This window comes from Barbatula barbatula (assembly GCF_947034865.1).
Source record: "Barbatula barbatula genome assembly, chromosome: 6".
In the NCBI taxonomy this organism is placed as follows: domain Eukaryota; kingdom Metazoa; phylum Chordata; class Actinopteri; order Cypriniformes; family Nemacheilidae; genus Barbatula; species Barbatula barbatula.
Genome location: NC_136765.1, coordinates 21,960,654 through 22,095,649, shown reverse-complemented (window position 1 = coordinate 22,095,649; position 134,996 = coordinate 21,960,654). Strand labels below are relative to the sequence as shown.

The 134,996-nt window shown below is 37.6% G+C and overlaps 11 protein-coding genes across 14 annotated transcripts in view; 5 read left to right on the top strand and 6 right to left on the bottom strand.

Annotated features, from left to right (window-relative positions):
- ros1 (c-ros oncogene 1, receptor tyrosine kinase) overlaps positions 1-9,840 on the bottom strand; it is a 12,714-nt gene extending 2,874 nt beyond the window's left edge. Inside the window, exons 1-27 of the mRNA XM_079458456.1 lie at positions 9,556-9,840; positions 9,432-9,477; positions 9,175-9,323; positions 8,354-8,489; positions 8,065-8,269; positions 7,909-7,985; positions 7,503-7,628; positions 6,666-6,850; positions 6,445-6,542; positions 5,849-6,351; positions 4,907-5,110; positions 4,708-4,818; positions 4,384-4,565; positions 4,055-4,246; positions 3,836-3,936; positions 3,349-3,560; positions 3,058-3,236; positions 2,760-2,922; positions 2,495-2,596; positions 2,257-2,386; positions 1,991-2,156; positions 1,604-1,668; positions 1,354-1,483; positions 1,054-1,151; positions 741-944; positions 520-654; positions 188-348 (exon numbers count right to left, since the gene is read on the bottom strand). Coding sequence (XP_079314582.1) covers positions 188-348; positions 520-654; positions 741-944; positions 1,054-1,151; positions 1,354-1,483; positions 1,604-1,668; positions 1,991-2,156; positions 2,257-2,386; positions 2,495-2,596; positions 2,760-2,922; positions 3,058-3,236; positions 3,349-3,560; positions 3,836-3,936; positions 4,055-4,246; positions 4,384-4,565; positions 4,708-4,818; positions 4,907-5,110; positions 5,849-6,351; positions 6,445-6,542; positions 6,666-6,850; positions 7,503-7,628; positions 7,909-7,985; positions 8,065-8,269; positions 8,354-8,489; positions 9,175-9,323; positions 9,432-9,477; positions 9,556-9,666 — 4,171 coding nt within the window. The 5' untranslated portion in view covers positions 9,667-9,840. The remainder of the gene's footprint in view (positions 1-187; positions 349-519; positions 655-740; positions 945-1,053; positions 1,152-1,353; positions 1,484-1,603; positions 1,669-1,990; positions 2,157-2,256; positions 2,387-2,494; positions 2,597-2,759; positions 2,923-3,057; positions 3,237-3,348; positions 3,561-3,835; positions 3,937-4,054; positions 4,247-4,383; positions 4,566-4,707; positions 4,819-4,906; positions 5,111-5,848; positions 6,352-6,444; positions 6,543-6,665; positions 6,851-7,502; positions 7,629-7,908; positions 7,986-8,064; positions 8,270-8,353; positions 8,490-9,174; positions 9,324-9,431; positions 9,478-9,555) is intronic.
- A 6,140-nt stretch (positions 9,841-15,980) lies between these two features.
- On the top strand, positions 15,981-18,415 carry pln2 (phospholamban 2). Of its 2 annotated transcripts, none has more exons than XM_079458498.1 (2): positions 15,981-16,069; positions 18,092-18,415. In XM_079458498.1, exon 2 carries the CDS (start codon positions 18,130-18,132, stop codon positions 18,286-18,288), a length of 159 nt encoding a protein of 52 aa, XP_079314624.1. In that variant the 5' UTR covers positions 15,981-16,069; positions 18,092-18,129; the 3' UTR covers positions 18,289-18,415. The 2 variants fall into 2 exon arrangements, with proteins under 2 accessions (XP_079314624.1, XP_079314623.1); XM_079458497.1 differs by having other exon boundaries at positions 16,009-16,069; positions 18,035-18,415.
- Positions 18,416-19,005: 590 nt separating this feature from the next.
- fam184aa (family with sequence similarity 184 member Aa) lies at positions 19,006-39,206 on the bottom strand. Of its 2 annotated transcripts, XM_079458495.1 has the most exons (18): positions 38,725-39,041; positions 36,529-37,383; positions 36,089-36,224; positions 35,585-35,766; positions 33,370-33,555; positions 32,610-32,732; positions 31,764-31,925; positions 31,249-31,370; positions 30,742-30,892; positions 29,032-29,244; positions 27,828-27,981; positions 27,335-27,462; positions 25,488-25,672; positions 23,584-23,730; positions 23,222-23,339; positions 22,953-23,057; positions 21,670-21,857; positions 19,006-19,329 (listed from the first exon to the last, which is right to left on the bottom strand). In XM_079458495.1, exons 1-18 carry the CDS (start codon positions 38,911-38,913, stop codon positions 19,248-19,250), a joined length of 3,426 nt encoding a protein of 1,141 aa, XP_079314621.1. In that variant the 5' UTR covers positions 38,914-39,041; the 3' UTR covers positions 19,006-19,247. The 2 variants fall into 2 exon arrangements, with proteins under 2 accessions (XP_079314621.1, XP_079314622.1); XM_079458496.1 differs by lacking the exon at positions 21,670-21,857 and having other exon boundaries at positions 19,008-19,329; positions 38,725-39,206.
- Positions 39,207-39,961: 755 nt separating this feature from the next.
- On the top strand, positions 39,962-48,788 carry LOC306894960 (uncharacterized protein). The gene is made up of 15 exons (XM_079457816.1): positions 39,962-40,637; positions 41,369-41,514; positions 41,835-41,913; positions 42,271-42,316; positions 42,399-42,438; positions 42,996-44,780; positions 45,236-45,315; positions 45,441-45,542; positions 45,895-46,067; positions 46,231-46,333; positions 46,424-46,585; positions 47,379-47,457; positions 47,583-47,682; positions 48,060-48,265; positions 48,389-48,788. The coding sequence occupies exons 1-15, from the start codon at positions 40,510-40,512 to the stop codon at positions 48,523-48,525; spliced, it is 3,366 nt and encodes a 1,121-aa protein (XP_079313942.1). The 5' UTR covers positions 39,962-40,509; the 3' UTR covers positions 48,526-48,788.
- A 279-nt stretch (positions 48,789-49,067) lies between these two features.
- On the top strand, positions 49,068-52,475 carry gja1a (gap junction protein alpha 1a). Its single transcript, XM_079458542.1, has 2 exons — positions 49,068-49,222; positions 49,981-52,475. Exon 2 carries the CDS (start codon positions 50,026-50,028, stop codon positions 51,103-51,105), a length of 1,080 nt encoding a protein of 359 aa, XP_079314668.1. The 5' UTR covers positions 49,068-49,222; positions 49,981-50,025; the 3' UTR covers positions 51,106-52,475.
- A 4,712-nt stretch (positions 52,476-57,187) lies between these two features.
- Positions 57,188-58,486, top strand: fabp7a (fatty acid binding protein 7, brain, a). Its single transcript, XM_079458601.1, has 4 exons — positions 57,188-57,377; positions 57,557-57,729; positions 57,931-58,032; positions 58,129-58,486. Exons 1-4 carry the CDS (start codon positions 57,305-57,307, stop codon positions 58,177-58,179), a joined length of 399 nt encoding a protein of 132 aa, XP_079314727.1. The 5' UTR covers positions 57,188-57,304; the 3' UTR covers positions 58,180-58,486.
- A 4,292-nt stretch (positions 58,487-62,778) lies between these two features.
- On the bottom strand, positions 62,779-93,367 carry LOC306894977 (uncharacterized protein). The gene is made up of 98 exons (XM_079457851.1): positions 93,113-93,367; positions 91,686-91,889; positions 91,489-91,593; positions 91,290-91,376; positions 91,089-91,193; positions 90,770-90,889; positions 90,568-90,687; positions 90,369-90,488; positions 90,255-90,284; positions 90,112-90,138; positions 86,834-86,899; positions 86,527-86,700; positions 86,226-86,300; positions 85,646-85,735; positions 85,408-85,440; positions 85,189-85,236; positions 84,958-84,990; positions 84,778-84,819; positions 84,384-84,431; positions 84,273-84,311; positions 84,123-84,170; positions 83,983-84,027; positions 83,856-83,903; positions 83,720-83,767; positions 83,570-83,617; positions 83,303-83,335; positions 83,181-83,219; positions 83,064-83,099; positions 82,127-82,399; positions 81,695-81,736; positions 81,544-81,582; positions 81,400-81,447; positions 81,254-81,289; positions 81,125-81,175; positions 80,955-81,002; positions 80,581-80,628; positions 80,420-80,467; positions 79,894-79,941; positions 79,752-79,796; positions 79,619-79,666; positions 79,498-79,536; positions 79,336-79,383; positions 78,786-78,833; positions 78,646-78,702; positions 78,420-78,467; positions 78,284-78,337; positions 78,124-78,168; positions 77,966-78,013; positions 77,841-77,885; positions 77,656-77,700; positions 77,521-77,568; positions 77,370-77,420; positions 77,083-77,127; positions 76,952-76,999; positions 76,809-76,856; positions 72,293-72,340; positions 72,168-72,203; positions 72,003-72,050; positions 71,721-71,768; positions 71,583-71,630; positions 71,445-71,492; positions 71,307-71,354; positions 71,169-71,216; positions 71,032-71,079; positions 70,894-70,941; positions 70,756-70,803; positions 70,619-70,666; positions 70,482-70,529; positions 70,345-70,392; positions 70,208-70,255; positions 70,070-70,117; positions 69,932-69,979; positions 69,794-69,841; positions 69,656-69,703; positions 69,518-69,565; positions 69,380-69,427; positions 69,242-69,289; positions 69,104-69,151; positions 68,966-69,013; positions 68,828-68,875; positions 68,690-68,737; positions 68,552-68,599; positions 68,414-68,461; positions 68,276-68,323; positions 68,138-68,185; positions 68,000-68,047; positions 67,563-67,610; positions 67,422-67,472; positions 67,131-67,295; positions 66,869-66,928; positions 66,745-66,792; positions 66,367-66,414; positions 66,125-66,163; positions 65,969-66,013; positions 65,695-65,724; positions 65,491-65,535; positions 65,328-65,372; positions 62,779-65,015 (listed from the first exon to the last, which is right to left on the bottom strand). The coding sequence occupies exons 1-98, from the start codon at positions 93,129-93,131 to the stop codon at positions 64,915-64,917; spliced, it is 5,622 nt and encodes a 1,873-aa protein (XP_079313977.1). The 5' UTR covers positions 93,132-93,367; the 3' UTR covers positions 62,779-64,914.
- Positions 93,368-93,759: 392 nt separating this feature from the next.
- Positions 93,760-101,511, bottom strand: fyna (FYN proto-oncogene, Src family tyrosine kinase a). The gene is made up of 13 exons (XM_079458413.1): positions 101,235-101,511; positions 100,344-100,431; positions 99,288-99,544; positions 99,032-99,128; positions 98,756-98,854; positions 98,479-98,582; positions 98,015-98,164; positions 97,706-97,870; positions 97,330-97,509; positions 96,857-96,933; positions 96,581-96,734; positions 96,110-96,241; positions 93,760-95,872 (listed from the first exon to the last, which is right to left on the bottom strand). Exons 3-13 carry the CDS (start codon positions 99,532-99,534, stop codon positions 95,664-95,666), a joined length of 1,614 nt encoding a protein of 537 aa, XP_079314539.1. The 5' UTR covers positions 99,535-99,544; positions 100,344-100,431; positions 101,235-101,511; the 3' UTR covers positions 93,760-95,663.
- A 1,540-nt stretch (positions 101,512-103,051) lies between these two features.
- marcksb (myristoylated alanine-rich protein kinase C substrate b) lies at positions 103,052-105,759 on the top strand. Of its 2 annotated transcripts, none has more exons than XM_079458962.1 (2): positions 103,052-103,430; positions 104,235-105,759. In XM_079458962.1, exons 1-2 carry the CDS (start codon positions 103,344-103,346, stop codon positions 104,823-104,825), a joined length of 678 nt encoding a protein of 225 aa, XP_079315088.1. In that variant the 5' UTR covers positions 103,052-103,343; the 3' UTR covers positions 104,826-105,759. The 2 variants fall into 2 exon arrangements, with proteins under 2 accessions (XP_079315088.1, XP_079315089.1); XM_079458963.1 differs by lacking the exon at positions 103,052-103,430 and adding an exon at positions 103,475-104,088 and having other exon boundaries at positions 104,235-105,742.
- Positions 105,760-107,641: 1,882 nt separating this feature from the next.
- On the bottom strand, positions 107,642-111,932 carry col10a1a (collagen, type X, alpha 1a). The gene is made up of 3 exons (XM_079459339.1): positions 111,837-111,932; positions 111,482-111,620; positions 107,642-109,991 (listed from the first exon to the last, which is right to left on the bottom strand). Exons 2-3 carry the CDS (start codon positions 111,603-111,605, stop codon positions 108,148-108,150), a joined length of 1,968 nt encoding a protein of 655 aa, XP_079315465.1. The 5' UTR covers positions 111,606-111,620; positions 111,837-111,932; the 3' UTR covers positions 107,642-108,147.
- A 22,223-nt stretch (positions 111,933-134,155) lies between these two features.
- LOC306895826 (transforming growth factor-beta receptor-associated protein 1) overlaps positions 134,156-134,996 on the bottom strand; it is a gene marked incomplete at both ends in the record, with an annotated part of 5,002 nt that continues 4,161 nt past the window's right edge. Inside the window, 5 exon segments of the mRNA XM_079459366.1 lie at positions 134,156-134,180; positions 134,182-134,291; positions 134,427-134,543; positions 134,545-134,735; positions 134,833-134,885. Coding sequence (XP_079315492.1) covers positions 134,156-134,180; positions 134,182-134,291; positions 134,427-134,543; positions 134,545-134,735; positions 134,833-134,885 — 496 coding nt within the window.

The following is a 134,996-nucleotide window of genomic DNA, read 5'->3' as shown; positions in this document are numbered from 1 at the left end:
TTAAATAAATGAAGAATTAAAAAGGACATTTCCAAATGATTCCTGTAAAGTTGGTAACAGAAAACTCAGAGTTTGCTTACATTTAAGTGTTTTTAATTCTGTACTCAACGGGGCCACCTGGTGGTGCAGGGGCCCTACGCAACTTGTGTAGTTTGCGCATAGGAAGAATCACATAAATGTTTCTCACCATCCTCCTGATAGGCTTGGTTTAAATGACCCTGAGTCGTATTTTGCCTTGTTTCTTTATCTGCTTCATAATCCCGCAATTTATTTAGGGTTTCCTGTAGCTGCTGAAAGCTTGGCCTATCAGCTGGCTCTTTTTTCCAACAGTCCATCATCAGATTGTACCTATAATATAATAGAATACACTTTAAATATAATACAATACAATGTGCTCAAATGTCATTTTCAGGTATGGAAGGAATAAAAAGTTCAAATTTGAACTTTGCCTTTTTCATTTAAAGCAACTGCCATGACATCAAGCTATCAATACATTTAATAATAATTTATGGAACTCACAATCTCTGAGCACACCCTGTTGGTAAAGGCAGTCGTCCACCGTGGCTGATATAACTTAAGACTTCATGGTTGGTGTATGTTGGATATGGTTGCTTTCCTAATGTCATAATCTCCCATAGGAGCACTCCAAACGCCCTGGAAATTTGCAAATTAATGTGTAGGTTTATTTGGATGGATAGGCATACTACTTCAAATGTAGCAGCGATATTTGCAATATTTACCAGACATCTGAGTATTTATTGAAAATTCCATCGGTTAAGCTTTCTGGTGACATCCAGCGAACGGGAAGCAGACCTTCACCTCTCTTCCTGTAGTAGTCATTCTTATACACGTCGCGGGCCAATCCGAAGTCTCCTATTCTAATGATTCTATTTGGGTCCGTGTAGCTTTTTACTGAAACCAAACAGTTTCTTGCAGCAATATCCCTGTACACGACAAAGTGAAACAGTTCACTGTTGAATACAGTCCAATACTTTCTAATAAAGTATCCCGCCAGTTAGTTAAAATAAAGAATGAACAATAACAGATCTTTACCTATGAACAAAACGCATCCTTTCTAAATAAGCACACCCTTTGGCAGCATCCAAACTGATGTCCAGAAGGCTGGTCTGATTCAATAACCCTCTGCGGTTCTGAGAGACATAAGATATTTTAAACACAAAATATTATTTTTATGAGTCTATAAAACCAGAGACATGACGCTTTGCATTATTATACACATGAAATTGGGTTGCTCTGACAAACCAAAGGACCAGACAAAATAATTTTCGGTGGTAATCCACAGAATGCAGATAAAGTTCACAGCAATTAAAAAAATAAGAATAAGACACTTACATTTGTAGGACGAGCTCCTCTCAGGTATGTAAGGAGGTCTCCTCCCTCCATCAGCTCCAGGATGAGATAATGTGGTTCGTTCAGCAGACAAACTCCAAGCAAACGTAGGATGTTAGAATGATTGAACTGGCTGTTACCCAAAAAACAAAACGATGCATGTTAAAATTGTATTCTGCATAATAATGATAATATAATAAATACAAACAAAATATGATTTAATGTGATGATGAAAGAACATGTCTTATTATACCTCATCAGATAAGCCTCTTTCAAGAATTCACCTTTCTCATATTCACTGGCCCCGGTGTGCAGTGTCTGTGAACAGTTTTCAACACATTATACAAACTGTAAACCAGTTCAGGCTTGTTTTTACAGGCATGTTTCTGTATTCTAAATTGGTGGATGTTATTTGTCAGTTGCAGAAAAAAAGAGATTACATTTTTAAAGAGAAATTTTATAATTGATGTGCCACTATTTACAGATTAAATAGCACAATAATAAAACTTCACAGATCCCACCCACGATTAAAATGCTCAGCAATGTTCTGATCACAGACCCAACATTTTACTTATGTATACCCGGGAGCTTAAAGAGATCCAACATACAGGACATAATGAAAGGTCTGTCCAAACTTTACCTTAACAGCCACTCTTTCCTCTGACCCTATTTCTGTGATTTGGCTGCCAGTTGTGATCCCTTCGTAAACCTCTCCAAACGCTCCACTGCCCAACAGCCTTTGGAGTTTCAGACAGTCCCGGGGAAATACAGGAAGGGACTCTATCTGTCTTTGGGCAGGTATGGCACTGTCGATATTTATGCAGAGATGAATACACTTTAGGCTTTCAGATCCACTTAAATCATCAACTGTACAATGAAACCGAGTTTAGATATATTTTTGTTCACCTGACAGCATAGCATGCATTGCCAAGACCAACCAAACCCCGGACATACTCCAACTCCTCATCGGTTTGGATATGCACAGCTGTTTGTACAAATGTCTCACGATCTGTCTTCTTATGACGTCTTAGCCAAACTACAGAAAAACAGAAGCAAACTCACTTTTTGTCAATTGTAGTATAGGTTGTCTTAGTACTTTTATAATGAAGGTGACACATGTGAATTGTGTTGCTTTTGTGCTTACTGACTGTAGCCAGGATGACAATAATGAGTGCAATACAAACACAGACTGTTGTGATCACGATAACCAACTGTATGTTTCGATAGTCTGTATGTTTCGGAGTGTCTGTTGGATGACAAACAGAGAAATGCAAAAATGAAAAGTGCAGTTTCATTATGCTAACAGCGTGCAATTTTAGTTTTCCTTATTTCTGTGCTATTGTTGTTCAAATAAGCTGATTTACATATTATGAATTAATGTAAATACAATAATGATGAAGCTTTCTTACCCATATCTGGAGTAAACAGAATCGTGCTTGTTGATGCCCCCTTACCCCAGTATGAAAATGGGGTTATAGTGATGTTAAATTCAGTGTGCGGCTTGAATCTTGTCACATTTATGACTGGTTTAAAAACTGTATTTTTAAGAGGACAATATCTGGTTGGATAGTTCTGCAGCAATGAGTAAAAATACATAATTAATATTATATCACATTAATTAAATAAATGCGTGTAATATTGTATTTGTATTATTTGTAATGTACTACAATAATAATGAATAATGTAGAATTGGGATTTCCGATGTACATTTTGAAGTTGTTCGGCATTTTGCGACATTTCGTGAGACACCACACAATAAAACACATTCCCAAAGTCAATATTACTGGCATCCCAGAGAATCTGAAAAAATAAGTCGTTCCCTTCAAGACGAACTGAGGTTTTGGGAACGGCAGGTGGAATGACAACAGGAGGAGACAAGAACCCATCTAGAACACAGACAAATATATTCAAAGTGCTAACTGCATAAATATTTTCCAGAAGAAGGGTTATATGTGTTGTAAAATGTTCAGACATCAATATGAGATGTGAGCCGCTGACCTGGTAGAGGTTTGAGCATCTCCTGAACTATAGAAAAAGCTGTCAGTGTGTTAGTAGACATGAGGACACTGGTTGTCTGGTTCATCTCCTGAATCCTTAACTGTTTGTTTTCATCCAACCACAGGAGTCGCCCGCTGTAGTATCCCACATGATGATTGAAGATTTGAGACGTGGTCCATTGGATAATTTCTTCCACTTTAGACTTTTGCATCCTTTACAGCAAATGGCAGATGTAAAAATAAGCAATATTATTACAGGACGAATGTCAGTTAAACAATCCTGTTTAACTTCTTACAGTTATTTTTAAGATCTGACTATTAAAGGGATACTTCACCCAAAAATGAAAAAAGTACGCAAGATATGTTTGGTTATAAGCATTCTTCAAAATATCTTTCTCTGTGTTCAAAGAAACTTAGATAGATTTGGAACAACTCGAAGGAGAGTAAATTATGTGAAGTATCCCTTTAAATATTTGCTATAAACCGACCTGTTTCCTCTAAAATTGGCTCTGTACAGATTTACCATGGTACCATCTTTCACCAACCAATATAGACTTCTCTCCATCACATTCAAAGTAATTCCAGCAACCTACAATGAAAGATTAATAACACAAACAAACAATAATCCCCCCAATACCTTTGCCAGGATATGTGAGACTCGTATCATGTATTTGATATTCTACTGTATGTATATATCTATATCTCACCTCTCTACCAGAGAACACACTTGTTTTATCCAAAAGTTGGTATCCTTCTCCATCCAGTCTACAACCCTCCACAGAAGTTTTAGTGGTCCAGTAGATGGCAGCATTCAGTGAATCAATTACCAAACTGAGAATCTTATCATCTGCGCGGTGAAATATCTCAACATGCTTTGTAGATGTAGAACCTCTGCATATCTGATTTCAGAAACAAATGTTTTGCAGTTACCTTGTTCCGTTCACAGTGTCACAGACTGAAGTCAATTGGAGCTTCCATTTGCAATGTTGTTAGATCGTGAAGATTTTGGACACAATTAAACAGCAAAGGGACGTACTTGGTTTGAGTTGCAACTCCAGTACAGATACTGACCCAGCCAGTCAAACGCCACAGATTCAGCTTTCATGGATAGAGGAATTGTGAAGACATTGCCGCTTAGAGACAGGTCACCCAATTCAACCCAGTTGATGTCACCTGAACTGTTGGTCCAGTAGATTGTTCCATTATACGAGTCAATGTCTATTTCAGCAAAAAAAGAGATTTATTTAAACGTGTCACATTCTCACTCATTTACAAAGGTTTTTCAATAGAAAAGATCATATTTATTACAATGTATAAAATATGTGTTTAAATAATACATGATATTGTTACCGCTCAATACCTTTTACATCTTTGATGTTAGACACCTGTAGCTCCCGAAAGTCATTGCTATCCAAATCCTGCTTCCAGATGCCATGACCGTCAGCAACAACTATATATGGTGCTTCATCCACTGATTGAGAAATATGACATTTTATAATGTGTTACCAGTTATGTAAACACTACAATAGAGCTCTGATCAAATGTATGAGTATAGTCACCAGCGTGAAGAGTTGATCCTTCAAAAGAGACTGATCTAGAACATCCACCAGGAGAACAAGCTCTGACAGATACATGGTACCGATGCGAGCTCTCCAGAGCTGATACTGTTGCATGTGTGCTAGTAACTCCACCAAAGCTTGTCACCAGCAGCCCATTCAATGAGCAGTTTACAAAATAAGTCCAATTGTGCCAGGCGGATGAACCTGCAGTGCGGAACAAAATTGAATTTGCATACTGAATCTCCTTTATAAGCCAATTTCAAACTCAACCAACCTTAATATAATAAATGATAAATTATCATAAAACACATTGCTCCAATAAGAAATCACTCATTCTTATCGAAGGCTACATGCTGCATGCAGTGATTATCAATCAGATTTGTTTGTAATAGTGTTTTTTTACTTTAAGTTTGCTTACTTTGCATTACTTTTAAAAAAAAATTATTTGCACAATGTTCCTGTAATAAATACCATCTTCTGTAAATCATCTTTAAATCATTTAGGGTTGCCAAGTTTGCAATTTATTAGCAAAATACTTTTAAATAGCAAGGGATGTTGTTCCATAAGTGGTCATTCTTAAGATAAGATGAAGTTCTTTAGGCTATAACTATGACTTTTAGGTAAAAGAGCGGCAACATTTGAGGTTTTGCATATTTGTACTGTGGTCTAATCTTTAGGCTTGTTTTGATTGGTCATTGTCTTGTTTTTTGACGCAGATCTGGCAACCCGAAATCATTGCCCACAAAGAGAGGCGCTATAGACGGTTTCATCGGACGCACGCGCCTGGCCAGAACATATTTATTTTAGATTTAATTTATATTAAAATGTTATTGTGTACTAATTGTATTAAATTACATTAAAACTATTCAACAGTTAAGTTTGGGCCACATAACGCTTTAACAGTCTAAAGAAAATAAATTGAATATTAACTTAAATACTCACTTGCTCCGATCATTATTTCCGGTTTATCCCAGTACACATTTGCCTTATCTGATCCAAACAGGATTTGTAGATTTCTCGGTCTTTGTGGCACCGGATATGGTTGTGCCAATGGACTAAAATAGCAAATATTTCCAAATCCTTCATACTGACTACTAAAGTCATCACAGTCCATAGGGAATTCATTAAAAATGGCCACCTGACCCTGGCCAACCTGTTTATAAAATGCACGGCCATCTGTGAGCATGAAGAAACCATCCTCATAAGCAATGCTGGTTGCTTCAAACTTAACGCGTGTGTACAGTGTAACCGCATGTGAGCCATCCAGAGATACAGCTTTGAGTGTATGATCTCTTCTGTCATGAAAAATAACCCTCTTGTTGGGGAAACTGACCACCAAGTCATACAGAGCATTTGGTGATGTGTTCACAATATGACGTATCTCGTCTTGTTGGCCAGAAAGAGGGGCACGGAATATACCGTTGGGGAGCAGCAAGAACAAAAATCTGACGAAACACAATTTTTGTAGTTTTAATAATAATTTACTTTTTGTGTAAATTGGTTACAAAAAATACAAAATAGTGTTTCAAGATACTCACCCATTATATGGATCTGCAATGATGTCCAAAGGGTCACTGGGTAGGGTGAGATTTACATGGACTGGAAAAATACAGTCATCTATTCCACAATTAAAGACCTGCATTTTATTAAAACATGAAATAAAGAAGGTACAATAATAACACAGCGATTAAACAAACATAATAACCCAGCACAATAAATCCAGATGGAAGTTTTAATTAAAAGTAAATACTGTACACACTCTACCGCCGGAGACATAGTAAATCCTCTGATAAAGCCAGTCGACTGTCAGTGCTGTGACCTTCACATCAACAGAGTAAAGAAGCTTAAGATCCGAGCGGTCCGTGAGATTTTCTGCTCCTTTAACCCAAATATGTGTCCCTTCAGCAAAAAAGACCTTGTTTGAACAGTAGTGCATGGCCACTCCTGTGGAACCAAAATAACTTTACACCAAAGTAAAATCTTGCTGCACAGAGATTGTTGATTTAAAGCTCAAGAGACCATATGTAGGGTCACAGTGGTTCTTAAATAAAAATATTATATTAAAACATTACTGACAACGTGTTTACTTATCTTTCTGTTCTGTTCATTTGAGTGAACCGTTAACATTATCTTGTGTAACTAAAGTCTATTTGATGAAGTTAATATACATTTATATTTTACAAAACAGAACACAGTTAAATTTACACAATTAAAACAGATTATTTGGTTTCAATGTAATTAAATTGTTTTTAATTCATTCATTTTTAACATGTTTTAGTTAAACTTTTTAACCATTGTGTTATGTGCTACGAGTTGACATTATTATTATTTATTTAATTTTTTTAATACAGCTATTCATGTTAAACTTCTTATTTTTTTAGTTTCAGCTTGTTTCCCATAACATTACCATAACGTAGAGAAAAATTTGATACAAATGAGATTAAATAATATTTAGGTCTATATTTTAATTGATTTTAATAAACACTATTTTTATTCTATTCATTGTTTTAGTGAACAATAATAAATCTGCGACTATTTTAATTTATTGTAATCTCTGACTTGGACACTTGTGCTTAGTAGACAAATAGTAATGGACCTGTGATGTTGCTCTCCATGCGAGTGTCAGACAAACATTCTGCTGTAGTGAAGAAATCAGCATTCTTTTCTCTTCTCCTCAGTGTGTTCCACTTGGATGCAAACACCCAGCCGCCTCCATTCTGCTCTGAAACTCAACAGACAATGACCAATTATTTCTTCTTTCAACCGTACGTGCAGCTGCGAGAAATGATAGCAAATTGTGTAACACTGTGGTAACATGATGCAGATGCTGTTTTAACCAAGCTTGTTTCCAGATGAACACATCTGTTGCTCTTAAACAACACTCGAACCAGCCAATCAGATTTGATTGATTATCAGATGTTGATCCAAAAAATTGGATGTTTGATGATCCAGAAAATCATGATCTCTATTGCAGCATGTACATTTTATTGTGAGTTGCATACCAACTTGTTCTGGTGTTGTTATACTGGCTTCAGCTACAAAACCCTGACCTTCCCTGTTAACAGCGGCAATAGAGATCCTGAATGAGACACAGTGAGAAACAATGAGACTCACTACAATCATTTCTTTGATTGACATCTCCAGGAGGCCATCTCTACCTGTACGTGGTGTTGTGGAGTGTTGGGAAGAATGTGGTGAAAAAGACATTTCCTCCGGTTGCTCCACTGATGACTTGCTTGTTGGTGGTAAAGTTGAGGTTAAAGCCTAAGATGGGTCCTGCTGGTTTCTCAGGTGGAGACCAGTGGACGTCCACACTCTCTCCAGACACGCTCTCAATACTGTCAATGGAAGGACTGGATGGCACTTAAGACATGGCCACAAAAATGGATTAGCCTCCAGGATTAGTTTATTCATTTTGAAACCTGATATAGAAATACTTTTGCTTACGCCCAAATGATTCTGTTTGATACCAAAGGCTTTCTAAAGAGCACATGTGATCTTCTGCTATCACGGCCCAGACCCTGAACTTATAACAGGTGAAAGGTTCCAGCTGTTCAACACTGTATGTCGATTCTGTAACATTCTACAATGAGGAAAATAAAACTGTTCAATGCAAAGAAATTGTAAATGTTAAACAATTTAAAGGTCCAGTTTGTGAAATACAGCGGCATCTAATGGCGAGGTTGCGAATTGCATTCAACGGCTCACACCAGCCCTCCCTTCTCCCTTTCGAAACACTACACTGGGTGACACAGGACAAAGATGTTGTCATGTTTTCACCTCTTTGCCGAAAGAAATAATGTATTACGAAAGTTTGTCCGTTTAGGGCTACCGTAGAAACAACTTGGCAAATTTAATGTAAGGGACCCGCAATGTAAGTAGATGGAAATAGCTCATTCTAAGGAAAAAAACATAACGCTTCATTATGTAAGGTCTTCATACACCTCTGAAGACATAGTTATGTATTTATATTGCTTTTCTTTCAATAGATCCTCTAAAAACTTACACACAGCACCTTTAAGTAAGCGCATCTCATGAACATGACCCCGATTAACCCTCACTAAAAAAATTATTTTCATAGGATTAGTCGTATAATGCATAATATACTATAGGGACAGTTCATCCAAAAACTAAAATGCATTATCAATTGACTCTCGTGTTGTGTACAACCTGAATATGAATATTCCACGCAATGCAAAAGTCGAATTTTCATTCACGGGCATGACGACGCATATAAACATAACAGATATATATATATATATATGTACCTCTGCTTGAGCCCAAACCCCAGACAGACTGGGACCAGTCCATTGAGGAATATATAAAACATCAGACTGATTCAAAGCTTTCCAGGTCAAAGTGACATTATGAGATCCAATCCAAGATGCATATGGTGCTGCGAGCGGACACAGAATGTCTGAGGAAGATAATAAATAGAATAAATAAATCAGAAAATAGAAATTGAGAGACAAACTGTGAATTTGATTCCATTGCATGTCTACCTTTTGTCAGTGTTTTTACTCACTTTGGCAAATGAGATCCTTATACTCTCTGGAACCACTTTCTGTTGTCTAGACATTAAAGTAAATAAACACAGTTTAATTTTGGTCTATTTCTAAATATTGCATTAATAACTCTTTCCATCTTACCATGGGTTGCACTGAACTATCGAGGTGGCATTTGTCACATGATGAGGCTCCGAGACAAATGAATAGAAAAAAAAGATTTAAAAGAGTCTCTAAAGGACAAATCTTTTTCATTACTGAACTTCCAAAACCAAAACACAGCCTTCCACGACTTTAAATACAGCGTAAATGTTTACATGACAGCAGACATCACCAAACCCTAAAAAATATAAATCAACGACATGTAACCATGGCTGGAACTGGCACTTTCTGTAGTCTGTAGTCACCTGGTGCGTGCCTCACAGGTGTGTCCTGACCAGAGAGACGGGAACCGAGCAGATGTTTCGCAAGAAACTCTAAAATTGTCATTCATTGATGGATATCAAAGCAGAGAGGCTGAACTATGGACACTTGACTATAAAGTGTGGAAGTTGTTATCTTTACAGTTGTTGGAGACAGATACAAGGAAGTGTTTATTTAATGGTTAAAATGTAATTGCCAACAGATCAAATGGAGCCAAATAAAAGTGTAAATTTGATCAATGACACATGAACTGTTATTGAAACAATTGTACAAAGCTTTTTTGTGTCAGATATACTATATCCAAGATACTGCACAGTATATAACCACATATCTGACACATACACAAGCTTATTGAGGCCGGTTCCTCAGATTAAAACAATTGTTTTACAGTATGCTTTCACCGTAGAGGCCTATTCCATAACACTTAACAGAGTTCACCACTAGATGGAGCAACTCTGCATTACCATAACTTGCATTATTTAGGCTTGAATTATGTGCCTAAATTTATATCATTCTGGCATGCTTAAAAAAGTAGGTTAAATTTAGTGACGGGTGATGCATCTCACTCACATTATTCTTTCAAAAGATTACTGATCTACACTAAACAAGATTAGGAGTCATTTATTTTCTCTTGATAATTACAGTAAACATATAAGGAATGACACAAGTTGGCAATTCCAAAGTTATGGACGTGACATAATATTTTTACTAAACCCTTGTTGATAGAGTCTAAACATCAAATAATGTAAGTCTATGAACACATTTTCGATTTCAAAAAAGGGAAATAAATATGCGTTATGGATGTGACAAAAAAGGACATGGTTTTTGGGAGGCGAAATACTTTGTAGGATTTCTATAAAATAAAATGCACAATCCTGAAGCAATAATACCCAATAAACGGAGAAGGGATGCCTCCTTATAGAACGTGAAATAGTTACTTTAGTTTGAGGAATATGTCACGTTATGGATGTGACAATACTGAAAATGGCCCTTGGCTGACTATGAAAAATAATGCACTAAAAATAAAACAAATGCTATACAAATTTGAAGAGAGATCTCACATGGGTATTTGAACCACCAAATGTTAATATTTGTAACCATAGCAAAAACGTTGGTAAAAACATTATTTTTCCATAGTTAGGTTGACATTTTCACGGAATTGCCCGAATGTAACAAGGCAGATTATGTTTTGGGACTAAAATTAAATACAAAAAATGTAAATAAAACTAAATAATGAGTTTTATTTTAGCATATTTAAATAGTTAAGTTAAAAACGTGAGGTTTCCTCCTGAATTGCTTTTTAAAGACTATTAAAAGAATTTCCATCTGCTGGCCTCTAATTGGTTCTTTGGTGAACGTCATCTGTAATTTCGACATTTTAAAATAGAATTTCAGTTTTGTAATGAAAGAAAGGCATATAAAAACTCAATTCAGTCAAGAGATATACATTAGACATGTTGAAATGTGAATATGTTTTCCCACACATTACAAAATATTAAGATAAAAACAACGCAAGTAAGAAATTAGCTTCCATAACCCAAAAAACTAAGCTGACATTTACTATTAGTCGGTGCATGCGTTTTGATTGAACTAGATATAGGGGTTTTGATCATTTGCATATTATCAGTTAATAAATGCATCCAGCATTCAAATCTTGAGATACACGAGGACAAGATGTCTGATCATTTACAAAACAACAGGACTTCCAACCATGTTTGACATTACCAGTATGTACCACAGTAAACTATGTCGATAAGGGGACACTTTTTAAACCCACAAAGTCCTTTGTGATTGACCCAATGGTGTGACAATGAAGCACATGTACTTGTTTATGTATTCATCACATGAGGTCTGACCCGTTAATCAGGCCTTATAAATAGCAGAAATGTTTTTCCATTGTCTTCATCCAAGTTGTATCTACGCCAAGCCTAAAATATCACACAGTCGCAAACTAAGCACAGTGCGTGTTTAAAAGTTACCATTATGGTGCCATTTGTTTTTCTATTCTTGCTATTTGGAACTCCAATGATGCTCACATATAGTTTTTAATGTCCAATAATCGTGGTAACAATTAAAAGTAATAATGTTTTGGCTTATATAAATGAGCATTAGTTATCATGAACTGAAAAATTAACAATAATTTTACAGCATCTTAGTTCATGTTAATTTTAGTATTTACTAATAATTTTTTATATCAAAACGTATAACTGTTAACATTAGTTACTGCACATGAACAATTGTGTCAAACTTGAATAAATGCTGAAACTAAATCAATGTTAGCTGATGCATAATGTTAACAAATACCACCGTTTTGTAAAGTATTACCTTCTTTCTTACACACTTGCTGTGTTTAATTTATTTGAAGGATCTATTGTCAGAAATGCAATAAACATAACTATGTGTTCAGTATAAAGACCTTACATAATGAAGCGTTATTTTTTTTACCTTAGAATGAGCTATTTCTATCTACCACTGGTCCCCATACAGGGAATTTGCCATGTTGTTTCTACAGTAGCCCCTAAACGTACAGCCAAGCATCTTTTAGGAGGATGAGAGTCCACCTATTCACAGTCATGTCGGCATCATTCTGGTATTACAAGAGTCTCAATGGATCAATAATCTGGGTTTACTCCGTGCCAAGAAAAATCCCTACATCATTCCATTCATCAACACTCTTTCTATTGTTGTTTAACAGAGCTTTACATTCAAAGGGTTGTTTACAAATTTGTTTGGGTGGGCATCTGAGAAAACCATGCCATGCTGCAGTGTTTCACTGATGTCAAAAGAGACCGAAAACCAAGAAACAAAACAAATAAGAAAACAAACATGGAATATAACACCAACAAGAAGACCTTTTATGGAAGTTGTTTCACGTGAGTCATTTTCTGATTGAGAACATTATCATCATCTTTCTACAAATGTTTGAGTATCTATGAAAATCCCTCACACCTGCTTAAAACACATAAGAGCGAGTGTGCGCAGGGCTCTGGGACTCAACCGCATGCGCCTGAAACATGCAAGTTTGGTCGGTTGATTCTCTCAGGATCAGCCCGTAGCAAGCGCGCAAAGACCGCCGTGCGAGTTTTATTTAGACTGCAGAGGATTTGTGGGAACAAAGAAAATTTATTCTGGGAGATCCTATTCGTCAGTGGTCAGCAGCAGTCTAAGAAAATCCCTAGCAAAGCTATGAGGGATGAAGCTTCTTGATGCATGTGGCATTGTAAATTCACAGAGCACAGGGCTGACCGGTACTTTTTCTTGTCCCTGGGATAGATCGTGAAAACATAAATGAGAAATATAAATCATAAAGATTTCTTTGTTTATTACGGACTAACTTGTGGAGTCTGGTCTGTTAGTGAAGAGACACAAAAATTTGATTTTCTATTAAAATACTATGGCCTGTTGAGTTGTGTTTCCATAAAAGGCCTGATGTGAATGTGGGGATAAAAATAGTTCAAGGCATTCTTCTGAGCCCATCGCTCTTAATCCCTCTAAAGTGCTTTTTAATTTACAAATCCTGGCGAAGCGTCTGTCTACGGCTGATAGGTGTGTTAATCTAGTTGGTTGTGTGCGAATGCTCCTAAAACTCTTGTTTATAAATCATGTTTTGTTTCACCTCTTCTGCATGTTTATTGCACATTATGTTACCTTCCGATTCCAAATTTAGCATGGATATTACATATTTACAAATCTACGGTCTAGAAGAATGTTTTGAAACAATGCGCCCAAAAAAAGGCTTGTAGGAAAAAACAATGAATTAGGTAACTTCATGTATACAGCCGTGGGGAAAAAAATATGATTTTTAGCTTTTATGAATTCACTTTAAATAGGAATATGTTTTACTAAAATGTTTATTTTTGTTTCATTCTTCTGACATTATTTCTTCCTAATTTTATTGCCCAATTGAAATCGGACAGACTGACCATTATAACAAAAATGATGTATGTCTTGCAGATTTTTACAGTATTTGAAAACAACACAATACTAACAGTCATGTATTCAAGGAACAATTCAGAAACAAATATTTGAGCTTGATTTTAAATGACGGATTTCATGCGTTTGGGCCTTCTGTTTGTTTCGGTTGAATTTCAACTGACACTCGAAAGAAATGGACACAATGCGTGCAGGTTTGCTTTTTAAAGGCAAAACTGGAATCACCTCTTAAAATCATCTCTGGTCATCTAATAAATGTGCATGTCTGCGCCTTCTGGCAACACTTCCAGACCAAAGCTGTGAATCCCTCCTCAAATAACCTACATCCAAACACCCTGAAATTCATCAGCTGACCTCTCGCCACGATGCATCAGACGCCACCTCAATAGAATGTCATTTCAATGTGTCAGAGATGTTGGATTCACTCCTTATCCAGTGGAAAAGCAGCACCTTCTTTGACCTGACATTTCTGTGAGGAGCCATCCGTCTATACCGCAACTGTGAGGTGTTGACAGGATCCTCTGCATCTTCACTGTGAAGTGGCACGATCGCTCTCTCTGCAATGGCATAAAAACAGATGGAGCTTTGAAAATGGAGAACAAAACAAACAATGAAGGAATTACCGTATGATCTTTCATCCGGCTGGAGCCCACATTGCATTGCCCTCCTATTGTTTACTTATTAGCTCCTGTCTGGAAATGGAAAAATTATTAATTGTGTTGTTAAAGTTGTCAAGCACTTTTTTGGATTGGTGACAAACTAAACAAAGAGTGACTAATAATAATGATTTATGGCAAATAAAACTCACAAAATATGGAGATAAGGAGGTTTTAGAAGGACAGCAGTGATATGATATATCATTATTTGAGTGATTAAATTAATTGGCCTAAAAAGAGATGGATTTAAAGATGAATTTGACTGATAGGGTTATTTATTTAATTGCAGTTAAAGGTGCAGTTTGTAACAATTTTGCAGTAAAATATCCAAAAACCACTAGCCCAGTGTTATATATTATTTTCAGATGAGTATCTAAAATATCTCAAATGTTTCAAACTACTTGTAAATCATAAAAAAAATCACTGTAGCTGTAGCTTTAATATCACAATAATAGGGTTATCGCAAATTCTTTTGACCACAATAACTGTGTAGCGAAAATCTGATATTGTCACAGCTTATAAACACTAAGAGCTATGGCAGGTAAAACAACAGGACAAAATTACATGTACGAATTTAGCAGATGCTTTTACAGTGCATTCAGGACGCTTGGCTGTACTTTTATCATGCATTTTCTGGCTAGCACAGCTAGCGCAGCGCTCAACCTGTTGAGCCGCAGGAAATTCTGAGTTCATACTGTATCACACAGTACAAGATAAAAGCAAACCACATCCATAGCTTAATCCATCACCTTTACATTTTTGTTTACTACTGCGCTTTTATTAGAGAAGAGACTCCAGTACCAACAGTGCTTATGCCGTGGAATCAAACACTTGTGCCTCCACATAGCTGCTGAACAGCAGGAGATTTGGAATCACGCCAAAGGCAACAACAACGAATCCAAGGAAATCACAAACAGCACACTTTCCTCTACCCCTCCCTGGATGGTAGATTAGAGCGGCAAGCTTTTATTTTGTTTATCAAAGCTTGATTTTAATTATCCAAAGCTTGCAAAGGAGTCTCCACTGTTTTTACTTCCCAAAATTATTGCGTTAAAGGGATAGTTCACCCAAAAATTAAAATTCTGTCATCATCAACTCACCCTCTTGTTATTTCAAACATGCATGGCTTTCTTTTTTCTGCAGAACACAAAAGAAGATATTTTAAAGAATGTCAGTAACCGAACCACGGCGGTACCCATTGTGTATGAGTACCACATTGGTGAGTAAAAGATGTTAATAAAACCTTAATGCATGTATATCTTTAAGACACTTATTAGTATTTTGTAGAAAAAGCACTTGTGTCGATATACAGCATCTGTCAATTTGACAAATTCCTGCTGTAGCACTCCACTATCAATATTCACTGTAAACTATACCATAAGGTTTGGATAGATAATTGTTCACCATAGACTTCCTGCATTTGTGTGTTATCAAAACAAACATCAGACAGAAGGTTAGATGCAAACAGGCTTGTCTGCATCTACCCTGATACACGAAATTCCATCCTCCTGTTTGGTATCTCCTCCCCCTTCAGTCCCTCCTATAAACTTTGTAGCATGTCGTGAGAGGTCGCGTTGAGTACATCCAGCAGGTTCACTCTGTGCCTTACGTTTGAGGACGATTTGGATCTGGCTGCTGTTTTAGGGGTAAGATTTTAAATCCTCAGTTTTATGTTCATTTAAAAACATTGACTTAAAATTACTGCTCACTGAATTATGTTGATCTTTTTATTTATTTAACATTTTACATATTTTGAAGATTTTTTCCATTGCTTGATGTTACATTTGGTTTACATCAGGTAGAGAGTGATCGAAATAAGAGATGTGCAGAATATAAACTGTCACGCAAAAAGCACATTTGCATTCTGAACTGAAATGTCCCTCACATAAAATTTGTTTCCATGCAAATTAGGAGGCAGCCAACAGTGTATTCATATTTTGAAAGTCTAAATAAATAATTGGTGTATTTTTGAAGTAATTCTTTTTATTTTACTGTACAAACAAAACATTGTCTTTGTGTTTAGTCTTTTGAAGTTGAATAAAAGTCTACCTGCCTTTATTTAACATCAAAACAGTTCGGTAACAAATGCCAGTGTTTACATTACAGCATCACTGGTTCAAAAAATGGATCCTTGATAAGTCCTTCGATCCTTTGCCGTGATATTTTTATCTTCTAGCTGATGCATGTTTACACAAAGTAAAGGAACAGTTTATTTAGAAATGAACTTTCATCATTTTCTTGACATTTATTTTTAAAGTAAATAATGACCAGAGGCTGACCAGCAATATTTCCATATGATACATGGCCTATGTACGTCTAAAGCTGTGTGCGAGGAGAGGCTGTGGATTGCTGAATTTCATGAATTTAAATCTGGTTTATGACATGAGAATTTCGTCTTAAAATCTTTCATCATCACAACGGTGTCCAGGACATTTTCAGTAAACCCTGTGCTCACCTTCCACTTTCATTGAATGTTAAATAACTAAATCTGCTCACACGCATCAATGTAAAGAAATAATCAGTGAATTTCTATGTAAGTTCAGGGTTACAGTTTCATAATTTTTATAGTAATTCAAATGTACATCTACAGGGATTGCATGGTCTTACAACATCCGCTTCATGCTGTAGTGACATTTCCCTTCTACAATTCTCCCGAGCCTCGTCTCTTTTTAATGCTCAATTAACTTGGTTAATATGTTGTTCCCGCAGTATCAAAGGGTGTTGATACAGAATGATGTCCTCCTATAGGAATATGGTCGACACATATGAGCTTTAGTGGAAGCAAAACTAGCACTTCAAAGAAAGTATTAATGTTTGCAACATCATTTAATTAAGAGTGAAGAAGAAAAATCGACTGTTAAAGTCCCAGTGAATCTGTCAAGTTCAGTAAGCACATGGCAAATGGAGACAGTTGATAATGATGTCAGTTGGTAAAAGTGGTTGTTACTTATAAATGCATTTCATTCACAGCTTTTAACAAGAGTGCCGTCCCCAGCAAAACTGAACTGATCAAATCAATTATATATATACACACATATAAACACACACACATATATACATACATATATATACATATACACACACACCCACACATATATATATATATATGTGTGTATCTATGTGTATATGTATGTATATAATATTTACATATTTATTTAATTGTAGTTCTTATTTTTGTGTTGTAACAAAAATTGTTTGTTATTTTTATTATTTTTTATTTCTATATATAAATATTATAGACACATTAGTATATATTAATATATATTTTCCTTTTTTGTTTATTAGTTATTTATGTTAAGTGACAAGTTTTTGCTAAGGCAGCCTTTCTAATTTTCATTTAGTTTGAGGGTTCTTTAAATAATTTGATTTCAACTAAGAGAAACATTTTAAATAGTTTTGGAAAGTTATTTATAAACCTGTAGTGCATAACAATATATTTAGCTACAGTGTTTTAATGTTTAAAGCAGCACATTCTCAATAGAGAATTGATGTTGAAAAAATATTTATTTAGAACGCAGATTTACAACTCATAATCTGTCACCTGTCATTATTTGTTTCCTAAAACATAAACAGTCTGAAATGAAACCATCTCTCCTTTATTTCCCATGAAGCACCACTAGAACCCAAACACCATCATCTGCTGAAATCCCTTCTCTTTGCTCACCCAGTTCGCAGTCTTGACTCTCGCCCCTTGGAACCCACCAGGATGGAAAGAGTGCAGCACATGACACGGTCAGCCATTCGGAGGGCATCCAACATCGAAGTGAACCCGCAGACCAAACGCAACTTACAAGATCTCATCATCAACTTCTCCCTCATCCTCATCTGCCTTCTGCTCATCTACATTATCGTCTTGCTCATGTGACAAAAGGACGACAACCGGCCAAGATCTTGGACAGTTTTGGGAAACTGAATCTCCTTCTGATGATGCGACACGTGTCAATTTGCTGAAATGATTGCACTGATCTTTCTCTTTTTATCTTTGTACAATATATTTGACCTCTAAATGCCAATGAGTTACACACACGCATAAATAGAAATAGGCCTATATGCTAACAAAAAGCTGGATGTTGTTCACAAAAGCAGAATGACATACAAAACATTAACTCATGAGGCTGAAAATGTCTCTTACACCGATGTCCAAAACTTTTTCTTAGTAATCGTTTAGTTGAAATGCAAAATGAATAGTCTAGCCTCAGAAATCATATATGATTCACAGAGAAAAGCATGTGGACACTGATGCAAACTCGCTTGTACATATTGATGTCTCTTACATAAAATGATCAGAAAGTACAAATATAGAGGTTATGTGGATATTTATAAATCCGCAAAATGTTCATATATGTTCTAAAAGATTAAACGAAACTCAAACAGTCTTCTTTTTGAAGTCTTTGAAATTGCAGCACATTAAAAAGCACTTAAAATAATATTTCAAGTACCAAAAACTACCACCCTACAAAAGACGCTAATTTCCACATAAGATGTATTAAAAACCTGTTTGGCATAGATAATATATATACGATACTACCTGTTTTTTTGCAGTTGATAATGTATCGTTTGTAACAGACGGCACAATACAGATATGCGTGTTTGTGTGATTTATTGTCAAAACTGGCAAGACATTGGTATTCCAACAGTTTCAGTCCATCCAGAAAAGACATTTCTATTATAGTATATGAAATGAATGTGCATCTTATTTCATATTGAATAAATGCCTATATCAAAAGGGTAAAATAACAAAAATCACAGTGAAATACCGAGGACAGACGATGAACTATTGAAAACCCAGTTTTACATGCTCTTTAGTTGAGTGTCTTGAAAAATTTAAAAGGAGAAGTACTGTGAAAATAGCTCTTGTTGTTCCTCTTCTTTTGGTGCTACAGTTGCGTCCTCAGACTCAAGAGGGCTGTACAGAACACACAGAAATCAAACACAACCAGTCACACTATGGCAACTTTAAAGATAACATCCTAGTCAAACACTGCACGCGTTGTCTTGATACTACATTGCATTATGTACACAGCGGCCCTCAAAGGTATTTTGCACAATCAAGCCACATTTATTGTAAATGTGTATGAATGTAATTGCATTAGATTTGGGGCCAGATTGCGGCAGCGTAAATGGCTCTTTTGATGTAAAAAAACCTACTGTCTGTATCTACTGAAGACACGCAGCGAAAATGAGTGCTGAAAAGGCATGGACACTGTTTTTGTGAATGACCTTATTGCATAGGAGTTTCCGCTTCAGACGCTTACTCTCTGGGAGATTATTTAAATGAAACATGCAATACAAATTAATTTTCTAAGGTTTGCGCTCCTTATTGTATTGTTATTTTGGGGTTTTATTTAACGCCCCCTAAAATTCTTAAAGTCCAAGTGAAATAAAAAATGACAATGTCAATTTTTTCATTAAAATATTGCAGCGTTTATAGTAAATAGTTTATCAATGTGGGTCGTTCTCTTTTTAAAATGTGTGGGCCCTCATAAACTTCGGTTAAAATCTGAAAATGCACTTCCGGCGGGCGGAGCATCTGTTAACCCCTCCCCCTTCAACTGTAAGTCTGCTGAGAGTTCCATTTAAAAATGCAACGGCTGTTTTTATAGATCCAATCAAATTGCAGAGAAAGACGAAAGCCACTCCCACCATTTTCTCATTCGAAATTCCATAACACTCGGAAATGCTACAAAATGCGGAAGTAAAAACTATTGCACCTTCCGGTTCACAGGGACTTTAAACCCTGCGCTAATTTGCGCTGCTCTTGGTAAATTGCATTGGTTATTACGGCAATGAGATATTGCAACTGTGGTTTTTAATGAGCGCCTTGTTGGTAAATCACCCGCAGACATTTCCGCTCTCACGCTATTCTTCCCTGTTTAGTTCATCTGGATCGCATTAACAAAAATACAACACCAAGTATAATATACAGACACTGAGTAAGCAAACTTTCTAGGCAAAATGTAAAAATAAGATGTTTGTAGAGTTTTAAAAGATAAAACAATTATTTATATATTTGTGAAAAACCCAAAAAGGAAAAATGTAAAAATGCATGCAAAAAATAGTCCGATTTGACTGAAACTTATAATTATATATGTCCTTTAGAATGACCTTGAGGCCAGTTGTCTTGAAACGTCTTGAAAAAAATGAATGAAAAGAGAAATGAAAGGAATCGTTCATACATAAATTCTGTTTTAGAAAATGTCTGTTCTGCAGAAAAAAGAAAATGATACAGGTTTGGAATGACATAAGATGATAGAATTTTAATTTTCAGCTCTATCTCTTTAAATATGTAAAACAATGCAGCATTATGTTTATATGGCATTTGCATTCTAATGCAAAGAAGTGTGGCTTGAGTGTCCAAAACACTTTTTCAGGCCAGTTTATTTTCAGTCAGGTATTGTTTTTGCTTTGGGTGACGGCAGGAACAATCCTATAATGTGACATAAGTAACTATCGCAGATTGACCAATGGAAAGCTGGGCTTCTCTGTTCAAGCATCGAATTAACCCCAGGCACCAAGCAGTCATGCTGAACTTGTATTTCCTCTAAACGATAAATAAAATATGGGCCGGTGCAAGGTGCTGTATAACATTATCCCTCAGCCCGAAGATTTGTGCAAGACTGCCGCCACGTACAGTAACTTGGAAAAGAACATCACGAATACCACAGATATCTGGAGATCATTTGAATAGCTCATTTTAAAATCACAAAAACAACATATGCATGAAATGTAAAGGATGGAGTACAGCTAATGGGCGGGGCTACATTCATGTGTTCTTGAAGGCATGTGCGATGATGTCATGAGATCAACCGCATGCTCGCTCAGGCATTCCAATGCCATTGTGTGATCACACACAGTTTGTGAAATTTCAGTCCTTCTTCAGTCTCAACGGCGCAGTTTTGTGATTATTCAATAAACGTCAACTGTACACAACACACACACACACACCGGACAGAATGAATACACATGATTTACCATGCATATTAAAATAATAGCATTGGATATGAACTGTGTGTGCTGTTTAACCTTAGAGATGCACTAACAATTGAGACAAGTATATACACAATTCACTTGGGACACACGACTGTGTTCTCGCATCAAAACGTCAACAGACAGACTGTCGGTTCTGCCACTGCAGCGCAGGACTGAGACCGTGTGATCCAACCAATGGCAGACAGCTCTGTGGTTTAAGCATGTCTCTCGTACGGTATGTGAAGACAAGAACGTCAAACGGCGAGGTGCATCTCACCTCCGAGCGGAGTCGGCCTGAGGCGGAGGGGTCGAAGGGCGTTGAGCTTTGTTAGACCTGAGCTCAGGGTGGTGAATGGGGGAGTTGGGGAATGACTCAAGGCAGGACGAAGGAACGGATCTGCTCATTGCCCCTTCACTTGGGCTCGGAGAGCTGGCGAGATCGTTCGCAGGTTTTCTACTCTTATGCTACATTAAAAAGGACACACACAGAAAGGAATTGTGGGAGGTGGAAAGTGGCGTCGAATCGTAGCTTAAGAGTTAAAGGGACAGTTCACCCAAAAAGAAAAATTCGGTCATAATTTACTTCTGATGAACACAGAGAAAGATATTTGGAAGAATGCTTGTAATCAAACATGTCTTGGCCACCGTTGATCACCATAGTAGGAAAAAAGACAATGGTAGTCAAAAGTGCTGCAGATCTGTTTGATTTCCTACATTCTTCAAAATATCCCTTTTTTTGTTCAACATAAAGAAATATTAATTAAAAAATATTTCCTCGTATGGAAGTCAATGGTGGCCAAGAACCGTTACAAGCATTCTTCCAAATATCTTTCTTTGTGTTCATCAGAACAAATACATTTATACAGACTTGGAACAACTTGAGGGCGAGTACGAAAGTGAATTTTCATTTTTGAGTGAACTGTTCCTTTAAGGATGACATGGCAATGAATGTCATCATGAATGCAGACAGGAAGTAGAAATGGCAGACACTGACTGCTCTGTTAAAAATCTAGTGAGCAGATAAGATCTGTATATAAGATCAAATAAGTTATAATGTGATAAAGATGTGTCCTTCTCAGAATCTGCATTACGAAAATGAATCCAAGATGGCAGAAAATCTGAGATATTAATTTAAGAAACAATATATATTTATTTAAATAAATAATTTATTTTAAAGAATCAATAGAAAATAGTTCAATCTTATTGACAAGACAATATTTTACTTAATACTTGGCAGCTCAGGAGGTTTTAAAACAGAGCTGATGAAGGCATGGAAGAACTTAATGCATGACAGAACATGGATATAAAAGACAGACGATGGCGACTCAACAAACACAAACGATGCCACAGAAATAAACTCAGGGAACAGTAAAGAATTTTAAATAGTATTTTCAGAACAGCCCATTCCAGCAGTACCTTTGTAAAATATATAACCTTTAAAGTATTATTTTATAATATAAGTTTTATGCTGAGCTCCGTAAACTGTAGATGGAAGACCTTAAAAAAGCTTAGGATTTATGCACCTTTTATTCTGAACTCAGATCAGTGCGACTCTCTAACCTTTATAAGGGGGTTTATGACCCCAACATTAGGATTGGTGTTAAACACTTTGTTAAAGCCAGGCTCTCGATTCACCAACTCCAGCTGATAAAACTTCTTGTCATCCTAGAACAAAGAAACCACAATCAGACCGATTTATGTGCCGAAATAAAATCAATCTGACATTGACTTTCATCTGAACAGATGTACTGTAATGCTTGGCGATAACACATAAAAACAAAATCTGTCTTCGTGCTCTACCGCAACGGTCCATTGTGTTAAACTCTTACCACAAGCTTCTTCACCAGAGATTCTCTCTCACACACCATTTCTCGGAGGTCAGCTATCACCTGGAGATCTTCTGGTCTGCTCTCTCTGTTCCTAAACTTTTCCTCCGTTCCTTCCAATCTGCTCAAACAGACACAGACATTTATAATCATACATCTTAAGGCATCGTAAGGTGGTCATGGTGCAAAGACATTTCCAAAAAGCAGGTATCGGAATAATACAAAATGATAAAAAATTCAATCACTTATGTGGTTTCATTGTGCTTAGAATGCTGCTGCTTACATAGACAGCAAGGTCTAGTCTGGAAAGATTCTTGTATCTAATAATCGGTTTCGGTTATCTGCAGATGTGATGATGCACTCACAGAATCTGCAGAGCAGAGATCTTGTCTTTTAGCAGCTCTTGAGCCTTGTTAAAATCTGACAGCATGATCTGGGTCTCTCGGTTGTGGGTCGCGTTCAGCTCTTCAATCTCCCTCTCCAGTCGCTTGGAAAGGTCCTGTTCATGAGCCCTGTCAAAGAAAGGACATAATGTATAAAGAATGAGAGGCAATTAATTAACAGACTCTGTATAGTGCAAACATACAGCAAATATATAGAATAGACATACAGAAATTTGCTCAGATTTGTTTTAACCGTATCTGGGCCAAACAAACAGACTTATTTATTCAAACTGATTCGTCAGCTCCCAAAAGGACACAATCGTTTTTATGTGCTAGAAAGTAGCTCCTCATTTAAATAAACCCTTAGGAAAACAGCCTCATCTGACCTTGAGGTTTTTATATGGTGAGAATAGAGGACTGTAGTGGAGGCAGATAAATATTCAATTAGCTTCAGATAGACTGACCTTTAGATCAAAATAACAGATTGTGTATGCATAATGCTCTACACCCGTGTAGGATGTTTCAGCATAGTTCTTGCATAAAATGAATGTATGGAAACGGTGATGACTGTAATTTTCAGTTTATAAACTAACCTTTACATTAATGTACAGTAAAACCATGCGCCCTGCAATTCCTTGGCTGAATTTAAAAGCTGATAAACGCGGCCCTCAGCAGGAATACTGTATACCAAGACACCTACGAATCCAATGTTTGCTTCGCTTCTGTTCTCCTGTTATACATTAATCTGACTGTTTTTCATATAAAATCTTCCTATATTAATGTAAAGAACATTCTGTGAAATATGCTTGATATCTGTAATATTGACTAAAGCCATGTCAAAGATTGAAATCACAGTGAAATGAATGGTTTAAATTTAACATTGATGCTTGTTATCTCAGATTAGGAGATTAAAAGATTAAGACTGGTTGTTAAATTTGAGTTTTACTTTTATACAGAGCTATTTGTATTGGCTTTTAAAATATATAATTTTGATTCCCAAAGCGCTCTCACAGAGGTTTCCTGAGGTGCTGTTATGTGGAAACCCGGTCGGCTGCCTGAGCTTTAGAACACAGCCCCTATTTCTTTATATTTTTGTTCTTTAGGTAATGTTATTCACAGAGATGGAAGACAGAAAACGACGAGAGAAGACAGGCCAATGGTATCAGGAAGTGACAAGAGCCAGACTCAAGACATCCACATAAACACAATGGGCCTCATTCATGAAACACTCGTAAGTCTATAAATTCAGAGAAATATGCGAATAAAACGGACCTTACCGAAAACGTTCTTCTTAACGTCAGATTTCATAGTAAAATGTGTGTATGTTTATGATTTCCGATCATTCACAAACAGGGCGCATGCATGCTCATCACAATTAGCATAATCAAGCTAAGCAATAATGTAATTACATCTACGCAGTTCTTGCTTAAAGGGATACTTCACCCAAAAAATTTGTTTTTGCTCGCCTTCGAGTTGTTCCAAATCTGTATAAATGTCTTTGTTCTGTTGAACACAACAGACATTTTGAAGAATGTAGGATGGCAAACAGCACTTTTGATTATACCATTGACAACCATACATATTTTTTCCTACTATGGTAGTCAATGGGGAGCAAAATATGTTTGGTTACAAGCATTCTTCCAAATATCTTTCTCTGTGTTCATCAGAACAAAGACATTTATACAGATTTGGAACAACTCGAAGGCGAGTAAATGATGACAGAATTTACATTTTTCATTCCGAATTTTTATCCCTTCAAAAGCAAAATTGTGAAAAGTAATGCACTAAATCACACATCGTGGGACTTAACCAACATTGCTGAACATTCAGTTGCAATCCCACATTTTTAACCACCACCATGTATAAGGGACAAACATATCAGGTACCTGATGTGTATGTTTGCCTCACTGCGAACACGCAGAACCTCTTTCCCTTTAAGTTCCAGTTCCTTGGTCAAAGTGCTGATGGTCTCATTGAGAGTGTGGATTTCATGGTCCAGATCAGCGATACGGTTCTTTCTACAGTTTACCTCCTGCTGTAGGTCAGATATACGTCCAAAGAGATCTTGCTCCTGTGGGTTACATACAAAGAGATAAAACTTTCATCGCACGAACCACTGTGTGTCCAAATACACCACATGTCTAAAAAGACAACCACAAGTATAAAACTTGAAGCACACTTGAATGATTTGCTTAAAGTATCGGGAAGCTTTGTGCCAAACCCAGGGGCTTTCAAAATGTGTATATATGTAACATTGCCATATATATGTAATTATTAAGATGCATTAAGGGAGTGAGACAAACATGAGACTGAGAGAGAAAGAAATACAGAGAAGGAAAGATTATAAATCAAATAGAATGGAAAAGAAGTGTAAAGGCAGGTTATGAATTCCCCCCAAATTCAGAGCTCAGGAGCTCATTCTTTATTCATTGCGGTTATTCTTCAAATTCATGTAAAGTTCAGCTTAGCCTGGAGACATTTTATAATAGCCACTGCTTCCGGTTCTCAGAAGAACTTATGCTTACACTGTATTCTCAGAAACCACACGCAGGTCTCGAAGCCCAGAGTAGAAATGTATCATCTGTTTTTTTCTTTAATAAATCCAAACAGACAGCTAGCCCGACACTCACGCTGAAACATTAAGTTACAAGGCCAATGTGGGATTTTGGTATTCCAGTTGGTTATAGTGCTTGTGAAGGCAATTGAAATATCCCACAGACTTACCATAAAATAGCACAGAGACTTAGAAGTTTCTAAGCACTAAGCAAACAACCACAACATCGTAGCATCATCTTAGCAACACACGGCTGGCATGACAACATGGCATTGTGAAGTCACATTTTCTCCAAAAACTTAAACATTTTCTAAAAACTAGAAGAACTAGTGTTTCCTTTAGGCATAGTTTACTCACAATTAAAATTATTTCAACATTTGCCGACCCTCATTTCATTCCAAACATGTAGGACTTTCTTTCTTCTACAGAAGTCTCCCATTGTATCACAATGGTTTTGAATGACACAAGGGTAAATAAATGATGACAGAATTTTGATTTTAATCAAAGTAAACGGACAAAGCTGTCTTTAAAAAAGTCTGCTATACAAAGGGCAGAGCTCTAAAAACAAAATCCTGCAAAGCTGACAAAAATGATAATAATCTTTGAGGATAACAATGATACAAATCATCTGTGGCTATTCGGTTTTGCTCGGGTCAAATGCGCTTATCTAGTTCATAAAGTTCTCTTGGCCCTGTTGCTCTGACAGAATAAGCTTCAAACACAGACAGAATTCAGGCTACGGCCGGATCACGAACAAGCAGAGAACGTAATAAATAAAACATACACGAGGTCTTCAAACACCATCATTTTTAACAACACAAATATGAATGAATCATGACTCAAGTCAAGTCTTAATAAAAATATTATATTTAAAAAAGATTTCCTAGAAAAGAGTAGTTAATGAGTATATATTTTTAAAATGAATATGTTATGTATATATAAATAGTATGTATATAAGTGTGTAATATTTACGATATGTAATATTGTTTTTTTTTTAAATAACTTTAAACCAATTTTTGGTTGCAATGTTCACAGAAAATATTATTCACACAGACCTGAAGACGTGTATTTTTTTTATTTACCTTAATTTACCTGGTTTGCGGATAACCCCCATTTCTAAATGGTTTAGCCTTCCGGTGCATTTTGTTATTGAGGTAGTACTTCATAAAAATGTCTCACGTGTTCTTTGCAGCGCTCAATAGAGTCATCCAGCTCTCGTTTGGCGGCCTTGTTCTCCTTCAGATGCACTTGTCTCAGATGTTCAATGGCAGTGGCATGAAGATGATTGAGCTCTGACCGCAGGGAAGCTACGGCAAAAACACAAGTCAGTATAAACACAAGAAAATATCAAACACAAAAAATCAACATCCTTTTCCATAACGACTATTGGGTAGACACAATACGTGAGTCACAGCCTATTACCATCATAGTCTATTATCCTCATGGTCTATTATCTTCACAGGTTAAGACATTTAGACAGCGAGACATTTAACCCCACCGTGCGCCAAGAAGATTATCTCTGTAAAAAGTTGCTTTGGATAAAAGCATCCACAAACATATACTTACATAACATGAGCACATACTGCATGAAAAGCCTCGATTGACCCGATTCTTGGCTCTGAAACTGGGGTGTTGTGTGTGATGGTATATTTAATGGGGATGTGTGACTCACCCAGCATAGCTTTGCCCTCATCCTCCAGCTCAAAGCGTAAGGTCTGCAGCTCCTGCTCCGACTGTTGCCGGAGGATCTCTAGGGTCTGTCTGTGAGCATCTCGCAAAGCGTGTAACTCTTCCCTCTGTTCCTGCTTCATACGGTCCTCCAGGTCCTACACAAACACACACATACAAACAAAGGAGATGGTTAAGAATGAAAAATACATCTGCCGCCGCTTTCTAATTCTTTATTAATATTAGAATTTTAGGAAACGCATATAGAAAAGCACAAATGTAACTATGGTAATTATGTTGTAACTAAAACAAAATCTAAAATGATGTAATTTAGGAATTATTTTAGCATCTTCTAAGTAGCAACCCTCCACTTATGATACAAAATAATATAAGAATATAATGGAAAATATAATGCAACATATTGAATAACGTCGGATCCAAGTGCTTATATTTTTCAATACATGAAAAATGCATGTGTTATGTATTTTTCAATAATAATATATTGTACTATATGTATAATACGTAATATATTAACAATGCATCATACTATATATTTTCAAATTTATTTTTAATTATTTAATACGTTGTGAGTTAATACATAGGAAAATATACAGGGTCAACAGGCTAGGATGCTTTAAAAAAATTGTATTGAAGGATGCCGAGCTCTTATTGGTCCATCTGTTACTCCATGTCATATACTTCAAAACCTTTTTTCGAAATAACACAAAGTCTTAATATGCTGGCACCATTATATTTTTGTCTATAAAAAATGTCAAACATTTATGAACATGATCAAAACGATTTTATGACAATGAGAAATGACCCTTAACTTTTGAACCGTAGATTATTAAAAAAACACGCATGCAATGCATAAAACAAAAGCGTCTGCCAAATGAATAAATGTAAAAGGGATAACCTGCATCTATATGCAAGATGATACAATGATAACAGCAAAGAGCATAATTTAAAAAAGAGAATCATTCATTTCAACCCTTTACGGTCTCATTTAATGAATAGTTTTCGACTGAAGATTTGAAGAAGCACTACGAAATAGAGAAACGTCTCAATATTGACAATAATGTGTGATTCCTGGGTTCTCGCCCTCACCTGAAACACTTATACATGCAGGCTGCACATAAGTTATGTCTTGCACATGTCTGTTTATACGTGTGCGTGTTCGGCCGTGCTGGATCAGATGGTGCAGTTACCCTGAGCTCCATCTGTTGCGTGTCCTCCATATCCTGCAGGGCACAGCAGTGGACGTCCTGCAGGCGGCACTCTCTGTGCTGATGCTCCAGCGCAAGCTCCTGCAGCTGCTGCGCCAGGTGCTCGCGCTCCTGGCTAAACTGCGCCTGCAACTGCTGCAGGGCGTTTTTCGACTGTGACATCTGCAGCTCCAGGCTCTGCTTCAGCAGAGAGATCTGACACGAGAGAAAAAGGTTAAAAAGACTGAACTGCGGATGACTCGGATTTGGGAGAAGCTCACTCTTAAAAATAAAGGTGCTTCACAGCGATGTCATTACAGAACCATTGGTTCCACAAATAACTATTTATTTAAAGGTTCTTTAAAGAACCATCTCTTTCTTACCTTTTTATAATCCAACAAACCTTTTTTCTCCGCAAAGAACCTTTTGTGAGTCAGAAAGGTTCGTTGGATGTTGAAGGTTCCTTATGGTACAAATCATCCTTTGTTACAACACTAAAAATGTATATCCCTCATTGACTTCGCAAGGAGTGTGTAGGACTCATCTTAAATAAAATTAAAAAAATTATAATAAATAATTGTCAATGGAACCACACATGCCATAGAGATTTATTCTAGCTAGTGAGTATAAAAAACACTGCAAACAGTTTGTCATATTTTCCTTCCACACAAGATATATAAGCGTAGGAAGCGTAGAAATTAAGATTCGCATTTAGAGAATATATCTCCAATTACGTTTATCCCAAAGGCAAACTTTATTTTTGTTATATATATACAAACTCATTCAATTGTGTTAGATTTACAAGAAACAATGTACCAGTGGGGTAAGAACAATAAACGTGTATCTTATAAAGATATGGAAATCTTATCACACAGTTTTGATAATGGCATATATTTGTTGTTATTGCAGAACAACAAGACAACCAAGAAAATGAATTTTGTGCGATAAATAAAATTACCTCGGAAACAGATCAGGAAACAAAACAGGAAATCAACATGTACAGACAGGAAGCTGCTATTCAAATCTCCATGCAGCTGTGTCATGAGTTATACGAATTAAAAATTCATTTAAAACCAGTTTTTTTTCTCCCGTATCCCTAGGTAACCTGAAATGAGAAAAGTTATATATTCATAACAGCTCAATCTGCAGGAGAAGAGGGGTTTTAATTCTCTCGGACTGATAAATAAAATAAGTACAGGATTAAGATGAAGCAGAGAATATGGTGAGAGCATCTCCACATGCACCAAACGGCAGGCCCGAAATAGACACAGAGGCAATAAAATGAGGCCAACAAAGAGGAGAGCGTTTCACTGGAGCCTCAGGATGAGGTTATACTGCCTTTGAAACTTGTTTTAACATACTGCAGAGGGATTTATTAGATTGAGAATTACGTGAGGTTGAGACCACGTTAGAGTTATTGCACTGGATACGAAATGTGTCATGCAGCTTACTTTCTTTGACTTCCAGTTAAAATATCTAAACACCCTTTAAATAAGACACATTTACTACATATCAGAAGTACTGTAGAAATAACATGGCAAATTCCATGTAAGGGGACCCAGAAATAGCTCATTCTAATGCAATAAAAACATTATTTAAGGCTTTATTAGGTAATCTGCTTTTCTGTCATCCTCCAATAAATGACACATTGGACCTTTAAAACAGCAACCGTTTAATAGTCAGATAAGCGGCGCCTTTTTAACTTTGCGTTACCTGTTCCAAAAGGTCCTCCACCTTCCTCTGCCAGCTCTCTCTGGCTGCCATCATCTCCAGATCTCTCTGTTGGGAAAGTTGCGTCAGTGCCACCAGTTTCTCTGCCTGATACTCGGCTGTCAGCTCCTCTCGCATACCCTTCAGCTCGGCCCTAGAGATCATGCAATAACAAAGAGACAGATAAACAAAGGGCGCAACTGACAGACACAAGGATGCATTACTTTAAAACTGTTTATCTCGCATAAACAAAATAAATGTCTCATCTTACTACAGTTTACACAAATAAAGCATAATTTAATCCAAATGCACGGTTTGGGGAAAAGGATTTGTTGAACAGGTTTTGATGCAGGACATACTGCCTCCATTTAACAGCCTTTTATATTTGATTTAATGTGTGCTCCACATACCAAACAGACAGAACAGTCACGGTTTATTTAATTTAATGCAACGTGCAAATCTGAGCTCTATTTTTAGCACTGTGTACATCGTGTGCGCTTCGTGTTGCACCTCAGAGCGTCGGTCCACTTCAAGTCCAGCTCCTCCGTGATTTTGTCCATCTTCTGCTTCTCGTCTGTTTTGACGGTGATGATCCGAGCCTCATGCTGCTGTTTCTGGGTCTCGATCTCCTCCTGTGAGTGTTTGAATCGTGGATAATGATTCACCGCAGGAAAAGCAAAGAGACACAGTTTGCCGTAGAGCCGATTACAAAAACTAGATTTTAAGGCATGCTAGCTTTTTCCGCACTTTCCGGCCTTCAGCGGCGAACAAAAGTGACTGTTTTGGGTGCCTTTGATATTGAATGAGGCTTGATTTTTCTTTTAACATCACAGTCACGCTCCATTATCCATGTCCTATTGCGGTGATTGCCATATGAATTTGACTGAATTAAACACATGCGTCACGCTCCTACAGCATGAACGTTTTACCTCGACAGCCTGCCTCTTGTTTTTCCAGCAGAATGAGAGATTTACTCATTACGCAGGTTGTAAGTGATAAATAGAGTAAAAAGCAGAGTGTTTTACTTGTAGGTCTGTGAGAAGGTTGGATGTCTCTCTCACTCTCGCCCTGGTGACGTCCAGCTCGATGAGAAGCTTTTCCTGGCTGTCTTTAAGACAGGAGATGTGTCTCTCAGCGTTATCCAGATTTTCTTCGCTCTCTTTGACAAGATCCTTCAGATTAGCCACCTGAGATAAACCACAATGACAGTTTAGGGAAACTTGGATATGACAACAATGAATACATGTGGTAGGTCTCTCTGCAGAGTTAAATATACGGTGTAGAGGAACATTTTGTATGCACATTTACATTTTGAATGCTGAAAATTCTGTAATAAGAACTTCATGTTTTTAAGTATTAAAGGGATAGTTTACTGCCATCACTTGTTATTTTTAACCTGTAGGACGATTCTTCTTCTGCAGAACACAAAAGAAAACATTTGTAAGAATGTTTGCAACCGAACAGTGGTGGTACCCATTGACTTGCATTGGTTTTGTGTCCATGCAATAGAAATCAATGGGTACTGCCTTTGTTCAGTGACCAGCATTCTTAACAATATCTTCTTTTGTGTTCTGCAGAAGACAGAAGGTCATAAATATTTTAAATAAGAGGGTGAATAAATAATGACATCATTTTCATTTTTGGATGAACAAGTAATAAATGATGTGCATTTAAAAACACACCTACAGTACGGATAGTCCTTTTAACATAATTTCTATTACTATTTTGGATGGATAGTATTTGAATTGGGACACAAGATGCAGCAGCAGGTTGTCCGGCAGATCAACAAACAAATTTGAACTATTAAAAATCTAAAGGCTTTTTTTAGAGATTATCTGTGAAAAAACTGCAAGACAGTGGTGGATCTAAACCTCTTGGTTGGCCATATTCAGCTTAGTAGTAAGTTCCTCCCGTATGGTTTCCAACTGTTGCTGCAGGTGGTTCCTCTGCTCCTCCAATGACAGACATCGAATCTCGAACTGTTGTCTCATCTCCTGCGTCAGCAGAAATGAAAAGACAACATTAGAATAACAAGAGCAATTAAAGAAGAGATACATCTAGACAGTGTGACAATCTGCCGCTGGCAGATGGAGACGATTTAATTACAGCGAGGAAAAAGCGTTGCTGAGCAAAGAGACATTTTCAAAAAGTAATGTGACGTGATTGCCACGAGATGACAAGTAGATTAGTCTCGATATCCGACGTGAATCAGAGCTATTTTCGTGGCACTACAAAACGGGAATGATATCACTGTCACTTTGTCACCATTGCAATGAGAAACGGCTGTTTGCATAATCAACACCATTCAGCAGAAAATGTCTTTTAGCGGAGCTCTCAGGAGTGGAATAGATGATTTGGGAACAGTGGTAATACACCGGTCCTGTTTAACAGAACTGAATATTTATACCGTATGTTTAATTTGTCTTGCATACGGGAAGCCCAGCTTTAATACACTTAGGAGATGTTACACTTTATTTTTAAACAGTGTATTAAACAGAACTCAGAGAATAGCGAAACACGGCTACTAGAACAAATCCTACAGCAAACAGAAATATAAATTTGTCTTCTTTGGCAAATCTAAAGCCCCAAATCCTTACACACACACACACACACATATATACATGTTCTTACATTGAGTAACTGGCTCTTCTCTCTCTCTGCGGCATTGCGTGCGCTCTCCTGCTGGTCCTGGTGTTTCTCTTGTAGTTCCTCTAAGGATTCCGTATGGCTTTCTTTTAGACGAGACGTTTCCTCCTCGTATTTGGCCCGGACACGTGCCAGCTCCATCTCGTAGTTCTGCTTTTCCTCACGGAGCGACTGCCAAAACAACACAGCATGTTCATTTACACCCTTGGCCTTGTCAGATCTTAACAATGTCGTGGTGAAGACCATGATAATTGTTTCCAGTCGTCAGTGTTGGATTTGTTACCCTAAACACTTTTAGATGAGGTTCTGTATCTTTCAGCTCTACGGTTTGTATCAACGTCACCTATTTTAGGACATCCACATAAAAGCGTAAAAACTCTGCTATAAGCAGAAACAAATGAGAGGTAAAAAGAAACCGCAAAAATGATGACTGTTTGCAAGTTTCCTTCAGGCGATGAGGAATGAGTTTCCCTCACCTGCTGATTCCACACTGCAGTAACGTATTTCTTACTTAATATTTTGGTTTCGTTTTCCAGTTAAAATATATATATTTTTAGTAGTCACATTAGCTAAGATATTAAAGGTCCTGCGTGTTATTTTTCGGAAGATCTATTTACAGAAATGCAATATAATAAACATTACAATGTCTTTCAAAGTGTAAACGTAATAAAGCGCTATATGTTTTTATTACCCTACATACACCGCGTGTCCCCCTGCATGGAATTCGGCAAGTTGTTTCTACAGTAGCCCAAAACGGACAAACCGTGGGTATTCCAGAAAGCAGGGACAACTTATCTTCAACTAAACCCTGAACTCTAGGTTGATTAACCCACACCTTGCTTACTCTGGGTTCCAGAATTCAACCTCACGAAAGATACCAAGAGTTAACACGTGTCACAGAAACAACATGAAGACATTGTCAATGGATCACAGATTTCAGGAGTCAACATGGAAATGGCCGGGAAGCTTAAAGTTTTTCACGTTATAAATCTTTTTTTTTCACCGAAGGATTAAATCGGCATCTGTGTATAAAGTGGGTTATTAAAAACCATAAAAATCAAATTATTTAATTGATACTGTATGTTAACCACCTTAAATTAATTATTTAACTAAATATATAAATAGTTTAAATATATGCTCAATTTTTATACTGAAATATAAATATTATAATATTTACAAAAAGTGTAGATTTGTAACTGTTATTTTAATGTTACAAGAATTGTAAGGTGTGCATACTAGTTTTGCATCCAATCATATTTGGAGATTTAATAATAGACCTAATTAAAAGTATGTCCAGTATTCAATGTAAAAACATAAAGCCTTAAATTTATTAAGAACAGCTCACAATATTTTATTTGAAAGATTATTTTATTTTAAAAAGGTTACATCAGTTAAATCAGTTGTGAATGCTCAATCAGAAGGGCTGTGGCTGGAGTAGTAAAACTATAAAATGTTCAGATATTGTAGGCTACGTAATCTGTGCTTCCAATCCATCTTGACGCTCATCGAAAGCGCACGCATGCGCAGACAACCCCTGAAGCTCAGTAACATTTCCATGAAATGAACTAATCCTGGAACCTAACCTGCTCCGGAGTAGGTTATCTTCAGAGAGTTATATGCTTTGGTTATCTCCATTTTTGGAACCGAAAGGTTATCAGCTAACCTACCCTTAAACTTACCCAGGTATGTCACATAGCCAGCTTTCTGAAGTACCCTCCGACTCTACAAAGTGCGTTTCATAAATACGTTATCTACTTCGGCATAGAAGCGAAAACGTGACGAAATCTTTGTCCTGTGAGAGCCGTCGTAGGGCTTTTAAAAGGGAGTGGGGAGGAGTGGAATGAGCCATTGGTTGCAATTCGCAATCTCACCACTAGCTGCCACTAAATTTCAAACACTGGACTCTTGCAAAATTTGGGTCACATAATGTTTGTTTATGTTGCTAAAACCACCTAAAGATATTTGTACTGATAAAGAAGACACAAATACTAAGATATTCTTTTTTTCACAGTGGGCCCAAACTCACACAACTGGTCAATCTATTGGTTAAGCCAATGTTGCCACATTAAACTAAAAAAAGAAAGATTTAAAGCCCATAAAAGCGCTTTTTGGTGAAGTCAACCTTGTACAGATTTGCCTGTGCATTTTAAGGTGGGATGGGAGAATAAACTAAGAGAATAAAAGCCAACAAGTAATTTACCTTCTCTAAATTGAGGATCTTCTGGTGCTGTTGTTCTTCAAGTGTTTGCATCTGTTTCTGAAGTTCCTCTCTTTCTTCCTCCAGCTGTAGGATCTTCTCCTTCAGACGGTTCTGCTCGGAGCCTAGATCCCTGATGGTGGCCTCATGGCTCATTTGGGTAGCTTGAAGAGAGCCGATTTGACCTGTTGAAATAAAAAACTAACTTTGCATCAAGAGAATCGTTCACGTACGTGCTCATTGTACCTACGCGACAGGTTAACATAAAGCCAGCCAATCAGATATGAGGACTGGTGATATCAGCCAGTAATAAATTGTACATTTTTGTGCAATACGCATCAATGGTCAGTAAACAGACTGTGGGTGGTCGGTGGGCATGCTGTCTGTGGCTCCAGAATAAGATGACCAAAGCCCTGCCACACCACAATCACAACCTCCCACATCGCAGAGTTGTTCACTCTCATACAAGGCTAAATACATTTTATTTGGCCATGACATTATTCTCACTGGCTTTGTGAAGAATTTCATTGGCCTGCTGCTGAACTCGATCCCTGCTTCCATCCAGCTCATATTCTGTGTCCTTTAGCTGCATCACCCAAATCTCGCCGTCCTGTATCACCTCCTCCAGCTGCTTGTGTAACTCCTGCCAAAAGAGAAGACTCAAAATGATTTCGATAATTCTGAACTCTTCAATTTAATATATTTATTTTGATACAGTTTAATGGTGTTTAGTCTGGGCGCTTTGTTTCTAATAACAATGTCCAATAATAAAATGTTTTAGATTTTTTGTTTAAAGGGATAGTTCACTCAAAAGTGAGCATTCTGTCATCATTTACTCATTTCAAAATTCACCTAATGTGAATAAAAAAAACAACCCCTGAGATATCAAAGTGCACATTGCCAAAGTAACACCCATCTCTATTCACGGCGCGTGCTGAAATCCGCACCTTGATCGTGACCTCCGCATTGTTGAGAGACGCCTGCAGTCTGTTGGTTTTGTCTCTGCTCTCTCGCGCCACCTCCTGAGCTCTGTGTAAATCAGCGCGGAGCTTGCACAGCGTCCTCTGAAGCGCTCCCTCTTGCACCTGAAACTCCTTTCTCAGTTCCACCTCCGTCCTCTTCCAGGCCAGCAGGTTCTCGGTCGTGAGCTGCTGCGTCCGCCTCATGGCCTCCAGCTCACGCTCGTAGAACGCCTGGGCCTTGCTCAGCTTAGCATCATACTCCTCCACCAGCCGGACCTTGTCCTGTGTCAGCTCCTCCACGCGCTCCATCAGCGATTCCAGCTCGTTACGGTGCAGCTCCGCCAGCTTCTCCTGCTCCAGACTGGAGGACTCGCTCTGGTTCTGCTGGCTTTCCAGCAGCTCCTCCACCTCCTGCTGGTGGGACGACTTGAGCTCCACCAACGCCCGCCGTTTCTCCTGCTCGAACTGAGCCTGCACCTGGCTGAAAGAGCGCAGCTTCTCCTCGAACTCGTGCCGCATCTCCTCCACCTCGCGGGACATGGAGACCACGCGCTGCGTGTGCTGGGCCTCCGTGCACAGCTGCGTGTCCTCCATGCGCTGGCGATACATCTCGAATTCGGCAAGGGCTTGACGTTTCATGTGCTCGTGCAGTTCCACTGATTCCTCCAGGGACTGCAGGCGGCGTTTCAAGTCGGCCTCGTCTCCGATCTTGCTCTTGTAGAGGAAGATCTTCTCTCGAGTCTCCGTCAGGATGTGCTGCACCTCATCGTCGTGAGCCTCCTTGAGAGACTGAATCGCGTCTTCGTGCTCGTCGTTTTTCGTGTTGAGGGCATAAATGACCTAGGAGATAAACAGTTAATGTTTTGGCATCTCTTTTGGATCTTCTTTTTAATACCCAGAAACACTCGATAATGCATGACATGAAAAACTAAACTACTAAAAGAGACAAAAATACGAATAGTCACTTTTCATAAACCTAAGGGATCAAACTTTATAATATAGGTAGGGTCTATATCAAAATTCACTTCTGCAGTCATTCAGGTTCAATCGCTTTCTCCACCCAAGCATTTCATAATTTTCACGGTTCTCTTTCTTTGCGCTTAAGAGTTTCACATCAAAGCAAACAGCCTTCACTTGCTGCTCGCGCGCTGCCCTGCTCCTTTTCATCTTGAATTGATTCCTTTGTGTCGCATCCCATGTTATTAACATACTGTGTAAGACATTCTGTGTTGCACAATTTGTAATTTTGCATTGTAGCCTTAAGTAGGTTACGATACGGTACCGATATCAATTTATGACCAGTGAAACTGAATTTTCTTCACAGCTCACTGTAATGCGTCAATCATGTCATTTACGTCTTTAAATAACGACGAAGAACAGCAATTATCCTTGAATTTTATTAACATTTATATTCTGTTTGGGAGATTAGTTCGATTTTGAATATCCTGTTGATGCGTCACAGCTTTTCCTAATCTTGATTACTAACAATTTTGAACATGCATCAAGCATTCATTATTAAAAATGCAAAAATACGTAACAGCACAGATAAATGCAGTGCATTTATGAGATTCTCTGATCTGATGGTGTTCACGTATAGCAGCATATTCCTGCCCTATTGCATTTTTCTACAATGTGTTTTACTCCAGAACTCTAAGCCAAACAGAAACAATGTTATTGTTGGTACTGCACATTTCTGCAACGTGGTTACATGCATGCTGTGACAAACCGGGCTTCCAGCATCAATAATATCCGCCTGCTGGCTTTTGTTTGGGTCAGGAGAGCATTTTAATTAAAATATTTGCTATCTGTAATAACAGATTACTGTTATTGTTTTTACACGTAACGTCACCATCCCCTGGGACCCCAAACACAAATCAAGACTGATCTTTGCAATAAAGATGCACGCAGGACTCATTACATAAAGGTGTTTGAGAGTTTTTTTGGAAACTAAGCAAAGATTAGCAGCTTGCAAATCGTGTCCAGGATTATAAACAGATGTTTGCAGCGGAAATACCATGTGGTTCAAAATTGCAATATGTAGGGCATCTTCTCTGGGGGATAAAGATTAAACATCACGCAAAATATTAAAGTTGTAAGAAACTGCGGAAAAATGTGACTACATTTCATGCTTCCTCGAAATCCAAAGCAATCACCAGGTCAAATGATGATAATACTACCAACCTTAGTGAGTTGTGCTATTTTTTTACTCATCTTCAGGTGCAGGTCTTGAGTGTACTCCATGCACAGAGCAGAATCGTACAGCAGATTGCTGGATGTAGAAGACGGACTGGTCCCCGATCCAGAGGCAGCAGGAGCATTGTTGCCTGGAGCTGCGCTGTACGGCTGCTGCCATCCCGTTCCCGTCGCCATCTTCACGTACCGTCACGACAAAAAGATCCCCGCGAGTGGGTTAAGGATGATGCTGCGACATAGCCGTCATCCGTATGAATCCATCCAGGTCGAGCGTGCTATTCCTCACCCACATGCTAATCACTGCATTGGAGAGCACCGATGAAAGGGTTGCGTGTTCAATATTCGAGGAGATTTCAGTATTCCGAACGACTGGCATTAGCTTATCTCGATGCGCGCAGAGGCATGTTATTTGTATCTTTTAGTGAACGCATGCATGACAATGTGACCGTGCATCCTCACACGCAGCGGATGCGGAGCGGGAGAGATGTGCAGACCGAGAGAAGGAGTGAGAGAGTTGTAAACGATGACGTAAGAGCTGTTAGGTCAGTAATGCGCGATCATCTCGTTTTCGATTTTATTTATATACGAATACAAACATGTAGAAAATGAAAACGATCAAATGACCTAAAATGCTAAACAAGCACCATGTCAATTAAAACTAACTGACACACAGCTATCGCATGCAGTGCATCTGTGCTGTTATTGCGTTCGGCTGATGGTTCCGATGGCACATTTCCGTACGGATTTAGCAAAATCTTAAATGTTTAGGAAATGTCGCATAAAGTATTTCAAGTGTGTTGCGTTAGCCCATACAATGCACGACATCAAATCATGCTTCACAAATCTACCTCACGTGCTTTCAAAAATCAAATGCATGCCGCGTTTGGATTTAATTTATCAATGACGCACCGAGTCCATAATCGTTTTTTGGTCATTAATGCCCCCTACTGGTGATAAACCTGATGTCCACAACTGATGCCAAGAAAAAACAATGCAAGACTTTGCAAAAGACTTATCTGAAGGGCGCGGTGTAGGTCAACATTGTCCTTTCAGCAACACACCAAAGTCAATTGTGATGCATACCACATCCCAAAGATATTGCTAAACGCATCATTCCGAATAACTCACCAAAAGCACACAAGTATACACATTTACTAAGACTCTGGTACCAAAGAAACAGGAAACCAGCAGCATACTTACCAATGAACAGACGTGATAAAATCTCGTCTTCTTCCTTGATATTAGGCCTCAAACCAACACTGCTTCCTCCAGCGTTTGATCTGTAGCGCGCGTCTCATATAAACTTACAAGCGCGGTGTTTGGTCTGGACTGAGAACATTGTTATTTAGTAGTTCAGTGAGAATTCGTTTTGTATTGATAAAGTGACAGGTGTAAAACAGCCTAAAAACTCAATAGGCCCAGCAAGTAAACTTTCTAGAATTCGAGTTGCTTTTAGTTCATTTGAATTGAATATTTCTGGTTAAGTAAACCAGGTTGCTGCTGAAGGACACTGGCAGGGAAACATTAACCGGCTCCATATCTTTACACAAACTGTTGACGGATGACGTCAGGGTGAATGACAGAAAGGGAGCTTTTAAACACGCGCTGGAGACACAACGCTCTTCCTCGATCACGCGTCAACATCATCGCGGCGTTTGCCTGGACGCGCGCTTGGATGCAAGTGTGTACTTGTCATTTGAAGAACACGCCGTGGTGTGAAACTTTTACCTTGCGGAGAGGCGCCTGTCCCTCGAAAGTTTTTTATTGAACAGGATGAAACAAGCTAAAAGCCCATCGGAGGTTATTGACCTGAACTTTCTGTCTGCCGAGGAAGAGGCAGCGATCCGACGAGTGCTTCTGCGGAATGAGGATTTGAAAAGACTGGAGACTGGACGAGTCAGGTAGGACGTGGATTTTTGACTTTCCTGGGGCATGCATGTCGTGGAAGGGTAGACTGTTGTACGAGTATGCGTGCTTAAGTATGCGTACGCACTTCCAGTCTCCGGTAGCTCACCTGTAAGTGTTGGACACGCATGAATTAAAATGTTTGTTCATAAAAGCATTTTAATCTCAAACGCAATTGCAATGCAAATGTTATGAATCGGTTTAAATTCACGTCTAGCTTATTTCCCAGTTTTGCTTGGTTACTAAATAGGCCTATACGTTTAGTAGCAAACAGTTCATAAGAAAGAATATATAAGTAGGAAAAAATAGTAGAAAAGAGAAAGATTAAAAATAATACATGGTATTTTATCAAGAAAAATGGAAATCAAGGGAAACAAGTGCACAGCATAAATCGGAAAAAGAGAATATGAGAAAATGCAAAACTGTTATGTTGGCAGACACATATCTTTTTCTCACGCTTAATTGACATGTTTCCATTTCGTGGTTTTTTATTATTTCATATTGCCCTACTATTTTCCATATTTCATAAGAATGCAAACAAAGAGTGAGTCGGTTTGTCCAAACCAAATATAAATGACAAACGAATCATATTATAACAGTAACAATGTAAGAATTAAGTTACAAAGGTGGCTACACATCTGACGTTGTCTTGGCCAAAGTTGTTTAAAGCATTAGTCTGTGTGTAGTATCAGATACAGAGCGCTGCTTTTGCTTGTTGTTACACCAGGAAACTGAGGCAGTCAGTCCCCGACCTTACTCAGCTCAAGATTTTGTCAGGTGAGTGGTTTGAGGAGATCAGGTCCAAGCGATACGGACAGCAGACCGATGTCACAGCGGTAGTGAGATCCTCCATGAGATGTAAGAAAACAGCAGGTGTGTGGCAATCCGTGCTCTCTTTATAGAACTCACGCTGTTAAGAAGAATGTTATCTTGCAATATAAACACACACCACACCCCTTTAGTCATTTCAAATGATTCTCACCCTTACTGTGCCCTGCATGCCTTCGGATGGCTAGCAGGCTACAAAGCTGTATTCGACTGTTATGTACTACTCTGCCTTTTAATTGAAAATCGCATGATGCAATATTTTTTGAGTAACCCATACACAGTAGAATTTACTGCATTTGCTCGCTCTTTCTCTCTCTCTCTCTCTCTCTTTCTCTCTCTCTCTCTCTCTCTCTCTTTAATCTCAGCTCATAAATCCAACCCTTTTCTGAATAAAATAGCGGAGAAGACAGAAGGTGAAAAGGAGACATGCACTACACCGCCAAAGTAAAGGCCTTCATTTTACAGCTGCCATTTCACACAAGTATTGAATGGTGTTAAATATCGTCGCTTTTCTTTCTGAAACCAATGTCCAAATTCACTGGATAAATGGGGAAAACTTTATAAAATGAATGAATACTGTGTTGTCGGAGTTGCACTTTTTACTACTTATTAATAATCTGATTGAAAAACCAGTGAAAAACATAAAGGGTGACTAATAATCTAGATTTATGACAAAACATTTAAATTACGAAATGTGGTTTCAGACAGACAGCGATGATATAAAGATTTATCTGAAATTGAACTAGATTTAAATCAAGGCATGTACAGTTACATTTGCTATAAATGGGTTTTCCATTGTAGGGCATCTGACGACCTAAGGTTAATTCACCCAGCTCTTAGTCCTGAGGTTTGTTTCACCTTATTTTGAGAATTTAAAAAAATCCACAATTCTTTTTTAAGACTGAAATTTCAATGTATTATTTGATCAGGCGTATCGACAGTATACCGATGAGGACTTTATGGAAGATGGTGAGTTTGAATCACTTTAACAATTTTCCATTAAATCGAGGCCTGTCAAAAGAAAAGCTCGCGGTTAATCGCAGCCAGAATAAAATGATGTGTTTACATAATATATATGTCTGTGTACTGTGCTTAATAATGTTGTATTTATTAACACATAATTGTAAACATATTTAGGAAATATTTACATGTATTATTTACATTTAACAATCATTTAAATTGTCTAAAAATGTTTATACATTTACATTTTTTATATTCTTCTGAAACATATGCATGCATGTGTATGTTTTTATGAATACAAAATTTATATGCACAGTACGCAGACATGTATTATGTAAACAATAACTTTTATTCTGGATGCGATTTAATCATGATTCATCGTTTGACAGCCCTATTATATCGCATTTGACTATTTCTGTTTTAAAAAGCTGTGATATTAAGTGTATTCAATATTCGAAGATGTTTACATGAATAGGTGTCGCCAACATTAAATTGAGCAGAATAAAATATTGAATAAATCTAAACCAAATCAAATTGTATTTATAGAGACATTATCTTTTCTATAGGTCTGGCTGGCAAAAGCTCATCAGAAAATTTCGAAACTTCAAATGGTCACAAACCCACCTTCAACACTGACCCTAGAAATGGTTTAACGCAGGAAGATTTAAAAGCTGTAAGTGCTCACAGACCCGCCTTCAATGGCACTGAGCCAGAAAATAACACAACACAACCCAAAGACTTCTCTGGTGACAGAACAACAAGCAATGTTCAGTTGTCAAATGAAGTTTCAATGCAACCTGAAACTAAATCTGATAGAAATGCCACAAAAGATGCAACCAATGCAGAGCCGAGAGGAAAGATTTCACTTCCACCTGCGCTGCGGAAAATCCAGTCATTTGAAGAGAACTGGGTGAAGATCACCGTAGAGCCAAACCCAATTAAACCAGTCCAGGATGAAAGCGCAAGTGCTGGCCTCAAACTGAAAGAGGTAAATACACATGACGAGAGCACGGAGACTCTGATGAAGCAGGATGTGTCAGATCAAAAGAAACCAGATCGAAATTTTGGAGAGTCTTTATCTTTATCGTTTGTGGATCAAACAAAGTTTCAAATCGTGTCCGAGAAAAGTCCTCCATCTAAGCCTAAACGCATGAGCCAATATGTTTCTTTAGAAAGATGTTCATCTTCCCCAGTGGAGGCCAATGATAAACCAAACAACTCGAGACGTTCAGATCAAGGTTCAAAAGAAGTTACTGAATCAGCCAACGCCAGCACAGGGGAAAATCAGCAAAATTCTGTTACATTACTGTTTCGAGAGTCTGAGTCCGATAAGCCGGCTTTCTCAAACTTTGCTAATGAGCGGGAGGCTAAAGTGGTCTCCGGAGATCATGAGGTAAGTTTAGACAGGAAGGGAAAAAATTTAAGCACTGGTATGCTGGAAAAGACAGACACAGATCATGGATTCGAGCATGTAGCTGGTGAAGAACAAATCGATGAGCAAACCTCTGTCGAATGGCCGTCCCCAAGCCAATTAAAAGGGGAAATTAAAATGAGATCTCATGAAATTTCCTCTGATTCTTTGCATGGAAACAACAAACCAGTTAAAATGGCAAAAAAGTCATCTAATATCCAGATTGATATGTTGTTACCGAATCAAAAAACTGAAGATGCAGAACCACGTGCCAGTGACATAACTGTGAAAATGGATCTTGAAGTGAATGAAGAAAAAGAAAAAATAAAGCCATCAGGTGATCTGACCCTACCAAGAGACTCCAGTAGCCCAAGCCATGTTTTAACAGATCTAAGCAAAGAGCGTCTTTCCATGACCGATGATGGGAAACTAGTACAAAGTGGAGATACTTTGCATGTTAACATGAAAGACAAGGAAAAACCTCAACATGAAGAAAAGGAAAAAGTCAAGACAAAGCCGTCAAATGAACAGAATCGACCAGTTGAGACACATACTAGTTCAAGTGATGTTTTAACAGAGCTAAGCAAAGACCACATTGCCTTGACAGATGATGGGAAGTTAGTGCACGGCGGAGATGTTACCTTGCAAGAAACATCTTTTAAAACAATTCCGCCAGCTAAAGGTTACAAATCATCGAGAGACAGGGATGTTGTAACGGAACAAGCCTGGGGTCCCACAGACATAAAAGCGGCGGAGGGAGTCACACACCAGAAGGCACAGTCAAATATTCTACTAAGTGTTCTTGCAAGAGCTCAAAAGGCAAGACCACCCGTCCTTCGTAAGACCTCTGTGGAAGAGCTAAAGCAGGAGGAGAGTGATGATACGATTCCCAAAATAGTGATCATGCCGTCTGATTCTCCAGAATCAAAACAAATGGAAGGTAAGGTTCTTTAGTTACTTAACGTTAAGTTAGGCCCGTTGTCATCAAGATGTTTATGTATTATTTTCTTTAAGAACTAAGATAAGACCCTTATACATCGTCTGGTATTGTTTGAAGCTGCACTGAAACTGTAATTTTATCCTTCAACCTTCCATTGAAGTCCACTATATGGAGAATAGTCCTGGAATGTTTTCATCAAAAACCTTAATTTCTTTTCGACTGAAGAAAAAAATACATAAACATCTTGGATGACAACAGCGGTGAGGATATGATCATCACAATGTATGTTGAAAGTGAACCATTCCTCTAAGGGCTGATATTAGAGTGCTTTGCTCACACAGACACACCCTGTATTATGTGTGAGCTGCCGTGCTCTCTAAAGTCTCTGTTGTCCTAATTGTTTCCGTTTTGTTTAATAATTATAGACTTGCATTGTGATTGTGGATTGTTTTTAGGAAACCAAAATGAAGCATTGATTTTGGAGGCTTCGGGTAAGGGTTTTAAAACTCCCTCCTACACCACAGATGCCTGGGAGGTGAGCTACAGTACTATTCGCTGTTACGGCAACATAAAGCCTGATTCATCATCTATGGTGTGAAGTTTGGTAACCTGTTTGACACCTGCTAGACTTTGGTGTTTATGTAATTTCCCTTGTTTCAGGATGAAGGAGTGGACTCGGATGATGACAGCTCGCTGTCCAGCTATGGGTCCGATCTGTCGAGCAGAAAAGGTCTTTCTGCAAGCGCATTGTCTCTTACTGATGTGAGCCGGGGTTTTTCTGTTTCTGAGTCTGTTTTTGAAGGTGAAGCATGTCATTTCTGTACCATTATCGAAAGGCAGAAATGTTTCATGACAGTTCTGATTACATCCATCCACCCTTCTTTCTTTTTTCATATACATTAGTCAAAGAAAAAAGTCAAATAGTTTATTGTAGGCTCAACTCATCTGAGCGATATATGATAGAATTTTAACACAAACCAATAAAAGCATCTTTAATACGATCTCAATGCTATGTAAGGATGCAGGCTCTGTGTTATATATATATATATATATAAAAATACAATAGATAGTATTTAGGAGAGATTTATCCCTGTTGTGTGTATGTGTTTTGAAGCGCACCGGAAGTTTGTTGAGTGTGTACAGTGAAGCAGGAGACTTTGGGAATGTTCAAGTGCAAGGTTCTGTGGAGTTTGCTCTGATGTACAGTCCAGTGGGAGAGCTCATCATCATGATTGAACAGTGTCAGGATCTGGCTATTGCCAATACTCGCAAACAACGCACAGACCCGTGAGTTATCAGCTGTAAATACGAGGAAAACCATATTAAACTTTAATAATAATGTTCTTAGATAGCATTGCACAAAGTTTAGTTGCTTTGAACATGAGTCATACATAATTAAATAATACTTCTCTTAATAATCTAATAATCATAATAATCTCTTTGACAACAGGTACGTGAAGACGTACCTCTATCCAGACAAGTCACGGCGCGGAAAAAGGAAAACGTCCATTAAGAAACGCACTGTGAGCCCTGTATACGTCGAATCTATTAGAGTACGTTTCCTCTGAGAACTAATACACTGTACAAATATTTATTCATTAAAATGTTAGGTTCTTATGTGTTGTCTGTAAAACTTTCATTAGTACAAAGTGACACGTGAAGAGCTGCCAGGAAAGACTCTGAATTTGTCGGTGTGGCACAATGACTCCAGGGGTAGAAACGCTTTTCTGGGACAGGTGGAGATCAATTTCAAGACCTGGGATTGGGCACATGAGGCCCTTACGTGGTACAACCTACAGGCCAAGGTACAGTTCCTAAAGGCATTACAGTAAATTCAGTTTTGATGGATGTTATATTCTATTTCCCCTTCCTAAATATTACGAGTTCAACGATCATCCGTATCGTAAATCCTTCAAAGTTCTTTTATATTTTCATTAAAAAAAACATGTACATTTATAACACTATTCTTTGTATTATATTACCTTTGCATCACATTACAAAAAAGAAAAGTTAGCACTAATGCGAAGGTGTTTCTTATACAGCGTCTATGGAAGTCACGGTACATTTGGCATCATTCTCTCTTTTGACTGAAAAAAATAGAGAGTCCGATGACAGCATTTTCATTTTGTTGAGGTAGTGAAAACGCTATCGTTGAGTTTTTTCTTTTACTACTTGAGCAAATGAGAATGCAAAAAAATCGTGGTAGTCTCCCATTCACCGCTATAGAAGTTTACCCAACTATGACGACTTCTGCTGCTGAGAAATCCGGTAACGTGAAAAAGATTGTAGTAAGATATAAGTGAGTTTTAAGACAACTCGGCCTTAATTTAAGACAACACATCGTGTATTATTATTTGCAGATAGGGCAATCCCAGAATGCATTTCAAAAATGAAAATATTCATTTACCATAGCAAATGCTAATTATAAAATAAAGTATTCATATAATCACAGGTTTCTTTTTTAAAACGAATGAAGCCTTGCTACGGAGTTTCCTATGTAGGCATTAAAGCAGCTTGCTATAAAGTGATAACCCATTTGAATTCAGATCTTATACAATTCAGATATAATAAAATCATCTTTTTTATTTTCCATTACAGAATTCAGATAATCCAGAATCGCAAGAGTCTCATGGATCATTATCAGTTTCTCTGAAATACGTTTCTCCGGATCCTACGGGTACAATTTTAATTATTGATGTTGCCTTTCCGTGTTATATATTGTTGTGCGTACGCTTCAATTTCAAAATATCACTCATGACAAAACAAGCTCTGTTTGCTTTGGCTCACTTTATTTTTTGTCAGGTGGATCGAAGAGCAGCTCAGGGGAAATTCATGTCTGGCTGCGGGAGGCAAAAGAATTACGTCGCCTGAAGCCTCAGGGAGTCGATTCTTTTGTTAAGTGGTAAGGGTGCGGCAGTCATGTGGTACAGAACTGATCTTACCCCAAGTAGCCCAAGTTATTGTTCCTGACCTAACGCTCTCTTGCTTTTTCTCCCTTTCACACCTTTTCTTTGTCATGTTTTTTTTGTATGTTTGTCATCTGTCAAAGTGACATGAGAAGATTGGAAATATGCCAGATGACCTATTTCGTTATATTTTCTTTGGCCTCCGGGACAAAATACTAAAAGTGTTAATACACATGATTTCATGAAAATCTTTAACATGGGTTTGCTTTGTCATTATAGAAAATATACTTTCAGTTTGTACTACAGGGCTATTTCGAAAATACTTAAATGATAGTGTTAATGTGAATTCACGAATAATATGTTTGTTTTTTAGCTACATTTTACCTGACACGAGAAAGAAAAGCCGTCAGAAATCTCGCATGATAAAAAAGACCCAGAATCCTGTGTATAATCACACCATGGTGTATGACGGGTTCCAAACCGGAGAGGTCATGGAGGCCTGCTGTGAGTTAACCGTGTGGGATCACAACACGCTGTCCAATCAGTTTCTAGGAGGTGTACGACTCAGTCTCGGAACAGGTAGAGAAATCTCATTGTTACAAGTGGATTGTCAACTGTTTGTTTACAGTAGAATCCACATCTATTAGCTGGCATGTGGTTTCCTTGAAACCATTTAATCAAACATTGACTATTTACTTGCAGGGCAGAGCTATGGCAAGAAAGTGGAATGGATGGATTCCATGAACGAGGAAGTTCAAATATGGAAGGAAATGTTGGCCAATCCAAACAGTTGGGTCGATGGAGATCTGCCCCTAAGATCCTCCATGACTCCAAAATGAAGCCCCTCGGAGTTCATTCGTGGTCTTAAAAATCGGGGATTAGAAATGCAACAAAAAATTGACTTTGAAAATTTCTTTTGAATAACATACTACAAATAATACTTGTATTAATTCAGAGTTCTGTATATGTAAAGTAGTTCATTATTGTCTGAGTGCCTTTAAAATTAATCCACACACAAATAAATAAATATATGCAGTAATTTATGAGATGTAATCTATGTGATTCGCACAATAAACATATCTAATAAATGAAAACTGACTCCATGAAATGTATGTTTATGTTTCAAAAGGACAGGACATACGAGACACATTGTGTGCGTGTAATCCCATGAATTCTTAATAATGTGTTCTACAATACAATCCGGAAATAAAAAGATGCTTCATTGTTACAGAAATGAAATGATTTGCATAAAAGTTTGCGTGTATTTAGTTTATTATACACCAGATGACGCTGTTTCCCACTTTACCTTATTTTAAGACATTTCCGCGCCCAAAAAATGTTATGGAGATGTAGAGTTTAGGAAGTGGTGACTTTAACTTTTCCCCTTTCTGACTCAGACGTTCCGCCGGATGGATGAGGCAACATTTTCTGGGAAAACTTGATTTTATTCAGATTTCTGAGAGGCTTGCAAATCGAAATGTTTTACAGATAGTGATTGTTATTGTCAAGGAGTTTGCCATTTTTAGGAGATTCCAGGTAGGACATCGAAATCTCAGTTTGTTCTTCAAAAGCAGGCAGGGTCTGAACCCACATGGAAAATACATCCTGTAGTATACTTTAGTATACTGTGGTAAAATGTAGTCCTTTATTAGTATATGATAGCCATTACTACACTTTGCATGTTATGTATATTAAGGTATTATGTAGTGTTAACTAACTGTAGTATATACTGTAGTATACTTTTATATTTACTATGGTAAGGTTGCAGAACACTAGTATCCAGGAATTGTACTACAGTTTATACTAAATACTACAGTGCTAAAGTATGTAGTATTTTTTCATGTGGGAATAATCAACAAGGTTTAGAGAGACGTGTGAACTGTATTTCGAATGCTTATTTTTAGCCTTGTTTTTATACATCCCTGTATAAAGGTTTAAGACAGTTTTAGGTTGTTTTTATAAAGGGACTGTCTACATGATTGTTAAACTTGTAAACATTTTCGTTTTAGGGTTGAAAAAGACTATATTTTCAAATATTTCGCTATTAAGCGCTTAAGTATGTTGCTCTGTTTCTCAAACTGTATTGTGACGTTTTTTGATGTCGAATCTCTCTTTCTAGAAGCATGACCGTTTGTTCAGAGTAGAGATTGACCCCTGAACATTTCTGAAGATGTTGCCAAAAGTTCATTTATTTGCCAGTAATATGGAGTGCAACGATCTCTCGGATGTGTTATGATTTAACACTCCGACTCTTCTGTGTTTATAATACTGAATGAATCTGCTCTTTTTGTCAGCTTGAAGTTTGGCCTTCTATTGCTTAAGACGGACCATCCTTCATCATGGGTGACTGGAGTGCACTGGGGAAACTTCTTGACAAGGTCCAGGTGTACTCGACCGCGGGAGGCAAGGTCTGGCTCTTCATCCTCTTCATCTTTCGGATCCTGGTTTTGGGAACGGCGGTGGAGTCGGCATGGGGAGACGAGCAGTCGGCGTTCAAGTGCAACACGCTGCAGCCCGGCTGCGAGAATGTGTGCTACGACAAATCCTTCCCCATCTCCCACGTGCGCTTCTGGGTGCTGCAGATCATATTCGTGTCCATGCCGACCCTGCTGTACCTCAGCCACGTCATGTTCCTCATGCACAAGGAGGAGAAGCTGAATAAAGAGGAGGTTAAACTAAGAGAGGTCCAGAGCAACGGCGGAGACGTGGACGCGCTGCTGAGGAAAATCGAAATGAAGAAGTTCAAGTACGGCCTGGAAGATCACGGCAAGGTCAAAATGCGAGGAGGGATATTTTACACCTACATTTTGAGCATTGTGTTGAAGTCCATATTTGAGATATGTTTCCTGTTAATACAATGGCATCTTTATGGATTCAAGCTGTCTGCCTATTATACGTGTCAAAGGTTCCCCTGTCCCCACAAAGTGGACTGTTTCCTGTCCCGTCCCACGGAGAAGACCGTTTTTATCATCTTCATGCTGGTCGTCTCACTTGTCTCCCTAGCTCTCAACGTCTTTGAGTTTTTCTACGTGATTTTCATGCGGATGAAAGACCAAATCAAAGAGTCGGAGAGAAACTTTGACAGAACCTGCTATAGCAAGCCCTGTCCGAGGAACGTGTCCAGTTACGGGTATTACAACGACTGTTCCGCGCCCGTCCCCAATCTGGGGTACAATCTAGATACGGGCGACAAGTCGAACTCTTCTGACAATTACGACAAGCAAGCCAATGAGCAGAACTGGACGAATTACAGTACAGAGCAGAACCAGTTGGGAAAGAAGGACTATTGCGACACCCAACGCTTTCCGTATCCGGAGAAAGGGACTCTGGGGAAAGATCTTCTTCTGCTTAAAGAGCTTGAACCTCGATCCAGTAGTCGAGCGAGTAGTCGGGCCAGACCCGATGATCTGGACATCTAGCAGAGACCTTGATAAAGGGCCTTATTGACCATTTCTAAATATCACATCTGTGAAAGGACACAGTTCTTCATCCAAAGAATGCAGTATTTATATTTATTTTGGTGTTTTGTATTTTATCCGTTTTTCTATTATAGTTCATGAGAAATGGTTGAGAACAGTATTTATGCACTTTAAAAATAATTCCACTTATTTTAACGCCTTCAATTTTAAGTTAAATTAAAGGGCTATTTCCCCCAAAAATGAAAATTCTGTCATCATTTACTGAGTTGGTCCAAAGCTGTATAAATGTCTGATGAACACAGAGAAAGATATTTGGAAGACTGCTTGTAACCAAACAGATCTTGCCCCCCATTGACTACCATAGTAGTCTGTTTGACCACAATTGAGTTTCTTCTATGGTATTCAACATTAAGATTTTAAGATTTTTCACTACATCATCGTCCCAGACAATTTCAAGCTCATTGTCAAGCTGATTGTTCAGTCTCTGAATTTCCCAATTGAGCTAATGTTATCCTACAGCTGGGTAAAAATTAAGACCTTTCCAAATTTTCATTTAAGCAGCATTTCTAGGTGTATTGTGGGCATTTCGGTCCAGCGTCTGTTGAATTTCAACAAAATCAAACCTCAGGAGAGACAAAATCATCCAACAGCAATGTGAAAGACTGACACCATGACAAGACACATGAATTATTAAAAAACATATATGTACAAATATGACTGTTGTACTGCTTAAAAGTAAACATGAACTTGTTTTATTTGCCGTATTTGAGGTCAGAAAAAATACAGAGCTTAGTTTCTGTTATTTTGACCTGCTTCTCCAGTTTTCATTTTCTGCACATAAATGCAAATAGAAACAATTTATTTTTTGATTTGGTAGAAATATTGTAAGAAACTAGAATGAAACAAAAAAAGATCATTTAGTAAATAGTAAATTAAAAAAACAGAAAATATTTTTGAAATGGTGTCTTAATTTTTTCCATGGCTGTACAGCACATAATGTGATTTAATGTCAACTATCCATATGCATTTCCAAAGGAGTCAAAAAGTCGAAAATGTCAATATTACAAATGTTTTCATTGTGTTCATTGTCATCCGCTAGAATGAATATAGCTAAGATCTGCATTGTTTTGCAGCACAAGTAAATCAACCCTACTGGAATAGATCAAGATCATTCATTCTACTCCAGAAGGAATTTAACTCTCAACATTTTTTTCTCCAGTCTTCTTTTTCCGACAGCATTTTTCCATTAAGGGAATCTGGCCAGCACATATAACTGAAGCACTGTTTTCTGGGTAACTGCACATAGTCTTCTGCTGTTATATACTGTAGTTACCATGTCCCAGAAAAGAATAAAAAAAACACCCGATTGCATATCACTGTTTTTGTGTAAAGTGTTGATTGAACTAAAGTGTTGATATTTTCACATAATTCACGCAAGTGGCAAATCGACTCCCTATGATCGAGCAAACCTTAAAAGCATCTAAAATGACAATGAGATTCAACCTTTTCCTCTGTTCTCAGACTTTCCTACGTATCCTAAGGGCTAAAGGGAAACACATGCTTCCACTCAGGTCTGCCAGCCACATGTGGCTGAAGAGAAAGGCAAAAAAGGTTGTTTATTGAATAAGCTGTGTATGTGAACCTTTTCTGAAATACATTTTTTGTAACCGCCGGGCTGCGTGCATCCACATATCGTGTGGCGGTGTAGCACGAAGGGATTAAAGACAAAGACTTGCTTTTTTAGTATTCAGTTCCAAAAAATTCCATATTATCAAAGGCAGACTGCAAGGATTAAAACACCTTAAAAGGTTAACCGGTTGGCATTTAACACAATACATTCCTCATTTGGACGATCAAACGTGACCTTTCACCGACATACTTTCAAGTACTAATGAAATGTGCACTTGTTAACCAGAATGTTCCTCAGTCATGAAATGAGAAAAACCTAATCTCAGTTAAACAGCAGCTTTGTTTTAAACCAAGACTTCCCTCTAAATCACAAAAGTCTTGCCCTGCATTTTTATTCATTTATTATTTCGTATGTAATGTTTACTGTTTACTTACATTTGTTCATTTAACAAACTCTGCCTGCTTGCGGTGAATTGTGGGTAATATCAGGCGTTAGAGTGTGCATCATTCTGCACTTTGAATTTCTACCAGAAGTAGTAGTTATGTGACCAGTTTGTCCTGTTTATATTCTCAGCAAAAAAATGCAAAATAAAAAATATTTTAATTCAGCATTTGTAGGAAATGTTGTCACTATAATTCTATATATATAAAATGAAACAAAAATTATAATTGTTACTTAAATATGAACCTTCAGCACAAATAGGTAAAAAAGGAGCAGTCTCTTAATTTGTCGCGTATATTAGTTTTGTTAAATTCTATTTTGATATCAAAACAAAAACTTAAAATATTAAAAAGGTAAGTGCACCTATAGACTCATCTTTTTCCTCTTGGGTCCAGATGCATTAACTTAGCTGCGTCTTAACAACTATTCTCACTTAGGACTTATCAGTCTTACTTTTCACATTTCAACTAGCCCAGTTTACCGTTTTATGTAACTGATTTAAATAAGTTATGACCAGTCTTGTAGAAAAAAATAGATGACTAACTTCTAAGACTAGTCTAAGCAGTTCATGCAACCGGCCCTTGGTTGGTCAACTGTAAGATCGGAAACAGCCGGACATGCCAGTTTAATTGAAAACATCAGGCTGTAGTTCTCGGTCACTATGTTCTGCCATAGTCATCTGCCATTATAAAGTAAACCAGTCTAAATGCTGGTGTTTAGTTGTGTGTAGCATAAATGGATATGGATATCCTACTTGCATAAATCCTACGACCACAAGATGTGTCTAAAAATAAATGTTTTTGTTCTCGGAGCCTCGGGTGCCTTTTGATGCAAGATTATAAAGCTTTGTAGTAACATCTTTTCTTAATCTATTAGGTGAACTTTATATGGCATTACAAGGAACAACATCAATCTTTTTAATCGCATTAAGTCCACAGTTCCTACAGTACACACATGGGATCAGGGTACGTTCGGGCCTCCTCTGAGCTGCAATTGAGAAAATAAGGGTGCGGCCACAGGACTCATGGTTTGTGGTGGTGACAGTAAGGTTTATTCAGTTTCCTAGTACACACTAAAGTCAGTTCAACAACACGATGTGGTATTTTATACACAGTTTGGAGAGTTTGGAGGTGAATGGCTTTGTAATTGATCATTTGAAAACACAGACGATTATTAATTTCTAGAGTTAACTTCATTTATTTGAGTTAAAGTTCGTCTTTTTTTATAATAGCTGGCAATTTTCCAAAATTTCTGTAAATAAAATCATGACATAACAAAAAACTACTTCAAAAGTAGTTCATAGTAATTTGACATGTGCTTTATTTTGAAAATAGCTCGTAAATTTGATTATTAATCATTTTATTGTTGCAGGACAAGATCGACATATTTGGTTAAGGTTTTTGTTATAGAAATATAAAAAAAAAATGTAAAATGTAACAGCTTAGAAAATTGTATTGCGTTAAAAATGTGTAAATATTTTAATTATAAATACGAAAACAGCAGTTAGGAATGGATTCTTGGAATTGATTCTTTTGATTCCCAAACCAGGAATTGGAATCGACTCCAAAAAGAATCGAACAGCCCTGGAGGCATTTTCTGTAAATAAAATCATGACACAATTGTTAACTCGTGTTTAGACATTATACTTTATAACAACTTTAATGCCAGTTTTTATCATTCTTTAATGAGCTACTGTATGGCATTTAAGTGACTCTGCTATTGAAAGTGCTTAAAAGGTCCCATAACGCCCCAGTAATCCTTTGCCATTTGTTTTGTCACTGTACAGACACCATTAAGTCATTTGTGGTTGGCTAATGTCTGAGACAATCTACCAAACGACTTGTCCTCCCCCTTGTGGCTCTCACTAAATCATTGGTGTACACTACACTTAAAAATACACTACTTTTTTACTGGACATCATACACTTGCAGTCATTTTGAAAGTTTCATATAGAAACACGCTAACTGATCAAATCTGCAGACTGAAAATCTGGGCAAAAGTCTTGTAGTGTATTTTAAACTTTAGTGAGAGCTAAGGCTGGGAGAATTGAGAGTCGTTTCCAAAGGTTGGAATCGACTCCTCGTTGAGAGCCTTCATAAATAAGCACAAGCCCGCCTCCTTAGCTGATGTCATCGGCACTAAATCAGGCAAAAACCTTGCGAGTCTATTAGTCAGTTAGAGAAATAGAGCAACTTCTTTATCTAAAGATCCGTCTGTCATTTTAACTTACAGATAATGCACAGTATTCTTACATATTTTAATACAATTTACTTATTATCGATCGATCTATCTATTTTCCAAGTGTGTGCACTGCTTAATATCTTTTAAAATAATTCATAGTAATTTGACATGTGCTTTATTTTGGAAATAGCTCATAAATTAGATTATGAATAATATTATTGTTGCAGGACAAGATCGACATATTTGGACATAAGGTTGTTGTTATTGAAATAATGTTTTTTTAAAGTGACAGCCCAGAAAATTTTATTGCATTAAGGATATTTTTGTATAATAGTTTTTTATAATAAATACGAAAACAGCAGTTAGGAATTGATTCTTGGAATCGATTCTTTCGATTCCCAAACCAGGAGTTGGAATCGACTCCAATTGAAGAGCCGTCCACACTTGTCTGCAGAGTCCCGAGTAAGATCACATGTGCAAGAAAGAAACACGACTGCCATCTAGCGACTGACCTTTAGTTCAAGTGTTAAAAACTTTACTCAGCGTTGACCAGAATGGACCAGTCATAGTCGTTTGTGTTTACTGATTAGCCTTTCATACTGTTCCTTTGTATGTTCATTTGTAGGTCAAATGACAATTGTACAGATTCACTGTTGTATATAAACTTACTGTTAGTTCATCCTTGGTCTTGTCCTGATATTTGTTGATGTGTCCGAAAAGCGCAGTTCTTGTGTTTGAGCCCGCGCGCGCCCCCTAGAGGAAGACATTTTATTTACATGAGATTTAACGCCCATGTCTTGAAACCAGCCTCTGCATACTAATGCATCTTTGCCTCAAACCATAAACCATTATATGTGATGCGAGGTTTCTCGTTAGTGGTGTAAGAAGACACACATTTTATTTCATAATCGTATAATACACTTTTTTTGTGAGTTAAGCAACGCTTGTGAGCACTTAGGTTAGCGCATGTTGTATAAACAGATAAAATGGTTGATCGTTTTTTCTGTGATGTTTCTTGTTTTTTAATAAGAAGGTGCGTTTCATTAATGACAAATAATTGCATTTTGTTAATGCTTTTAATAATATAATGTTCATATTGTCCAGTTCTGAAGTGGCGATGGGCCAATTATTCAAATCACGTATAAAGTTTTGTTTATCACAGTGACCTAAACGTATTCGTTTAATATTGCTTATGATTGTGGATGCTATTTTTATCAAAATGTTTATATAATATTTTATAACTGTCCTGTAGCCCTTACATTTTGGTCTGATGTCAGCTCCTTTTTATTTGCCCATACAAATATTGTTTGATCTCTTAAAGATGTTATATGTTCATATACCAATAAATGTAAAATGTTTGATTATGTGGTAAATTTCTATATTTTACACGGCAAATATTATATTCATAAACAAAAGTTTGTAAAATCTGCACTTAACAATTTATGTTTGTTAGAATTGTAGAACTTAAAAAATCTAAAAAAGTTGTTTGTAGTATGGAGAAGTTTTTATTTTTGTAATTTTTATTTTTTAGAATTGTCATAGGAAATGTATTTTTTCTCTCTTCTTTCTCTTCCTCTTTGTAGTCTTTTGTCTGATCTGTATAATATTGCTACTTTCAAAGATTTCTATTAATAAAAAATAATAAAAAATCGATAATCTAACAGAGCAATTATTACAAATTTAGTCTTTGCACAAATGCAAAGTACAAAACTCGTTATTGGATTAGACCCCTGACATTACAGTGTCACTTCTCGCCATGTATCTGAACCAATCACAGCTCGAGTGGGTGAAACTCCATCCAATAAGGACAGGCTTCTCCTTAAGCCCCTCCTTCCCGACAGTATTAATTACTCTGGGCTTTGCAGTCTGCAGTCACACAGGGGACCTTGTAACTGTTATTATAAATATACTTCGTGTTTGATCTCTACACTTTCTTAAATTATCAATATGGTTGATGCATTTTGTGCCACCTGGAAACTGGTTGACAGCCAGAATTTTGACGAATACATGAAAGCCTTGGGTACGTATAATAATAATAATAATAATAATAAGTGATTTTAATGGCTCTGAACATCTTTGCACATGCAAGGTGCAATAGTGCAGTCTGGTTTTGTAGTGCATGCATGCTTGAGAAGTTACCGTTATTGTAATACTTTTGGATTGTTGTAATGTTTGTCTGATTCTCTTTTTAATTCACAGGTGTTGGCTTTGCCACTAGGCAAGTAGGCAATGTTACCAAACCCACAGTTGCCATCAGCCACGAGGGGGATAAAGTTGTTGTTAAGACACTGAGTACCTTCAAAAACACTGAGATTTCTTTCAAACTCGGAGAAGAGTTTGACGAAACCACAGCAGATGACCGACACGTTAAGGTTTGTACTTTTTTATAGATAGACCTTCACTAATGCATGCATGCAAAATAAATAAATAAATTCTGAAAATCAGTTTAAACCGCTTTTGCATGTACTTGAATGAAACACATACACGTTAGATGTTATTTACAAATTGTGTGTATATCATGCGAAACACTGAATACTAAAACTAACTTGAAATAAAATGTTGCTTTGTTTCAGTCCACTGTAACTTTGGAAGGAGACACGCTTGTCCACATTCAGAGGTGGGATGACAAGGAGACGAAGTTTGTTCGAGAAATCAAGGATGGCAAAATGAGTATGGTAAGCAGCATTATTTGTAGAATGATATTTAAAAGTATCAAGAATATATTTGTACACAATGTTATTATTTCCTCTTTTCATCTTTGTTATTCGCAGACCTTGACTTTTGAGGGTGTCCAGGCTGTCCGCACGTATGAGAAGGCGTAATGTCAAACTGTTGGATGTTTCAGGGTAACCCTGACAACTTGACGAATTGAAAAGGGCATTTTTACATTCTATTTTCAACTTTCAAGTTTTCCCCTTTTTAAGAAATGACATGTTTTGCAAGACCTTTTATATGCACATTGTGAAGTGTTTTGAATATTGCAGAATGCCATTAATGTTGGTGAAATGTATAATTGAAGCTTGCCTTTGTGTCAAACTGAATGAAATACATACTTGGTCAAATATGAGTCTTTGTGTCCTTTTTGAGAATGGAAACAAGAAAGTATATAACAATAAACTCTTAGGGTATACATAAGTTTACACTGACATATCTGAGAAATGCAAAACGAAAAGATTTTGTATTTATAATTTAGAAGTACTGTATTTAAATATAATTTGCACATAAAGTTAGGAAATTTAGGAACAATCTGACGTGTCAGATGTTTGTGGTTGTTTCACTAGAGGGGAATCTGCAGAGTAGTCTCCAAGGGACCTTTTGTAAAAACAATGATCAACATCTTGCATTATTTATTCAGTTTAGCACTGTATTTTACATTTATTCATTTAGAAGATGCTTTTATCCAATGCGATTTACAGATGGGGTGAACAATGGAAACAATAAGAACAACATAAGGACAACAAAAAGCATACGTGCAATAGACAAAAATGGTCTCGTAAAGCCTACCACAGTATACAGAGCTAAGATAGAAGTTATTTTTTTCTTTTAAAGAGTAGAAAGAGATATAAGTCAGGTGTTGACGAAAGATAAGTGTTTTCAGACGATTCTTAAAGATGGCTACAGATCATTCCACATTTTATTCACAAAAGGTTGACAAATAATGATTTCGTAGTTCTATTACCATTTTTTATAGCTGTGTGTAAATTACTGTAATTCTGATCTAATCTGATTATGGATTGTGTCCTTAAAAACTGGGTTAACAACTGTTAGATATTAATGGTAAGCTATTGTTTTGCATTGGACATTTCATGAGAAATCCTTAAATCTGATGGGTACTCCAGTAATTCCTGAATCATATCTGATATTTAACTTACAAGTTATTATTGTGCCGAACTGGGCACATTTGATACTTCATGTCTGAAAATGGACGGACTTGGACAGTTTTATAAAGATTGTGTGAAGTCTTCAAAAACAGTTTAGATACAAGCGCTAGACTCAACAGACAAGCTCTTTAGAGCTGGCCAGCGATATCTGCATTTGAATTGAAAGTGTCAGTCTGGAAAAGGACAATCGTACTTCTGTGTAATGCAATGCTGGTATGAATGAGTGTGTATCCCTATCAAAATGACCTGCAGTAACCTCACCACAACTTCAATCTGCCTGGAGGGGACACGGCAACGCTGGGTCAAAATTAATCCTATAATCCGTGCCGTCCTTCTGTAGCAGGCATCATTCGATCTATTTGACCAACCGCGTTTGGATGCTTTATTTGAAACCAATCCCAAGCCAATAGTTTTTTTTACTGTAGCGAAATGTCACCGCCCCAATTTGTCTCAAATTAATTTTCTATATTGTTATAGTGCTTTTTTTAATAGAAAAACAGTATAGAACTATGAAAAATAAGTTGTATGAAAACATTATACTTCATGTTTATTAGATAAATTAAAATTATTTTAAGATTCTTTATTATTTCCACCTTTTACCCGTGCACTGTAAACAATTCTGTAGAAATTACAGTATTGCTGGCAGCAGTTTTCCAGTAATTTACTGTAGATTTATATTAATGTAATTTACTAGCAACAGTTTGTTCAAAGATAAATGAACATGAAGCATCAACAAGTCTTTATCTTTACAGAAAAACATATAAAATAACAGACTCATGCAAATCATTCTGGGAACCAAAATTAGAAGAAAAAACGCTTTATGAGGTTTATGAGGATTTCTGGTTCCCAGAATGCTGTGCATGAGGCTGTTATTTTATAGTTTTTGTCTGTAAAGATAAAGACTTGCTAATGTTTATTGTTCATTTATCTTTGAACAAACCTTTGCCAATAAATTACATTAAAATAAATCTACAGTAAGTTACTGGCAACTAGCTGCAGCAAACAAGAAAAATACGGATTACAGCTCAAAATTGCGCATTTTCCCGGACAATTTCGTGAGTTGGATCTTAAGATCTTTTTTATACTATTGAAGAAGTTGCCATGCCTATTGATGGCAGCTTTTTCTTTACTTTGTGATAAAACTCATCCAAACAAAACATATTTAAGCATTAGCCTTTAAGATCAAAAATGGTTGAGGCCATCAGTCAAATGAGTCAAAACAGTGATCTGGTAGTAGTGGTGTGTTCCAGTGTACATATCAATAAATCCACTTACAATTGTAATAAAATGAACGGTTTTCACTCTTGAACACAAACTGACTGTATTGCTCAAAATGATACAGTATGTTGAAAGATTTTGTGTGCTCAGGTTTTCAGTGACGGTTTAGTCTGACCTAGGCTTGTCATGATGGTTTTTGTCTGCAGAACGAATTATGAATGGACAGTTTTAGTGACAAAAGCATCACAATTGGAGTGGAAGATAATCTGTCATTGTTCTCGGGTGCTCGGCTGACCTGATAAAGTCTCATCAGAGCAACTTGCTCAACAAATGTTTAACAACACATAACAATACAGTTGTTCAGTTCTGACAAGTACAGTTTTAAGTGGATATCATTGAGAAGAGTCCCTTTAAACTGAAAGTACAACAGTTATTTGATGCATCTTCCCAAAAACGTTCCAAACATTGTTCAACCTTTCATCATTTTGCAGGCGTGTTGATTTCAATAAAGTTCTATCATTAAACTTATCAAAGTTTAAATGTTCTTTTAAAAAATATATTTTCTGACAGATTGTTGCAAACATACTGGTTACTTTCTTAATTCAAGAACCTATAGAAAAGTAACGCTTTCATTTCCTTCAGATCACGCCAGGTGCTTCCAAAGAGCCGAGACTACCGTGTAGACTAATTTTGTCTACAAACTAACCGAGCGAGAGAAGAAACCAGAGGGGATATGGGGGGTCTATTCAGCCCCTCAGGGTATGTCAGGTCTCTGTGGTCATTTGTCAGGAAGCATGAATGCTTGCCTTCATCTTCTCGTCTTTTTTTCTCTTTGGCCAAGCAGTGGTTCAGCTTTAAGCTGATTCTACCTCGTCTTTGTGGGCCGAGAGTAGTCCGTTCCTCTCTGGCCAATGGCCTATGGGCTTGGGAGTGACATCACTGCCAAATTATTCTCTTGCCAAGTGTCATGAAAGAAACTCTCCCCGTTGTTCCCCCAATGAAAAGAATAGAGGCGAAGGGGCTCTGGGAAACGCAGACACTCCCCCGTGTCTGCCATGGGAACTGTTAACACAGAAGAGAAAATATTTGGGTTGACAATGCACAGATTGTAATCAGGCACGGTTCCAGGACTGGACCTCGGTTCACCCGGGACTGCTTTTACTTTTAGGATGCTTTAGGCGTAAAGGCTTGGGATGTTTAATGTGAATGATAATGATGTGTTTTACACAATGGATTCTGATGAACACTGTGTTTGGGTTTTGTTATATGGCTCACTCATACACGTACTTCCATTATTGAATTGAATTTGTGGTTCCAGTATTGCATGTATTTATAATTCAGTATAAAAAAGGAAAGTTCTTTCATTACCTTCATGGCTTTCTAAGCCTGTTTTAGTTTGCACTTCTGCAGAACAAAAATGAAGCAATTTTGTATAAAGTTGGGAATCAATTAATCACTGACTTCCATTATATGGACACAAAACCCCAGAGACATTTTTCTAAATATCTTCTTTTGTGTTCAAGAGATAAACTGTCAAATACAGGTTTTGAACAACATTAGGGTAAATAAATGATGCCATCATTTTTTGTTTTGGGTAAACTATCACCCAATATTACAATACTACAGTACATAAAATTGTAAAATGTAGCTCTGGTCCTCCCATTTTATACTTTATCCATTTTTAAATAAAGTATATACTTTAGATAAAGAAGGAATGTTAGCACAGGCTCAGTTATGAACGGTCTCTTATGGTACTTGGCTCTTTTTTGGATGCTGAATAGCAGTCTGCCAGAAACCGTGAATAGTCTCGCAACCATCATCTGCATACCAATGCATCTGTGTCTGAAACCATAAGCTTCTTTTTGTAGAATTTTGAGAGTGGTATATTAAAAATAATGATAAAATATATGCATGTAATCATATATCCCTGACCTTTATGATCTTATAGAATGTATCTGTGGGTACTTATTTGTATGTTTTTATCTGTGTAACAAAACACATAACCAACATTTTACAAAAGTATACATTTAGTAAATATTAATCACGAGAAATCAATGTATCAAAGTGTTTGCATTTCAACATCATGTACAGTCAGACAAAGGTTGCACAATGTATTCTGAGTATATTGTCACAATGCCACCTACTGGTGAGAGTAGATATATGCCGTTGTGATGTTGAATTAGTGCTTAAACTCATTTTTTTAACTTAAACAGCAGTGTTATTGATGGAGAAAACTAAATACATTTCTGTGAGGATGTAAAAGATCATCAAACAGTAGTGTTGGTTTTAAAAGAAGAAGAAAAACCCAAAACAATTGCTTTGAAAATTGCATTCCTTTAATACGTTCCTTAACGCTTGCAAGACACCTCCAGCAGTATTTGGCTTTGTTACAGTTTCATAGAAGTTAATTTTTTTTTAACCAAAAAGCAGACTTGATTTCCCTGATAGCTTTGAAAAAACTAACCGATCTCAGTTTGTTAATACATTTTATAGAGAAGGCAAATAAGTGAATTCCCAACAGGTCACGTCGCAGTTCAGCCTATTAAATTTCCTTTGTATGCAGTGGATCTGCGTGCAACACCATGCCAATGAATCAGTAAAATAATAATCAATAAAACAATATTTAACAATAATAATCAAGAAAACAATGAAAACAATATTGTTTAATACAATTAACAATTCCAAACTTTTCCGTAAAATTTTTCACATTGAATTTTATCATTTTATCATATCAGATTTCTAACGGTCTATAGTTTAGATAATTTTTTCAGACAACTGTTCACGCTTCATGCAAAACTTGTATAAACTGACCTTGACATTTCTGTCAATTTATACTTAACATGTACCATTATTATATTTAAAAGAATAGACTGTGTAAAACAATGCTACACAAATCTTACAGTATTCAATTATTTCAGGTGTTATTCACTGCTGGTAGATTTACATTAGCACGTGAAACATCAGACAAAAAACACCTCATAACATCAAAGATTCAACTACTTAAACTAGCAAAAAGTAGCAAGTCTGCTATTATATGCTTTTATACAGCTACTACACTTAATCGTGATCTCTTTATAGGCATACATTTATTCTCTATGCAATCACATACTAAACTCCTATCAAAGTGGCTCCTTGCGGACCTCCAGCAATGCACATTTTGGGAGTCTCATCCCAAATTCAGGTAGTGGAGAACTCCGAGTTGAATCGAGAATGAGCCATGTGCAGACATCCAAAAATGTGCATTGCTGGTAAGATCCCAGAGTCGATACGGACAATCCCTGTGGTACAGCAAATTACACACAATAACGCTAACATTTCATCTGCTTCAGTATTGTGCCTAAAGTTGAAAAATCAATGTATACATTTAATAACACAATATTTTTATGTTGTTATCGTTTAGCGTCCATTTAACATTGCAAAAACACATCCACATTTTTACAGGTATTCTCTTATAGAAACCTTTGGTAGTATGTGGAAAGAAATGTAAATATAAAAAAATCTTATGCCTCAGGTAAAAACTGCTTTATGCAACGTAAAAATACATTCATATGGATGAGTTGCAAGGATTGCACAAAAGTACAGTTTAGACCTCATGATGCTTCAAGCATTTCTCTAGATTTAGCATCAAAATGGAAATACATTTGTATTGTCCGGAGATTTACGAAACGATGCACAAAGGTACAATAGAAAATACTAGGAAAATAATGTAAAATCAGACTTGCTGTCTTAAGCCCTTTAAAGGTATTTGAAGGTTTTTTCTACCTCTGTAAACTGTTCTGTAAACAGTACTAAGTAAAAACGATCAATGTAATATTTTATATATTACCAGATCTATTAAGACCTCTCTTAACTCCACACCTGATGTAAAAAGAGTCAACAAACCTCATTCTGATAGAAATGACAGTGGAATGCTTTTAACTAGCATCCCATCAAAATGAGCTACAGTAAATGTACCTTATGAAATTAAGGTATAATCATCTGATGGATCATATAAGATTGTACGGTATAGTATCATTATCTTGAATTAAATATTCTTCAAGTTGTTTTATCAATTCCTTGCAATGCTGTCTAAAGAAAACTGTATTCACGTTCCTTCTTGGTCATATACACTGTACTGTATAAACAAATAAATATGAATTATTCAGAACACTGAAAGCCAATTCATGGCATCAATTAATAGATGCACAATATTCCACATTCAAATAAACCTTGAGCAAATATGTGCAACCTCGGTCCCGAAAATGAACTGAATCTTAAATAAAGACAATAAATCAAATGCATTTTGAGAAGGACGTTTTCCGGTTTTGACAGCTCGTCCAGGAATGGACTTATATCGTCATTTCTGGTCCTCCTTGTGTTTGTGTGAGGACCAACAGTGTACCTCTGTGTTGCATTAGAGCAGCAGATTCCTCATTCGTCAGAGGTCTGATGTCCGCTGGCTTTGTCGTGTTTCATACTTCAGACTCTGAAGTTTGGTGAAAGTGGAGGTGGAAAGGGGAAGAACGGGTACTGAGTGTCATCCTCATCCACAAAGAAACACTGGAAGTAGGGAATGTCCTCTGCAGCCAAAAGTTTTTTTTTTAGGAAAATCGAAAGAAACATACAAAGTAAATGTTGGCTTACTGTAGTTCATAGTGCTAATGGGTTTGATTCCCAGGAAAACCTGAAATGCACTCTAAGTGTCTGAAAAATGTACTAAACTGAAACTGTAAGGTGAATAGGAAGTTCAGGGCTGTTATTCTTACACTGTATCTACACCGCGCCGCATCCAGTGTGGACAAAATTATAGTGGGTTCGAAGGCGTTTAATGTCTTTTGTCGTGTCGCCCATTGTATTTATGTATGGCATATGAAAATAAAGATAGCACTCACCCTCCTCTATTTCTGGAATATCTTTGGTGACATCAGGTTCTTCTCCTTTAAAACAAACACAATCGATTATATTCCCAATAACAGTGTAACATACCATAATAAAGGTACATTTTATGACCTGATTGTTATTTACAGATTACACACAGCAATTCATACAATGTACCTTTTACTTCTTTGTCCGTGACAGCTTCTTTCGCTGTTAGCTTGACTGCAATAACAAAACATTTACAAAACATCAAGTCCATAAAAAACTTTTTCATTTTACTGTTTACTGTTTAAAGCTATGTAAGCTTTTTACTTGTAACTGGCTAGTGATGTATTTTAATTATATTGCCTCCTGCTGGCCAAAGAAAGAATAAAGTAATACCTTCTTCTGCTTCTTTGACCTCTTCGGATTCTAAAGCAAACATGATAGATTGTTGTATTTTAAGTTTTGATGCATTAAATGTGAAACTAAATTCTGATTCTATTTGTCTTTTTAAAACCTAGAATGAATATTCCTGATAAACAGATTCCTACTGCTGAGCCAACTATCATGTGCAACTATTAATGTTAACCCTGAGCTATAATGGAGAATGAAACAGTTAGAAGTTGTAAATCTAATGAATCTGAATATAAATGCTCCAGCACAATCACTGTACCTTTTTGTGGAGGTTTCTCTGCTTCGACCTCTTCGTGAGGGATTTCTAGAATCAGGAATTGAGATTTTATATCACACTGGTAACTTACAAAATGGATCAATGTTTAGGAAGTATTTAATTTTCATTAAAAAAACAGAAAAGTAACAATAATTTTACCTTTCTGTTTAGGTTCTGGCCTGATCTTGACCTCTTTTTCTAGAACAGAAAAGTTGATCAATCTTATATGTATTCAAATTTGTTTTGATGTTTACATACATATGCATTATGAGGTAATAATAAACAGACACCTATTAAAGTGCTTTTAATCCAAGTACATATAATAATATGTTAAAATAGAGCCTATGCAAAATAAACAAACAATATCTTGGCTTTTTCATCTGCTGAGATCTTTTGCTCACCTTTCTTTGCAGGCGTAGATTTTGTGATGTTTTTCAGGGCACCGCGTTCTGTTTTGCGGTAAACAAGTTTTAACAATCACTTTGTAGAAGTTAGAGGAAATGTTATGAAACAAACAGCAGTGCAAAAGTGATGCACATTACAACGATAAGAACTGACAATCTGCTTATAACCACTGAAATTTCCTTCCTTCCTACATCCAAAGAAAGGGAAAAGATGATTTTTTTGAATATCAACCGATAGAAGAACTAGGTGTAGACAACAGAACATTGTCCGTCAGATTTTCCTTATTTTGTTTCAAAGCTAAAACAATTTTGTATGCAAGCTGTATATCTCTTCTACAAACCCTCATATACACAAGATGAACGTTGAGCCATTACCTTTCTTAAGATGTGCAGTCTTTGTAATGTTTCTTAAAGCTTCTTGTTCTGTAAATAAAACAAATTTTACTCACCGAGTATCCGAAAACGACATAATATACACTCTGATGTCTAAAACAAATACCATTTTTAGCTTTTTCCTTGGAGACTGCTTGCTTTACTTTCAAACCAACAGTCTTTGGCTCTGAAAAACACACAAACTTCGTGTAGTTTAACAACCATCAATTTATTTTTAATACTGACTTTCTGGTACTGCAAGTTAAAAATGACATTATTGAGGTTTATAAGATGTTAATAAAGTGTAAAAATCGTTTCATCCTACTTGTCCTTGGGTATTACAAAATATCGTATATTTGATCCAGCAGCCCCTTTACAACATGAATCACCTTTGATTGTTCTGTTGTCCATCCTTAAAAGATGAATTTGATTCTGAGTGGACTCCAGGTCACTTTTCATTTCACCAATGTCCTTCCTCAGTAAATCCAAAAGAGACAGTTTTTGGTTGATAGAGTTCAGGAGCTCCAGATCCAGACCAAGAGATGAAGGAACATCTGTGTGTTAGAAAGCAATTCATGTAATAATGTAGTTTAAAGATATACATTTGAAAACTGGACTGGCTGGTTTTGGTTTAAATATTAATTTGTAAATTAAGTAATGACACTATAGGAAGATCTCACCTCTCTTTGGTGTGTGTGGTTCAGATGATTTTTCTTTAGCAACTTCAGGCTCTACAAAGCAGGATTGCATCATGTGATGAAAAATTCTCATACTGTACAATAAACTGTAACAATACACAAAAACTTCACTGATATTCATACCTTTCTTTACAGGAGCTGCTTTCACTTTCTCCTTTGTGACTTTAGCCTCTGAAAAGCAAATGATGTTCAAATTTCTGTTAGCTTTGAATACTGTGCTAGGCTTTAATAGACTATAGTTTTTGATGCACTATTTTGTTGCCTATGTTGTTATAATTGCTTCCAATGTTTCCTCATCTGTAAGTCGCTTTGGATAAAAGCGTCTGCTAAATGACTAAATGTAAATGATGTAAATGTAAATTATTAGAAAATACTTTCTCCAGCACTTTGTGTTTGAACTTTGATCTTTAACACAGAATGAAGTCACTTAAGGATAATAGCTTTCAACCTTCCTCTTTGGTCACCTAATCCTCTACAATGTTGAAAATATAAACAATATATCTAGAAAATAGAATTGAGTATTTATCATGACAGGAAGTAAAAAACACACTGAATCCAACCTTGAATTTCAGGGGCTGGTTTAACTTTCTCCTTGATCACTTCAGCCTCTGAAATATTGAAAATGTAAACAATATTTATATGAAGACAAAGAAATGCTCAGCAAAATATTAAATATAATTTTGCCATTATAGTCAAACCTTTTTTCTCAGGAGCTGGTTTTACTTTCTCCTTGATCACTTTAGCCTCTGAAATATTGAAAATGTAAACAATATTTATATGAAGACAAAGAAATGCTCAGCAAAATATTAAATATAATTTTGCCATTATAGTCAAACCTTTTTTCTCAGGAGCTGGTTTTACTTTCTCCTTGATCACTTTAGCCTCTGAAATATTGAAAATGTAAACAATATTTATATGAAGACAAAGAAATGCTCAGCAAAATATTAAATATAATTTTGCCATTATAGTCAAACCTTTTTTCTCAGGAGCTGGTTTAACTTTCTCCTTGATCACTTTAGCCTCTGAAATATTGAAAATGTAAACAATATTTATATGAAGACAAAGAAATGCTCAGCAAAATATTAAATATAATTTTGCCATTATAGTCAAACCTTTTTTCTCAGGAGCTGGTTTTACTTTCTCCTTGATCACTTTAGCCTCTGAAATATTGAAAATGTAAACAATATTTATATGAAGACAAAGAAATGCTCAGCAAAATATTAAATATAATTTTGCCATCATAGTCAAACCTTTTTTCTCAGGGGCTGGTTTAACTTTCTCCTTGATCACTTCAGCCTCTGAAATATTGAAATTATAAACAATATTTATATGAAGACAAAGAAATGCTCAGCAAAATATTAAATATAATTTTGCCATCATAGTCAAACCTTTTTTCTCAGGAGCTGGTTTAACTTTCTCCTTGATCACTTTAGCCTCTGAAATATTGAAAATGTAAACAATATTTATATGAAGACAAAGAAATGCTCAGCAAAATATTAAATATAATTTTGCCATTATAGTCAAACCTTTTTTCTCAGGAGCTGGTTTTACTTTCTCCTTGATCACTTTAGCCTCTGAAATATTGAAAATGTAAACAATATTTATATGAAGACAAAGAAATGCTCAGCAAAATATTAAATATAATTTTGCCATTATAGTCAAACCTTTTTTCTCAGGAGCTGGTTTTACTTTCTCCTTGATCACTTTAGCCTCTGAAATATTGAAAATGTAAACAATATTTATATGAAGACAAAGAAATGCTCAGCAAAATATTAAATATAATTTTGCCATCATAGTCAAACCTTTTTTCTCAGGGGCTGGTTTAACTTTCTCCTTGATCACTTCAGCCTCTGAAATATTGAAATTATAAACAATATTTATATGAAGACAAAGAAATGCTCAGCAAAATATTGAATATAATTTTGCCATCATAGTCAAACCTTTTTTCTCAGGAGCTGGTTTAACTTTCTCCTTGATCACTTTAGCCTCTGAAATATTGAAAATGTAAACAATATTTATATGAAGACAAAGAAATGTTCAACAAAATATTAAATATAATTTTGCCATCATAGTCAAACCTTTTTTCTCAGGAGCTGGTTTAACTTTCTCCTTGATCACTTTAGCCTCTGAAATATTGAAAATGTAAACAATATTTATATGAAGACAAAGAAATGTTCAACAAAATATTAAATATAATTTTGCCATCATAGTCAAACCTTTTTTCTCAGGAGCTGGTTTAACTTTCTCCTTGATCACTTTAGCCTCTGAAATATTGAAAATGTAAACAATATTTATATGAAGACAAAGAAATGTTCAACAAAATATTAAATATAATTTTGCCATCATAGTCAAACCTTTTTTCTCAGGAGCTGGTTTAACTTTCTCCTTGATCACTTCAGCCTCTGAAATATTGAAAATGTAAACAATATTTATATGAAGACAAAGAAATGTTCAGCAAAATATTAAATATAATTTTGCCATTATAGTCAAACCTTTTTTCTCAGGGGCTGGTTTAACTTTCTCCTTGATCACTTTAGCCTCTGAAATATTGAAAATGTAAACAATATTTATATGAAGACAAAGAAATGTTCAACAAAATATTAAATATAATTTTGCCATCACAGTCAAACCTTTTTTCTCAGGAGCTGGTTTAACTTTCTCCTTGATCACTTTAGCCTCTGAAATATTGAAAATGTAAACAATATTTATATGAAGACAAAGAAATGTTCAGCAAAATATTAAATATAATTTTGCCATCATAGTCAAACCTTTTTTCTCAGGAGCTGGTTTAACTTTCTCCTTGATCACTTTAGCCTCTGAAATATTGAAAATGTAAACAATATTTCTATGAAGACAAAGAAATGTTCAACAAAATATTAAATATAATTTGCCATCATAGTCAAACCTTTTTTCTCAGGGGCTGGTTTAACTTTCTCCTTGATCACTTCAGACTCTGAAATATTGAAAATGTAAACAATATTTATATGAAGACAAAGAAATGTTCAACAAAATATTAAATATAATTTGCCATCATAGTCAAACCTTTTTTCTCAGGGGCTGGTTTAACTTTCTCCTTGATCACTTCAGACTCTGAAATATTGAAAATGTAAACAATATTTATATGAAGACAAAGAAATGTTCAGCAAAATATTAAATATTATTTGCCATCATAGTCAAACCTTTTTTCTCAGGGGCTGGTTTAACTTTCTCCTTGATCACTTCAGACTCTGAAATATTGAAAATGTAAACAATATTTATATGAAGACAAAGAAATGTTCAACAAAATATTAAATATAATTTGCCATCACAGTCAAACCTTTTTTCTCAGGGGCTGGTTTAACTTTCTCCTTGATCACTTTAGCCTCTGAAATATTGAAAATGTAAACAATATTTATATGAAGACAAAGAAATGTTCAACAAAATATTAAATATAATTTTGCCATCATAGTCAAACCTTTTTTCTCAGGAGCTGGTTTAACTTTCTCCTTGATCACTTTAGCCTCTGAAATATTGAAAATGTAAACAATATTTATATGAAGACAAAGAAATGTTCAACAAAATATTAAATATAATTTTGCCATCATAGTCAAACCTTTTTTCTCAGGAGCTGGTTTAACTTTCTCCTTGATCACTTTAGCCTCTGAAATATTGAAAATGTAAACAATATTTATATGAAGACAAAGAAATGTTCAACAAAATATTAAATATAATTTGCCATCACAGTCAAACCTTTTTTCTCAGGAGCTGGTTTAACTTTCTCCTTGATCACTTTAGCCTCTGAAATATTGAAAATGTAAACAATATTTATATGAAGACAAAGAAATGTTCAACAAAATATTAAATATAATTTTGCCATCATAGTCAAACCTTTTTTCTCAGGGGCTGGTTTAACTTTCTCCTTGATCACTTTAGCCTCTGAAATATTGAAAATGTAAACAATATTTATATGAAGACAAAGAAATGTTCAGCAAAATATTAAATATAATTTTGCCATTATAGTCAAACCTTTTTTCTCAGGAGCTGGTTTAACTTTCTCCTTGATCACTTCAGACTCTGAAATATTGAAAATGTAAACAATATTTATATGAAGACAAAGAAATGTTCAGCAAAATATTAAATATAATTTTGCCTTCATAGTCAAACCTTTTTTCTCAGGGGCTGGTTTAACTTTCTCCTTGATCACTTCAGACTCTGAAATATTGAAAATGTAAACAATATTTATATGAAGACAAAGAAATGTTCAGCAAAATATTAAATATAATTTTGCCTTCATAGTCAAACCTTTTTTCTCAGGGGCTGGTTTAACTTTCTCCTTGATCACTTCAGCCTCTGAAATGACAATAAGGTCAAAAATAATTTTTATTTATGACTTTTAATTTACAATCCTTACTATACCTTTCTTCTCTGCGACAGGTTTAACTTTCTCCTTGAGGGCTTTAGCCTCTATAATATTGATGATATTGAAAATCTATTTTCAATTTGTATATGGAAATATTAATATTTATGTTAATTATTAAGTATAATAAGTATAATTGCATGTGCTATTTGCATTATAGATCTAACCTTTCTTCTCAGGGGCTGGTTTTATATTCTCCTTAAGGATTTCAGCCTCTGAAACATCAAATAGAAACCAATACTGCATTATTCTTGCCAGGGTAAGATTATTTTAATAGTTTAAAAAGAATTACTAAACAAGCAACATATTATGTCTTTTGTGGGTGATCTTACCCTTTTTAGGTGCCCTTTTCTTCGTAAATTCAGACTCTATAAAACAGTTTCATGTGATAAATACTCAACATATACTGTAGCAGACATCAAGGTCATATTCAAGAGGATTTCATTGACATTTATACCTTTCTGTACAGGAGTCGCTTTAGATTTTTCTTTGATGCGTTCAGCTTCTAAAATAAAATGAAGCGTATGGTGTTTAGAGACAAGTACAGAAGTATTTCTGAAGGATAAATGAAATGATCAGGGCTGCGTTTATCGAGTCCTTCTGAACATTATAACGTACTTAAGTTATACCTTAAGCTGTACCTTATCGTTAATACCTTCTTAGTTAAGAATACCTTCTGTAAGTCATACAGTTGGTCTTGGGCGCTTTAAGCTACACCTTATCACCTTTAATGGTGCATACTGCTATGCAATAAGCTTTTATACATAGCAGTTTAATTTCACATATAACATTTTATACAATAATTTAATATAAAATTCTATTTAGTATTAAATTAAAATTTTTACTTTAACTTAGTTTTAATTTTACAAATAAAACATTTGGGTTTAATACATTGTGTAGGCTATTGAAGTATTTTCATGAATAAAACTGTCATACACTGATGGTTGTTAGCGTTTTTATTTGCAAGGCACATATCCCAAGGCACATCGGTTGGCAAAACATTTGACAGGAAAGGCGTAGTCTGTTTAAAGTTAATGAATGTTATGGGGAGTTTGGTCAAACTATGGCAGGGAGACAATAGTTGTCTTAAATCAAAGACGGCGCCATCCGAGGAGCCAGTTAATTTGTGTATTTGCAAAACGGAGGTGTTTGGGCATGAATTTGGGCTGAGAAAGACCTTGTGTGACGTGCGTTCACTGGGTGACAAGCATCCTGCTCCGTGATGCCACCGATTACATACGTATGCCTTTCACTAGGCACGATGGGATGGAGGCACATCGAGGCTTCCATGCCATTACGGGTGTCCCGCGAGGGATTGGCTTTCTGTGTCATGATTCTGCCTAATCTTGTCTTGGTTTTCTGGTCTAGGGGCAGAATCATGACAGACCCACGTGTTTTATGTGGAGAGAAACATATTATGGTCAATCAGGACATAATATGTGTTCTCTCCAGTCTCGTCATTTGCCCCGCCCCTCTCGTTCCTAGTATTGCTTTCCTCCTGTGTCTCATTACCCACACCTGCCCATTGTTATCTCCTTTGTTAGTTTTCCTATAAGATGCCCTCCTGTCTATTGTCTTGTGCTGGTTCGTTGTACTTGTTACCCTGTCCTAAGCCTTGTCGTGTCAAATACTGTAAAGTCTAGTCTTTGAGTGTCAGGTTAGTCTTAGTGTGTTAGGTTAGTCTTTATGGAGCGATTTTAGTCTCATTAATTATTCATGCGTAAAACAAGATACACATGCGTAAACAGTTTCGCATGCATAAAACCTAATTTACGTGCACATAGTATATATTTACATTTACGAAAAGCAATTCACGTGCGTAAAACAAAACTATTTTCTCATAAAGTACGTTTCGCAAACATACAACTGCGCACAAAACTTTCGAAAAGATAAAATGTACACGTTTGTATTGTTATGCGAATGTACAAATCGTCACACACGTGTGAATCGCCTTGGACGTGTATGTGTGTTTTTTGAGACTCTCCTGGCAACGCACTTGGGTTGTCGTACTCTTTAGCCAATCAGATTCAAGCTTACCATTCAACCAATCACAACCCACTGAGGGTGCAGGACTCGAGGAAACGGCTCTGCGCAACTTTAGTGCAGTTTGGCTCAAATACAACGGAAATGACGCATCACCCTCACCGCACGTTAATCACATTACGATCTTTTCCACGCTTGCGCAGCTTCGTGGGTACAATTTCTTATATTTTTTACTTTTAAATAAAATACATTACTCAATTTACTTCGCTGCTGTCCACCTGGTCTCATTTCACTATGTGTTCTGTCAAGTCAGTTTGAAATACTCTAATGTTTCCCCTGACTTTGTAGTTCTTTCTTCATGTAAATGAATATAGTTAGTTATACATACATACATAGTTAGACATACGTGTTATGTTCCTTATTCGCTTCTGTAAACGCCATTGAAGGGATTATTTTACTAATTCAGATTAAATGGATAGATATATTAGCCTATATAGACACATACTAATAAATTACTACATTTAAAGTTAACTAGTATTATCAGATTTTAATAAAAACGACACAAAGCGTCTTTGACAATACTACTGACCTCAGATAGAAACACGGTAAGGTAAATAGACATGATACAGCAATGAATCGCAAAATGGGAGGAAACTGAAGATTTGCAGTCGATAAAAACACTTTATTCCACATGTAACCAAAATCATGTTCATGTAACAACTCTATTATTTTGGATTGGCAACCACATAAACTGTTAAGTAGTGAACTATACTACTCTAAGTATTTAACTGGTTGAGGTGGCCAAGTATGAACCAGATTCCGGTCAAAGAATCAAGAGTGAAGGAAGACATTGCGGCTATGTTTGGCAATCCTATTTATTCCTGTTGCCACTATGATTGAACATGTGGGTTTGTTCTACAAAGGAACAAAAGAAATAATAACAATTACAAATTATCAATTACCATCGCTAACATCGTTAGCAAAGCCAATAGCGCTTATAATGCAAATATGCACAGTACAAATGTATAACCTACATCTCCACCTGAACCCTAATACAATGAACACCACATATAATAATATTTAGGGTAATATCTTATCACAAGTAGTAATGTCCAAACCCGTTTGTAGCAGCTACATGTAGCGTTAGCTTAGAAACATCGCGGCAATCACGTCCGCAAATAACCGCTAAAGCGGAACAATACAAACAATGTAAACATTCGAAACAGCAATAGCATACATAATACTGATTTCAACATTGTGCAAATAAATGAACACATTACGGAAAAGGAGCAGCAACATGAACAAAGGATGAAACCTTTACTGATAGGTTACACTAATACTGGTCCGTCTGGGAAACACTAAAAACACTTAAGTTCCTAAGGCAGGCTTTCTGACATAAACACATATCGTAATGAAAGTGAAAGTGAAAGTGAAAGTGACCTATTTGTCAGTTATGGAGAACCATACCTGAAATTTGCCCTCTGCATTTAACCCATCCAGAGAGTAGTGAACACACGCACAGCAAGTGGTGAACACACATACACCCGGAGCAGTGGGCAGCTATCACTGCAGCGCCCGGGGAGCAAGTAGGGGTAAGGTGCCTTGCTCAAGGGCACCTCAGTCGTTACCTGCCGGCCCTGAGGATCGAACTGGCAACCTTCTGGTCACGAGTCCGACTCTCTAACCATTAGGCCACGACTGCCCACTCTCACTAATGGTAACGTAAGCAACGTTTAAAAACATAAAAACAGACTCGCCGTGAACGGTTAAACTATGTAACGTTAGCCTACAAAACAAACTATGTGCCGCCTGCACAAAAGCTGCGCAGAGCCTTTTTCCTCGAGTCCTGCGCCCTCAGCGGGTTGTGATTGGTTGAATGGTAAGCTTGAATCTGATTGGCTAAAGAGTACGACAACCCAAGTGCGTTGCCAGGAGAGTCTCAAAAAACACACACACACGTCCAAGGCATTCACACGTGTGTGACGATTTGTACATTCGCATAACAATACAAACGTGTACATTTTAACTTTTCGAAAGTTTTGTGCGCAGTTGTATGTTTGCGAAACGTACTTTATGAGAAAATAGTTTTGTTTTACGCACGTGAATTGCTTTTCGTAAATGTAAATATATACTATGTGCACGTAAATTAGGTTTTATGCATGCGAAACTGTTTACGCATGTGTGTATCTTGTTTTACGCATGAATAATTAATGAGACTAAAATCGCTCCATAAGTCTTAGTGTGTTATAGTTGAGCTCTTGAGTCTTTAGTTTTCAATTTATCGTGTTTTGCTATTGTGTAGGCCTACTCCTTTGTTACCCCCTCGTGGGTTTTTGTTTTTCTGTTTACATATATATATTAAAGCCCCTTCTGTTAACCCCCTCATCCTCGCTGCCTGCACTTGGGTTCTTCCACCACGTTCACGACATTCTGGATGGGACACTTATCCATATACACAAATGATTGATTTACGCTAATAATGTGAATCAAAACAGATCGTGGAGAAAATTAACACACGATGGCAAACTATGAGAATATAAATGACCCTTCCAAAAAGAAGCAAAACCAAACCTAGTTAATGTAGCTGGTTAACGCAGAAAACGTATGGCTGTGAGGGTCTGGGATCAGACACTTGCAGAATTATAAATACATACAACATATTTCTTTATTTATACTATTTCAGTGAGTCCTGATAAATGCTATTTCTACTGTTTCTAGTTTTTTTATAATAAACATTGAATTCTTAATACTTTACCCGCTCTATAACGCAAGGTAGAGCAAACAATCAGTTTTTAGAGGCATCGATATCAACCTAACGTCGCACATAAGAAGGTTTACCTTGAGTAACCTCAAAAGGTATAGTTCAGGGAATATGCCTAGAAAAGGTATAACTTGAGTTAAGGTGTACCTTTAAAGTCTTCGTAGCGCGCTAAGAGACAGCGTTATCGTTAAGCGCAGCCCAGATTCTTAACTTGGATTTATATCCATACCTTTCCTTACAGGAGCTGGTTTCACTTTCTCCTTTGTGACGTCAGCCTCTAAAATGACAAGTAATATTTTTTGTAGCATCATCTTAGTTTTATGTGAATTAAGTCTTCATCTTTCACATAATGCATAAATTGGTTGCTCAAACCTTTCATCTTAGGGGCTGGTTTGGCTTTCTCTTTGATGGTTTCAGCTTCTAAAATGGTGACAAAAAATATAGCATTAGCGTTATCTTAATACTACCCTGCACAGACTTTGGCATTAATAAAATGTACGTACCTTTCTTTGGTGCAGGCTTGGGCTTTTGTTTGGTTATTTCAGGTTCTGAAAAACATAGTTGTGATATGTGGATATGAACTGTTACAGGAAGGCAGGCCACATATATATATATATATATATATATATATATATATATATATGTCAGATTCTGTAATTCTGTATTAAAACATGCCAAACATTAAAAGATACAAATCAAGAAAAATTCTGTAAACTTGCATTGAAACAGCATCCTTTGTCTGGCATTAATACCAAAAAAATCAAACACACTTAATACTGTAAACCAATACCTTTCTTAGTAGGTTCTGGTTTGACTGTTTTTTCTTTGGGAACGTCAGGCTCTATAACATTTTAAGTTTTTATAAATTGCAATAATCTATATTCATTACACAATCAAGATACAATATACATGATCATTTCAAGAATATACTCATTCTGTACCTTTCTTCACAGGAGTTGCTTTAACTTTCTCCTTTAATACTTTAGCCTCTGCATTGTCAATAAGAAATATTTACAGAAAGCATAATAGCTCGGAGATAATGTACATTGTTTTGTTAACATTGAAGTGAATCAAACCTTTATTAGCTTTTGTTTTTTCTTTCTCTTTGGTAACTTCAGGCTCTAAAAAATAGAAAAATATTTGAATTGCTATTAAACCAAAAATACAATATAATACCACTTTAGTTTATGGAATGTTTCGCCAAGTCGAATTATTTTTGTCTGGATTATGATTAGTCTGATTCATTTAGGGGAAAACTTGCCTCTTTTGGGTTTTGGTTCAGGTGCCTTTTTAACAACTCCATGCTCTATAAAACATTATGATCATTTCTGAATTCATCACATTAAACTACTATGCAACACACTATAATTTCATTGACATTCATACCTTTCTTTACTGGAGCAGTCTTAACTTTCTCCTTGATGATTTCAGCCTCTGACAATATATATTTAATATAAGCTTTTATTAGTTTATTTAGTAAATAGGTATAAAAAAGAAACATGAGGATAGAATGTAAAGGTTAGAATTTAAAGGTTATTATGAACCTTTTTCTTCATGAACCGGTTTCACCTTTTCTTTAGGAATCTCAACTGAAAAGACATGACAGCATGACTTAAGATGTATTTCTGGGAAAACATGTTTAACAAGTAATAAAATGAAAATACTCATTCTATATTCAGTTCTATAAAATCTGTATATTCCCACCTTTCTTTATGGGTTCTGGTTTTGATTCGGGTGCTTTTTTAGAAACTTCAGATTCTATAAAACAGTATGATTTCATCCGCTGAGTAAACGTCATAACAAAAAAGGAAAGTATTTATGTTTAATTTGGTATTGATACCTTTCTTAACAGGAGCTTGTTTGACTTTCTCCTTGATCATTTCAGCCTCTGCATTGAAGAAATATAATTTCAACATGTTATCATATGTGGGATCACATGTGAAACGTGATGATGTGGAAAAATGGACAGCCAGATATTCTAAGAAGAACGAAATCAAAAAATACAACAAAAGGAAAACAACTGTGTTATATAGGTAGGTAGCTTGCAATATTACTATTATTTATACCTTTCTTTGCAGGTTCTGGTGCTGGTTTGATTGTCTTTTCTTTAGGAACTTCAAGCTCTAAAAATAGCATTGTTTCAATGATCAATAACCATCATACAGTGAGTATAAAGATACAGAATGTTTATTTTTTATATGAATACCTTTCTTTACAGGAGCTACTTTAACTTTCTCCTTGATCACTTCAGCCTCTAAATGGGAATCATATGGAAATATGTAAAAGTGTCTTCTCGAAAACAGACTGAAAACAAAACTAAAATCTCACTCAAACCTTTCTTGGCCGGGGCTGGTTTGACTTTCTCTTAAAATCATAATACACAATATTTAGGAAACCTCTCAAAAATGTTCATTTAAAGTGATACTTCACCCAATAATGAAAATTCTGTCGTTTACTCACCTACGAGTATGTGATGACAGAATTTCATTTTGTTTATTTAAGTTATCAGTTTATTTAAATCAGAACAAACCTTTCTTTTCAGGGGCTGGTTTAGCCTTTTCTTTGACTATTTCAGCTTTAAAAAAACAATAAAATAAAGGTCTTGTGTATGCAATCTTATAAGAATACATTCTTATTTCATTTTTGCTATTAATGTGCTGTCTGGGTGGTAAAATATTCAAATTTCCTAAAAGATATGTAGGGAACTCAATGTGTTAAACAATCTTTATACAATCACATTTCATTGACATCTATACCTTTCGTCACAGGAGCTGGTTTAACTTTCTCTTTAATGACTTCAGCCTCTGAAACGGCAATGATGTGAAAATATTTAAAGACTGTGAAAGGTTTTCCCTTTGTTGCAATGATCTTCACCAGAACTTAAAAGCAAACAAGAAGCTAAAACAATGGCGAGATACCTTTCTTCACAGGGGCTGGTTTAGCTTTCTCTTTAACCTCTGAAATCATAATAATGTAAAGATTATTAGCATAACCATAAAAATGAGGAGGGAATCCTCGATATACAACATTAAATCAAACCTTTTATCTTGGGTGCTGGTTTAGCTCTTTCTTTAATGGATTCAGCTTCTAAATGTATAAAAAATGGACAAAAAGAAAAAGATTAGCATTATTTTACATCAGAGCAGTGGGTATTATGAATAAATATAAGTACCTTTCTTTGGTGTTGGTTTGGGTTCTTTTTTGGTTGTCACAGGTTCTGTAAAAACAAATGAGGTTTAACAACACTTGTGTTTCGCACACATGAATTGTGTAACTTGGATTATGATTTCATTGTTTTTCATTATTTTTAATACCTTTCTTTACAGGAGTTGGTTTGGTTTTCTCCTTGATGACTTTGGCCTCTGAAAAGACAATAACAGCATTGATACAGGTAAATAATAACATTGGTTACATAAAATATTGATGAAATACAGAAATAAGGTACACATGTATGGAGGAGGAAACCTGCAAAAACAAATATATAAATCTGTGAATGAATAGAGAAATATAAATACACTTGTTGCAATTAAAATATTTATAAAAATAGAAAGCTAAACTCAAAATTAAAATTTTCTTAAATAATTCTTTTATTTCTTTAATTTGGTTCCGTATTTATTTTTCCTTAACAAAACATGCTAATGAGAGGACATCGATCATGCATCAGTGGGCGGGTCTTGCTTTCTCATGCACATTAACTTCAGGCTCGATGTTGCTAAGAAGCAATAACCCTGCGTTCCAATATGTGTATTAATACACAGATTTATGTATTTATTTGCGCATTTATATAGGTTTTTGCAGGTTTCATCCTGCATATGGATAGAATATAATGTTAACTCAAACCTTTCTTTTCAGGGACCGGTTTAGCTTTCTCTTTAATAACTCTAGTATCTGAAAAAAAGGTAATGCACAACATTTACAAGACATATTTGACCTGAAACATACATTTTATACAGTAAACTTAAATATAATTCTTCAAAAAGGTTTAAAACAGTAAATCGAACCTTTCTTGGTAGGGGCTGGTTTAGCTTTCTCCTTGATGGCTTTTTTCTCTAAAATGCAAATTAGACATAATTCTTAAAAATAGACGTTTTAAATAAAAATGGTAAAGTTTTAGGGGCGGTTTCCCGAACAAAGGATAAGCTTATAGGACTATGCCTTTGTTAAATTAGGATATTTAAATTTAAAAAAACATAAATTGCAAAAAACATTACTGGTGTGTATCTTGAGACAAAACAATCGCACTGATATATTTTAAGATATGCCAGTGTAAGTTGTTTTTGTTTAAGACGCCTCTAACATTTCAGTTAGTCTGGGACTAGGTTCAAGCCCTGTCCAGGAAACCGCCTCTTAAAATTGAAAAGAAAGTAAATCAAACCTTTCTTTTCAGGGACCGGTTTAGCATTCTCTTTAATAGCTTCAGCTTCTGAAAAATGTATAATGCAAAACATTTACAAGACACATTTGACCTTAATCATACATCTTATACGGGTAAAACTTAAATATAATCCTTCAAAAAAGATTTAATGTTAAAAAAGTAAATCGAACCTTTCTTGGTAGGTGCTCGTTTTGCTTTCTCTGTGATGGCTTTTTTTAGTTCTAAAATGCAAATTAGATATAATTCTTAAAAATATATATATATCTTTTTTTAAGGTTAAAAGAAAATAAAAATCAAACCTTTCTTTTCAGCTTTCTCTTTAATAACTTCAGCCACTGAAAAAATTATAATGCAAAACATTTACAAGACACATTTGACATTTTATACGGGAAAACGTAAATATAATTCTTCAAAGAAGTTTACATTTAAAAAAAGTAAATCGAACCTTTCTTGGAAGGGGCTGGTTTAGCTTTCTCCTTGATGACTTCAGCCTCTGAAATGACAATGAGGTCAAAACATTTCTAGATTCTGATGAGAATAAGATGAATATGAATAATGTCTTTGCACTTTTGTAGAAAGCGAATCAAACCTTTCTTCTCTGGAACTCGGATCTCTTTGATCACTTCAGCTGCATTGTGATGATGAAAACATATGCAGAGGAAGATTAGTATGGTCTTAAGAGTTTCTGTAACAAGTCTTTACTGTAATTCAGAATTATGATGACAAATGAACGTAGGTACCTTTCTTTGGTGGCTTGGGTTGTTCTTTAGTTATCTTAGGCTCTGTAAACAAATGATTTATCACGAAAAACGGTAGAATTTAGTCTTTTATTCGATTTACAGCATTCTGTATATAACAGGTTTATCTGTCTCTTTTGTAACTTCAGGGTCTACAAAACAGGGACATTTTCGTTTCAATCACACTAAGCATAATAGTACTGCAGACACACACACAGATGTTTATCGATAGCCAGGTGGTGAGACTGTGATAAGAAATGCGTTAAAAAATGTCTTGTCAAAGTTTGGCATTTAGGCTGGTACATACATTTTACTGACAGTTTTCATGTTATCGCAGAATTGAACTAACGGCCTAAGAAATTCAGAGTGGAAATCATATTTTTTTCTTTTTACTGTTATTGTTTCACACAAAAGGCAAAGTTGTAGACAGTTTACCTTTTTTGGAAGGTGCAGGTTTTGTCTTCTCTTTCACAGCTTTAGGTTCTTTAAAGAAATTGAATTCACATTTAAAAAAAAAGTATCTTTCTTTGGAGAAAAAGGTCTTGATTACATCCAGAAATAGCCATAGACAAAATACATGAAAACATTCAATATCATTTGATACATTAAGTTTGTGACAGGCAAGAAATGAATGACTTGGTGTGTAGTAAACTGTACTGTAAATCCCCTTCTTGACAGGAGCTGGTTTAGGCTTTTCCTGCACAGCTTCTGTGTATACATGTAAACATCCTAGTTAGATGAAGACAACCTTAGTATGATAAAGAAGGTTGAATTTAATAAAAAACAATGACCTTTCTTGGCAGGTTTTTCCTCTATGATTGTTTCAGGCTCTAAAATTTAGGTCAAAACAGTTGCAAAAGCACATGCTTAAAAAATGCAAAACATTCAGAAATATGTTTAGTTGTGTCCACGCGTCTACAGGTTAAAGGAGTAGTTCATCTTCAAGTGGAAAATTCTGTCATCATTTATTCACCCTCTTGTCATTTCAAACCTGTATGACTTTCCACAGAACACAAAAGAAGATATTTTGAAGAATATTGTTAACAGCCCCCATTCACTTGTATTGGTTATAATAGAAGTGAATGGGGGGCTGTACTCTTCTGTTATCAACATTTTTCAAAATATCTTCTTCAAAATTAATTGATGACAGATTTTCAACTTGAAGGTAAACTACTGCTCTAATCCGTTGACTCAAAGCATTACTTTTAGCTACCCAGAGCTACTTATTAATGAATATGAATTCCTTTCTTTGGAAGAGTAGGTTTTGACCTTCTCTTTAATATGTTCAGCCACTAAACAAAGCATATGAAGAAGAGGTAAAAAAGGAAAAAATATGTCAAGGGTCATGTTTCAACACGATAAAGTGTGGTACCTTTCTTCCCAGGAGCAGGTTTGAGAACTTTATCCTCTGAGGAAGATAAGAGGAAGTGTCAAACCTATAGCACTTTGGTATCTTGGTCACATATTTATATTAAATGCCGTGTTGTACCTTTTTTCAAAAGTGATGGCTCTGCCCTTTCCTTGGAAACTTCAGGTAATAAACATGGAAAATAAGTACCTTTCTCAGAAATGCATTCAATTCATATTTTGAATATTTGAAAAACTAAATACCTTTTTCCACAGGAGCTTTCTTTGGCTTCTCTTCTGAACAAAGCAAACATACAAAATATGATATAATATATATTGACATTCTGAGCCAAATTCATCAATAAGATTTAAAACTACAACTAGTTATCATTACACCTCTTTTGGCATCATGTTCTGAAAATTAATGTCACGCATAAGGAAAAGACTTGAATGTACAACTGTATTACTGAATCATTCATTCCTTAAAATAACTTGTTTATTTAATGAATTCTGTATGTAAATAAATAATACCTTTCTTTGAAGGTTCTGGTTTGGACTTCTCTTTGGAGGCAACAGGCCCTTTAATGAATTAAATGGATATGCATTTCATACAATGCAAAAAAACACAATACTGTACTCTTAAATGAAATACATTACTTCAATAATGTCAATAAGTGATACCTTTCTTCACACGGGCTGGTTTCGCTTTCCTTTTAGGGGTTTCGTATTCTGAAAAGAAAACATGACAGTCCCATGAAATTAAAACATTTTATTAACTGCTGACAGTTCATTTTGTTCGTCGAAAGCCAGACTTTACCTTTCTTTGAGGCTGTTGGTTTGGTCTTGTCTTTGGAAACCTCAGGCTCTGTAATTCAATATCAGCAGTTTGTACATCTTCAAAGAACGAAAATCATAACAGCATCTAAATCCAGAAAAAAACATACCTTTCTTCTCAACATGCTCAGCCTTTTCCTTCACAGTCTCTGTAACTAAATAGACACTCAAATTAAACAAGACTTTAAGAACACACTTTACGGTATATCGCTAATACTTAAAAAATGCAAATATATAATATAACAAATACCTTTTTCTTTTTGAGCTGGTTTTGACGCTTTCTTAATATCTCTAGATTCTGTAAAAAAGGTTATTTTATTGAATATCTGATAGTTAGTCTGTAGATCATATCATAACAGTTTATTCTATAACCATGGGAATACTCCAGGCAGGTTTAGACCTTTCTTTGCAGGATGTTTCTCCTCGACAGCTTCAGCTTCTGCAAAAATGACAAGACGATTGAATAAGGTTTATGGTAATATGCAGCTAATGTGGAATTTTGTGAATTTACCTGTTTTGGATCGAGCTGGTTTGGCCTTTCCTTTGGTAACTCCAGGCTCTGAAAATGGGTGGAAAACAATAAATGTAATGAAACAAAAAAATATGGACATTCTGAATATGATGCAGAATAAACAAACAGTAACAATTTAAGATTAAATATTATTTCAAATAGCCTTTCTTCTTAAAATAATAATTTGTTATTAAGCATATTTGCAATTAGGCAGTGCATATTTCAATATATTTTGTACATTATGTTTATAGTAAGCAATATAAATGCAAAACAACCCAAACACCTTTTAGATGGGGCTGATTTGGGCTCTACACTACAGCTGTGTGAATACAAATATTTTTTACACCTTTAAATTCACAATTGACCTAAAAAGAGGAAACAGGAAGTTACATACCTTTCTTAACAGGAGCTGGTTTGGTTGTCTCTTTCTTGACACCTATGATATAACAAAGTATAAATTAGATCGTGAGGGTCATAAAATAAAATAAATCTGATCTGATGGGTTATACAATCGACCCTTAAGGTTGCAGGTACAGAAAAAATGTAACAGATAATAATCTTTAAATGTTTTTACCTTTGGTTTTGGCCACTTTTTTAGCAACATCATCTGAAAGACAAAGACTGATTTAGTGACGAAAATATCCTTTGTGTAAATAGCTGTAATCATCAAACTGGTAATGATTTTAGCATTTAGGAACACCAAACAGATGTTTACAATTACAAACTGTTTGGATTTTCAAAGATAAGAAAAGTACCAAATAAATTGCATTTGGACAGTGAAAATATATTTTTGTATGCATGTTACCTTTTGGCGTGTCCACAGGTTTCACTTTTTCTGTTTTAGGTTTGGTTTCTGTGTTAAATACAATTTGTTTTTTTACATTATAAGCACGAGCTATTCAACAAGCTCAGTATTTTTATCACATGGTATATGTTTTTTTTAAGGAAAATGTGGACGACAGCCTCTAGCCATGACATGACTTTACAGTATATATAATAAAAATTGAAACGGTATGTTTCTTACCTTTCTTGGCTGGTTTCATCTTTTTCTCAGCTTCTGTAGAGGGAAAAATGCACACATCATACATGAATTATTAACACTCATTATAAATTAAATTTTGTATTCCTATATATATGTAGATTTTCTCCTTATTCCCTTTCAATGCTGTCAAACGTATCTGCATTTCCAGTGTGTATTGCAATTTCTGCTAGTATTTCGTATTAAGGTGTATGTCAATCTATGACGAACTGTCTCTACAAACCTGCTCTCTCATCATCCTGGGGTTTCTTCTGAGAAGGAGGATGTTCATGCTCTATTGTTTCACTTCTTTTATGCTTTAATGGCTTTTCCTCTGAAAAAAGACAAAAATATATATTACTATAACATAAAAACATATTCTTGCCATTGACTGGCCAACCTTTAAAGGCTGGGTTTTTACTTCTGCGAAAGCTTGTTATTTATAAAAGCCACTGTCACAACACAAAGCTCATCTAAGCAGTTAGTGAACAGTCTACAGCAATGAAATACATCAAAACATATAACTATGGCTACATAATTGGACAATGTGAACCTGTTTTAAATTTAAGCATATATTTCTACCTGAAGAAGCTTATGAAACACAATAATGTTTATTGTCACGAATAAACAGTGATATTTTCTTAGGGTTAAGATCACACTTTTGTCCCTGTGTATTGCAAGAATGTTTCAAATATAAATAGATGCAATGGAAAAACATAATAAACACAGTTGTGATTCTCTTTGACTGCCACATTGCATAAAAGTTTAGTCAATTCTTCTCTAAAAGAACAATGTGCTTTTTGGCATTAGTAAGTCATATATACCCGATTTCAGTTTCTTCTGTTTCAGAATGGGCTTTTCCTCAGTCACTTTGCCTTTTCTAGGGGGCCTTTTCTTTTCTAGAACATATTTATACATAGTACAAATACATTATCTCTGGAAACAGAGAGGAGATTTGACAGGGTACAGCGATTTTAATTGAAGTAGGTCTTGACACGTTCCACATCCCCTTGAGGGACAGAGCAGAATCTAGATCTCATCCAGAATCTAGAAGTGGAGGTTGAATTTTTCACACACACACACACACACACACACACACACAAAGAGAAATCAGATGTGGTTTACCTGTTGGTTTATGAGTCTTGTCTTTTGTAGGTTTCGTGTCCTCCTTGGACTTTTGACCCTTTTCACTGACTTTCTTGTCGGGTTTAACTTCTTTCTTCTTTTCTTTTTCTACAGTTATGTTTATTTGTTGCATTATTTCATCCTCTTCCGCTTCGGCCTCCTTACCTCTCATGTCTGAAAGAACAAACCAGAACATGTGACACAGTCTTATTGTTCCGCTCGGGTTTTTGTTCTATTCCAGGTTTTCACTCTGCACCAGCACTAGAATCTACTGTGCAAGCACTGAAGAAAACATCAAACCATTCACCTTGAATGATTTTGTATATCTCCTCTCTAGCCTTTTTTTCTTTGGCCTCTTTCACGTGTTCAAGAACTGAAATTCATGAGTCAATGGTAAATGAAAGTTACATGTTTTATATGACTGATGAATCAGAATAAGTGCATGAATCAGTGCACTATAAGTGGGTTACATCTTTTTTGTAATAAGCAAAAAGCTATTTGGTCACCAGCCATTGATTAGAACGTAAAGCAAATTTAGTTAAGCCACAGAAATGATTATGCAGTGAATACAGAATGTTTAACTGTCATTATCTAAAGGTACAAATACCTACGCACACACTGATATTTTTCACAAATCACTGAACATTTTGCATATTTTTCCATTCTTGCTAAAGTAAAAAGTCTAGAAAAAAGTAAAACCATCGCATATAACAGTCATATTTATCAGTATAGGCTGAGGGATACAGTGTAATTGCTTCTTTTCGGTTCTAGGTTGGGCTATTTTTATTTAATTGTCATATATTTTAAGTAACTTTTAATTAAAATACATATGTTATGAGGGTTATTTGATAGATTAAACTACTACAGGGATTTGTGTTTAGAATTTCATTAATTATTAGTGGAAATTATTTAAGATGTTAAACCTTGCACATTTTTAACTTCTACTTATTTTCCATTAATAGGTCAATAATAAATATTGTGTTTAGTTTTTTAAATGAGAACACAAATGATAATCAATGTGTAATTTAACTATAGCCTGTATGGTCTCTGTCTAAAATTATACCAAATGTGTACCTTTGTCATATTTTGTGTGAATGGAAGTCCTCTGTTTTTCATCATCCTTGGCCAATGTTTTTCTGATTTCACTTGTGGCAACTCTCTTCCAGTCATTGTTATTGTTATTTTCATCGTCTTCACCTGGGATGTCCGGTCTGGCAGTAAGCAGGACAATTTCCTCTTTATTTATTTTTTCTAGTTCATCATGTTCATTCATATCAACAGGAGCAGCAGTTGCCTTTAAGACAGAATGATCTGACTCTTCAATGTTTTCCTTTACAACGTTTTCCTCATCATCCTCTACCTCATCCTCCGTAACTTTTGTGCACTTTTCCAAATCATCACTTATTGCCATATTTTCTTTCTCCATTTTTAAATCATCAAAATTATCTTCAGTAGTTTGTCCTTTCTGTGTAACATCAGAGATATCTTCATCTGTTTCTGTAGTTTCATCCTCTGTGATTGCTTCACCTGAGGTATCTTCAGCTATTTGAACAATTTCTTCTTCCTCTTTAACATCAGATATATTGTCATCTGATTCAGTAGATTCAACCCCCTTTTTAACACCCAAGACTTCTTCTTCGTTGTTTCCAACTGTTTTAGTAATTTCTTCATCCCTTTTATAACCAGCCATCTCTTCATCTGAGCTGTCTTCATCTATTTCAATATATTCTACCTCATCTTTAACATCAGAAATATCTTCATCTGAGGTATCTTCCTCTGTTTCAGTAGATTCTACCTCATCTTTAACATCAGAAATATCTTCATCTGAGGTATCTTCCTCTGTTTCAGTAGATTCTACCTCATCTTTAACATCAGAAATATCTTCATCTGAGGTATCTTCCTCTGTTTCAGTAGATTCTACCTCATCTTTAACATCAGAAATATCTTCATCTGAGGTATCTTCCTCTGTTTCAGTAGATTCTACCTCATCTTTAACATCAGAAATATCTTCATCTGAGGTATCTTCCTCTGTTTCAGTAGATTCTACCTCATCTTTAACATCAGAAATATCTTCATCTGAGGTATCTTCCTCTGTTTCAGTAGATTCTACCTCATCTTTAACATCAGAAATATCTTCATCTGAGGTATCTTCCTCTGTTTCAGTAGATTCTACCTCATCTTTAACATCGGACATATCTTCATCTGAGGTATCTTCCTCTGTTTCAGTAGATTCTACCTCATCTTTAACATCAGACATATCTTCATCTGAGGTATCTTCATCTGTCTCAGTAGATTCTACCTCATCTTTAACAATGGACATATCTTTATCTGTTTCAGTAGATTCTACCTCATTTTTACCATCGGACATATCTTCATCTGAGGTCTCTTCCTCTGTTTCAGTAGATTCTACCTCATCTTTAACATCAGACATATCTTCATCTGAGGTATCTTCATCTGTGTCAGTAGATTCAACATCCTCTTTAACATCAGAGATCTCTTCTTTTGAGGTATCTTCATCTGTTTGAATAGTTTCTCCCTCCTCTGTCACATCCAAGGTATCTTCAGCATTTTTAATAGTGACATCAGTGCTATCCTCAGCAGTTTCAACTCCTCCTTCTTCCTCTTTAACGTCTAAGATATCCTCACGTATTTCAGTTGTATCTGTATTTAACTCATTCGTGTCCTCCTCGACTATGGATCTCACAGTGATGTACGGAGCGTGTTTTGTGCCCATTATTTCTGCAACTGTTTTGTGAAGCCATTTAGCAGGTTACTGACTTTTATTCAGGTTGATGCCCACAACAGATGTCATTTTGCAGATCCAAACACATTTACGTGCAAGACATTACACATATTCAGGTGATCAAAACACAGTCAATACATCACATGGATGAGCTCAGGTGCATGCACATGTTGCAACCCTGGAAAAGATGGAGCTAAACTATTTTTACAGTAGCTTTCCCTTTAAATATTTATGTTTTTTTGTGGCGTTCTTGGTTTTGAAGTTTTCTGGTGCTGATAAACATTCATGTAAAGTTTCACAACCTCATCTTAAAATCGCAGGACATTAATATTGTTTGTCACAATATTCTTGCAACATGTGTCACGTTTGGTAAGACCTCCTACATGCTGTGTGTTTGTGATGTTTATATTGATACATTTATCACGTTAGATTCTTCACTACACTGCAAAGAAGAGAAAAGAAACCAAACACTCCCAGAAATGCAATAGACATAAGACATCTTTTTATTTTTGTATGTAAATATGTCGTGCATTTTTAACAGTCTATATAAATTAAAAACACAAGCACATAAACCGTATTTTTTTTCTCATGTAAAGAAACATAAGTTACCATGAATACAGATACAGTTGACATGTCAATAAAGGAGCTTGCATGTTATGTAAACAAACACTTTCACATGCTGTTATTCCTTTGCAAGTGCAAACAAGAAATAAAAACATATAAAACATGTTTCTTAATGCTTTGTCAGCAGTCATAACATTTGATCAGTTTTGATTACTAGTGTTAGTTTTAATGTTAACTCAGAGCTTTCATGAACATGAAAGAAATGTTAAGTCACTGACCTTTTTCCATTGGGGGCAGAAATTCTCCTGTTAAAGAAAGAGGTATATTTCAAGATGCAGAAAGCAAGCTGTTGCGATTCGTCTTAAGTAAATAATATAGAATTCATTATTTCATAATTATTTCATTTAACACATTGACAAACCTTTTCTTCTTATCACTTGTGGTGCCTCATCTGAAACAGACAACAGCTCAGACCATTAAAGAGAAAATAACAGAAATGTAAAAATTGCCATAAAACATTTATTATTATCAATACCTTTGTCTTGCATGAGCATGTTTGACAGGTAGGCCAAGACCATGTCTCTCCTGTCAGCGAATTCCTCAACAGTGTCTGTGACAACTTTCATAGCGTCAAAGCTAATGTCATGAATAACACCTGTAACAATGGAAAGTATCAATGAAATCCTAGGCAAACCACATTAAATGCTGTTTCCATCTGATTAATGAACAAATACCTTCATCTCCACCAAATAAGTTGGAAAGGTAGTTAGAAATAGAGTTCTTTAGCTCTGTGGCCTCTTCTGCAACATTACCAGCCAGTTTCATTGGATCAATGCTCATTTTGGGAATCTGAGCTGAAAAAATGTTATAAAACGTTAAATCTGTTCTTTCCAATTATACACATTTCGTAAATAGATAAAATGTATTATGAAGTACCTTTGATGCCCACAAACAAAGAGGAAAGATATTGAAAAACATCCTTGAGCCCACTGAAAGTATATACGACTGCATCACCGGCCACGTCCGCAGGATAAATGATAGTTACGTCCAGAATGTCTAAACAAAGTGAAAAACATTACACAGATATTAGTGAGTCTGGCCTGTGCCGAAAAAGTGTGATTGAATTGCATGAATCTCACTGATTCATTTTGGCATGGGAATTGATAGCATGATACTGGTTTCATGATTCAGGTCTCTCATTGCCTGTCATCTCTCTAATAACAATGGGAAATGATTTCATTACACATGCAACTACCTTCAAACATGTGGAATAAGTAGTTGATTGGAAATCTAATCCATTCTGTAGCTTCTTCTAATACAGTGCCACCAAATGCCACTGTTTCAGTGACTCCAAAGTATCCTGTTTGAAAAAATAGGAAGATTTAATGAACACATTTCTAGTTGTATTTTTTACTTATAAAGGATTTGACGGCCTTAAAAAAATGCATCTACATACCAACACCACGTGACAGAAAAGCCACAGATGACTCTGCTGCTAAATTAACAGCGTCCATTGGATTAAAGATAATTGCAGTGATGTGATCTGTATTAACATCAAAAAACAGCAGAGATGGTAAAATAATAAAACATACATTTTGGTGGATATCAATTCACTGTATGACAGAACAAACGTCCCAACTATTTGTGCTGCCTACCATAAGTATCAGTGAAGGTATTGATCATGTTGTTCATTCCATTTTCAATGCCTTCAAGCGTCTTGTCTATTGCTAACATCGGATCAGATCCAAATTCCTGGATGTCTGCATGGAAAACGTTTGCCGTGAACCACATAATCCAAAGAAACAACATTTGTCATTATTGCTGCCTTTAAAAAAAAATGATCGAAACTTACTTGCAAGCTGATCGTCAGTCACAAAGTCAAACATGACAACACCAGCTACTGACCATGAGATCAGAAGCGAGATGACGATCAGCCATTGTGCAGGACGATTTAAGATTCTGAGAAACCCATGACTTCTGGCCGTGAGTGTGTCTGGATGCACTGGTGTTGCCGGGGCACCTGCAGGAGCGGGAGGGATGGATCGTACTTCTGTATCTGTAAACACGAGGTTTGATTTTAAACATGACAAGGTTAAAGCAAACTTTTAAAAAGCAACAATTCTTACCGTTTTGTGCAAATTGAGCATTTCTGTACATAACGGCCTTTTTTGCTACATCTTTTATCAGTTAATGTTGTTTGTCAAAGATTTACAGTTTACAGTGAGCTTTTAAACATGACACGGTTAAAGCAAACTGAGAAAATAATAATGTTCATAAAAAATAATAATAATAAATATTCTGAGAAAAGAATAATGTTGCTATGGCGACTCTTTGATATGTTACATATGTTACCATATGGCAATTTTGCAACGACTTTTATTGTTTTTATGGTTTATTTTTCCCCAAAAATGAGTTTTGCATCTTGTTTTATCAAAATTCGAACTTGAAAATAATAAATTGTTAGAACACCGCAGAGCTTTTATGCAGGCTTTCTTGGTTTTTGTAAACTCCATGAAATTTGTCTTTGTTCATCAATATGCTGACATGTTGAATATTTTTACTTGTATTCATTTATATTATTAGTAACTTAATGTGTTTATATTTAAATAAATACTGTGGCGTGGACCTCTCATTTCTGCAGCTGTTCTTGAACATTATCTGCATGTCTGCATAATGACCGATTTCACACTGGCGAGAATAAACTGCATTGCCGTCTTGTGTTATTTATTTCCTTGCGGCTGGAGTTTAATGACACCAGGAATTCAACTGTGAATTTGCAGTTAGACATACGTTCTGACATACGTACTGATACATGATCATTATACAATGAAACTATTATGCGATCGATAAGTCATGGAAACGTGTGTTTTACATCACTTTATCTCATCAAGTCATGCAAGCTCAACTATTTTAAAAGTTACAGCAAAGGTCAAGATTTAAGAATAGTACATTGAAATGACTTGTGCAGCCAGTTTGATTGTACTTTACATTTCAACAGTTTATATAGACTCCATTGAAACATCGTCATTTAAAAGCATTACTAAGTATATAAAAAATGAATTATTTGAACTGACACATGAAAACGTGACAACTTTCAGGGTAAATAAAGTGATTATGTGATGACACTACAAGCATGAACATAAAAATTGCTATAAAAATAGCTTGGCTGTTCAATCTAGTATCACATTAGCCACAAGTAACTTTATTATAAGATTCTTTTTTTATTATGCCATGAACTATATGTCTGTCAATCAAATGAAGGAAATTATCCTGCAGTACCTTTGGTTGCCCGAGTCATCTTGTAGTTCTGCTGGTATTCCTTTGACTTTAGTTTTATTTTATTTGGATGGATTCACCCAGTTGATATTAAATTCCACTAAGTAAATAAAGTTCCTCTTCTGTTCCCCATGTAATCCACAAGTGAAACCTTGCAAATTCATGAGAAATGTGGGGTGAGGGTTTTCAAAATGCCGGATTGGTGAGCATGGCTGGGGAGAATGGGATGTTAGGTCAGGGACGTAAACAGGGGAGCTCAGGCTCGGGGGACGCAGCGGGTAATTTAGCCCATGTTATTGGTCCCTCACATGGGTATGGGGTGGGAAAAGTGCAGGGGACCTTCACTGTAACCTTATCCATTGCAAACCGGGTTTATTCTTAGATAGTGTAGTGTTCACCAGCTGCACTCTGACTTGCCTTTTTGGGATGTTCTGCATGGAGGCTTCTGCTGGAAGCCAAAGGGAATATGAATACTGTATGTGTTGACAAGAATGCCTTTGGTTTGTTTGTGAGACTTTAATTTAATTCACATTATGCATTTATCATAACTGACATTGCATTACGATCTGATCTGTTTAGCAAATTGTGTGATAGGTTTTTAAAAATGAATAAGTGTTTACTTCATTGAGATGAAATAGGCAACACATATTAATTCCCCTGGAGTTTATTACATTAAAAGTTAATCATGTTTTCAATAAGCGCTTTTTTCATTTCTGAATAGATTCATATGTGGTTTCACAGAGCGCATATGAACCTCACTACTATTTATAACTAAGGGACACATTTTCCAGCATAGATGTGGGAGATGGATATCCTTGCGACAAGGATTAATGCAGTAAATTTTGGCCCTCTGCTGGACATGCAGGACATTACAGAAGAGCATAATATGGACAGTGAACACTGACGTGGCACTAATAGCTTTTTTCAGCTGCTTTGCTCCAACATCTGTAAAATGAATGCAATGACATTAAGAACAAAAGAGAAAGGAAGGTTCATAGGAATGGACTTCAATATGACAGTTTATTCTCAAAATGCAGATGCATAATGAAACAAAACAATTAAATAATCACAATGTTTATGAATTAATCCAAATGGTACAAAATAAATGTGAAAATTAAGAGGTTGAAATTGAACAAACGCAGCACATAAATAATCCCAGTTAAAAGCAGCCTTATATAACTCTTTATTCTAGACAAAATAACAAAAAACCCAACATGTGGTTTTGTGAACTGCTTTTGAAATGTCTCACAGCCTTTACAGTTTATTAAACCTCCATTTTCTCCGAAGGACAGTATGTCTTTCTTCTGTGTGTGTGATAACAAATAATTATCTTACTATAAATATTAAAGTAATGCTATCTATGATCATTCATAGGAAGAGTTGTCAAACTAAACGTGTCAAAGTAATGACACAACCAAAATGAGGAATAAAATGAGGCAAAAAAACAAGGTTAGTTTTCTCTATGTATTTAGTTGTGTTACTTCATAACGCATGATATTGTGAGATACATTTAATGAACGTGTTTTATTTTCTCTCACAACAGTAAAGATGTTAGCAGTTCGTCTTATCTTATTTGCAGGAAAGATGCATGGTCAAGCGTAATGGCCACTTGGTCTCAAACTATTCGGATACATACATTGCTCTATCGTTAATCCGAAAGTGACTAAATAGAAAATGCACTCATTCTAAGAAGCAGGAAAAGAAAATAGAGACACTGGGCGCTTGCTAAAAGCAGGTGCAAATATAGGCCCAGCACTAAACCGTTGCAGACTTAATACCTTCCGGGGAAAAAAATATCACAGTAATGATGCTCTCTATGCACTGATGTTTGTGTCTTCCATGTGCGATGGGCAAGGCTTACAGCGACAAGCAATGTGTCAATCAGAAGATATTTGATGTTTTATAAAGAGTGGGATTTGCAAAATGAGATTTTGTTATGGACGGAGCAAATGGAAACCAAGCGACGGTTAGTGCGAGTTGCTTGGTTTCCAGATTTACCGGTAATCACTTGTTGCTTTATCGTCGCATCACGTCTGGTTGGCACACGTCATGGGAGGGTCGGTTCTGACACATACAGTTAAATATTAATATACAATTGACAGAATACCTTTAATGTTTAAAAGAGGCTGTTCAACACCCCACCGTAAGTGTTTAGGAATGATTTCCAGAATCATTGTAATCATTAAAACTTTTCACGTTGCCTCAATCATGCTTTTATCATACCGTCGGTTCTTTCCTATCATGTATCATAACGTAAAACTGCTTTATAAAAAGTAATAAAACGAGCCAAATACAAGGGTGAACTAAACACACTATGTACACTAAATACAAACCGTTCTTTTCATGAAATCACGACTGATGTATCTCCCCGAAACACTATTTGGCTTTACCGACGGCTATAACGCGATTGGATGTCCTTTTTCAATGGAAGATGGATTGTATCGGATATTGGGGTTGAGATGACACAAAATCTGGAAGCTTTAATCATCAAACGCTCATTCAATCTCAGTCTTCTGAAGGCCAGTCAGTAGTGGCGTTCTGCACTCTGGGACGTTTAGAGGTTGTCCCCTGGTTGGTACTGTGGTTCGGTGGCAGTGAAGTAATCTTCAAGGAAAGCTTGTAGGTACTCAAAGGTGGGCCGCTCCTCGGGGTCTCTCTTCCAGCACTGAAGCATGAGCTCATGCAGGGAGCTTGGACAGTCCTGCGGACAGGGCATCCGGTAGCCACGCTCCACTTGCTCAAGCACTTCCCGGTTGTTCATGCCTGAGAGACATGCGAAACATACTTTTATTAAATTAATAAGCGTGATAAAATAGTTTAGCTTTATTTATATCATCGAGGCTCTTTTAAAGATTACAGACACTTTCTTCTAGCGTTGTGAGCACAAACGTTGTGGGTTCGATTCGGATAGCCTCTAGAATCAAGCCATCCACGCTTGATTTTCATCACTCAAGTCTTTAACACTCAATAAATGTAATTTATCTTTGTTTTGAATCTCACCTGGATAGGGCACGCGTCCTTTGGTTACCAGCTCTGTGAGTAGTATTCCAAATGACCACACGTCTGATTTGATGGTAAACCTTCCATAAAGCGCTGCCTCTGGAGCCGTCCACTTGATTGGAAACTTGGCACCTGCAACCAAACACTGGATTTATGGATTTGGAAAAGTGGCCTATTTGTGAACTGGGCAATATTTCAAAAGGAAATTACAGACTGCACAGAATACGTATGCTGAGAAACAGGCCAACGTTAGAAGATAAAACATCAACTCAGCTCTTGTTTTATGACCTGATAAAACACATAAACTCTATTTTAAACACACTGTCCACCATAAGGCCATTAACCCCCAGTGGTTGCTAGGGGAAATTACTTTAAGATGTATTATATATTCACGATAACTGGATTTGGGAGGGGCAGATTTTGAAATATGTACTTTTTAAAATATTTTTATAATAATGTCTTAACCCTTACCTTGTCGTGCCGTGTATTCGTTGTCCTCTATTAGCCTTGCCAGACCGAAATCTGCAATCTTGCACACTAAGCTGTCGCCAACAAGTATGTTAGCAGACCTCAGGTCTCTGTGGATGTAGTTCATCCTTTCAATGTAAGCCATGCCTGCAGCAACCTACAGTAAGAGCGAATGCACAAGCAATAAAAAATTGCAATGTCGGTCAGGTAAGTGCTGGCTGAAACCGAACACCTTTAATGATTATTTGAGTGCACTGCGTATCAAATCATTTTACTAACCTGAGCTGCCATGTCCACTAAATTTGGCAACTTAAGTCCGCGTCCTTCACCATCCTTCAGGAAATCCAACAAGCTTCCTGTAAACCCATCAGAACATACGTGAACAAACCTGCCTTCATAATGTCATTTTTGTATATAAAACCACACTTTTTTCTTGTTCTGTGCAGTTTACAAAATTCTAGTAATGCACCGAAATAACGGTTTTGGGCCGAAACAGATACCGAAAGTTCAGGATGCACTTGGTCGAAAACCTGACTTAAAAAGCTTTTTTTAAATGATGTACTTTTATGTACTAATTTTGCTTTATTCATTACACGCACTAAAACCACAAAATTAAAAAGAAAATATTTCTTCCTTTCTTCTCAAAGACGTCACAGTAACTGTTGCTTTTAAAGTTTAACAAAACCAACTATTTGTATTATTATTAAAAACAACTCCCACCTTTAAGTTTAAAAGGCAGGACGTGTTCCTACCTTTGCTCATATATTCCGTGACAATGTAGATGGGCTCTTCAGAGACGACGGCGTACAGCTGCACAAGCTTGTCATGCCTCAGTTTCTTCATTATCTGAGCCTCCTCCAGGAACGACTCCGGGGACATTGTGCCTGGTTTCAAGGTCTTCACTGCTACTTTAGTATTGCCATTCCAAGTGCCTGCCATTCAGACACGAGATCTCATAGTTAGTGAGTCACTAAGCCGGTGAAAATAACCACACATATAAATCCTTCCAGAACAACTGGCATTCTGATTAGAAGAAATGTTTACGGCCTCTCATAAATCTATGGCCTTTGAATTAAATGTAACACACAAATATCTTTCATTGGGAATGCGGTTGAACTTATCGCTTACCCATCCAGACCTCTCCAAACTGTCCATTCCCCAATCGTTTGATGAGCTGAAGCGATTCCCGTGGAATCTCCCATACATCTTTGGTTTTAACGGACAGGTCGGCAAGGCGGGGCATCCCTTTATGGCATGGGACTATTAAACGGCAACAGAGCCCTGCGGCCCTGGCTGAACATGGAAAGATTAAAAAGCAATACTAGGTCAGGCCTTTGGGATGTAAACAATGATTATGATTACACTGATTACGATTATATAAGATTAAGAGATTATGAACAGTCCATTGTCAGATGTGGTTAGTTGATTGAATTTTACCGGAATAATGGTGCACAAGCTGCTGCAGAGTTTCGAATTGAGCTCTAGTGGTGATGTAATAGCCCCCGTTGTCCAACTTTCGAATTTTGTAGTGTTTCACATGATCACCTTTAGTTTCGTCCCAGTCTTGTATGGACAGCGAGTATGCTCCTATGAGATAAGATTGTACAGCGGTGTAAAAGATCTGAAAGTGTTTCAGTAAACTTGATTTGGTTTGCGAAACAAGATATAGACTCAGAATATTTCTGATTTAAACGAAAATCCTTACATGTTTTGGGTTTAAAATGAACCTAAATCAGTTATCAAGCAAGAACATAAAAAACTGTTTCGCAGTGGCATTTCAAAGGAATGTCAATTTGACATTATTTGACTCACATAAAGTACATAAAGTAACCTGCTATTTTAAACAGAGATGGCGATAGAGAGGCAAAAGTTGCAGATTCCAGCTTTAAATGTTATTTTACCTTTTGTGGTCTCACTCTCCCGAATAAGGAACGTGCCTCTGGGATTTCCATTTGACAGCAGCTGCCTCTCTGCGTCTTTACGGCCTAGCTTACCAAAATACCAACTACAAAGGGACACATAGTGTTTGGTTTGGTTGACAGCGTTACCACATGACATGTTATTGAGCCAATGAAACAGGCTATTTAGAGTAATGCAAAAAACTGGAATTGTACGTTTGGATCGTACGCAGTGCTCCTATTTATATTTCAAATATGTCTATTTAAACACAAAACGTACTCTTCTGCTTGTATGGAGTCTACTGGAGCCACGTAATTACTGGGTATGTATCCCGTTCCACCTGTAGTGAGAGAACGGGCCTCCCACCAGTCTCCTTCCCTGAGATACAACAACAGGTGCAAGAGGACAAAACAGCAAATGAGTGAATCGAATCATTTTTACTGTTGATAAAAAAATCTAAACAGACTAAATGGCAAAGCTCTGTACAGCTTTTAGTCTAAAAAAAGACATATTTAAGTAATAGTTCACCCAAAAATGTATTTTTTATTAACTCACGTGCTATTCAGAATCTGGAACTTCTCGCCTTTGCGAAAACTGAGGTCATCTTCTGACCTTGCTTCATAATCATAAAGTGCTACAAAGAGTGTCACTCCTACAAACAAAATGTACTCAAATCAATTGATTCACAAACACAGAAGCTGTCCCAAAATGATCTGCTGTAAAGACCATCATAATATTTGAACAAAGTTTAATGGAAAAGGTTGTTTGTTATTCATTTGGTGTTCTTCAGCACAGTTCCTATTTGTGTTACCTGTTCCACCCCGAGATCGCAGCGTTCCGGAGTGCGAGGAAGAGTTCACTCCACCGAACACAGTCACGCCTTGACTGACGGGCGCATGGAAGTTGTTGTAGTTGGGGATGGTGGTGACTCCAAAGCTGGGATAGTGCTGAGGTGTCGGGTCGGCCCCATAGCGATATCCTGCATGCTGCGAGACACTCGTTTCTCTGTCGTCTGTGAGTTTGGTCGTCTCTTTGTCCTTACATTGCACACAGCCCATTATCTATATTCTATGGAAATAAATGAATGTTTATGAACGGACATAATGACTGAATGAGCTGCATTCTTGACAAGACAATCAAAACAACCGTCAAACTTACAAATGCGACGTCAACTTAAATCCCTAATTGATAAGTTACAGGGACATAAATCAATAACAGAGGCGATAATTGATTCTTTTTTTAAAAGACGGTTTACTTACAGCTTGGACAAATGAATGTGTCCGTCAATGATACTGAGATTTATTCAATGCTATTCTTACTTGTAAATGTAGATTTGTGTACTGTGTACTGTAAATGGATGATTCTCATTTTATTCCCCGTTACCCATTCTGCTACCAAAACCTTTAAATGTTCCATTTTTTGACAGAGTTAAAGGGACAGTTCACCCCAAAAAATGAAAATTCTGTCATCATAGACTCACCCTCTTGTCAGTTCAAACATGTATGACTTTCTTTCTCACTCAGAACAGAAAATATGATATTTTGAAGAATGATGGTAACCAAACACCGGCGGTACCCATTCACTTCGATTGTAGGGACACAAAACCAGTGCATGTCAATGGGTACCGCTGTTGTGTGGTTACCAACATAATTTAAAACATCTTCTTTTGTGTTCTGTGAAAGAAAGAAAGTCATACAGGTTTGAAATGACAAGGGGGTGAGTAAATGATGACAGAATGTTCATTTCTGGGTGAACTGTCCCTTTAAGAGGAGTAAATAAGAGCAGTCTGCTTTACAAGTGACTACATTTAGACTTGAAATGTAATGTATGCGGAGCGTAAAGGAAAACATATAAACAATATACATACCAAGGCGAGCACTGGGCTACCACAGTGGAGTATTCGCATTCCATTCAATTAAAGATGGAGTGAAAACATCTATGATTCGCTCCAATGCCTAAGTGGGCAAAACGATGAAAAACCAAACATGTCATTTTATTTTGTCCTACAACTTTGGCTGGACTTTGTGTTGCTTTAAGTTGCCCGTATCTAACTTTAACACCAAGAGACAAAAAGAGAGCAAAAAGCCTCTACCACAGGCGTTATAGTTTTATTTTTGTTCTAGTCACCAGTGCATAAATGTGTCAGGATACCATTTAGGAGACACGGTAATGAAGTCAGTATTTAAGTCACTACCTAGGCCTATTTATCATTCAGGATGCATAAAGACAGGAAAAAATAGAAAAAATGCTTTTCGAAGGTCTTATTTCTCACAAATAACATTCAGAGTATGCCAATATCACCTGCACTTATGTTTTCTTAGTAATAAAATGGCAGTAGACAGATTCTCCAAAATTAAAACCTTAGATAAAAAAAACACATTTATGTCAAGCAGATATTTGTGTCTCGATAACGTAAACGCAAAACAAAAGTCCTTTAGGATTTCATCCTATCATAAGATGAGCAACAGTCCAGTGACAAGAGGCCTTATTCTTCCATTCAATTGTGTATATAAGGCTTTTCTGCAGCTCATCAATCCCTGCTGCCAAAGAGAAAAACACCACACCATATCCACACACTCATTGTCGATGTTAAACATCGCTAAATATTATTTACGCGGTTGATAAAGCGAATACATTAGGATTAGTGCGGCATTACAATAGCACCATCTCCATCATTTTCATTATTCAGAATATCCAATGGATTCAAAGCGGATGCACCAAGTGTATCAAAACGCCAGACTATCAAAAAAACGCTTACCGAGAAAGGGATTGCCCGAAGTGTTTTGTATTTCGCCGCAAGGAAAGACTCGGAAATAGGTCATTTGCAGATAGACTTTTTCCTTTCAATAATATGTCGGTGAATTATGAAAATAACAACATTGGCCCTGACGGTTCGGGCTGCTCCTGTCGCCGAGTGTAACAGATGATGGCGTTGGGAGGAGGGTTCTCTGGTGGACGGAGGGTGTGATTGACAGGACCTTGAACCAATCAGGGTGCGCAGGAGACGCCTGCGTGTGCGTGCATATTTTGCCTCCTCTATGGTCCTCCGCCGCTAGCCTGCTACGATGCAAGCAACGTGGGCTTGGATGTGGTTACTGTAAGAAAACATACGACGTCCAGTCGTGTTCCGCAAAACATCTTCATTCAGTCGACGACATTCTGTCACGTTATTAATGAGTTCTGGAGTCTGTTTAATGCATTTCTGGAGTCTGTGTTCAAAGATATTTTTAAAACTCATGTTCAGAAACATACCTGCTGTTTTCTTTAGCTGCCCTTAGGAATGTCCTGAAAGGAGAGAGGGTAAGGGTGTAAATTATGTTACCTACCCTCAACCATTGCTGGTTCTCCATCTTTCCAGACCAGTATTGAGCCCAAAATACTAAGTGTTGCATTAATCAATATGCTACATCAATGAATACCATGGTACAAAAACCTCATGGCTGTATCCAAAGCAAAGGCTATTAAATATGAGCTTTTACAAACGTATTGATGTGTGGACACGAAACACTCAAAATGTATTCACAATTACTCATCGTGAAATACGTCAATTCACATTTTATTAAACATTTCGAGTCACTTTATGCTATAAAGAGAACTGTTTAAAATGTTTTATAAGGCTTCACTACTAAAACATATTTGTTATTTTTATTTCTAATCTTTGAAGACTAAATATGTATGTTAAATAAGTCAAATTTTTTGTCCTTAGGCCAACTTTATTATCTTTAACCGTGGATACCGTGCCATTGTGGAAGCAATTGTATTTTAAAGAATCTGTTAATGCACCTTTATAATGTTTCAGACTTCTCTGTTCGACTTAACAAATGAATAAATCCAACATCAACTTGCAGTTCGCAGCCTAAATCTTCTCTCACCCTTTCTGGATACTCTGTCATTTTCTCACACAATCACTCATTCAGACGTAAACAAATATTTCACCATTGCACATTTACATCATCGTTTGTGTTTATGAGCAATCTGCCTTGATGCTGCTTATGTGAGCAGTTGCCATGGTGACGTGCGTTAGTGTGTTAATGCGAAAGCAAGCCTTGGACTATTTCTGTGAATTCAAAACAGCTTCATCTGGGCTGACGATAAACTGTGACTGAAAAAAATAGGTCACCAGGATTCCACAGAAAGTATTCAGCATAAGCAAAGTGTGCCTGGAAGTTTATATTGGAAATGCGTTACCCATGGATGGGGCGAGGGGGTGACGTGTTTACAAATCCAGCAAATGCATTGGCTTTTTGGTGCATACGCATGGTAAGGTGGAGGAATGATTACTCAGCCATTTAAACCTGATGTTCTGGTGTGCTTGCTTGCATTCGGGTGATGGAAAACCTAAAAAAAGAGATTTTCGGATAACATGCGAGTTTAAGAAAACTCCAAGCATAAAAAGAAGAAGCAATACATGAAAAAAGGTATTTTGATCAAATAAAAATAAGGGCAAAACATGTGTGACTTGTTTTCAACGGTACTGAATCACCAGTTGCTGGTCTCGCGCCCCTCCTCCCCCTCCAGCGCCCAAACACGGCCCCTCCCCCAGCTTCAAGCAGGCGCCCGATTGGCTTATGCCGCTCTTCTGTGACGTCGGGAGCACTTGGGCGTTGTATCCAGCATCTCATTATCAAAAGAGAACAATTTCATTATCTACGTCTCGTATCCCAAATAATTTATTTTTTGAGAGAGTTCAGTATTTATCGTTTTTTCCTAAACGCTCCATCGCAGCTTCACCTCTCGTGATCTCTTTCCGCGGTTTTATTTCAAAAGAAACGCCGTTGAGTGCGAGCACGCGACGCGTCTGAGGGAGAAGCTCGCGCTCTTTGTTCATTCATTTGATCTGCTGGGATTCTTTGTTGCGCGTGAAAGCATGGGAGCGCAAATCTCCAAAAACGGAGCAAAAGAGGAAACCGCTGCCGAAAAGCCATCAGAGGCAGCGAATAAATCAAACGGGCAGGTAATAATTATCTTTAATTATCATCTTTGGTGTTGTAAACGTGTGATGTTTTGAGGGGGTGTGCAATACCAAAAATCCAAGTCGGCTCAGTTGAACAATGCGCCGATCAACAAAGGAACTCGAACACTTCACTGAAAATCTTCGCGTTGAATTTCTGAGTTTTTATTTATACAGATGTAAATCGGCGAGATGCAACACACGGTCGGGGTTTAATTTGGTACAAATGCCCTTTCGCATCCACGCGTTTCGCTACGGTCCCCCATCTGTACATAATCAATATGCAAGTTGTGTGAAATAATGCAAAATAATGTTACGTTGTGTGGGAAAGCACAAATAAAACAAACCCAGTCTTTTAAATGAGTTAAATGTAGGCATTATTGAAGCTTTGTCGAGATTCGCCGTCCAAAGCCATTTCGGTTCAATCACCACGCCTTTATTACATCGTACTGTTAAAACCGTTCTACCGACAAGCCACACGCACAAATCCGCAGATTTCTTATGAAGAATAACTTTAATATGAGAAGTGGTCTTGCGAGATCACCGCTTTCGTATCGATCGCCCTCATCTACTTTACACGACGATCGACGCTGGTGAGATCTACTCGTCCATCTTGCAATGCTTTCACTGTTAGATGGCAACAGCATCACCCAGACAAAGTGTATGAGACTTCACCCACGTGGCAAACCTATAGACTCCACTCAGTGTGCTATAAACGCCATATATTTTTAGGTTGTAGATATGCAATATAAATGAAGACCGCTGTAAGTAAAATTATAACTGATTAAAAAATGTTCCTTTCCACAGGAGAATGGCCACGCTAAAACCAACGGGAATGCCTCCCCAAAGGCAGATGCCGCCACAGAAGATGTGCAAGCCAATGGCAAACACTCCCCTGATGGAGAAGTAAAACCAGAAGAAGGGAATGCCGAGGAAGGAGGTGCAGAGAAGGCCGTGACAGAAGGTGAAGGGGAGAGTTCTGCCATCGCCAATGGCGAGGACTCGGCCAAGCCAGAGGAAAATGGCGCAGCTTCGGCAAACACCGAGCCTGCCAAACAGAAAAAGCGCTTCTCCTTTAAGAAACCATTCAAACTTAGTGGCTTCTCGTTTAAGAAGAGCACCAAAAAAGAGGCTGAAGGTGGAGAGGCAGCCGAACCAGCCGCTGCCGAGAATGGAGAGGAGAAAAAAGATGCGCCAGAGTCTGAGGAGGCCAAGCCCGAGGTCTCTAGCGAAGAGGTCAAGACGGAGGCTCCCACCGAGGAACCCAAAGCTGAGGAACCAGCTGAAAGCAATGAGGAAAAACCATCCGCTGAAGTCGTAGAGGAGAAGCAAGCGGAGGCCGCACCTCAAGAACCAGCTGCCGTGGAGAGTTCGGAGACCCCGGCTGCCACAGAATAAGATGAAGGTTAAAGGATGACGTCCGAGGAGCACAAACATGGAAAATTTGTACAAAACCAATGACATTTCAAACCACCTGTTTTAACCCATACTTTCATTTCATCCATTCTTGTTCCATCCACTACATTGTACATGGCATTTTGAAGGAAGGGTGTTGGATGGAGTGATTGGAAAGTGAAAGGCACAGTTTTTCTCATGTTCTTCATCAGTTTTTTGTAGCAGCTGTGTCAGTGATGTGTGCGTGGGTGCATGAGTGAGATTAATAGCATTGCCTGTTTCATACTTTGTTTTTGTTTCGTAGGTGAACCATGTTAGTGTCATAAGGACATTCAGTTGAAAAGTTAGTTGAAGGTACTGGCACCATACAATTGGGTAAATCAAATGTGTGGAAAGAAAGAGATCAGAAGCGTTGTCATCAAACTATTTACAGATGTTATTGGTTGGTTCTTATTCTATTTGACTGTCATGTTACATGAATCACTGAAATTAGGTGCTCAACCTCAAACGCTGCGTTGTGCAGGACTGCAGCATTGTGTATTGGTATTGGCTTTTGTCATTGCTGGGTTTTATGATGTTAATAAAATGGCTTTCATGTTTTTCTTAATATCTGTGGTATTAAATGAAGTATTTTTTTCTCTGGAGATACTCGTTTCAGTGAGAAGGATGTTCTGATATGCTCAAGATCAAAACTTTTGACCTGTCAATTGTAATGCAGTCAAAGTGGTTTTATTCCAACACAGTTCCACAAGTGTATGAAATTTGCCAGTGCAATCGTCAAGTAGATTTTTTTTCCTGTAAATACTTCAGCACCATCTCTACTTGATTTTTAAATGGAATGTAACTGCGTGCAAATTGTTCACAATGCTTCTTTTACCCCTGCATTTTAGGGGCATTCAAAACAAAAATAAAGGATTTAGAAAGAGAGTATGAGTGGTTTAATTTGTTATCTGACCCCAAATCAACTTTGATATCCTCTCAAGATCATCCTGATAGTTTTTTTAAACTTCAAGTCTTGAAAATACATTTAAATGAATGTAAGTAGATCAGAATTATAATCTTTTCAGTTATTAAATGTTTTCTCCCACATCACGATGGTGTGAAAAACATAACCACAAACACCATTGCTAAAATTTGCACATAACAGGAGGGTTAAAGGAACCGTTTACCCCAAAATACAAATTGTCATAATTTACACGCTAAATTGTTTCAAATCCGTATAATCTTTTTTCCTGATGAACGCAGAGAATGTCATTTGGAAGAATGTTTGTATAATCAAATAGTTATTGGCCCCCATTGACTACCATAGTAGGGAAATGACAATGGTAGTCAAAAGTGCCCCAGAACGGTTTGCTTTCCTACATTCTTCAAAATATATCTTGTGTTCAACAGAACAAAGAAATTGATTCGGAACAACTTGAGTGTAAATGAAGACAGCATTTTCATTTTTGGGTGAACTGTTGCTTTAAATGTTCAGTTTTAAATGGCTGTTGAATCTGATTTGATACGTTTCTTAAGGAGCATGTTATATTTAACCTCAAGTCAAATTTTTCTCCAATTTCAATTTTAGTGAGAGGATAATGTGAAACAAACATGTGAAAATGATATTTTTGTCTTTTGTTTCTTTCTTGTTTTTGTCTATCTAAATGAGCATCTCTACCCTCAAACCCCTTACGTCTACATCTATTGTACAACAGCACCATAAAAAGCTCATAATTATGTCATTGTATGAGGTTTTCCTAGTTTCCTTCCACCTCTCAGACACATAGACCTCAAAGTATGAAACACTTAAACCTGTTTTATCTTGTTTTGTCTTCTTACCCTCAAATTCAGTGAATATCTTTCTTCTAAATCCCATGAAAGTCCAAATGCTATATAAAGGGATGTTAAGAGACACCACTCGGATGTTTTTAGCCATCCGCAGAAGCTAAAGATAAACTTAAACCCTGCATTTTATACATTCCAAGATTAACTCCACCACTATAGCAACCATAAAATGGGTGTGTTTTCACACAATATTCCTGTTCCTGGTTTAAGAACTGGACAACCTTAAACTTGCGGCTTCTGCCCTCTGCCTGCACATATGGAAACAACTTTACCCTCCAGGTGCTTTGCCCTGACTTATTTCACTCAATCACAGCCCTCTGCCTGTGGCATGTGGCTCCTGGTTTTCTCCACCCAGCAGCTTCGGTTTGACTTGTCTCCCCACTAAACCCACATCTCTTTAAGGTTGGCTGGCTGAACTCAACACAGCCATCAAAGCCATCTCCTGTATTCCCTTTGATGTTTTATGGAAACTTTTTGAAACTGCAAAAGCTAAACCCAACTTTAAAGCAACAGTTCACTCAAAAATTAACATTCATTTACTTACTCTCAAGTTGTTCCAAATCGGTATTAATTTCTTTGTTCTGATGAACACTAAGAAATATATTTGGAAGAATGCTTGTAACTATACAAGAAACAGTTCTTGGCCACCGTTGACTACTGCATAGCAGGACAAATTGCTTTATAATTTTATTTGTTCTGCTGAACACAAAAAAATATATATTTTGAAGAATGTAGGAAATCAAACGGTTCGGTGGCACTTTTAACTACCATTGTCATTTTTCTTTAGTCAATGCTGGCCATGAACTGTTTGGTTACAAGCATTGTTCATCAGAACAAATAAATCTATACAGATTTGCAACAACTCCTGGGTGAGTAACTGATGATGTTGTTTTGGGTGAACTGTCACTTTAAATTCAGACACTTTCTTCACTGTGTAATATGTTGTATTGTTTAGCCTGTTAAATCAGAAGATGAAAACACAGCAGACAATAGCTCTTAAGGAATGTGTTTATTTTAGCTCTTATGGTTTACAGAGCAAAATTCTTCTTTTGGATAACATTTATAGATGTTCATTGTTTTTTTTCACCAGCTCACATATTCAAGTCAGGTATAGGGATGTCAGGAACAGCATTCTGTTTAATCAGTAATGATATAAGTTCATCAATAACAGAAAGGAAAAGACACAAAGATTTGAATAAAATCAAAACGAAAACACAAAGAAAAGCAAAAACAGAACAGATACAAAAAATGATGGTTCTTAGGACACAACTTCACATGCTCTTGCCATAGGAAATATGTCATTTGTAAGGATTTAACAGCCATTCTATCCCTGATAACTTAAATTACTTCTTTTTATTGGCACCCATTGCTTGGAATTTTCAAGTTGATACTCTTGGATTTCTCATAACAATAGCACAGTCTGTTCTGCATCAATGTTTGCAGAACAGGATATTTGTTTGAGAAATAGTTATGGTTTTAAAGACGTGATGTTGTTTGATCACGTGGAGGCGATCAAGAACCCAGTGAAGGTGCAGTGGACATTTTCAGCAGCATAAATGGCACTAGCCTCATCATCAGGGATCTGGACAAAAACAGTGTCCTGCTCATTGAGCTGAAGGACAGCACCACCAGACATTTGGTCCAGGAATCCCTTGTTGTACTCATCATAGGTAAACACGATTGGTTGGTCGTTTTTATAAAGTGCCACCAAGGCGTTAGCCCCATTAATATGCATGCTATAAGTGAAGTAGTAAATTCCTGGATACTGGCAAGTGAACACACCTGTCTCAGGGTCATAATGCTGCTCTGCATTGTACACAATCTGATCAAACTTAATTGGGCTGCCTGCTGGGGGATAAGGTGTCACAAGGGCAGCAGTGAATGCAGATACTGGACTCTTGACAAAAATTGGATACTCTGCCTCCATTTGGCTTCCCTTCTCATAAACAACCTCACCAGGAGGACCAGGTGGGCCAGGAGGTCCGACAGGACCAGGAAGTCCAACAGACCCATCAGATCCAGGAAGTCCAGGAGGACCCTGAGGTCCCGGAATTCCCTTTGCAGTCAAACCTGCGGGACCAGGTGTCCCAGGAAGACCGGGGTGACCTTTAAGGCCTGAAGGTCCTGCAGGACCTGGAGGGCCACCAGGGCCTCTTGGGCCAGGGGTACCTGACTCTCCTCTTTCACCTGCCGCACCGGGATGTCCTGAAAGACCCTTTGGCCCTACTGGTCCAGGTGTTCCTGGAGTACCAGGAGCACCAGCATGGCCAGTATCTCCTTTGCTACCTGGAGCACCCGTAGGTCCTCTTGGACCTTGTGAGCCTGCTGGCCCTGAATAACCCTGCTTGCCCTCAACTCCCTGTGGTCCCTGCTCTCCCTTGTGTCCCTTTAGCCCTGGTGCTCCCGTTGCACCATGTTCACCCTTATCACCTTGTGCTCCCCTCTCACCTGGGAAACCTCTTGCACCCTGAGGACCAGCTGCACCCGTGGGACCATTAGCACCTGGATATCCAGTGTGACCTTTCGCACCTGGCTCACCTTTTGGACCCAATGCACCAGGGAGACCGGCTTGACCCCTTTCACCCTTTAAACCATTTTCACCTGGTTTGCCGTAACCAGGGCTACCAGGAGAACCAGGTGCACCAGCTGCTCCTTGTGGACCTTTGGGACCAACAGAGCCAGGCATACCTGGGGCACCATTTTCACCTGGCTTGCCAGCCATACCAACTCCGGGAGCTCCCTGATGACCTTTTGGACCTGGCATCCCCGTGGGTCCAGGTTGCCCATCATGACCAGGTGTGCCTGATTTGCCTGGTTCACCAGGACGTCCTGCGCTGCCAGGTCTTCCAATACCAGGCTCACCAGGTTTCCCTGAAGCACCTGTTGATCCTGCTGGACCTCTCTCACCAGGTGGTCCCTGAACGCCGATACCTCTGTCTCCTTTCTGCCCTGATAGACCAGGAACACCTGGATGTCCTTTAAGACCTGTCTCTCCCCTTGGTCCCATTGACCCTGGAAGACCTGCTGGGCCGGGTTTGCCTGGGGCAGAGTATCCTGCGGGTCCTGGGCTACCAGAAGGGCCGGGCATGCCCCTGGGACCCTGAGGACCAGATGAACCAGAGTCTCCTTTTGGTCCAGGTGCACCTGTGGCGCCAGGTTTCCCAGGTCCACCTGGAGAGCCAGGTTTTCCAGGTGCAGAGTAACCAGCGGGTCCAGGTGGTCCAGCTGGTCCCTGTGGCCCGGGCAGTCCTTCTCCATTATATCCTTGGGGTCCAGGGGGTCCAGGAGGTCCAGCTGGGCCGGGTTCACCAGGAGTGCCAGGTTCTCCAGCTACAGACACCACTGGAACGAAACAAAGGGTATACCGGTGTCAATACTTTATTTAATCAATAGTGTTTGCAACTGAAAATACTAAAGGGAATAAATGTTTCTTTGTATTTCATTACGGGATATTGTGTCAGTGAAGTAAATAATATTTACTATATACATAATATTAGAAATGAGTAAATATACATTGTTGAGGTATTGCTGTAGTTTGTACCAGGTAAATAAACAACTCACTACATCAATGTGCAACTGCTTAAGGTCCACTTCTGATGAAATGTATTCCTTTGAGTGATGGTAGCATTAAAAAGATTTAGCTTTCAGTTAATCCACTAAGATGTTTCAGTATCATATCACATCACATCGTTTTTGGACCAAACTACTTATGTTGTCCTAAATAGCAGCACACTAGGTTAGAATCTCAGAGTATGATGATTCCGGAAATGTTTAAATTGCTTCCCTATAAAGCCTTTTTTGAATACACTGCAAGGCCCCAGAAGTAATACGTTTTACTCTTCAAAACTTTTGTAGGGTGGGTGCATAGCAACGTTTTCCAGAACATCATAAACACAGTGAATTATATGAATTATATTCAAAGATTATTTTTCAGTATCCTACTACATTGCAGATTATTTTAGTCATTTTGTAATTTCATTGGGGATCTAAAAATGTCTAAATGAACATTCATATTTATGTGGCAATGGAATAAGAGGCCCCAGTTTTATATGACCTTCATGTGGTGAAAACTATTGGTTTGTAAACTGCATCACTTTGAAAGTCATTTTTGGAAGCACTACATTCATTAACCAAAACAGATGCGTAACCAATTACATTTTGCTGTGACACACCCTGACAAATAACTTTTCATCATGTTTCTAAAGGCAGCTTTTTTTAAAATACGTAAAAAGGCTCTTTTATAACCTGCATAAGTTGGTTGGGTTTGATGTGAATTTACACTTCCTTATGCCCAACCAAATCAGATAAACAAGATCACTACTCTAATGTACTGTTAATGTCATGACATTCCTACATGTAAACTCCTACATTTATTCTATTTATACATTTTTATGTATGATATATATTTGAACTTAACAGTACACATAAGTCAATGCAGTCAAACATTAAAACACACATTCAGCTTCTTGACTTTAAAGTCCAATGTCCAAAACAGAATTTACAGAAGGATGTTGTTTTTGGTGGAGGAAGAAGAAAAATCATGTAACATTTCAAGTAAAATAAAAATGTTCACCATAGTTTTTTACTGTATGTTATGAATTATCTATATAGCTGAGTTAAATGGAGAGGTATGGTGTGCTTTAAGTTAACCAATAACTGTCTAAAATGTGAATATTACAATCCTTTCATTACATTATTGGACGAAGTACCCAATCAGTATGCTGGACTCGTGAAACTTAATATCAAGCGCCCATCGTTGTTTTGTTTTGCTTGCTTGCATTTCTATTGCAAAATGTAAAGAAAAGCCTAGATTTTTAGAGTTAAACTCTTACCATGACTTTTGACCGAGTATGGCTGGTACTGAGGGCCCTTCACCGACTTCTTGACGTATCTCTCGCCATGAGCAGCCGCAAAGGCGACGAGGAGAAGAAGAATGCTTGCTACACGTAGTTCCATTTTCAGAGGTCAAATCTGCGAGAGATGAACAAGAAGCATTTTTGTTTAGATACACTTAAAAACAATAAAAGTTTGCTAAAGATAAATTATTTTGAATACAGTTGACTATAAACTAAACTTTCAAGCAGTATATAAGGGTTCATTCTTCTCTGCACCTGCTGACAGACGTCCCTAAATTTCAGGGCCTAGTGCCTCAAAAACATCCAAAGAAGTGAGAAAGCGGACACCTACCGGCATACTATTGGGTTCCAAATAAATAAATGAACACAGCTGCGGCTCCCACTTCTGAATATCCTTGTAGTAGGAGCCAGACAGAGGATCTTCTGCTGCCTAGCACAATGATGAGGGTTTTTATACCATATCTGGCCCTTGCATCATTAAAAAAGCACCTACCACACTAGTACCTCCCCTCTCAATGCTAGGCTGTAATTACCAGACAGATTTGCCCACTGTTGGCATGTCACTTCTGAATGGCTTTTTGCTTCGAGTGTTTAGACCCATGATTAGATCTTGTTAAGTTCCCCTCAAAGCTACAAAAGATGCATTTTAGTGCTAAATATGGTCGAAATTGACATTTCAAGTGTACGGACGGTCTCTATGATGTGTATGTCCACGTGTTATCCTTAGAAACGTGATGTAAACAATAATTGAGATAAAAAAATAGCTGGATTTCCAAACAGTGTGACTTTTGAAAATGTATATTAATGTAGATTTTTTTTACATTTAAGTGAAACGTTTAATTGTGACATAATTGAAAAATGGTCATTATTATAAAAATTAAAATATATGAACGTTATATAAATAAAAATATATAAGTGTTTTGTATGTTACTGGCTCACAAAACTGGTAAAAACTCATTTTCACCCTAATCTGGTAAACCAACCTCTCACCTCTTTTGACTGTCTGGTGCACTTGCATTTCACCCTGACAAACATTCAATAACATCCAAAGAAGGATTATTTAGGTTTGCTGGTGTGCTGACTGATGTACATCACAACAAGCACGATTAAACCGAATGCATCTCACCATCAGAAAATATATTTAACTCTTTTCCTTGAGAAATATACATACAGAAGCTACTTAGACTCTGTTTGTTCAGCTTCTCTGCTCTGAGTGTGTGAGGCTTTCATAAAATTCTACTATTTCAGGCCAAACAAGTTTATGGTTCTTTACATGTGTATTTTTGCAAGTGCTTCACCCAGAAACAGCTAATAAAGAAAATATAAAAAGAAGTTCTGGAAAATACATCTGACTTTTTTACAATCTTTGCTGAACTTGCAGTGGCACATAATGACAATTCCACTAAGTGGCCAGAAGAGGGCACAGTTTTAGTGCACTGCTTTTGTTTTTGGATTCAGCATCTTCATCATTTTTTGCCACGAGGCCCTTTCATCGTGTTTTATTTTCCTAAATTAGTTCTCCTTACAAAGCTTCCCCTTACTCTCAAAAGCCAAACGCTGTCCTGAGGAGACAGAACTTATTTTTGGATGCATGGGAAACGCGTACACCCAATTAATCATACCATCCATAACACAAAGGCGGTCTTGAGGTATGATCGTGATCAGCATTGTGTGGCAACAGTCCCTAAGTCTCAACATAATAACATATGGTTCAATCCCATATATGATTTATAATGTACACTTATTTGTGTGCTTATTTCGAGTAATGGAAAAAGCAGGTTAAATGGAAGAACCCTTTGCACATTTCTGTCAAATAGTGTATGATTAAGCGTTCCCTCAACATGAAGCTTGTTTCAACATCTCCAATTTTCAGAATTAGTTTCAATCAAGTATAATTTTCCAAAGTGGTGCCTTGACATAGAAAATAGTTTTGAACAAAAATCACCCTCGACAAGCATTGTTTTGACACGTTCTGCTACCAAAAAACAACTGGATTGTGTAGTTCTGTGGTAAAGTGCTGCACAGAGAATATAAAACGTGATGTTTTGGAGACACGGCATGACATTAAAGATCACAATATCAGCTGTCTGCTATGCACCACGTGTTTGATTACAACTTACACTCAGACACTTGATTTTTGCCAAGACAGACGTTCTTTCTTCCGTTGATTCTGACTGATCTTTCCGAACCGGCTCGCATTTATGAGTGTTAAACCCTATAAACACTTTCTTCTCAGCTGCTGACAACAGTTCTTTCTAAATGTGTCATTGAGCACAAGTCTCCAGCAAACATTCATTTTTGCAAACCATGTTTGTGTTTACAACCCACTAAGGAGGCTAGAGACTCAAAATGTTACCAACATTTAGTTTAATGACAGAGCAAGTATGGGTGGAGTCTTTTTTTGTGACATTTTCATGTTTATTTCTTTGCTCCTTCTCAAAAACTGTCAAAATGAACCGAGGATTTTTTGTATCGCTCACCTCAAAAACCTCAGGATACAGTCATTAATATGCATTATGAATCGTCAATGCATAGACAGATGATATCATGTTTTGCTGTAGATGTGTCACAAGTGCACCAAGTGATCTAGTAACTTTTTTATGAGCTGTCGTAAGGCCATAAAATGGCACGGCTCTGAAGTCACGTTTACTTCACTTCGTAATAATAGAGGAAAAGCTATACAGAGCGAAAAAGTATGCATGGTTGGCTTAGTCAAGTAGGCCTCTGGTAAACTCATTACCCTCTATGACCCTCTTGTTGTGGTTGCCATCTCATTTTATAATAACCATTATTGCCTGCAATGCAGGCCTTAATAAAAGTAACAACATCGTGTGCATGTGAATGTATGGTCTATCAGCAAAAAGATATCGTTTCACACTTAGTGCTAGTAAAAGCACAAACCTTTGAATACAAGGATTTATCATTTATAAAAATCGGGTTAGCAACAAGATGAACACCGCAGAAACATATTATATAATATAATACAAATTATTAGCAGTAGTTGTAATAGAATGCACAGTTCACTTACCATTTTTTTGTTCTTCCAAACAATGTTATCTTACTATATTCTCACCAAATGTTGTCCATCAAACTTATGAAGGAGAGATCACAATGTGATAACAGAGTAGCTGAGGTATGAAGCGGAAAATTCAGTGATTGTTAAAAACAGTGATTATTTTGATATATTAGGCACATCAAAGTTGTTTTTAACAAGTTAAGCTGAAAATCAATATTGAGAATTATCTAGATAAAATCTGATTGTGAAGTTTGTTTGATATACTTCAGTAAAAACCTAGGAATGATTTATTCATACACTACTTAGCTATTCATTGATTAATCTATAACCCTTTAAACAATTATATTTTGAGGTAATCACTTCTTCTTCAATATTTCATGGTGGTTGGTACCAGCTATTGGTGTATTTTCTGCCACCTACAAGTATGACATGTGGAGAGCAGGTAACACCTTTTCACAATAATAAATATATGAGCACAAGCAATAATGTAAAGGTAAGCAAACTAGTGTTTTTATATAATAATTATTGACTCATTCTACACATAAGCACTTTTTTTACCAAACTCACATGAAATGCACGGTCACACTGGACTTTTTCGAATGCAGCTGCGAATATGGGCGGGGAGCGGGATATGAGGAAATTAGCGCTCACCTCAGAAAAAGACACCAATCCATCTGGTCGCACGTCTTCACGTAATAGATATTCGCAGGTCAGAGTGTACTCAACTTAAACTTTGGAACTCAACGGAATGCGAAACTTTTTGTGCATGCTTGCTTTTCGAGTCCGGCGCATTCGCGTTCGCATTCGCATTCCCTTTTTGTAATAATAAAAGTTAATAGTGCAAAAAGCCAACATGACCGCAAAAGGGATCATGGGTATTTACTCCAGCTGCAATATTTCTCAGTGGTCAATGCACGTGCTCAGTAGCAAATAGTGCTTTGTAACTTTACAAAAGCAAACACCAAGTGATTTCTTCACAGACAAACTAAACTGGTGACCTAACACAGCAGTTCTTGTAAACTAAACAGTCTTTCAGTTCGACCCTCACTACTAGTGCTGACATGGTAAGTTTGATATTTGAAGATGAAGAAATAACACTTCCGGTTTACATCCCAGAGCTCTTCCTCACCCAAAAGCATAGAATAATTATTGGTTGATGTAAGGAGCTGCCTTGAATGTGAGCTAAAGATACCCCATCTAGGTTAGGACTCAAATTTAAGATTTCAATAAACTAACTGTACCACTAAGAGCTACTTTGAGTTTTATGAATGGAAGGGTGGATGTGAACTACTCAACTAGATTGTCGGTGAAATTATAGGTCTCAGAAATAGACACTCTGAAGGAAAGCCAGTCATCAAGCGTGAAGGCCTGAACAAATATTGATGACATCATTGTTATCGGTCACAAATTACATTCTGTTGTTTAAAGTTACTTTTGTAAGCCGGAAAAAGTGAAACGTGTGAGCTCTTCAATTGTTTGCTTGTCATCTCCACCTACAAGAGGATCCTCAAATAACATCAGCCACAAAGAGGCTCTTTCTATAGAGTTTGTATGCGTCTGATCTTCTACCTTGCAGGCATGTCTCTCCATTCACTGCTTCTTTCTGTCTTTTACGACTTCTTATAGGCAGCATCCATCGCTTCAAGGAATCAAAATCACTTAAGGAATCAGTTAAATAAAGCTACCTAATGTTTTTTTCAGAACCTAAATTGTGGTGGTTAAATCCTGTATTTAAAGATAATGACTGATGCAAGAGTGTCTTCCAGAGATAATTGCAGGTTTTCTGTCTGCAAGAAACCATTTCAAACGTAATTTGGAATAAAAGACGACAAACATCTAAAACCGTGAAAAAGTTTATGAAGCTATTTTAGAAAAGTGCGGTCAATGCAGTGCATTGTGCCATATTTAAATGTGCACACAAAAAAGACATGAGCTTATCAAATGGACACAATTCAATCGTTTACATTTTACATTGTGTTCAAGAGGTCAGCAATCTAGATTTAATTTGACAAGTCTATAGCATAATCAGCATACTCAATACAGAAAAGTAAAAAAGAAATGTTCTGGTTAGCATGTAGTGCTTTGGGAATTCTAGATTATTCAAATTATGTATTTCTGATGATCAATTCCTTCAAATAGAAAGCAATACTTTAAGTAAAATGTACTTCTCAAAAATATACTTAATGCTCTTCTATAAAAATGTAGGATAGTGTGAATTGGTTGTGTACTCAACTCTACTTTATACTGTTGCACTTAAAGAGTAAATCATTTGTGATTTTTAAGGTCTTACTTTGGTCAATGGAGTGTCCCACAACAGTTTACGTACATACACGATGTTATATTTATTTTCTAATAGTAGGCATTTACTATTATTACCTCACTTCTTGACTGACTCTCTGCGATTCGTTTGGCGATTCATATGTCTAATCCCCTCCTTTCTGTCAGTTTACTCTGATCTGATTGGTCAGATGGTCTAGTCTGCTGTGATTGGTCTACCGTGTGCAGTGTCCCAAATGGTACGTACACTCTCGGAAAATAAGGAAACAATTTGTACCAAAGAAGGTACAAACCATTGTACCTTTAAGTGGTACAAATTTGTACCTTATAACAGAGAAACAAATTTGTAACATTCCAGTATGTACCTTTAAGGACATGATCCTATAGGCGGGCATTACACTGAGTGACGCTAATCTGACCCGGAACTGAAATTAGAACGAGAGTCGTGATTCAGAGTCGACTCCTTTTTTCCCAATCCAATAACTGTGTCATTCTTTCACTTTCGGGTTGTTAAAACTTTGCAGACTGCTCACATTCGCACCCAGCAACACTACACATTGCATGGAATGTAACTTTAAGGACATTGTAATATCTTCTCTTTAAAGTGTACATGAACTTTGGAAAAATAAAGTGGGCCAATCTGACATTTTTCAATGAAAATGGAAAGTAAAGCATATAAAGAATGGAATAGCTCTAATTTATGAAAGGTCACTTTATAGCAAACTACACCAAATTTTAATTCAGTGTTTTTATTGATGATGATGACGATGATGATGATGTGAGATGGAAATTCTATTTCTGATTTAGCTCTTATTCTTTATTTATCTATTTTTCTATAAAATATGTTGTGGGAAAAAAGTTACACACTTGAAATGCACACTTATAGGTATACTAGTAGTATTTACAAAGTACACCTGAAGAGATGAAAGTTCTGTCATCATTAAATCACTCTCAAGTCATTTCAAACCTTATATGCCTTTCTTTTTTCAAAATAAGATATTTAGAGTTTATACTAAGAGTATACTTTGTACGTTCTGAAAGTGAATACTTTCTGAAATCGATAAAGATCCATAATTCACATTCATTGATTTGAAGGCTGGATTAATTTCAGTTAGTTAAGATGTGCATTGTGTTATTTAAAAAGGTCCTCAAGCATTTTATGATATTTTGCAATATGCATTTCCTCATTGAATCAACTTTCCTGCAGCTCAATGGCTGGCATGGCTCTAGCAATGCCAAGGTCGTAGGTATGATCCCAAGGGATCGCACATACTTAGAAACAAATGCATATTATAATGCAATGTAAGTCGCTTTGGATAAAAGCGTCTGCCAAATGCATAAATGTAAAATGTAAATGATGTGCTGAGCCAAGACCTATTTGGGAGATTATTTTGTAACATATATTTGTGGGTTAATGCATTTCTAAACTGAGCCAGTCGTAAACAGCTGGGGTCGGGATGAGCAGACAGGTCCTCATTGGAAAGTCTGGGATAATATGGGCACTTGGCATCATACAGCAAGACAACCTCAAAAGTGTTTGCCCATGAGAGCTGCAGTCTGTCTGTCGTCTCAACATGTGCCAACATTACTCTTCGGGAAACACAACTGATGACCTGTTGACTCTTGAAGAATCACATGACTTTAACTTAAAGATGCTTATACTTTTTTTATCACCTACCTTAAAACGGAAACGAACTCCCTACTTCAGTGTTTTAAGCACACATTGTTTGTCTTTTTCTGTAAGCCGCAGCTTCAGGTTGCGTGATACAACATCATTACACAAATTGTTCTGCATTTTGAGTAGCTTTGAAATGTAACCTCTACCAATCGATTTTTAAAAGTTACAGACGTCACGCACACAAGAGTCACTTGTAAGGTGTTTGTGTTGTTTAAAGGGGACACCTAAGCTATTCGAAGTGATTTATGAATAAATCGAGGGAGGCAGTTTGTGGTTTTATGGTGTACAAATAGAACGGCCGAAACCACAGGGCTAAACTTGCCAGAGGTTTGAGTTTAGAGTAGTGTTTGGTTGAAATTCAGCGATTAGTGGTAGAAATAAAACTTTAAATTTCCTCTTCCACAGAGGTTCCAACTTAGAACTGACAATTGCAAACAAATTACTGTTAGAAGAGTTTCTCTGTTGGTTTGATTTGCTATTCCTCAAACGTTTTCCTCAAAACCTTTTAAATACTCGGTTATTCCTATTAAAGTTTCTCTTGCTCATTCATCCATAAACCAAAGCTGCAGGCCAAGTCCCAAACATTTTCATATGGACAGGTTTTCTTTATCCTTCATCACCACTTTGGAGGCAATTTAGCTCAGAAATAAACTAGACTTTGCAGTTTCTATAAATGGCAGCCTTGCATAAACTACTGAATAATTTGAACATTGTCATAGTTTTTCTCTCATTCCATTTTTTTTGGTTTTTTTGAAGAAGTAGCAGGTTAATAAAACTCAAAGCTGAACAGTTCAAAGTCCATTAAAGATTTTTATCAGTGTGAAAGTACAAGTATTTACAGGTTTCCGACTGCGGGTTCGTTCCATTGAAATTAGCCAAATTATATTGTTGGACTTTAGAAATCCACCGTAATGTATACATTTACCATCCATTATCTTTCTCAGTTCCGTGACACTCTGGAACGCCCTTTTCCAAATTAAAGGACAGAATTGCGCCAGAGCCCAACATTATGAGCTGTGTGCTTTTTACAGTAAAGCAGCGCCTACTCAATCTCCATCTCTCTTAATGGGAGATAAGTATCTGACAGTCAACTTCAAGCCAAATGCTCATTATTGTGAATTTGCAAGAGCTATATGTATTATTTTTAAATTCTGTCTGACAGGCTTATCCAGGTTAAAACAATTGCTTACTTGCAAATGAAAAGAAGTTGATACTCCAACACTTTGTGGCAAAAGAAGCGGTTCGTTTTTATGACACTATTAAATCACAATAGCATCTCTGACGCTTCTGTAGTGTCTTGCTTTTTTAAAGTTCACCCAAAACTTCTGTCATCATTTAAGTTGTTTCCATTCCTGTAAGAATGCTGTTGTTCTGCTGAATACAAAATATATTGGTCAGATATTGGTAGAAATATTTGTAACCAAACAATTCTGGAGCATCTATTGAGTATAAGAAAGAAGAAAATACAATTGTAGTCGATGGTGCCCCAGAAGCAATTTTTTAAAAGATCTTTGTTTGTGTTATAGCCTAGATAAAGAATTTTATGCAGATAAGGGTGAATAAATGATGACAGAATTTTCATTTTGGGCTGAACTGTTCCTTTAAGATCCTCTCTGCCAGTGAAGTTCATATTGTGCATAATTAGTTATTACCAGTTTGATGTATGGACAATCCAAAAATCCTGACTGGTGATACAATGTGTTACACAGCTTTTGTTTTGTTAAAGAGGAACAGATAACTCACACAATGTAAATATAAACTGTGATGTAAAAGTGTCCAAAATGTGCCAAAACGGGGTAAAAGCTTTGGTGGTCCCATAATGAATAACACGTGTCTCATAATTTCTCAGTTTGTGCATCTGGGATCTTGCTTTACATCATTTTTCTCCCACTAAACTGCAGGTTGAGTGTGGAAGTTGATGTTGCGAAATTTATATTTCTGTTTGTAGGTTCTTATGGTACACATGTCAAGGGACGTTGGGTCTGTAATCAGTGGTGTTATATTCCAGATGAAACCGCAACCGTTACTGGAAAATTAGTTTATTATGTGAAACACATCAAACCATCGATTCTCTGCTTTTTCATGGAGAACACCCACTTCATGTGTAGCATAGCAGCATTTAATTGTAATTTAGTGCAAAACTTTGCACTATTTCAGCAAAATTAGAAAAGGACAACGTTCTTATTTGTTACTAAACAAGATCATTTAAATGTGACCCTGCCAAAACCAGCTAAAGTTTTCTACAAACTCTCCCCCACATAATGTATAGAACATTCTGCTATGCACATACCATAGATATCTTTAATTGTGTATATTTTGAATATAGTATCAAAGATGTTTGAAATCAAACTTGTTGCTTTTCATCTCAAAATTAGATTGAGACTTTAGCCTGGATTTCACAGGCAGGATAACAAATTCTGTAAAACAGTTTTCAAACACTAAACACATGAAATGCGTTAAAAACAACAAAGCCGATGGGCAGCGATGCCACAACGTGAACTTTCATGAGTCAGCAGAGGCAATTACTTTCCTTCCCAGAAGAAGCGACGGCATCGGGTTAGAAAAACGACTGTTTAAGTGTATATTACACCCGAGTGCACAAGTTCAAGGGAACCTCCCTCACTCGGTAAAGTGCCTGCATGGCAATATTGTTTTACGATGCCAAGATCTGTATGTTCATTTCATGGCCTTGACGAATAAAGACTTGATGGAGAATGAAAAGGATCTCGATTTTCCTCCAAGTAACACCAAGGGTTTTCTATGGACATCAACCAATCTGTGATTATAGCCTAACTTGTAATGTTAATAACCCATAAGGAGGCCTATTAGACAAACAGGCTTCCATCTTAAGCAAAGTACAGAAATATAGTCTCTTTATAAGTCTATATTTACACCTGAGCGAAAGGCTTCATTAACTAAACACTCCTGAAGCCATTTCACCTTGGCAGAAGCTCTTTTGCATACTAGACCCTTTTAATCTGAGCGCGTAAATAGCACTCGGATGATAAATGACACGCAGATGAAATCTGAGATTGGCTTTGCTATATGTTAATTCGAGTTATTGTGAGAGACTCAAAGTTGCAAACAATGAGCATCCAGTCCATTGTGTTCTCAGCAAAGCAGAGACAGGGTGTCAGCGTGCACGCAGGAACGGATAAATTCCATATGTTCCGCTGTGGGATTATTCTACACACCACACTGCAGGCCCGAGATACATGGTAGGAGCCTGTGGTCTCTGCCTCACCCCCGGTGTCTCCAGTGGTCCCTGCCTCACCCCCGGTGTCTCCAGTGGTCCACGCTGTGACTGTCCCCTGGTAGCCTGGCTCCAAAACCAAAGGGAAATAAAGCTGTGGAAATGATATAGGAGGTTGAAAAATAGATACGGTTTGATCATGCTTTGGGCTATTTATTCTCACACTCCACTCACTATAACATTAGGTTCTATAAGGCAACTATAAATTAGGTGAAGGTTTTAACTTGATGCTTTTTGCTGATGTGGCGTTACGGGTACTTGAGAGCACGCTCTCCAGTGGTAAAACTAAAATGTCACGACTACGCCACCCCAGCATGGAATCAGCTGGGGAAATACCCCTACTAGGGCACACAAGTTCGTTCCTCCCTCCAAATCACAAGACCATGAGACGTGAATAGGTATAAAAAAATAGAATTCTTTATTTAATTATCATAAATACTTTAAAAACTACTTGAGTCAGCAAAACAATGATACTAGCTGGCCAAGCCACTGGCTGGTATGTGAGCAACAAAGCTCAATCAGTACATAAACATGCAGGATCTCGTAACGGAGCTGGGGTGCACCATTAGCTGGACAGGCTAAGCGGTGGGCCTCAAATTAGCCCACAATGAGGACACCGTGCCGCAACTTCGTAAGCACACACACACACACACACACTAGTGAGATACACTACAAGAAAACCTCTACCGCACACTGAAAGGAGAATTTCCGTCACCCGGCATATGATGGCTAGCCTGCCCGCCTTTGGGTCACCCCGCTCCTGAGAACAAGAAGAAAAGCTGTTAAAACATGTAATGGTGGCCTCTCAGGAGACAGTATTAACGGCAAGCAGCTATCGACGGCAAGTAGTACACCGTTGCTTACAAATAGTAGCAAGGCAAAACACATCAATTATATCAACATCTACACAAACAAAATATCAAAATAAGAACAAAACAAAAGAACCAACCGTACGGTAGCCGTAGGCAACCGCTGTACATAAACCCTTGCCGGCCACAGTTATAGGCCAGCCGGTTATCAAAAACGGCTGTAAACTATTGAGGACGAAAAAGAACAAAGTAAATTATAACCCAGACGGATAAACAAACAAGTAAATAAACAAAAGTAAAACAAATAAATCAAAGCAAAACAAATAAATCAAAGCAAAACAAATAAATCAAAACAAATAAATCCAAGCAAAACAAATAAATCAAAGCAAAACAAATAAATCAAAACAAATAAATCCAAGCAAAACAGCAGCGTCGAGGCAAACCAGCGTAGTAATCAACGCCCACTTTAACCCCCGATCAGCAGGACTTCCATTCAAACATCCGGCAAACCATTCATTCCTCCCATTCACGAGCAGAAGAGCAGCAGTCACTCCCAACACGCAATTTTACACGCGTGATCAGATCTCCCTTACAATACCGGAACTTCAGCAGCGATTTAGTGGGAAACCCTCAACGGGTACGCTCTGTAGCTCCCGACAGACACCAGCGGACACTCCCGCACCAGCAGTAGAGCGTCGGTCCCTTGCAGCACCACGTAATGTGTGCGATCGGTTTGCTCTTCTACCCTGGAACTAGGCAGCAAGGTAAAGGGAACAGCCTCAAGCAGTACGATTCGTACCTCCAGACAGATACCAGCTGTACAGAAAAGTAAGTAAACACCCCCACCATCTAGACGCCAACCCATGCTAATCACAAACAGACACATACCTCGCACCCGAGTAAACGAGCACCGGCAACCAACACCCCGATGACGCAATATCCTACCACTCTGGGGATGCCCCTTATATAGTCCAAATATGGCCCGCCACCTAATCATGGGGCGGGGACAAGCTTAAAGGGGCACTTCACCACAATCTACCCCTGCTTTTTGAATCGCCGACCCGACGATAGGCAACCGCCCACCTCAATTCCAAGGCCTAAAAATGGCAGCTACAGAATTAGATACGGAGTTGGAGGGTACAATCCTCCCAGTACGAGGTAGGTGATGAAGATTTGAATGGTGACCAGCAGTTACTCTTCCTGTTCTTCGTATCAGAGTCTCTCTCTCGTCTGGCTGTCTACCCACTAAAGAATCCGAAACCAGTGGGGGGTTGGCTGATCCACTCCCTGACTCACCAAGGGAACTAACTGGCCCCGACAGAAGCACCTCTAATACGCCTTCTGGGGTCCGAGGTCCAGTTTGCCTGGGCCGGTCAGATCTCTCCGACTCCCCACCCCATGCAACGGGGCCTCTGGGCATCACGCCGACCAGGTCTACTTCTTCCTCTTCGTCATCCTGTCCTAACATTAAGGGCTCCCCCGGTTCCCCCAAAGATGCTTCCGCCAAAACGCCTCTCTGGAGTCGGCCTTTAAGCAGTGAACGATGTACGTTCCTTACCTTACTCAAGTCATCCCTTGGTGCGATGGAATAGACCCCACCACCTTCCTTTGGAGCCCGCACCACCTGATACTCGACTGGGCTCCACAGATCCTGAATTTTATGACGACCCCTGTGGCCCTGCTCTCGCAAGTAAACCAACTGCCCTTCCTCCAAGGGAACATGCCGGACCCGCTGATCATGTCTTGCCTTACGTCTCCCTGCTGCTATTTGTAAACGCTCTTGTGCACTCTCAAAAGCCACTTGTAACCTGGTTTGATGTTCCCGAATCCATTCGTGCACAGTGCCGGCAACTGGTTCCTGCACCCTACCCAACAGGAAATCCACGGGCAATCGTGGTTCCTGGCCAAACATTAAAAAATGGGGTGACTCACCAGTAGATTGATGCGGAGTAGTGTTATAATAAAAGAGAACTTGGGGCAGACATGCCACCCAATCTCTCTTTCTAGATATCGGCAGAGTGCGCAACAAATTATGCAGGGTCCGGTTAAAACGCTCACACTGGCCGTTTCCAGCTGGATGGTAAGGAGTGGTGCGAGATTTCTCCACTCCATACAATCCACAAAGCTGGTGGATCAGTAGAGACTCAAAATTGCGTCCTTGATCCGAATGCAAGCGACCGGGAATGCCAAACTTATAAAACCATTCATTAACCAAGACCTGCGCCACGGTTTCGGCTCGTTGGTCCCGCGTAGGAACCGCAAGAGTGTATTTACTGAAGACGTCAGTCATAATAAGCACGTTTTCTACTCCGGACCTAGATGGCTCTAGTAAGGTAAAGTCAATGGCCACGATTTCATTTGGCCTCGAGGCCAAAAGATGACCCATGAAACTCTGAGCTACTGGCTGCGTGTCTTTAGCCGCTTGGCACCTTTCACATTCCTGGCACCACCGGACAACATCTGCGGCCAAACCAAGCCAGTAACATCGCTGTCGAACCAACTCAGCAGTTCGGTCAATGCCTTGATGTCCATGACACTGATGTAACTGTGTCAGCACTTCTGACTTCAGCACAGCAGGCAATAGCAGCTGCAAGACCTCCTCCCCACCACTGGGACAATAGACTCTACGATAAAGTACCTGGTCTCGCTCCACGAAGCGGTCCCACTGATGGAGCAACTTCCGGGCCTCAATTGACATTTGCTGACGTTCCTCTATCCCCGGACGGGCCTTTCGCTTCCAAAAGGGCAAGATCTCAGAGATCAACGGATCTGCTAACTGCAGTCGACAAAGATCCTCCCCCAAATAACTAGGCAAGATCGTAATCGCTGATTGGTGTACCTCAAGCACCTGCTCGGCTCCCCGCACTTGCTGTAACACAGCCGGCACTTCAGTTCCCGGCGCCAGTCCACCCAGCACTCCACTCCCCGGGGGATTCTGTCGGGAAAGGGCATCAGCATTCTTATTACTTTTCCCTGACCTATAACGGATCTGGAAATTAAATGCAGACAGCTGGGCAGCCCAACGCTGCTCTGTGGCCCCCAGTTTTGCGGTGGACAGGTGACTCAGCGGATTGTTGTCTGTAAAGACCACACACTGACTGCCCAGCAAGTATTCCCTAAATTTCTCAGTCATGGCCCACTTGAGCGCCAAGAACTCCAGCTTCATGGAGCTGTAGTTAGACATATTGCGCTCCGTGGGCCTAAGACTGCGACTAGCGTATGCGATTGGACGAACCTTCCCGTCCTGTTCTTGCGAGATGACTGCCCCCAAACCACCATGACTCGCATCCACCTCCAGGATAAAAGGCAGAGAAAAATCAGCATACGCGAGCACAGGAGCAGTAGTGAGTTTTAACTTCAACTCCTCAAAACCCTTCTGACATTGTTCATTCCAAGCGGTCATAAACCCTGCTCCTGTTTGCTTCCTGAGCTTGGGCTTACCACCCGAAAATTCCGCTGCCAACTTGTGCAAAGGGCCTGCAATCTTAGCAAACCCCTCCACAAAGCGGCGGTAATAGCTAGCGAAGCCAAGGAATGAACGCAACTCTGTAGCATTAGATGGGCGCCTCCATTGTGCCACTGCCTGGGTTTTACTAGGGTCTGTAGACACCCCTTCGGAGGAAATTACGTGGCCCAAATACCTCACCTCTGACTGAAGGAACGCACACTTCTCCAACTTAACCTTAAGGCCTTCTCGCTTTAGTCGTCCCAAAACAACTTCTAGCCGTTCTAAGTGCTGCTCCACAGAGGAAGAAAATACAATAATATCATCCAAATACAAAAGTAATGAATGACACTGCTGGTCACCAAACAAACGCTCCATGAGTCGCTGAAATGTACTGGGGGCATTACAGAGCCCAAATGGCATCCTATTCCATTCGAATAAACCAAATGGGGTGCAAAAGGCAGTCTTATGCTTGTCCCGATCAGTGACGGGCACCTGGTTGTACCCGCTGGTTAAATCCAAAGTGGAGAACCAACGGGCACCCGTTAACGAATCCAGGGACTCCTCAATACGAGGCAAGGGAAAGGCATCCTTCCTCGTCTTTGAATTCAGGTGTCGATAATCTACACACATGCGTATACTGCCATCTTTCTTCCGGACAAGCACAAGTGGCGAAGCATATGGGCTACAGCTTTCTCGGATCACTTGCGTCTCTAATAGTTGGTTAATATGTACCCTAACTGCATCATAATCGGATGGGGGTATACGCCGATATCTCTGCCGAGTGGGGGCATCATCCAGGAGGGGAATATCATGAGAGATCAAATCTGTACACCCGACATCTCCCTCAAAAGTGGAAAACACAGACTGATACTTACAGAGAAGGGCCTTAACCTCCCTCTGTTCTCCTACCGGCAAATGAGATAGGTCTACTGCATCCAACTGTCCCTGCTCAGTCGAAACACCCATTTGACAAGAGACTGAACAAACAGCGCCCGGCCTCAACTCCGAAATTCCAGGGGGCAAACTCACCACAGACACGTTGGTTAAGGAACCTATCACCCGACGAGGGTACAATAAAGCATCGGTAGTTCCTACATTAACAATGGGAACATACACGGTCCCCTTAACCACTCGCACTAGAGAAGGGGAGATCAAAAGCCCAACCGGCAAGCCAAACTCTGGGGGCTCAAAAAGTGCAATGCCACTAGAATACAGTTCTGAACAAGTGGCCGCTACGAATTTAATCGTGCCACCTGGAATCCGATCTACTCGAGGCCCACGTACCTTCAACCTACCTATGCTCTCCAACGAGGGTTGAATGCTCGCCTGATGGCAGCGTTGCAATGCTTGGACGATTATCTTGGGCACACTCGACGCAGGTGGAGAGTTAAAAAGGGAGGTCCCATGCTGTCCAAAGAGCTCCTGGTAGCACCGGCCCAATACATTCATCCCCAACACACCAGGAGCTTGAGCACTGGTACCACCAGGAGGATCCCGGACTACCAACACTCCACATCCTGAAAACAACTTTCCACAGAGCGCAACGTCCAACTCCATATAGCCTATGTAGGGGATGGACAGCCCATTCGCCGCCCTAAGCTGCAGCCACTGACAAGTCTTAAGACGATCATGGCCCCATGGCTCAAAGTGCTCTCGAAAACAACTCTCAGTAAGGGTAGAAACCATTGAACCAGTGTCAATCAGACAAGACACGGATACACCTCCCATAACCACGACCAAATGTGGGCATGACGACATTAAAGATGACCCTGATCCGTTACTATCACCACCATTCAAGCCTACGTTTTCCCCACCCGAGCTGTGGCTCAACAACTCGGCGGGAACTAGTTTCCCGATGCCGCACCTGAATAAGGCTGCCTATCTCCCAATGTCCTGGTGTCTGTTCGGTCAGGCAAGGGCGAGCGAGGAGGAACACGGTCTCCATTGCAATCTCTTGCGAAATGGCCAGGTTTTTGACACCGCCTACATATAACAAAACCGGCACGAGCCGGCCGAAAGTTACGAGGTGGGTTCTGCAATTTGGCGACGCTCTGGGCGAGCTGAGTCAGCTGCCCTTGTTGCAGTTTTAACATTTCCTTAAGCTCACTCATCTCGGCGGGCGGGGAGCGGCGATCTACTTGCGGCTGCACGCCTCCTTGCACCCCATATTGAAACCCATGAGCTAATGGAACAGAGTGGCTCCGATTTCTTGCCCCTCCAGGCATACCCTCCCGTTCCCACCTAATAGCGTCACTACGAATATCGAGCAGTGTAGCAGCAGGCTGACGACGTACCAATTGCTTTAATTCCCGACGAAGAGCACTGTCAAGAACGTGCTCAACGAATTGGTCACGTAAAAGCATTTCGGCATTTGGTAACACGACTGGTGACTGCTGCTTTACCTTCTCTAGGAGACCCATGATAGCGAGGGAAAATTCTAACAAGGTCTCACCCTCTTGTTGCCTTCGGGAGAAAAACGACTCCTGTAAGGCAACATATGACTGTGTACACCCATAGAGTTCTCTTAGGGCGGAGATAATTTTACTGGGGTCTTCCCGTTCACTAACGGGCCGGTACTTAATTTCCTCCCGTGCCTCCCCCTCTAAATGATCAAATAAGAAAAAGGACTGGTCTGCCATGGATAAATGTCGAGCCCTCATGCAAGCCTGCACTTCTTCAACCCACTCAGTAATCCCTATACCCGACCTACCATTAAACTTTGAACACTTTCTGTCCCTAGGTATAAACACGAAACGCTCCGGCAATGTGCCTGTGTCTACGGGTTGCGATGTACCTACAGATGGGCCCGGTAGCCTCGGGGGTTCAGTACTAAGACCAGGCGAACTGGCCAGAGCTTGATCTTGACGCAACTTTAGATTATCAGCTCTCAATTGAGCTACTAATTCTCTTAACTCCTGTAGTTCGTCTTCCATTGTTAATTTACAACGTAGAAGGAAAACTTACAAAAATGTTGAATAAAGAATATTACGCGTTAGATGGAACTCAGCTTACTACCAAAAGGCACACTCCCAGGCCAAATAAACACTGCTGTTTTGCTTCTACTGGAGAGAAAAAACCTTATAATTAACACACAACAATCACCCACAACAAAAAAAACCAATCATCCACGTCTCAGATCAGTATATGGAGAAGAGGATCCTGCCGACTACGCCAGATGTGGGCTTACGGGTACTTGAGAGCACGCTCTCCAGTGGTAAAACTAAAATGTCACGACTACGCCACCCCAGCATGGAATCAGCTGGGGAAATACCCCTACTAGGGCACACAAGTTCGTTCCTCCCTCCAAATCACAAGACCATGAGACGTGAATAGGTATAAAAAAATAGAATTCTTTATTTAATTATCATAAATACTTTAAAAACTACTTGAGTCAGCAAAACAATGATACTAGCTGGCCAAGCCACTGGCTGGTATGTGAGCAACAAAGCTCAATCAGTACATAAACATGCAGGATCTCGTAACGGAGCTGGGGTGCACCATTAGCTGGACAGGCTAAGCGGTGGGCCTCAAATTAGCCCACAATGAGGACACCGTGCCGCAACTTCGTAAGCACACACACACACACACACACTAGTGAGATACACTACAAGAAAACCTCTACCGCACACTGAAAGGAGAATTTCCGTCACCCGGCATATGATGGCTAGCCTGCCCGCCTTTGGGTCACCCCGCTCCTGAGAACAAGAAGAAAAGCTGTTAAAACATGTAATGGTGGCCTCTCAGGAGACAGTATTAACGGCAAGCAGCTATCGACGGCAAGTAGTACACCGTTGCTTACAAATAGTAGCAAGGCAAAACACATCAATTATATCAACATCTACACAAACAAAATATCAAAATAAGAACAAAACAAAAGAACCAACCGTACGGTAGCCGTAGGCAACCGCTGTACATAAACCCTTGCCGGCCACAGTTATAGGCCAGCCGGTTATCAAAAACGGCTGTAAACTATTGAGGACGAAAAAGAACAAAGTAAATTATAACCCAGACGGATAAACAAACAAGTAAATAAACAAAAGTAAAACAAATAAATCAAAGCAAAACAAATAAATCAAAGCAAAACAAATAAATCAAAACAAATAAATCCAAGCAAAACAAATAAATCAAAGCAAAACAAATAAATCAAAACAAATAAATCCAAGCAAAACAGCAGCGTCGAGGCAAACCAGCGTAGTAATCAACGCCCACTTTAACCCCCGATCAGCAGGACTTCCATTCAAACATCCGGCAAACCATTCATTCCTCCCATTCACGAGCAGAAGAGCAGCAGTCACTCCCAACACGCAATTTTACACGCGTGATCAGATCTCCCTTACAATACCGGAACTTCAGCAGCGATTTAGTGGGAAACCCTCAACGGGTACGCTCTGTAGCTCCCGACAGACACCAGCGGACACTCCCGCACCAGCAGTAGAGCGTCGGTCCCTTGCAGCACCACGTAATGTGTGCGATCGGTTTGCTCTTCTACCCTGGAACTAGGCAGCAAGGTAAAGGGAACAGCCTCAAGCAGTACGATTCGTACCTCCAGACAGATACCAGCTGTACAGAAAAGTAAGTAAACACCCCCACCATCTAGACGCCAACCCATGCTAATCACAAACAGACACATACCTCGCACCCGAGTAAACGAGCACCGGCAACCAACACCCCGATGACGCAATATCCTACCACTCTGGGGATGCCCCTTATATAGTCCAAATATGGCCCGCCACCTAATCATGGGGCGGGGACAAGCTTAAAGGGGCACTTCACCACACTACCTTACCATTATTGCTATCCAAAGGTTGCAAATTAGGATTCTCCTTGTTTCCCGGCAACCACCGAGGCCAGAAACATGCGTCATCGCTTGTGGCTTGTTTGCTAAAAATGGCCGAGTTGCACTTCATCTCTTATAGCAGTTCCCAGAGATGGTTTAAAGCCAATACCCGATGCTACCAGTGTGCAGGAACAGTGTGATGTCCTTGTTTAGATGCACAACAGATGTCTCAGGATTACTGCTTGTTGGCATCGCTGGGACAAACATCTGACATAAGCATCTTCATATCGGTTTTAAAACGATTGTTTATCTAAAAATGAAATGTCAGTCATCTGTGTTATGGCTTCCTGGTGAGTTCATGTGTTTGTTCCTCAGGGTACAAAATTTATAATTTGTAATGCCTCGCCTTCATTTGTAGAAGAACAAAAAAGTCATACTTGGTATAGTCCACAAGTTCAAAACCTTTTTTACACAAATTTAAAGTCACCAGTCGGTTTTAAAAAATGCAATTCAAAAGAAAAGTTTACCCAAATAGAAAAATCCTGTCAACATTTATTCACCGTTGTGCTGTTCAAAACTTGCTTCTGACTCTTTCTTCTGCATGTGGAACACAAAATTAGATGTTTCGAGAAGTGGTTTTGTGTCCATACAATGGACATCAATGGGAATGCGGTCCAATGGTATTTCGTTACCAACAGTTTTCAAAATACATTTTTTGTCTGTTCTGCAGAAGAAAGCAAGTTATATGGGTTTGGAATGAAATGATGGTGAGTAGTAATATGATTTTCTCATATATGAATGTGATAAAAAAATGTTGGTGAACTATTCCTTAAGCAAATGAGATATTCGAAGTAAAGATATCAAACCATATCCTTCCATGAGAAACAGACCTGAAGAGTGCATCTTAACCTGAGGTAAATAATACCAGATTTTTCTTTTTGGGTAAATTTTACCCATACATTTTTTAATGTGTAGATCTGTATATAAAAACATACGTCATGCAAAAACGGTATATCTGCTTCAATTCGAAACCCTGGGCATGTTTTTGATTCTTTGGAAAAGTCACTTCAAGTGCAAATGTTTTGAAGGAAACAACATCATTTTAGATGTCTTCTTCATATATTTAGAAGCACCAAAAGAACATGTTTTTGTTTTGACTACTTCCCTCTGGCTGTGGTATAGATATTTATAAAGAAGGGCCGATGCTTCTCAACCACAATTTGTTCAGTAACTGTTGATTTTTGCATCCGTCCTGTTTCCTCATGTGTAAAATGACCATCTGTGCTGAAGCCTTTAAAGATTCCCGGCTTCTCTCCAGCGGACATGCTGACCGGCGTATCTGCACCAGATTGCTGTATAATTTAAGTATTGATAAATATAAATAACAGGGTGGGATAGTGTAAATCAGACCTAATAAAGCTGTTGCAATACTGCAAGCCTATGTCTCCCCATAGCCCTTAAAGGGATAGTTCACCCAAAAATGATCATCAGTTACTCACCCTCAAGTTGTTCCAATTGCGTGTAAATGTCTCTGTTCTGATGAACACAGAGAAATATATTTGGAAGAATGCTTGTAACCAAACAGTTCTTGGCTTGGCCACCATTGACCACCATAGTAGGAAAACTTGCAATGGTAGTCAAAAGTGCCCCAGAACGGTTTACTTTCATACATTCTTCAAAATATATTTTTGTGTTTAACAGAACAAAGGAATGTATAAAGAAATGTTTTTCCATTTTGGTAGTCAATGGTGGCCAATAACTTTTATTACAAATAACAATAACAAATACCTTTCTAATCTGAATAAAGAAATGGAAACAGATTTGGAAGTTGAGGGTGAGCAAACAAAGACAGTATTTCCATTTTTGGAAACTGTTCCTTTAATGTCAAAACATTGGAGGCAACTTTCAAAGCATCCAAAAGTAAACTCGGAGTCCACCTACTGTAAATGATCATACTCCCTGCCTAAAACAGAAGTGTACACCTTTAATTGGGTGCAGAATGTGTTACAGCCAAAAGAGGGAGGTCATCACATAATAATATAGTATGTTTATAGCCATACAGTATGTAGTTGTACAGTATATTTTTTCCACATAATTGTTATGGACACACCTATTTTATGTTTACTTTTTATATTTTTGTTGCTTGTACTTAAGTGACAAGCGAGATATTTATTATATTTTTAACTATAACAGAAATGCACAAATACTCACTCAGGCTGTTTGTACAAATTCACATGCTTTTAGGAAAATATAATAAGCCGTCTGCTTTAACATCTGCTATTATCAAGTCTTCATTGGCCGTGTTTTAGTTTGTAAACAAACCATTAGATGAAGGCCAGCTGCTGCAAAAGTTAGCAAGCTGAGATTTATTTATAACAGAAAGTGAGACAGATACAGAACTGTCGATCAGCACACTTCTCTGCAACGGTGATTTATTTTGACACGTGAAAGTACCCCCTAGATTCACATATATGACATTTTTGAGGTATTTTGTGATTATTATTTTTTTAAGACCATGGTCCATGTCTGGTTTGCGAGTTTGTCCACATAAGTCGTCTGGATCGCCCTGCGTCCTGTACGGTCTGTCAGGCTGCCAGTTCCACACTACGCTTGGAAAAGAAGCAGACAGCGCCGAGCCAAACCAGTCCAGTGGGTGTTAAAGAGATGTTGAGTTGTTTATAATATAGTTTCTTCTCTGGAACCGGTGTGAAAATGTGTATGTTTGGGGTTGGCGGAGGCCAAGGTCAACTACCGTTTCGCCTAAGAAATATAAATCAAGTGGAACGTCTTGTGTCGATGTCAGTGGATCTGTATGAAGCATGAATGAACGTGGTTGAAGAGAATAGTTTATTTTTACATGGCATGTCTAGGCTTTGGGTAGATTGAGAGAGTTTTCATGTTAAAGTGAATGAACTGGCTAAGATGAATGGGATGACTTTTGTTTTTCGATAATTCTGCATAATTTTCAAATGTACCTTTTTTACTTTTTACATTCATGCATATGGCCGACGCTTTTAGCCATAGTGACTAAGTGCATTTAAAGAAACAGTTCACCCAAAAATTCTGTCTTCATTTACTCACCCTCAAGATGATGAACACAGAGAAAGATATTTGGAGGAATGCTTGTAATCAGTTCTATTGACTATCATAGCAGGAAAATTTGCTTTATATATTTCTTTGTTCTGTTTAACACAAATTAAGAAAAGCAAACAATTCTGGGGCACTTTTGACTACCATTGTAATTTTTCCAACTATTTCTTAACAAAGAAATGTATACAGATATGGAACTCGATGGTGAGTAAATGATGACCGACTTTTTATTTTTGTGTGAACTGTCCCTTTAAGGCTGCTAGAACCTGTAGTGTACATGTGAATAAGACTGTCTCTGTTGTTTATTGAGAGCTTTCTCCAACATGCCAGGATGTGTGTTCCCGTTGGCCTTCGCAGGAACTCCAGACCTGTGACACGTTTCTGGCTGTGGCTGCAAACACAACCTCCATCCTCCATTTTTTCACAAGTCGCTTCCATCTGGAAGCATTAAGAAAAACATTAGCATAGATTTACTGAATGTTTCTTTCATCCACAAAGCCAAACGGGACACGTAAAGGTCGGATGGTGAGCATCATTCAATAGTCAAATGCTTTTATTTACAGAGCGGCTCACCCAGGCACGCTTATATCTTAGGTTTTCCACCTTGGCTAGACAAACCTCCAGACCCCTCTTTCTCTTCTCTTGCTCCGTTCCTCTCAGTGAATCACACTGGAACCGCAGGACCAACTTCCAGAGACCATGAACCCGGCAGAACACTCAGCACGCTGACTAAGTCAAAAGTCAATGCATTTTTGCTCAGCAGGTCCACCGCAGTGATCACGTGATGGTAGACCTGACGGAGGGTGAGGAAGAAAGGGTGAGGTAAAATCCTTCTCTTGTCCACCAGAGGTCCTCCTACATTAGCTTTCGGCTTTGTACTCACTTAAAATGGCGTCAGAATTATAAACAGAAGATTGCCAAAGTTATTGCTTTAGTTTGTGTTGTCCATCGCTCATGTCTCTATTTTGTGCAGCTTTACTTGACTGCAGCACCTGTTTGACATATTCTGCAATGAGCATATTGTGATATTTCCTGTGGATAGATGAAGTGCATCTTAGTTAGTCAAGACTAACCTGGCACTGATGTCTACAATAAAATGCACTTAATTTTGTAATGTGTTGCATTTCCAAGGAAAAATAGAAC

What these genes read in the sequence shown, in the direction of transcription:
- pln2 (XM_079458498.1), top strand. Translation starts at nt 18,130, where the DNA reads ATGGAAAGAGTGCAGCACATGACACGGTCAGCCATTCGGAGGGCATCC.
- fam184aa (XM_079458495.1), bottom strand. Translation starts at nt 38,913, where the DNA reads ATGGCGACGGGAACGGGATGGCAGCAGCCGTACAGCGCAGCTCCAGGC. An exon ending in AGAAGAGCCAGTTACTCAAT is followed by an intron (nt 32,733 to 33,369) that starts GTAAGAACATGT and finishes CTGCTGACGCAG; the next exon opens with GAGATGAGACAACAGTTCGA. An exon ending in CTCTGGTGAAGAAGCTTGTG is followed by an intron (nt 23,058 to 23,221) that starts GTAAGAGTTTAA and finishes TCTTTGTTCTAG; the next exon opens with GATGACAAGAAGTTTTATCA.
- LOC306894960 (XM_079457816.1), top strand. Translation starts at nt 40,510, where the DNA reads ATGAAACAAGCTAAAAGCCCATCGGAGGTTATTGACCTGAACTTTCTG. An exon ending in GGTACAACCTACAGGCCAAG is followed by an intron (nt 46,586 to 47,378) that starts GTACAGTTCCTA and finishes TTTCCATTACAG; the next exon opens with AATTCAGATAATCCAGAATC. An exon ending in CGTTTCTCCGGATCCTACGG is followed by an intron (nt 47,458 to 47,582) that starts GTACAATTTTAA and finishes ATTTTTTGTCAG; the next exon opens with GTGGATCGAAGAGCAGCTCA.
- gja1a (XM_079458542.1), top strand. Translation starts at nt 50,026, where the DNA reads ATGGGTGACTGGAGTGCACTGGGGAAACTTCTTGACAAGGTCCAGGTG.
- fabp7a (XM_079458601.1), top strand. Translation starts at nt 57,305, where the DNA reads ATGGTTGATGCATTTTGTGCCACCTGGAAACTGGTTGACAGCCAGAAT. An exon ending in CGAATACATGAAAGCCTTGG is followed by an intron (nt 57,378 to 57,556) that starts GTACGTATAATA and finishes TTTAATTCACAG; the next exon opens with GTGTTGGCTTTGCCACTAGG. An exon ending in AGGATGGCAAAATGAGTATG is followed by an intron (nt 58,033 to 58,128) that starts GTAAGCAGCATT and finishes TGTTATTCGCAG; the next exon opens with ACCTTGACTTTTGAGGGTGT.
- LOC306894977 (XM_079457851.1), bottom strand. An exon ending in CATGCTCATGCAAGACAAAG is followed by an intron (nt 90,285 to 90,368) that starts GTATTGATAATA and finishes TGTCTGTTTCAG; the next exon opens with ATGAGGCACCACAAGTGATA. An exon ending in ACCAGCTCCTGAGAAAAAAG is followed by an intron (nt 69,014 to 69,103) that starts GTTTGACTATAA and finishes TCAATATTTCAG; the next exon opens with AGGCTAAAGTGATCAAGGAG.
- fyna (XM_079458413.1), bottom strand. Translation starts at nt 99,534, where the DNA reads ATGGGCTGTGTGCAATGTAAGGACAAAGAGACGACCAAACTCACAGAC. An exon ending in CACGGAATATATGAGCAAAG is followed by an intron (nt 96,934 to 97,329) that starts GTAGGAACACGT and finishes ATGGGTTTACAG; the next exon opens with GAAGCTTGTTGGATTTCCTG. An exon ending in TAGTGGACATGGCAGCTCAG is followed by an intron (nt 96,735 to 96,856) that starts GTTAGTAAAATG and finishes CTCTTACTGTAG; the next exon opens with GTTGCTGCAGGCATGGCTTA.
- marcksb (XM_079458962.1), top strand. Translation starts at nt 103,344, where the DNA reads ATGGGAGCGCAAATCTCCAAAAACGGAGCAAAAGAGGAAACCGCTGCC. An exon ending in CGAATAAATCAAACGGGCAG is followed by an intron (nt 103,431 to 104,234) that starts GTAATAATTATC and finishes TCCTTTCCACAG; the next exon opens with GAGAATGGCCACGCTAAAAC.
- col10a1a (XM_079459339.1), bottom strand. Translation starts at nt 111,605, where the DNA reads ATGGAACTACGTGTAGCAAGCATTCTTCTTCTCCTCGTCGCCTTTGCG. An exon ending in ATACTCGGTCAAAAGTCATG is followed by an intron (nt 109,992 to 111,481) that starts GTAAGAGTTTAA and finishes GTTTCGTTCCAG; the next exon opens with TGGTGTCTGTAGCTGGAGAA.